At 37.9% G+C, this 144,179-nt stretch overlaps 1 protein-coding gene and 2 long non-coding RNA genes across 4 annotated transcripts; 2 read left to right on the plus strand and 1 right to left on the minus strand.

The window, feature by feature from the left end:
• Positions 1-490: 490 nt before the first annotated feature.
• LOC120532149 lies at positions 491-1,299 on the plus strand. The gene is made up of 2 exons (XR_005634222.1): positions 491-760; positions 1,040-1,299. It is a non-coding gene; the product is annotated as an uncharacterized LOC120532149 (long non-coding RNA).
• A 17,825-nt stretch (positions 1,300-19,124) lies between these two features.
• Positions 19,125-104,383, plus strand: ankrd55 (ankyrin repeat domain 55). 2 transcript variants are annotated; one of them, XM_039758755.1, is made up of 11 exons: positions 19,125-19,546; positions 26,958-27,080; positions 36,831-36,961; positions 42,519-42,628; positions 48,303-48,363; positions 53,951-54,079; positions 64,013-64,197; positions 70,639-70,806; positions 84,930-85,585; positions 97,078-97,179; positions 103,647-104,383. In XM_039758755.1, exons 1-11 carry the CDS (start codon positions 19,507-19,509, stop codon positions 103,934-103,936), a joined length of 1,995 nt encoding a protein of 664 aa, XP_039614689.1. In that variant the 5' UTR covers positions 19,125-19,506; the 3' UTR covers positions 103,937-104,383. The 2 variants fall into 2 exon arrangements, with proteins under 2 accessions (XP_039614689.1, XP_039614690.1); XM_039758756.1 differs by lacking the exon at positions 70,639-70,806.
• Positions 98,305-108,663, minus strand: LOC120532607. The gene is made up of 3 exons (XR_005634328.1): positions 108,506-108,663; positions 108,288-108,413; positions 98,305-98,580 (listed from the first exon to the last, which is right to left on the minus strand). It is a non-coding gene; the product is annotated as an uncharacterized LOC120532607 (long non-coding RNA).
• Between the last annotated feature and the right edge of the window lie 35,516 nt (positions 108,664-144,179).

The following is a 144,179-nucleotide window of genomic DNA, read 5'->3' on the forward strand; positions in this document are numbered from 1 at the left end:
CGCTTGCTGCCGGGTCGTTACAATATCAAAATGGGAGATATAATTAACATTCTGATTATAGAATTAAATTATTTGCAAAACCATAAAAATAACACAAAATGTTTCTATTTTCAGAAAAACCTGAGAAAATTAACAGATTACAATCATAACACAAAAAATACTTTAGATAGTAAATAATAAATAAAGAAAACAAAATTAACAAAAAATACATAATTACAATAGATACGTACATAAAAATAATTATTTAAAATACTCGTAGAAGGCACCAAAAAGGGCAATAAAAGTAAGCCAGAAAACAAATCCTAGCTGTAATATAACAAAAAGGTAGTGACAGGTTATGGATAAGAAATGAATAAAGAGAGAAAAATGAACGTCCTACCAAAACTGTTAAAAAGGAAGGGACAATATGTTAAAGCTAGAATCTGGAAATAAAGAAATATTAATAACCTTTAAAGTGTTAACCAACAATATTCAAATGAAGTTTGCAATATGCTGACCAAACAAAACACTTTTAAATTTACTTAGAATTTGGTCAGGGGAAGGAAGCCAAAGGCAATGAGATAGCAAAGCAAAAAGCTGCAGCCAAGGCAAGTCCTTAAAGGCTCCTTAGGAGACTGTGCGTCTAAATGAGACAGCATCTGAGGAAAACTGACTAACTAGAAACCCTGACCTCTCATTAAGTAAACTAAACAGGAAGACAAGTCATAGGGGACAGTTCATTTGAAAAAGAGAAAAGGACAAAATGAAGAAACAGAAAAAGGTAGGACCAGAGATGGAGACATCACAGATCCATGATGTCATAATTAGGGTTTAGATTTGGATTTTTATAACATCTCCTTGTTCTCAAAAATTGATTTTTCTAATTTCTAATAATTTAAAAAATAAAAAAGTTAATAAGAAATATAATGATTTATTCATGAGTTAATAACAATCCATAATAGCTTGGTCAGATATTTGAAATATTTGATTTTGAAATGTTTCTGACTACACCTCTTGATCCACACCCTGAGCACTGTTTGCTTGACTTTTCTTCTTTCAGGTTCTGACCATTGGCTTGAAAATGTTGATGAAACAACGGATTTCAATTCTTCTCAAAGCTGCTGCCACCCTTTCCTGTCAGTACACATAAGAGTTATTTATAATAATTCAATTTCAAGGTTTTTTTTGAGCTTTGTAATACAAAAGTATGTAAGAACCTAATTTACAATTTCTTAAACTTAATTACATTTAAAGACATAACAGTTGCAGCAGAATAAAATCATTCCCATAGTGGGATAATTCTGGGGAAGAGGTATTCAATACTGTGTTGAATGATTCTTTACATAAAAATAGAAAAGATACAGTAAGAAAAGATGTTCTCATCCAGCAGGCTCACCAACTAATGCTTTTACGACAGCTATGTTAATATTAAAAAATATTTAAAGAAAATGAAAAGAGCTGTATGTGCAGGTGGGAGTTCATAATTCATGAGTATTTCTTTTTAGCCTTATCAGAATTCATAATATGCTACTCAAGTATATTTCAAAATTCAGAGGCATTCTTGTGTAAGAACCAACTTGTCTTCAGCTTTGAACTTATTTTTTCTTTACTTGATTCTTATTTCCTTAAAAATATCAAACAGGAAATCATGTTTATTCACTCACAAATTAGAAAACTTAAGCAATCATTTAACTTAAGCATGCATTTATTTCAAACTTAATACATTCTGTAACCATGAAAAACTAAAACATACATGAATTTTAAGCAAATTCTTTTAAAGTTGATAAGATATATACCATATGTACTCAAGGATAAGTTCTCTCACGGATAAGCAGGAGTTGATTTTACTGTATAGGTATTTTATAATGTTGGTCGTACAAGTCAAATGCAAAAAGTCTGACGCTATTGGTCCAGGAGGTTACGATATGCTAACGCCCACCTGAGAGAGTAACCATGAAGCACACTGCCCTTTTTTATATGTATTGTGCCTATGTGACCATGCGGTAATACCCTAACTATTCCAAAGCAACTTTTGCAGTGTTTTGTGTTTTTTGTATCTCACACCTTCATACACCTTTATTGTAAGAGCATCCCTTATCTACGATGGAACGTTCGATCAGAAGAAAATATGAAGATGGTTTTAAATTAAACGTCGTTGAAGTAGCGAAAGAAATTGGTAACTGCGGTGCTGCAACAAACTTGGATGTGTCTGAGAAACTGGTGCGAGATTGGAGGAGGCAAGAAGATGTACAAAAAAAAATTAAGCATGCATTTTTGAACGGGCGTATAATTTACGGTCTAATTTTATGACCGATTTTTCAGGTTTCAAGACCCGACTTATACGTGAGTATATACGGTAGCTATTTCTTTCTAGAAAATATTTCAAACTATCAATGAAGCCCATAAGCAGAAGGAGATAAAAAAAATACAGAGTGATATTTTAATTATAAGTAGCTGATTAATTTATTATTTAAAATTTATTGTTAATTTGATTCCCTGCGTGGAGTTTGCATGTTCTCCCCGTGTCTGCGTGGGTTTCCTCCGGGCACTCCGGTTTCCTCCCACAATCCAAAGACATGCAGGTTAGGTGGATTGGCGATTCTAAATTGGCCCTAGTGTGTGCTTGGTGTGTGGGTGTGTTTGTGTGTGTCCTGCGGTGGGTTGGCACCCTGCCTTGGATTGATTCCTGCCTTGTGCCCTGTGTTGGCTGGGATTGGCTCCAGCAGACCCCCGTGACCCTGTGTTCGGATTCAGCGGGTTAGAAAATGGATGGATGGATGGATGTTAATTTGATACTGGTTGAGAATAAGAAAATAAATACAAACATCATAATAAGTAAATTCAAATGAAGCCAGACATGTCAATTCTAAACTGAATCCTGTGTACTAAAAGCGAACAAAAGGCATTTTATTGAATTTGAAAGAGATATCCCATTATTATTAATTTAAGAGTTGTGATGAGACATTTAATGAAACAAAAAGATATTAACAACTAAGGACAAAAATGAAATTAAGAAGTTGGTTGTAATGGAAACCCGCTTGGACTTTGGGTAGACATCCTTATTCCAAATGCTTTTCTTAGAATTGGCTATGTGGGGCAACTTGGAGAGTAACGATGCTTAGTCCTTGGCCCGTTTTCTCAGCTACAGAATAAAGTGCTTCAGTTTGCATGAACAGTTTGTATGTCAAATTCCTTAACTCCCAGCATCACAATACTTTGAACCTTACTACTGGAACAATTAGGTCAAAACAACTTGCTGGCTTCCATTGCTCAGTGACTTCCCACCACCATTCCTGCTGTACACAGAGCTTGTGCGAGTACAACAAGACCTGGGAGAACCTCATACTTCCTTTCCACTGTGATATCCCTTTCTTGATTGACAAACTTAAAACAACAAGACCTCCAATCAAAACTGCAAGGAATCTGAGACAAACAAATTTTAACATACTGGTTCAGTGGAAAAAATCCTGAGTAGAACTTACAATGTTAAATCTTCATATCATGAGCCCGATAAACAAGACAACCCCAGTTTTTAAACTTTCCAAGAATCTCTAGTGTGTTGATGCTCTGCATAAGTGGGTGAGAGTTCATTCCCTGGAGTGTGATTGTGGCACTGCCAATCATTGTGCTCAACATATCATAAGCTATTGCAGCCAGAGAGCAGTCCAGGGCCAGAGGAGTGACATCTAAGGAGCGACAATAGCAACAGTTCAGTAAATGAGAGAATCTTTATGTAAAATTGCAAGACTTCTATTTTTTTTTTTTTGTGTGTGTGTTCTGATTTCATTTTCATTCTGTACCATGTGCAAACCATATGATAAGTAATATTTTGTCTGAGTTATAATGTGTTTCATTAGGCCGCTCTACATTGTTGCATCTTAGTTATGTTAGTAGTTCAGGTCTGTGAGTACGGAAATGAAGATGGACCTCCTTTCATTGTCTGTCAGCTGTGTATATCATTCTGTTTTTATACATGCATAACCAGGACATAACAGGACTTAACTGTTTATTAAGTAGAGCAGTTCTGAAACAGTTCAGTCATACATTGGCACAGTGACAGATGGTTTACATTACAAATGATTTTTTTTTCGTGTTATGTCTTCAGTTTAATTGAGCAAGTTATTTTAACTATGCTTCTATTTATTGTGTCACTCAGTATACATTATTTTTTATGCCTATGAGTAATTTATACAAACTGGTGAATTTTATTTTCAGCAAAATTTCATTTTTTAGCTTACTTGGTGAAATATTGTTATAGGTGTAAAAATGTATTATATGGAATGACGCAATAAACAGAAGCAAAGTAAAATAACATCTTGATTATTTCTTTCAGAAGGATTGCACAGTGGTTCCTCAGGTGTCCAGACACCAGAGTTCGGTTGCCAAAGCAAACTCTACTTTGTGGAATTTGCATTTTCTGGAAATGTCTTGAATATTCTACATAAGCATGCCCAGAGATGGACTAAACCTCTGAGAAGGTTTGCACTCAATGTTGCCAGGCTAGCAGCATTGGATGAACGTATTTCTTTTAGAATATACTATGAAAGAGCACACAAAGATCAAGTGAAGTGAATGGGTAGGTTGTGGTTAAGAAATGTTTAAATTTGTACAGGTGCCTTGTATCAGACTACAGTAGAGCTTACACTTCACCACTGCAAGCATGCTCCCCCTCTGCAATGCAAATTCATGTCCTGGAGATTGTTGCTGTCTTCCTCAGAGTAACAAAAAACAGATTTCATTGCCAATTGAGTCAATACTCACGTTAATCTAAGTGACTATCAGAGCTTTTGATTGCAAGGATGTTACATCATTTGTATTCTTTTTAACATACTTATCCACTTTAACTGTGTCCCACTGCCTTCCATTCAATCATTTTCTCAACCACGTACACAGTTAGGATCATGGGGATGCAATGCCTATCCCAGCAGTACTGGATGTAAGACATGAACCAACATTATACATGGCATCAGTTTATCTAAAAGCTGGTGCCTCACACACATGATACCAGTATAGACATGCCATTAACCTTACATGCAGTTCTTTGGAACATAGAAAGAAATTCAGAATACCCAGAATAAATCATGCAAACACTACACATCCCTGTTTTGGGATTATAATCCAGAACTCTGGAGATGTGTGAGGCAGTCATTCTAATCAGTGTGACGTTGTACTCTGCATATTTTTTCCAACTGCAGCGCCACTGTGTTCCCCATGTTTTACCTGCAGTTCCTGAATTTTCATTTTGTTAGGAAATATTCTTAAAGAACAAAGTGTGGTTCAATTGCTTGGTTTTGAGTAAGTGTAGATTTGTAAGAATCTGGAACAAACTACAATGCCACACAAATTGAAGCAGAATACTTTGCAGCTTTGAAAAAGTTTCTGGCTTACTTATTAGCTAAGAAAACAAACTTGATGGATTCAATTGTCTCCTCTTGTTTGTGATACTCATACTAAGCAGTTTTCAGATATATTTATGGGACTTATAAAATACTTTTTGAGTATATCATGTTTGTTGCAACATCCTAGCATAAGTAAAAACTACTCTAATAGGTACATAACAGTGGCAACTGGTGAAAAAATTTGAGCAAGGGCACAGTGTATAGGGGGACAAACTGAAGCAGCACATATCTATTATATAGTGCCTTTCACATATATCTATCTACTATATGGTGCCTTTCACATAATAAAAGGCAAAGCCCTTACTGACTCACTCACTCACTCACTCACTGACTTATCACTAATTCTCCAACTTCCCGTGTAGGTAGAAGGCAGGTTTATTCCTTACAGCTTACTTACAAAAGTTAGGCAGGTTTCATTTCGAAATTCTACGCATAACGGTCATAACTGGAACCTACTTTCGTCCATATACTGTATACGGCCATAGCCTGCAGCTCGGTCACCGTGTGCGACAGAGTTGTACCTGCCCATATAAGACCTTCCGTCAGCAGCTATCCAATAGACACGCTGCAGCGAAATATTTGCGGGTGAAGGACTGTGCTTACAATTGAGAAGGCAGCAAAAGAATATGAAGTGAGTGACACATACAAGCATATTCATAAGTGCAGCTACTGCGGAAACAAAGCACGGTTTAAACATTAAGTTTAAATTAAGTTCATAGACAGGCTACCGCTGGCGTTTGTCATGCCTAAGACGAATACGATATTTGCGAGATACAAGTTTAATGACAGGATGCAGGGTATAAACGAGACTTTTCATCACTTTGTAATGGAGTTAAAATTGCTGGTGAAGGACTGTGCTTATGCAAACTAAGACGAGATGGTCAGGGATAGAATAGTGTTTGGCACAAACTCAGCAAAAGTGCGACAGAAACGTTCAAGTGGCGGGTCTGAACTAACATTAAATAAAGCCGTGGACATCACGAGATCGCACGAGACAGCACAAGCACAGCTGAGAAGCTTCGATGCATGTACTCCGAGTGGCTCACATGAACTGACTTTGCAGGACTGGGAAAGGTAAACCCGTGCATGCAGTGTGTGATGTCTCAGAGACACTACTTCTCCGGGTATGCGGGTATTTTGCTAGTCTATTATAAAATGTCTTTCATATCTATTTATTATATAGTACCATTCATATCTATCTATCTGGTCATTCCACATGCTCTTGTGGTCCTCATCATAGTGTCATTGCACATCTTGGCCTGTCCAGTACCAGACCCATAGGACAAATCCAGGCTAAAATGTTTTATACCCTTTCCACCATACTGCCTAATCTGATGCCAGCTTTCCCATTTCTACCATGCTCCAAAACTTCAGTCTTTGACATCCGCAGTCCCCTTATTCTTTTCATAACTTGCCCTATAGATATGGAAAGGAACAGGTGCACATGCCATCCAAATTTTATACTACACCTGTCTCTAAATTTCCAGATCCTCTGATAACTTGCCCAGTTTCCTAGTCTGCTAAAACCCATACCATAATGCACCCACCAATACCTCTGTAATCTTTCAATAACATGGACTTCTGTCTGTCCTATAACACATCCATTGGATAACATTGGATCTTATTCTGCCTCTGCTAATAGAGTGTCCAGTCCTTGGCCATTTCCATTGTATTCCATAAATCCACAGCATATAATCACTAATCCTCTGATCAAAATCCGACCAAAATCTTGTTCTGCCTTTATGATTCAGATACCTATATTTCCATGAATATAAATTTTGCCCTAAGTTCCTTCAGGCCTGAAAATTTCTGTCTGATTAAATTAAATCTTTTCGCTAAGCCTACCAAAAAAAATAGCTGCATAGTATTGTCTAGAGCAGTGTTTCCCAACCTTTTTTTCTTTACTGGCACACTTTTTATTACCAAAATCATCCCAAGGCACACCACTGTTCTACTAACCACAAACACATTGTAAAATAAATGACTGGATAAACAACAAAGGTTTGGGGGAGCCACCCGTATAGTTTCCCTAGCTGCAAAAGGCTTTTAGTTGAGTACAATGTGTACAGGTTCGAGTCCAAAGTAGAACTGAGACGCTGTGTCACTTGTAAATATGCCGCCAGCAATTGTCTTGAATCCGGTCCCTCTCATAAATGCAAAATTAAACAATGGGTCTCGCCAGTCTAAAAATCTTATTTACTGCATTTCTTGTAGGACTGTCAAGGCATTTACATAAGTGAAACTGAGATAACTGACAAAGTGTTTCAGGGAGCGTGTCTGAGTTGTTAAGATGAAAGACCTTACAAAACCTACTGTAGAACACTTCACATCCATTGATCATAAGCACACTGATCTCTCTGGTTGTGTTCTTTCATAGGACTTCAATGACACTTTTCAAAGAAAAACAGATGAAGCTAAGCTCATTCTCAGCCTGGGATCAAATATTTCTCCAGGTCTTAATCACCTTTTTAATCTCTCCCTTCTCTAATGGCAGCTTTTTCACACCTCTTTCATTATGGCCTTTTCCCCTTCTATACTATACAAGTTATCAGCTCTTTCTGTTTCAGTTGCAAACCTGATGAAGGTTATACAGCTGAAGCATTGAGTTGATAACCTTCTTTCCTTTTCAGTTTAGAAATAACACTTAACTGAGGTTTTTAATATATACATCCTAATTTTACAAAGAAAATCGGGAAAATCGTTTTGCCCCGTGTACGACGCGCGTTGTGATTGTATAGGAAGCATTTAGAGAGAGAGCGCAAACAAGAGAGAGAGAAAGAGCGCGAGCAAGCGAGTGAGAGAGAGCGCGAGCAAGCGAGTGAGAGAGAGGGAGAGCACAAGCAAGCGAGTGAGAGAGAGGGAGAGCACGAGCAAGCAAGTGAGAGAGAGGGAGAGCACGAGCAAGCAAGTGAGAGAGAGAGCACGAGTGAGAGAGAGAGCGCGAGTGCATGAGCAAGCTGATTTTCAGGTGACGCACACCTGATTTTCTAATGCTAATTTCCGGGAAAAAATGTGCACGTGGTACATGCGTAAATACAGTCCCAACAGAATAAAATGCAGAGAATTTTTCTATACTGTAGTTCATTGGAAACATTGTGGTCACTGGGCAAACACTCCTCATAAATATTTTCTTAAAATGTTTTACAGTATAATGAAAAGGACATGTTCTAATGGTCTGCACATTTCAAACCACTGTTCTTCACTGGGGCCTAGAATCATATCAATTTTTTCTTAAACTAAATTCATCTGGCATTCGTCTCAATTCTGTATATGTGAAATAGTGACATAAAATTAACCATACTGTGTCTGTCCACTTAACTTGCAGATAATATGCTAAATAGCCAAATCAAATTTGCAACTAAACCGTGATCTAATTTTTGTAGATAACGTTTATCTCACTGGGATATACTGTATATATCTGCCAAATTTAGTTTACTCTCCACAAATAGTTAGACAGAACAAATGACCAAAATAAATGTAATTTAAAACAATCAAATGATTGTTAACGTATATATTTATTTTAGCATAATTTACCATTATTGCTGATACTATGTCATTTCTTTTTCTTTGCTTGTTCTCATTTCCTTCATCCTTATTGGCAAAGTGACACTCCAGGGTTTTGGCAGATTTCTTCTTAAGTAAACAAATTAGTCTGCAATAAAAATCAGCAATGACTTCAGTGTTGGAAAGACACAGTGTGAAGAAAGCCCAGCTAGTAAGACTTGGCGCACGATTAACACATAATATTGGCAGAGAGATATGAAAATATAGCAGAGGTCTTCCAAAGGCATCATTTTGTCCCAGACTTTCTCTGTTTACTATGTACACTTTGACATTTTCTCAGGACAATGTTTTATTGCTTTCCCACATTAGTGGGACATAGGGATATTTGCTTTAATTTAGTACCTTCCTTTCTAAATTTTTTTTCAATGCCATGATTATTTTCTTAACAATCCTGAACTTTTAAAGACAATGTACAACACATCTGACAAGGGTCACAATCAAAAATGAAAAATAATAACTAGATATTAAAAAAAAAGTGTTTGCCTTTGTGTTACGCATCAGGCAGTGTGAGTCATCATGCTCAATAATTGTGGTGTCTTTATGTTACTAATGTAAAAAAATAGTATGATAAGGCACGTGTTCATGTAAAATATTCAAATCACATAGTGTGGTGCAGTGAACTTTAAAGCACAAAGTTGCCTATTCAGCCCTCCTGTGACTGACTGTGTGAATCTGACTCACTAAGTGGCAGTTGTGACAAAAAATACGTAAGGGTACACCACCGACTTACACCTCCAGGAGACAAGGGGAAATGTCATTTTGGGCATTACATTTCAGAAAAGGTTTCAAATAAAATAATAGAAACTGCGTTGAAATGTTAGTGCATAAGATGGCTCCAAGTGACTTGGTTCAAATCCGGTCTCTGTCACTCTGTGTTGAGTTTACACATTCTGTCCTTTCTTTACAAGATTTCCTTTTCCTGAGGTTTTGGCTTTTTCCAGTATCCCAAAATCTTTTAAGCTGACTCCTGAATTACATCTGATCTGACATTATTCCCCACAACTCTGAAAATCGAATTAAGCAGACCCAATAAATGATGGCATCTTCTACTTGCAAAGCAGCTTGAGACTGCATGCATTGCATAAAAATACAATATAAAATTAATGCTAATAAACATATAAAAGCCTTTCACAACAATCCAAATTTAGCTGCTTAAACTTTGAGTGTAAGGGTGGCGTGGGGTGATGCTGCACTTTTGCTGCTGTATAAGCTCCGAGTTCAAATCATGGATCAGCAAGTGTCAGTCTTTCTATAGATTGCATGTTTCTTTTTTGTGTTTATGTCATTTTACCTCCCATGGTTCCATGGCTCCCAAGAGATGAAGCTAGATTAATTAGTGAGTCTAAACTGCCCTTTTGTGTGTGAGTGGGCACTGTACAACATGTGTGAGTCACTGGCATAGCGCTAAATTCATGGTCCTCTTAGCAGTTGCGGAGGTTGGGCCCCCACCCCAAAAAGCACTTATCTTAAATACAACTGCCTCTCCACTGAGGTCAAAAACTGAATAAATAGTTTTTTAGGGTCCACTATGTGCCTAGCCAATTTGTTGCTATTCATGAAAAGTCTTCTGTAATGTTCACATAATAATGATGAAGCATTTTGAGAAGTACTTATGTAAAGTTCAAATAACTGTATATCATTATTTCTACCAAAGTCTAGGGTTGGCAGGCCACTCAGCACATCTGCATTAGTGGGTTCTTGGTCAGTATGCCAAATCACCTGGGGGACCAAGGTGATGTCAGTGAAGGAAACAGGTGCTACACATATACATGTGACAGATGGAAGAAAAGGTGCAAAGTTTTATTTATATTGGGAGCAACATTTGTAAAAAGGGAGAACTGGAAATCACCGACAGGTAAGGTAAAGTAGCTTCAGTATTCCAACAATACACAAAATCTGATCAGCAACAAAAATTAGCCTCAAGAGCAAAATGCAACTGTTTAATTCCCTAGTCATACCCATTGCAATTTATGTTAGTGAAATCTGAAGGAAGACAATAGGCATTGCTCCTGAACTAGATGGGTTCCATCAGAAATGCTTACATAGGGTAATGGGAGTCACCTGGCGATGAAGAGTTGCCGATGAGTCAATTTTGCAAGGAACAGAACACCACTGTCTAAGTGATATGGTAAAAGAAAGGCTACTAAGAATGCTGGGTCACACCTTGATAATGCCAGAAGGAAGATACCCCAAGACTGCATTGGAATGAGTTACACCAGGAGGAAAAAGAAAAAGAGGACAATCAGCTACGACATGTGGGGAAGGACTGTAATAATTGACCTCAAGGTGGTAGGCATGCCCTGAAACGAGGCAAACATCATGGCAATGAACCAAAACCAATGTTACTGCCCAGTGCACCCCTGGGTGCAGAATGAACTTCTTTTACAAAATATATGATAAATTATACAGGATATGCATACGTATCTTAAGCAAACAAATTGTATGTTGGTCATGTTCTTATCTAGACTTGAAAACGTCTCCCCACAATTTCCATATTACAACTATCCATCCATTATCCAACCCGCTATATCCTAACAACAGGGTCATGGGGATCTGCTGGAGCCAGTCCCAGCCAAAACAGGGCGCAAGGCAGAAAACAAACCCCAAGCAGGGTGCCAGCCCACCACAGGGCAAACACACCCACACACCAAGCACAATTTAGAATTGCCAATGCACCTAACCTGCATGTTATCGGAGGAAACCGATGCAGACATGGGGAGAACATGCAAACTCCGCGCAGGGAAGACCCGGGAAGCGAACCTGGGTCTCGTGTGAGGCAGCAGTGCTACCCACTGCTCCACCGTGCCGCCCATATTACAACTATCCATCTATCCATCCATTATTCAACCCGCTATATCCTAACTTCAGGGTCACGGAGGTCTGCTGGAGCCAATCCCAGCTAACACAGGGCGCAAGGCAGGAACAAATCCTGGGAAGCCCACCGCAGATATTACAACTACTAAAATAATAAACTTTTAAACAGGTAACTATGAGTTTAATGTCAAAAAGTAATCTTTTTCATGATTTTATTTCTATAGTGCCTAAAGACCAAGTAAAGCAGATTAGAAGATTAAAAAAGAATATGTAACAGATGCAGTAATAACAAGTGGACTGAACATAGTCAGTTGTTATATTTTATAATTAAAAAGCATCTATAACGTCAATGGCAAAGGCTATGTGTGGGTATATTACTACAAATTATCATTTCTAAAAGCAATCACCTTAAGCAGTGCTTAATAAACACATCTTTACATATGTTAAATAAATTAATGGGTTCACTCATTCAAATGAACCCTTGTTCACTAATCCATTCATCCAACCTTCATGTTTCGTTCAAGGTTGAAGGTAAGTAGTCATAACAAACAAGCAAGCAAGATTAAAATACAGAATCAGATATATACTAAGCAATACAAAAAATCAACACAATTAAAATAAATAAAAACAAAATGCACAGTACTTACTGAATAGGACCTTGAAACAGACAAAGCTGATTCAGGGAATAAATGACAAACTAAAGGAATTAAAAAAGTGAGCAATGTGTGTAGGTATTAGTTAATGGGTGCATATAAAACACTATCCAATGAAAGAGTGCCATCTTATGGGTAAATATGGAAATGCACACTAGTAGAATTTATAACATTAGCTGAAGAGTTGACTGCCTATTAAGATTTTGCATAGGTATTTCCATCAGGCTGAAGAAACTGATTTTAAAAAGATATTAAAATTTATCTTTTAACTGTAACTCCCAAATGCTAGAACTGTTCTGAAAAGGTCAGCTGACAATGTTCTAACTATATCTGGGGGACTGCAGTGGCTACAGGTTTTCATTCCAGTCAGTTTCATAATCAGAACTCAGTCCTGCTGGTAATGAATCTTGGGCAGAGTGGTGAATCTGAGGCTAGGGATCTGCGCCGGCAATTGGAAGGTTGCTGTTTTGTATCCCGTAAATGCCAAAAAGTGACCCTACTCTGTTGGGCCCTTGAGCAAGGCCCTTAACCTGCAATTGCTTTGTCCTAGTTATGACGTTAATTAGCATCCAGCCCTGCAAGCAGGTCTTCCAACTTATGGGGAAAACTTGGGGGTTGCTGGCAGGATTAAAACCCCAGCCACCATAAAAAACCTTGCACTGTTCTAGTATGGTGCTGAGGTGTCACCTGCTGCAGTCGGGTACCAATCCAGATGGCTCATTGTGTGGTGAGTGCGGCAATGCGCAAGCTCCCAACCTCTCTCTCTTGTTAGTGCTTTCAATCATCAAAGACAAATTTTAAACACACTGTAGGGTTTCCTTCTCTAAGAACATTATCCATGTGTTTTAAAATAAGTTAAAATACCAAGGTACTGCTCTATCTTACCTCAAACAGCATTGTATGGTAGAAAATGGTATTACAAAAGTAGAAAGCTGTTAAAGCTGAGCCCTCTGTTACATGAAAATGGAAATTTCAGGCCAATATTTAGCTCTTCTTGACCTCAAATCACCACCTATCAGATAAGATGCACTCCAGTCTTGCTGTCTACCCTAGCCTTACTCCTAACAGAGATTCATCTCCTTTAAATTTCAAATTTGCCTGCACACTTAGCATTGGGAGGCAATGTGGTATGCTTTCTCCTGGTTCATATCTTTATTTGACTTATTTTGGTACCCTACATATTGCCATTTTAGGACAATTAGCTCATGGCATACATGGCATACACCCACCGGGAAGCCCCTGTGTGTGTCTGATGCCAATGTAACTGTCCATCAACTCAATGTTATTTTGAAGAATCTTAGTGAATAGGATTGGAAAACATTGATGGGCAGAACCTATCAAGACTGTTCTGATACTCTGGTGCACTCCCACTGTTTCTGCCTTTCTATAATCTGGAGGTCTTAATATGGTTTTCTTGGCTTGTTGAGTGAGCATCTTTCCAAAAAGGGAGGTTTTCTTTACCTTTTTTTCAGAACATATTTTTGACTTTTTCATTCTTTGCAGAGATAGTTTCTTCCATTTCATGTAATTCTTCTATAGGGTAGGCACATCATTGCAGAGTAAGGAAATGTTACCATATATCTCCTGAACATGGGTTCTAGTACAAAGATTTTAATTTGCAAAAGTTTTTTAGTACCAATCCGTAATCTTGGACACCACTACACACGTGGCACTGGCTTTTAAAGCTTAATGCTGTTGACATAATGTCATGTTACTTCGGGAAACCTAGCATCGAAACTCCAAAATGGTGGCACCCACTAGAAAAAATCTTGACATGGCAAAAGCAAAATATAATGTTAAAAACATTCATAATTTCTCTAGTGAAAAGATAACAGTCAAATAAGGTTACAGCTGTTTCAGTCCAAGACAAAACATTATTACAAAAGTAAAACATTTTAAAATTTCCTGACTTGCAACACAAATCTGTTGTGTGTTATGAAATGCTCTTATGAATTTCTGTTGCTTTTAATTTGCACTACCTGCCTGTCATACATTCCCAGACATCTAGCAACAGGGATGTTCTATATCTGGTATCATTCTGGTCACTGACTTTTGTAGTCTGCATGTTTTCCAAGTTTCTGCATTGGTTCCTTGACATGCTCCAAGTTTCTTCAGTTAATTAAAGATTTTCAATTGGCTGTGCATTAGTCAAGGATGTATGGGTAATGGTTATATTCATCCAGGATTGAGTCTTGTTGCACACTTGATGTTTCCACCTTTTAAATGATAGATTAGATTCATATGTCATGCTCTGTGTATGTTCTAAAACATCAAATGAAGCAGGACTTTTTCAAAAGGATACATTAGCATTTTGCAAAGCTTTATCAGTATTGAGCATTTTATACTGTGAAATTATCTTAAATGATGAGCTCTTATTATGCATCATTGTATTATTTTTATGAAGTTAATATTTTTGCATTTTTAGGGGAGCATTCTAACATATTAATAAGTACTACTACATAACAGATTGCTTGGCTTGAAGCGTGAATCCTGTATAAAGTTCAAATATTCTAACTGTAGTGGGAAAAAAAAGATGCAGACACTTGTTGAATATGTGGACTCCCAATAGATAGTAACCAGAAAAGGATTTAAGCGATGAAGACCTCAAAGTCTCTTTAGTTTTCTTTTAGCACGTACAGGTTTCCAGTACTTTTCCTCGTACATACCTAGACATGCATGTTAGGCCGGGGTTATACTTCACGCAACGCGACGCATGCAGCAGCGGACGCTCCTGATACGCTAGCGTTTGACTATTTATATTTGTGCACGTACTTTACGTAAATCTGGAGGAATCCGCCAGGTGGCAGTGCGAGATATTATCATGGTGAGAACAGGTTTGGCTTCTCTGTGTTGTGAATTGCCTGGAACACCCTTTAAATTTCGATAACACCTTACCGCAATATCTCTGAAAAGGATGTTTAATGATTAAATCCATCAATCCAGGGATGTGTCCATTCCAGCAAGCATTGGGCACGAGGCAGAAACAATCCCTGAATGGGGTATCGCAAGGTGAATACAAGCACACAAATACACTGGAGTCATTTTAGTGGCACCAAATCCCCAAATATGTATGTCTTTGGAAGGAAACCGGAGCACAGTGTGGAATACAAGCAGGAAAACATATCAGCTCCAAGCAGGGAATACCAGCAACGTGACTCCCTGCGAGACAGCAGTGCTACTGCTTCGCCACAGTGTCACCCCCATGTGTGTAATTATTAACAGTATTCGTTATTTAAATGAAATTAACGATTTATCTGTAAAATGTAAAATACATACTTTATAGCATTTCATCATGAAAGTGATATCAAGTATAAATCTAAAGATTCTAAATATGCAGAGAGTTGGAATATCATACATTTAATGTGTTCTGTGTGGTGCTGCTCTCAGGTCCAAGAAGTTCGTAGCGATTAAAAACTGGAATGATGGTTACGACGGTCTGCTTTAATAATAAAGTTAAATATGAGGTTAAAGTGGACATTTCCAGATTAAAGCCAAACACAAAACTTTAAACACAAAATACACGTTTTCACCATGTCCTTATTTTTTTTGCTCTGTGACTCAAATAGAGTGCTGTACATTATGGTGCTGTTGTGAAGTTGCAAAAAAAAAAAAAGACGGCACAAAAGATGGTATGTGAGACTTTAAAATTTATTGTGTCATTACGATCGGGATGCTTGAGTATAAAAGCACCACGAATGCATCTGTATGTCGGCATTTTGCTTCACCACATCGAACCATTCATCAAACATCGAAGCGCGCACATCGTTCCCCGTAGGATCTGCAGAGAGGCTTTCTGTCACATGTAGATAGTAAACAGAGACTCAGACGTCACATTCCAACTTTTAGCACACTGCGCTCCCCGACTTTTTGCTGGTACTGCAACACGCGTTGCGTTAATTTCTGAGGACCTGCTCAGAGGACACGTGAAATGAAAGTGGGGAACGCTTGGCATGGGCATTCTGAGCTTGAAGTATAAACTGGCCCTTAGGTTTGCTAAGTGAATGTTGGTGGATGTGTATTTGATTTTACCCTGCAATTGATAGGTATCCTTCCCAGAGGCACAAGGTCAGTGAGACAGACCATACTTTTCCTAATCCTAAATTGGACAAAAGTGGTTTGAAAATTAAACGAAGGCATGGCCAGATCTACCATCAGTTTAACTTGCTACCACATCTTAGGGCCCTCCTCTCAAAAAGCCATAATAACATGAAAAGTCCATATTTCCACTAAAAAGCACTCACAACAATATCATATAACCGTACCTCTCCCACTTTGATTGTCACAATTTTAAACCTATCAATCAAAATTTAACTAAAACATTTTAAAAGAAAACCGCAAGTGTACATAGGGCATGATCAGAACAGGTATCTAGTAGGCCACTTTTATGATATATATATATATGATGTGTTGCCATGCTGCAAAAGAGAAAAATACAAAATGGATGGTTGTTCAAAATGAGGACTAATTAATACAGCGAAAAAAAATAAAAGGGAGAGTAAAAAGGACTGTGTATCCAAAAATTGTACCTGACATTGCCAAATGAGAAAGAAAGAAAGAAAGAAAGAAAGAAAGAAAGAAAGAAAGAAAGAAAGAAAGAAAGAAAGAAAGAAAGGTCAGTCAATTCAGCAGTCATACCACTTGCACTTCAGAACAGGTCATCCACCTGAAACTGAGTGTGTTTGGGCCCTCCAAGTACTTGGATGGGAGATCAACCAGGAAAACCTTGGGCTGCTGCTGGAAGAGGTTTTGGTGAGGCCAGGAAAGGGTGCTTACCCTGTGGTCTGATTAAGGATCCCAATGCCTCAGTGCAGTGATGGGGACACTGTGCTGTAAAAATGGTGCGATCCTTCAGATAAGATATAAAACTGAGGCGGTCATAAAAGATCTCTGGCCATCCTGTGTAATGAGTAGGGTGTATCCTGATGTCCTAGCTAAACTGCCCATGTGTGGTGAGTGTACTAACACAAAATGGCAGCCAACGAATCATCCGGGTGGATACTGTACATTGGTGGCGGTTGAAGTGGCTCCTCACTCACTATGTAAAGCATTCTGAGTAGGGAGAAAAGTGCTATAGAAATATAAAGAATTATCATTACTATTATTATTAATCAAGCATTAAATGAACTAAAGTGATACTTTAAACTGGCTGTACATAACCTAGTTGATACTAATCAGCCTGATCTTACAGATACTCAGAAAATGGCTAACACCTCATCTTCTAGCAGCTTTAGCAAGAATGTGTACTGACAGCACTGACATAGATGTAAGCAACTATGTGGAAGATGGCAAGACCATTGCAGCAGATAAGATGCACCCAACAACACAAACCCAAATAAAGGATTCCCTGTATGGACTTTTATTTTGCAAAAATGTGAACCAAAGTTACATGTTATCTTTTTTTTTTTTTTACAAAGTGCTCAAAGGCTTTTTAAAAATGTTTATTTCAATATGTGTTATCTTTGTGATTTCCTGCTGATGTGATGTTGCACTCATCAATTATTTATTGTGATCTTCTACGTCACTTCTGCTTTATTCTATTCTACTCTAATGTGTCTACCTAAGTTATCATTGACATATGTGATAATGTGTGAGTATGTGTGTGTGTCTGGTAGGGGTAGTGAGATGGGGAGCTTTTGAGTTTCTTCACCATGGGGTCTGCAAGGGTCTTAATCCGATCTTGGATGGATGGATAATGGATTGATAGTTTTGCACACACTGAGCCAATATTGCTTCACAAACCATACTCGACGGCTTACCTTTAAATGTAACATTACATTCTCAAAGCTGATTAATCCAAGTCAAGGTAAATGGGGGGCCACAGCCCATTTGAATCAAGCACATGGTACTGTAGGAACCAATCATGGATGGGGTGTCAATTCATCAGGACTCACTCACACACACACATACGGGGCAAATTCACAGTCATCAGTTCACTTAATATTCAAATCTAGGGAGCCAAGAGGAAAGCTAATGCAAAGCAAAGCAATTTTTTAAGCACATTAAAAAACAACCAAAAATTACAATAAACCAAAAAAATAACATGCAGACAAAGAAAAAACGTGCAGTCTTCACACATGCAATAATCAGAAATGAGATTTGGACCAAGAATGCTGGATTTGGGAGTCAGCAGGGTTAACCACTGTGCCACCCTGCATCCCTTTTTTAATTTTAATGGGAGCACTGTTATGATCACCTTCACAATAAACCCAGAAACCTATCAATAAAATCTTATATGAAACACTAATGAAAACCAAGGTGGGCGCTGCTTTGATACACTGTACCTCTTCTTATTGTTCAAACAGCTGAAATGAGTGATCTGGTGCAGTGTTTAATCTTCACTGTCAACAAATCATAAATGGACTAAAACGCTCTGATAAGGACCACCTGCCATGTGTGGAGAGACCACCGACCATCTGAACCTGCCCTCCTGCTGCCTTATTCATTGAAGTCAATAAATGTTAATTGTGTTGTATTTTTGAAATCTGGAATGCTAAGAATAAAGCATTATATATACCCAAAAGGTAATGTTGATAAAGCCTTAAAATAGATCCCGAATGGGTAGCCAGCAAGTGTTTAAGGTGCATGTTAATGGCTGTCTCTGCCTGTTTGATATATACGCCGACAGCCTTACTGCACTGTACATCTGCACATGCTCAGTATGGCACACAGAAAAAAAAAAAAATCCCCATTCATAGACTGATGCTGCTGTTTTTCACATGAGCACAACAGCTCTGACTGCTTGGATCTGCATCTCTTTCAACTGTTGCTCCCTAGAGAGTGCCCTCCTTCATTCACTCATTTTTATTTGAGCTCTCGAGCTTTAAAGAGGAGATCCAACCCAGTGCTGTGAAATTTTACTTGAAATGATGTCTACATCGCTTCTGTTAAGTAGCAAATATTGCCACTGATGGCTGGATGTTTTGTATCATTTCTTCATGACAACCACATAGTGTTTTTCAGATCTCAAAGAGAAAGAGAAACGCTGGGCATTGGTGGAAACAGCACATTTAAAGAGTGGTCTGCTTTTTTCCGTTTGGTCACAGCTCTGGACAACTGGATTCCTAGTAGCAGCAGTGCATAATGTAAAGAGAAGAATCATGGAATTCAGCTCTTCTTCTGTATTTGACCAACAGAAAGGTAAGCTGTTAAATCAGGGCTATGATAACAGGCAACCGTAAAGCGTAAAATATAATTTAAAAAAAAGGTAGCTATTAACGTTTCCATGGTAATGGCTGACAATACTCATTATTTCCTCTAAAGAATTTACTGTCTTCTGTTTCATTTATGCTGCACTCAATGCCTTTTGATTTATTGTCTTTATGGGTGTTTCAACAATCTTGGCACAAAGTCAATTCTATTTTATTTAGAAACCGGTCGGCTTCATATGCCTTTATAAATATAAATCATTTTAGCAACATGCAACACATAGAAAGATTGTGCTGGTTAAGAGTGTGATTAAATTCATGTCAGAATCAAAGTGCTATATATTCTGATACTGATAAAAGGATCATGGTATAGTGTGCACAGCGTTGAAAAAAAATCTTCTTGGCACAAATTTCCGTATTGAAACCTTTGTTACAATTGATGATGATAGGTCATTTATCAGCTGGCATCACCAGCGCTCAGGGTGTAAATAATGCATATTCCCACTAGAATCTGTGTCTGTTTTGATCACATCCTAACAAGGATCTTTGATACTGAGCTTTATCGCAGAAAGGATAGGCAAGGAATAAAATATTAAGAAACCAAATGACTAATAAATACTTCCATTAATAAAAACTCTTTCAGTAATGTGGTAACTCACTTTGTAAAGCACTCTACAGTAATGGGCATAAGCTAACCCTGGCAGCATCGGGCACAAGGCAGGATGTAGTGCTGAGAAGGACATCAGTCTATGACAGAGCCAACTAATGAAATGCCAAACAGGACCATTCAGAGTCGCTAATTAACCTAACCTGCTTGTCTTTGGGGGTGTAAGAAGAAGAATGGAGTGCCCAGAGAAGAAGTCATGCAGGCACAGGGAGGACATGCAAACTTCACATAGATCAAGATCTGGCAAAGGATTCAAACTCTGGTTTCTTGATCCATTAAGTGGCAAACGTGCCAGCCTGTACTAGGAAAGGCACAAAAAAAACAAAAAACTATATTTCTTTGGATTCATATCTTGGGCTTAGGCACTGCCTGGGTAAGATTTGTATGTTACTCTTGGTGTCTGCATATATTTTTGTCCCAAGTAGTCTGTTTTTTCCCCTCAAGCATATTCAAGGCATGTGCCTTAAGTTAACCAGAGACTGGCCCACTGTGTGGATGTGTGTATGGGTGCATGATTATGCTCCATGATGGACTGACATGCTTTTCAGCATTGGTTCCCATTTTATAACCAGTGCTATTGAGGTTGGCACTGGCTCTCTGCAGCCTTCAACTGGAAACAAACTGATGATTGATTTGGAATATTTTTAATATAAATGTCATGCCACCATAATGAAGTGTTTAAAAGCTGTGCAATTTATAAAAAATGCTCAGTTGGAAGACTGCTCATGATGAGAGAGGACATAAAGCTGTGCAAACTGTGCAAAGAGTGTTGCATTTAATTAAAAATACATATTAAAAAGAAAGAAAGAAAGAAAGAACATAATGCATAATACCTTCACATATTTAACAGATGCATGTGGCAACTTGGTGTTGAGTCAGTTGTGTGCCTTCTAGTGTGTCATTACAGGGTTTGTTTTTGACTTACAGCTAATGCTGCCAGGACAGGCTACAATATTCCAGACCCTCTAACACTAAATTCAGCCATTGCAACCCATTCTTCATTTATTAGAGTGTTGTGTTTTTCCTCCTGCAGGGTTTACCAAAGTTATGCTTGTGGGCAGCCTGCTTGTCACCTTGCTTTTCCTTAGATGAATGGGGAAAATGAATTGCTGGACAAACTGCAGCCTTCTTTCAAACTAACTTCTTTAAAGTTATTGTTTTTAATTATTTGTAATTGACATACTGCCAGAGTCAAGCACAGGCATGATAGAAGTTCCCTCTGTGGTCTGTGTAAGTGAACATTTGATATAATTTATTAGAAAACTGCTATTACTCATGTGGCCACTAGGGGGTGCCCATGCAGGCAACAGTTGCTTGTTCAAATCTGTATTTTTAAAATGCAAAATACCTTCTCACAGGAATTTTTGCTACAACACAATCACAGTTCCAATCTTTATTTTATTCTCCTCCTCCATTCCCATCAAGCGAGGGTAATCTACCTCCTCCTGACTCCAACTCCAAGATCAAGGTAACGTGGCCTCTTTAATACTGGATAAGGGAGTACTTCTGGGTCATGTGGAAGTTCCACAAAAAGGGAGGTCTTCTTCTAGCGGCACCATTTGGTGTTACCCAAGGACCCAAACAGGGTTTCCAGGCAGCCCTGCAGGCATCCAAACTGGATCCATGTCAAAGAAACACTGCCGCCTATGATTCTGAGGAATGAACTGTTCCTGGTGGGCAGCTTCTCTTACTCCACCCATTATTTTTTCACCTTAACTGGGAAAGGGAACAGGACCCATCCCAGATTGAAAACACATCCATCTGCACTGTCCTTTTATAGTGGTCTCCCAACACACCCTCCATTCCAGTCAGGATACCTGTCCATCCATTATACAGAACTAATATTTTAATCCTTTTGTCCATGCACAAGATGTTTATTATTCTAGTATTATTGGCTGATTTACGGTATCTAACATAAACTTTGAAAAATATTTAGGTTGTTTGATTCTTTTTATACTGAGGAATTTAGCATAATATAACATTCTCAAACCCAATTAACCCAATACAGGGTCAAGCTGAGCTGAAGACACCGGCCTACAGCGGCAGCCATTCACGCACACCCACACGTGTAATCACACTGGGCCAATTCAGAGTTGCTAATCAACCTAACAAACACCTTTGGGATGAGGGGGAAAAAAACTAATGAGAACCTATGAGTGATAACATGAAATCTTCTGATTGTTTGGTATTTGGTACACTGTAATAGTCATTCAGTTCCTCATCCAGCGACCATCTCATGTCTTACCCAATTGCTTAGGTTACCTCACAATTCTGAATTGAACTCAAATGTGTTGTGTGTGGCGGTGTGTGAGAATGATCTCTGTGAAGGAAGGGAATGAAAGAATTGGTATCCAGAGTTTGTCCCTGTATTGTATGTGATGTTGCATCCCTGTAATGAATGCAGTGAGTTCAGAAAATGGATATAATTGTGTCAATCCAGCTAAGTCAAATAAAAAGAAGCTCCTATATAATTGTATTTACACAGGGCAATAACCACAAACTAATAAGGTATAACTGCTACATAGTAGCTAAGAATATTGCATTGTGTAAACCCACATTGAAATAAATCTGAAATATTATTCATGTATGCATACATTTAATAAACTATTATTAACATTATTAAAAATGTAACACTTTCACTGTGGTAGATCTTCTAGGCAGAGATTTATTTCCAGGCTTGGAGACATAATACTGGCTTTTAAGCATTTTTTTCTGAACCTGTTATGTATAAAGTCAAGGCTGGAAGCAGCAAAATCAGTGTAAGATAATTCTTTGGGAAAAGCATTGAAAGATTAATCCACTATTGGTGAAGCAAAAAGGGAATGCTATCCCATGCAGAGTAAATATTACAATATCTGACATGTGCAAACCATGTATCTGTTTATAATATAGCAACTGTCTTAATCCATTTTACGGTGGAATTTCAAGACTTGATTCTGGTAGCATTGGGCAGGAACTGACCGTGGATAGGACTCCAGTCCATTCACATTCACACAATAGAAATTCAGAATTGTCAACCTTAACACACTTCATTTTTGGAGGAAAACTGGAGTACCTGGAAAAATTATAACAGACATAAAGAGAATTTGCAGTTCTGAAGCTAGGGATCTGCACTGGCAATCGGAAGGTTGTCGGTTCAATTCCCATAAATGCCAAAAGGGACTCTGCTCTGTTGGGCCCTTGAGCAAGGCCCTTAACTTGCAATTGCTCCGTCCTGGATATGACATTAATCTACATCCATCCCTGCATGTAGGCCCTCTGACCTGCAAGGAAAAACCTGGGGGATGGTGGCACTCCAGCCACCATAAAAAAACCACACTATTCCACTCTATCTGAACTAGTGTGGATCCGAGGTATCACCCGTTGCATGGCTGCACTTGCGTCCTAATCTGGATCCTGAGTTGGTTTATTTTGTGGTGGGTGCAGCAATGCGCTGTATCAGTGTGTGCTCCTAACCTTAATACATTTTACGGTGACATTTCAGGGCTTGTTCTGGTAGCATTGAGCAGGAACTGACCGTGTAGGGGACACCAGTCCATTCACATTTACACCATAGAAATTCAGAGTTGTCAACCTTAACACACTTCATTTTTGGAGGAAAACTGGAGTACCTGGAAAAATTATAACAGACATGAAGAGAACGTGCAGACCACATAGAAAGTTGGAGCTGTGAAGCAACTGGGTATCCATGCTAACAAAACTCATAAGTAAAAAAAAATCCTTTTAAAATGATGCTAGGTATGTCAAAGCAGATTTGTGGTAATGAAGGCTTCAGGAGGTACGATAGATAGATAGATAGATAGATAGATAGATAGATAGATAGATAGATAGATAGATAGATAGATAGATAGATAGATAGATAGATAGATAGATAGATAGATAGATAGATAGATAGATAGATAGATAGATAGATAGATAGATAGATAGATAGATAGATAGATAGATAGATACTTTATTAATCCCAAGGGGAAATTCACAATAAAAGCAATGTCTGTAAAAGTCTTACCTATCAGTTGGTGTAAGATTTTTCTTTTGTGTTGCTTGGACAACCTCAGTGTAGGTGTCCATTAATTCCATTTGTAAGTAGCTGGCCAAATTCCCACTTTAGTTGACTTCTTATTTAGGGTCCAAGTAGACTTGAAGTGTCCCTGTAGTGTTTGTTTATCTTTCTCATAGCATAAAAACCTGATTCAAAATAACTTTATTCACATAACAGTTCTGTGCCTCCTTCATACTGTATGCTTGCTAGGTGAGCTTTTTATGGGTATGGTGAAGGCGATGTGCTCCTTTGTTATTTTTATTTGACTTACAAGATGCTCTTATGCGCTCATAACTGGAAGTAAACTGGGCAACATATCATTACTTTAGTTAGTTTCTAGTAGTTTGAGTTAGATGGTGCCAGAGCGTGTGTGCTTACCCTGCAATAGACTGGCGTCCTGTCCAGAGATTGTTCATGCTTTGCACCCGATGCTTGCTGCGATAGGCTTCAGCTTCACCTGGATAAGCTAAGAAAATGAATGGATGAATGGATGCATGAATGCTCATAGCCTAGAAAAATATCATGACACAATTCAAAACAGAGGAACAGGGATGGTACTTTAAAATAGGTGTGTGGTAGGGATGGTTAGTGCCCACTCAAAAGGGATGCCTGCTCCCTCAGTGATAAATCAATAAAGTTTTAGCTTTGTTGCTATTTAGTTGCCCTCCCTACATATCCAAATACACTCCCTAAGATGACAGTCATACTATATAAGGGGCAACCATTTTGTGGGCCCTGCAGTTCCTTGTACCTATTTTGACATGCACTGAATGCTGTCAGGATATTATTCTTCTGATCCTGAATTGGATTAAGCACATTTGAGAAGGTCGTGTAAGTAAATATTTTGTGCTGGACAGTTGCTGAGCCACGTCACTTGAATGGAATTAAACCTGCCAGAGCAGCCTGGAGGTGTTCGTTCTTTTGAGCTTCTGAATGATGTATAAATGTTATTATCCTTACATTGCCCGCTTCACTGAAAACATAAGACGTACTGGACTTTTATCCTGCTGTCTGAACTAAAGTATTTGAGAGGTGACTCATTGTTGCCAGTGGGTGACTGATGACTAAGCAAAGAACTCATAGCATTATATTATTCATTCATCCATTCATTTCCTGACCCCCACTATTGCAAGGGGGAGTGTATTCTGGTAGCACTGGGCACAGGGCAAAAATCAATTTGCCTGCATGGGGCACATTAATGCATACATCCACACTATTCCCTCAACCATCTGTGCATTTTTTTTTTCCATTACAGACTCATGGCGGCAAGAACCCACTCTGGCAGAATGTCAGTCCATCACATACACTTCAATGTTTTATCAGGCTCAGAGTGTTTAATGTTACCAGTTAATCTAACTTAGACAGCCATGGATTGTGAGACAAAACTGAGAATTAACCCACACTGACACAAGAAGAAAGAGAAAACGCCACATAGATAGCATTTGGACTGAGTATTGCACCAGCAGCCCAGGCGATGCAAGGCAACAACATTTTTTTTATTTGATATACTTTATTAATCCCCCAGAGGAAATTGTGTTTTTGTGTGACCTTTAGAAGTGCAGGGTGTAGCCATTGTACAGCACCCCTGCACCAAGTTTCAGGTTAAAGGCCTCACCCATGGGCCCAACAAAGTAGAAACCCTTCTGGCAGTAATGGGATTTGAACTGGCATCCTTTCAGATACCAGCACAGATCCTTATCATCAGAGCCATCACTCCGCAACCACGCCACTGCACCCCACTGTAAAGCAAAACTTCATTGACAGTTTAGTAGGACCTAAGTGGTGTTAGCTCATCATTTTAATTAAATACAATATTGACAAATATGCAATGGGATTTACAATGTATGGAAAAAAGACATTCCAAGGCAAGGTTAGTTATACTCATTAATCATGACATTGGAGATTGAAGCCATCAACAACATTAATGTCTATAGCACATTTTCATACATAGGAAGTAGTTCAAAGTGCTTTAGAAAATGTCAAAGAAATGTAGAAGAAAAGAAAAAATATAAGTATGTAACAGAAAATAAACCAATACAGGCTTACATAACATAAATATATATATTTTCGTATTATGATTCTCTAAAGATGAGTATGATTATATATAGTTCAGATGGTTGGGAGGATGGAAAAAAGATGTGTATGTTGATTAGCACATGTAAATAAGAATGCCCCTGCATTCTGTACATATGACAGTAATAATACAAATAATAATAATAATCCTATATGAGTACAGTCGTTGTCACTGCTGACTAACAAATTCTGGGTTCAAATCCTGTGCCTGGCCATTGTTCATATGGAGTTTACAAAGTCTCTATGGCTTTTCTTAACTCTTTATTGGGTTGCCCTCTCCAAAGACCTCTCTCAAAGGTTAATTGGAAATTCCCAGTTGGCCCAGTTTGAAGTGTGCCTGTGCTGCACTAGATCACTGTCCAGGGCTGGTTTCTGTCTAGTTCACAGTATTGCTGGGATAAGCTCTGCACTCCACTGAGAATTCAACTGAGTTTCAGAATATTATGGGATGTGCTATATAACAATATAATATTGAAAGTATAGCAACACCTAAGTAATCTTGTATGTCTAGTATAAATTGGGGTGAGAAAAAGTTTTGCCTTTCCTAATCATACATATTTACCAAGTACAACAAATTGACACTTTTCTCTCAGGCTTTCTAACCTATATTTCAATTTCTAAAAGGAGACACCGCGGAGGACATTGATCTGAGTGTTGTGTACCAGGCAGCAGCTAACGGGGATGTTAACACCTTGACAGCAGTCATTCGTGAGGATCCTTCGATCTTAGAGTGCTGCGACAGCGAGGGTAAGCAGCATATATTCATTTTTGTAATGTTTCCTTTATCTCTCAGTTCCATTTGTTCTCAATCTCTATTTGATTAGTCATTTTTTTGTTAATCATTTTTTTTATTAAGCTCGCTTAACAAGTTGAGAACCTATAAGAATTTTCTGTTCATTGTAGCAACTAAGAGTTAAATCAAATAGATTTTTTTAGAGAAAATACATTTTTATTGTGAATTTTGCTCAATAACAAATTACACTTAATTGGTATATTTCAATAACACTGACTTTACAGTGGCATCAGAAGAAAATTTACCTATTGTTTTGGTGGCAGTTAAACTGCAATGCATTTGCTCACTTGTGGAGCAAAAGAAAGCTCCAGGAGACAGGTTCTCAAACCCAGGCTAGTCCCTGACTGTCTCTGTGGAGTTGGCATGTTCTCCAAATGTCTCTAAACACTGTTTTATCCATGAGCATCCTAAACTCAAAGTAGAAAGGATAACTGGTTACTTTAAATTAGGCTTTTAGGTGAGAAGGGTTTGTGCGAGAGAGTGTTCAGAGTCAGACTGGCATTCCATCTAGGGTTGTTCTTATCTTGCAACTGAAGCTTCCAGAATATACTCTGAAACCTTGAAATGGAAAAGGAAACTTCAGAAAATAAGTTGATGGAAAAATAGCAGCTATGCAGTATGAAAGAAATATTATGAAGGGAGGCTTTGACTAACCCAGCTTGTTTAATGTGCAATCCATATGATTCTTTAAAATTTATATAGTTCTGACCACTTGTGCTTGGGTTAAAAGTTAATTTTATTTTTTACAGTCTACCCAGAATTTGCCTTGGAGAAGAATGTGTTGATAGAAACAAGACAAGGAATTCAATGGACACTATATTTTACAGCTTATAAGTTCAGTAGGATAGATAGATAGATAGATAGATAGATAGATAGATAGATAGATAGATAGATAGATAGATAGATAGATAGATAGATAGATAGATAGATAGATAGATAGATAGATAGATAGATAGATAGATAGATAGATAGATAGATAGATTAGAACATTAGAATACTCTAGATGAGAACAGGCCATTCAGCCCAACAAAACTCGCCAGTCCTAGCCTCTTATTTCCTCTAAGAAAACATCAAGTTGAGTTTTGAAAGTCTCTAACGTCTTACTGTCTACCACAATACTTGGTAGTTTATTCCAAGTATCTATCATTCTTTGTGTAAAGAAAAACATTCTAATGTTTGTGCCAAATTTACCCTTAACAAGTTTCCAACTGTGTCCCTGTGTTCTTGATGAACTCAATTTAAAATAACAGTCTTGATCCACTGTACTAATTCCCTTCATAATTTTAAACACTTCAATCAGGTCACCTCTTAATCTTCTTTTGCTTAAACTGTATAGGCTCAGCTCTTTAGATAGATAGATAGATAGATAGATAGATAGATAGATAGATAGATAGATAGATAGATAGATAGATAGATAGATAGATAGATAGATAGATAGATAGATAGATAGATAGATAGATAGATAGATAGATAGAACTCTATTTGTCCCCAAGGGGATTTTGATAAAGTCTAGACAGTAGAATCACCTACATACCATTGGCTTTACCGATACAAGAGTTAGTCTGCTTTGTATATCGCCCATGTGCCCTCCTACTAGATAGGCACTTGGATGCCTACATTTTGCTACTGAGGATCTAGATTTTTAGAAAATGTGCCAAGCTCCATTTCATGATTGTTGTACACAATTACTTTTTTAATGTGGCACTGAAAACCAAGTTAAGGTGCTACACTCTTATAATGCGTATGAATAGTTCATTTTCTTTTTATTCATTTTCTGAACAAAACAGGGTCTAATACCAGGCAGGAGACAACTATGAGTTTGACAATGGTCCACTGCAGAACACACAGGCTCACATTAACACAATTCTGGACCCTGGTCCTAAATATAACTAAGTATGCTTTGTAAATGATCAAAAACATGAATCTTAGAATGACGAACTGTACATTTATAGGTATAAATAGAGTCATGAGTAAAGAGTATGGTAAAATTTCTTCTCATATGTGCTAATCAACACGCAGTAAGTTGCCACTACCTGACACCATGAGTAGTAAGTATGACAACCTTATCACAAATCGTCTGTCTTTCTTACCTGAAGACTTTCAGAACATGTTTGCCATAGGAATGTACTAACCATCTAAAGCCAACAAAGGTGCAAAGTGATAGCAAACTGAGGGTCAGTTACGTGAATCCGTTATAATGGGGCCTGGATATTTACCTATTCCAAGTAGCAATTTTGACTGATACAAAAACAGACTTACTGTCAGCTGTAAACACAATATCTGTTCCCATTACTGCTCCATAAAGCACTAAAACTCAAATATTCCTTAAGGAAAATGAAAGGTATTTAATTTAGACCTTGTAACTTCATTTTTAAGTTGTGTTTTTATTGGAATTTTAACAAAGGTAGGTTTTGTAGTGCTGCTGGGATAGACATTGGCCTCCTGCAACACCAAATTAAATTAAGCCAGTTCGAAAATGCTATATTATGTAGATACAAATGTAATAAAATGTTTCCCCAAAAATTAAAAACATTGTCATGTACCAGATAATAATAATAATACATTTTATTTATATAGTGCCTTTTCCATGCTCAAGGCACTTACAGAATATAAGAAAGAACGGCAGGGTATAAAGTATATAGCATAGTACAAACCAAATAAATAAATAAAGAAGATTAAGACAGTAAATTCAGAGAAAAGGCCTAACAGACAACATAATTGATGGTCTGGTACACACACATACAGGTTACATGAGCATCTTGACAGAGAGGTAAACTGAGAGAAGGGTAGTAAAGTCAAGTAGAGCTAAAAGCCTTCCTGAACAGATGAGTTTTGAGTTGTTTTTTAAAAGAATTCATGGAGTCAGCTGATCTAATTAATTTCGGTAGATCATTCCAGAGTCTGGGCGCTATACAGCTGAAGGCCCTGTCACCCATGCAGAGTAGATTAGTGTGGGGCACAACAAGATTACCAGAATCAGAGGACCTTAGTGGGCGGGCAGGCACATGGTGATGGAGGGAGTCACTGATGTAGTTTGGCGAGAGGTTATTTAAGGCTTTGTAGGTTATTAGTAGGATTTTATATTCGATTCTGTAAGACACAGGGAGCCAGTGAAGACGGAGCAGGATGGGTGTTATGTGCTTGCTGCTGCTGGTTTGAGTAAGGACTCTTGCAGCTGAGTTTTGAATAAGCTGGAGATGTGATATAAGATCAGAATGGGCACCTGCCAACAGCGAGTTACAATAATCGATGCAGGATGTGATAAAAGCATGGACAAGTTTCTCAGTGTTAGAAAAGGAGAGGAAGGGGTAAACACAGGATACAGTGGTGTGAAAAACTATTTGCGCCCTTCCTGATTTCTTATTCTTTTGCATGTTTGTCACACAAAATGTTTCTGATCATCAAACACGTTTAACCATTAGTCAAATATAACACAAGTAAACACAAAATGCAGTTTTTAAATGATGGTTTTTATTATTTAGGGAGAAAAAAAATCCAAACCTACATGGCCCTGTGTGAAAAAGTAATTGCCCCCTTGTTAAAAAATAACCTGTGGTGTGTCACACCTGAGTTCAATTTCCGTAGCCACCCCCAGGCCTGATTACTGCCACACCTGTTTCAATCAAGAAATCATTTAAATAGGAGCTGCCTGACACAGAGAAGTAGACCAAAAGCACCTCAAAAGCTAGACATCATGCCAAGATCCAAAGAAATTTAGGAACAAATGAGAACAGAAGTAATTGAGATCTATCAGTCTGGTAAAGGTTATTAAGCCATTTCTAAAGCTTTGGGACTCCAGCGAACCACAGTGAGAGCCATTATCCACAAATGGCAAAAACATGGAACAGTGATGAACCTTCCCAGGAGTGGCTGGCCAAAATTACCACAAGAGCGCAGAGACGACTCATCCGAGAGGTCAAAAAAGATCCCAGGACAACGTCTAAAAAACTGCAGGCCTCACTTGCCTCAATTAAGGTCAGTGTTCACGACTCCACCATAAGAAAGAGACTGGGCAAAAACGGCCTGCATGGCAGATTTTCAAGATGCAACCCACTGTTAAGCAAAAAGAACATTAGGGCTCGTCTCAATTTTGCAGAGAAACATCTCAATGATTGCCAAGACTTTTGGGAAAATACCTTGTGGACTGATGAGACAAAAGTTGAACTTTTGGAAGGCAAATGTCCCGTTACATCTGGCGTAAAAGGAACACAGCATTTCAGAAAAAGAACATCATACCAACAGTAAAATATGGTGGTGGTAGTGTGATGGTCTGGGGTTGTTTTGCTGCTTCAGGACCTGGAAGGCTTGCTGTGATAGATGGAACCATGAATTCTACTGTCTACCAAAAATCCTGAAGGAGAATGTCCGCCATCTGTTCGTCAACTCAAGCTGAAGCGATCTTGGGTGCTGCAACAGGACAATGACCCAAAACACACCAGCAAATCCACCTCTGAATGGCTGAAGAAAAACAAAATGAAGACTTTGGAGTGGCCTAGTCAAAGTCCTGACCTGAATCCAATTGAGATGCTATGGCATGACCTTAAAAAGGCGGTTCATGCTAGAAAACCCTCAAATAAAGCTGAATTACAACAATTCTGCAAAGATGAGTGGGCCAAAATTCCTCCAGAGCGCTGTAAAAGACTCATTGCAAGTTATCGCAAACGCTTTATTGCAGTTATTGCTGCTAAGGGTGGCCCAACTAGTTATTAGGTTCAGGGGGCGATTACTTTTTCACACAGGGCCATGTAGGTTTGGATTTTTTTTTCTCCCTAAATAATAAAAACCATCATTTAAAAACTGCATTTTGTGTTTACTTGTGTTATATTTGACTAATGGTTAGATGTGTTTGATGATCAGAAACATTTTGTGTGACAAACATGCAAAAGAATAAGAAATCAGGAAGGGGGCAAATAGTTTTTCACACCACTGTATGTTACAGAGGTGAAAGTAACAGAGTTTCTTAATGTGATTTATGTGGGTGGAATAAGAGAGGGAGGAATCAAAAAATGACACCAAGATTCTTTGCAATAGAGGCAGGTCTGATGAGATCATCGCCAAGATGGACTGGGAAGGAGCTCATTTTATTAAGTTGCATTTTAGTCTCAATTTGCAGGAGTTCAGTTTTGTTGCAATTTAATTTTAAAGAGTTCTGCTCCAGCCAGGTTTTAATTTCACTAAAGCAGATTGTGAGCTGAGAAAGCTCTGATGAAGTACCACTTTTAACATTGAAGTAGATGCTATAGGTCATAACTTATTGTTATTCTATTATAGCATACTGACAATTGCATTCATTTTCTTAAGAGTTTGTTATAATAAGGATAAACTTCTTCTCTCCTCTTAGCCTCATTTCAGTATTATCTTCTGTTCTATTAAATCAAAACCATAGGTTTCAATTGTAAAGGTATTGGGCTTAGCTTCACCATTACTCTTGGTCAGCTTGGCTATTTTTCATTTGCTTTTGAGTGCTGATGAGATGATAATTAGTCTAGTAATTGAGAGTCAGGGATTATATGACTGCCTAGATTTGATTTTCATTGCTTCTGGTAAATATAGGAGCCTACAGGAGATAGGGATGCAACATTGTGTTTTACATCATATTGCTTTGTATCCCAACAGAAACATGCTTGGAATGAATCATGTCTTGAATCAAAGGCAGCCCTATTTCTGCTATCAGCACAATAGATTAGCACTTACTGATTTATAATAATTCAGTTGCTCTTTATGGATTGGGTCTTACAGAAGGTGCACATGCTGCTGCTCTGGTAAAGAAGTAGCAGAATGACTTGCTTTGTGCCCTCTACCGGCGAGGATTTTCATTTCATTAAGTTCCCTCCCTGGCTTGTCTCTTTCGCTCTCTAAGGAGTGGATTAGGCACCTCTGGTTTATGCTGAGTTGCCTGTCCTCTAGCATCCCGGGGCAACATTACATACTTCAATCCAGGATTCTTCTCCTTTATCTTGCACTGATACCCTTGCCTACTGCTCTTCAAAGGCCCACAGCACACATACAGATTTGAAGTGCTCACAGATATTTTTAGTTGTACCTCTTGGACAGATCCTATTGAGTGGTAGTTGTCAAAGCTGTTTCAAGTAAGGAAAGGAGTGATCAAAAAAGAGATGTGTTGGGCCCACTCTTCTTCTCCTTATACACCTCATTACTTGATCACATTATCTAACCCCACAACTTCTCATATCACTGCTATGGCAATATTTAGCTGTAACTTCCTGAGAACAACACAGTCTTGGCTAGAATCTCAGCATGTTTCAGTGACATCTTAGCTTAGATGATGGAACATCATCTTCAACTCAGCCTATTAAAGACTAAGCTCCTTATCTTGTCAGCCACCCCTTCTCTTCAACATAGTGCTTCTGAAAAGCTTGCCTTGTTACCATTAGCACCTACCAAGCCAGATTATAACCTTCGGGTAAAGATCAATGAGCAGCTTACCTTTGTTGATCACATTGCAATAACCTCCTGTTTAAGCAGATTCACTCAGTATAAAATCTGCAAGATTAAACAGTACCTAATAGAGTATGCAGCACAATTTTATTGTCCATGCACTAGTCACATTGTGTCTTGACTACTGCAACTCCTTTCTGGCAAAGGTACCTCTATGTACTGTCAAGCCATTCCAGATGCTCTGAAATGCAATGACACGTGTTGTATTCAAACAGATGAGATGGGCAAAATTCTTTCCCCTTCTTAAGTACATCTCTTAGTTGCAGCAAACAAAAAGTTCAAGTCATTGATGCTTACATAAAAAGCAGTCAGTTGTTCTGCTTTTACTTATCTCATTAGATCATGTGACCCTTCCTACCCCTCACATGTCTACTAATGAGCAGCATCTGATCATATCACCTTCACCTCACATCAAATTTCATTTCAGACTTTTTTGATATGTATTGTAGGTCCTGTTTGGTGGGATGGGTGCCCGCATTCATCTGAACCACTGATTCCATCAGTTTTTTGTTTAAGAAGTATTTGAAATAAACACTCTTCTGTGAAGTCCTTCCTAACTTCTAATGGTTCTGATGATAGGTTCTTATCAATATAGCAAGGTTAACTAGTCTTGTGCGTGAACTGGTTTAATGGTTAGTTATTATTAATAAGGTGTATAGCACCTTTCACTTGTTTTGGCTGATTTCTATATTTAAACTTGTAACATTTTAAAACAGACCCTAACTGATGTTGACTGTGTTTGTTAGTCACTTTGAATAAAAGTGTCTATTAAGCGAATAAATGTAAATATAAATGCAACAGGGCACACCATACTCCTGTTGAAACCCATGTGATTCTTTCTGCACTCTGGTATGCTGTGTCATCCTAGTGGTACCCAGCTGGGCACCCAGTCTCAATGAGATAACTTTAGAAAGAGTGATGCATTCTGCCATTTGAGTATACTAATGGATAGTCTTCTTTTAAAAAGAATACTGACAGTTTTTAATTTACAATTCGAAGATTAACTGCATCAATTCTTCAAGGGGAAAGCATCATTTCTTGATAATAGTGAAAGACTTTGTAACAGTTAAATAATGACTAATACTCAGGCAGGAAGGCTGAGTGAAGTAGTCTATCAGCCTTGGAACCCCTAGAGGTTTAGTTTCTCCAGGATCCATGTTGGTGGGTGATTTTGTTTCCTTCTGCTCCCTGGGTATTTCTTCAAGGTGTCACCCGCTGCTCTCGTGTCCCAATCAAGGTGGTCTGTTATGTGGTAGACGGGGGAACCCGCTATCAGTGCATGCTCCCCTCCTATCTCTTTTAGATTTTCAGGTTGGTCACCGACTTTTGCTACTATAACCCATCCATCCATCCTCTTCCGCTTATCCGAGGTCGGGTCGCAGGGGCAGCAGCTTAAGCAGAGAGGCCCAGACTTCCCTCTCCCTGGCCACTTCTTCCAGCTCTTCTGGGAGAATCCCAAGGCATTCCCAGGCCAGCCGGGAGACATAGTCCCTCCAGCGTGTCCTGGGTCTTCCCCGGGGCCTCCTTCCGGTTGGGCGTGCCCGGAACACCTCACCAGGAAGGCGTCCAGGAGGCATCCTGATCAGATGCCCGAGCCACCTCATCTGACTCCTCTCGATGCGGAGGAGCAGCGGCTCTACCCCTCCCGGATGACTGAGCTTCTCACCCTATCTTTAAGGGAAAGCCCAGACACCCTGCGGAGGAAACTCATTTCAGTCGCTTGTATTCGCGATCTCGTTCTTTCGGTCACTGCCCATAGCTCATGACCATAGGTGAAGGTAGGAGCGTAGATCGACTGGTAAATTGAGAGCTTTGCCTTACGGCTCAGCTCTTTTTTCACCACGACAGACCGATGCAGAGCCCGCATCACTGCGGATGCCACACCGATCCGCCTGTCGATCTCACGCTCCATTCTTCCCTCACTCGTGAACAAGACCCCGAGATACTTGAACTCCTCCACTTGGGGGAGGATCTCTCCCCCAACCCTGAGAGGGCACTCCACCCTTTTCCGGCTGAGGACCATGCTCTCGGATTTGGAGGTGCTGATTCTCATCCCAGCCGCTTCACACTCAGCTGCGAACCGATCTAGAGAGAGCTGAAGATCACGGCCTGATGAAGCAAACAGGACAACATCATCTGCAAAAAGCAGTGACCCAATCCTGAGTCCACCAAACCGGACCCCTTCAACACCCTGGCTGCACCTAGAAATTCTATCCATAAAAGTTATGAACAGAATCGGAAGCTACTATAACCATTACAGACTTTTTCGTTCTATTTTAAATTGTCTTTTATCATTTGTAAAGAACATTGAGCTATACTTCTATGTGAAAATGTGTTATATAAATAAATGTTGATGTTATAGACAACAATTAATTGTTTTGATATATTTTATGTTTCATTATTTTATACTGAGATATTTTATAGCAATAAATCTACATAGCTTACATTTTCATTCCGTGGAGCTGGCCAAGCTCACTGCCCACAGCATCTTGTGCTGGCTTGACATGCTGCCAACAGACAACTTGCCATGTGCCACTGTCACTATTGCCAGTTGCCATTACCCACGCTACCATCTGCACCCCAGCTTTCATTGCAATCATACTGCGCAGTGAATTCTCAGTTGTAGGAGTTGGCAGACACCTCGCTTCAAAGCCTCTTTACAGATCACAGAAGTTCAGCCTCCGATCACCTGTTACTCGATGAGCACAAGACTGTAGTGTGCAATGATTTTGTGCTTCCTCAATTGTTTGCACACATTATAAAGCATCATGTTACAAAGAAAGTAATCCTAAATCAGTGTGTGCCTTTCAGTCTTTTTTAGCCACCACATAATTTCTTATACCTCACCACCTTGCTCACAGGTGTTGGCAGTGTTAGAGGAAACTGAACGGTCAAGCCATACCTGACTAAAATACAAAGTATGAATGAGTATCAAATTGAAAAGGGCTATAAAGGACCAGGGAGCAACTTTCTAAATGACAGTTTCCTTATTTTTGATATTTTTTAACTTGCATAGTCCCAATGCTTCGTTATTTTTACATTTTCTTCACATTTACTTTCTTTACTTTCAAGAATGTCTCTCCATGGTTTTTAAGTTGGGAAAAAAAGTCAAGGCCTTCTTCAAGGCACATACTCATTTATTTTAAATTTGGTGTAAAAATAAACTAATAGTAAAATGTTTAAGTAAGACTTTAAATAGCATTGTATAATAAATCTTCTGAAACTGTCACTGTTTCTTCTTTCAGGATCCACTCCTTTGATGCACGCTATTTCAGGACGGCAGGTTGACACAGTGAAACTTTTATTAAAAATGGGTGCTTCTATAAATACTCAGGATACCTGTGGAAGGACCTCTTTGTCCTTAGCAACATATTTGGTGAGTAACCATTTTTGATTTTGTTGCTCATAGATTTTCAAATAGACCACAAGTTTTACTAACTGTTCATAACTTCTTACTTTCAGGAGATTCGGTTTGCATGCTATTCCCATGTTTGTGTTGGATTTTCTCTGGTTTGATGGGTTTTCTTTGTAAAAATGTGAAAAGTATGTCTCCCTATTATAAAAGAAAATCTTGAGATGAGACTATTGCTAAGAGATTTTTTCAAGTCCCGCCCTGCTCTCAACCATTTTCAACCACGCCCACGGTCCTCTCACCTCTCATTCGTGTGAATGCTTTTGTCAGACCAGTTCCTGCATTCTCAGCTCTTATAAATTTTTACGTTTTCCTCACTTTAAGTTCCCAATAAAAGAAAACTTAATATGTCCAAATCTTATTGAAGAATTTCATACCGAAGAGTTATCAACAGAAGAAATGAGTACACGGGCAATCCTAGCACAGAGAAACAATGAAGTCAAATGAATTAACGTGAAAATTGTTGATTGGTTACACGGCAGATTGCTTAAGTGTGTATTAATAGACTTTGCTGAAATAGTTGGTGGTGATAGTGCGTAAGATAAAAACATCAACTTACAATATCCCGTAGAACATCTACAACCGTTAACACCATCTGGTCTTCCGCCAGCAGAATTACTGTTGAAAGAAGGATGTTTCATAATGTTATTGCGCAATTTATGTCGGAGGGGTGGGCTATGCAATAGGACAAGATTAGTTGTATTCAAAATTGATCGACAAGAAAAGCAATGTGGATAACATTAGTCACCAAAGGAAATCTTGATATGCCATTTGTATTAAAATTTTTACAGTTTACCATTAGAATACCTTTTGCTATGACAATTAACAAATCACAGGGAGAACCATTCGAAAAGGTTGGTTTATTTATTAGATAGACAGAAACGATATTCACTCACGGGCAGTTATACGTTGTGTTGTCACGATGTAAGTCCAAACACGGAATCAAAATTCAATGCGATATTGACAAAAAGGTAATTCAAATAATTGTTTTTACTGACGTTTTACAGTAAAAGTATATATATTGGTCAGTTTCAGCATTCCCTAGGCCAAAATATTCTTTACCTTCAAAAGTTCAAAAGTATGCTCCAAAATCTCTAGGATTCAAAGTGTCTCCAGGCAAAGTTAAAAACAATGAAAAAAATCTTTCTTGAGTTCAATCCCTTGTTTATTTAAAAAGAAAAAAATAGTTTAAATGCTCAAAAAAGGAGTTGCCAACTGGCAATCTGAAAGCAGCAAGTCCAAAAACACAATCCTTAATGATAATCCTTAAATAAATAGCAAGTTAGTTGTAAAACCCACAGAAATCCTCCTGAAAAAGTGTCTGTGTGTCTGTCCGGTTGCTATGTCTCAACAAAGAGACTTTACCTCCTTCAATCACTTTAGATTTCTGACAGGTCATTTCAAATGTTCCTTGAATAGTGTCCAAAGGATTGTATAATGTACTGCAGATGAAGACATTCTCGTTCTTTTTCTCAATATGGTTTCAATGCAGTTTGAAAGAGTACATAACCTTCTTGCCTTACAGTTTCTTCCTCCATTCAATCGGGTGTCGATGACTAAGCTGTCTTTGCAAACCTTTTTCATAGAAATGTATTCCACACATTAAAGTACAGTAAACGCTGAGAATTATTTCTCAAATGATCAAATTTATTTACTGTAAAACAACATTCACCATTTTGGTTCTGACTTACTTTTGTTTTTCTTCCCAGAATTAATTTGTTTACTACTCTGACCTGCTTACTTTAAGCTGATAAAACGTGAACAGTTAAAAATCTAAATATTATGAATGATCCGGTATGTATAAATAAAAATGTACTGGTCTATCAGGCCAAGCTCCCAAACTTATAATAAGGCAGTGGTTCTCAAACTGTGGGGTGGGCCCCTAGGGGGGTGCGAAATAACAAAAAGGGGGTCGTGAAGATGTGATAAAATGAAAACAAAAATCGAAAATATGAAAAATACATCTATTGAAACCAAAACAAATGAACTTAAACTACGTTCTGATACTAGAAAAATAAATATAGAGTTAGATAAATGTAAATAAAAGTTAAGTAGGTATAATAAAATATGCATCTATGATATATCATTAATTAAAAAAGAACAAATTGGTATTAGTGGGCTCCTTTAAAAAAAAACCTTAGGGGGGCACGATTAAAACTGTTATAAAAACTCAGGTCGCAAATACTTAAAGGCTGAGAAATGCTGTAATAAGGTTTGGCCTCCTTAATTTAGCTGCAGACTCCTCTGAGGCTTAAAAACCAATATAAGTTTTTCGCTCATTTGATACATATATTTAAACATATAACATACAATAAAATGCTACGGTCATTGTATGTGTTGTGCGTGTGTTCAGTCCCTTCAAACAATCTGATTGAACACTTTGACTTTGGTCTGATTGGGCAGATTGGCTTTGGTGATGCAATCGAAAGGGGAATTGCTGGGCAAGAAAGGCTGAGACACATGAGGAGGAGTAAAAGAATAGGAGGCACCTCAGCTGCTACGTCCGATGGCCCTGTCCTCCTGAGCTTCAACATAAAGAGGACAGGCAGAAAACATAGAAATTTAAAATATACAGTAAATTATTAACAAATACAGAAATTCCAACAAAAAACCCACAATATGCAATGAATAAAATTCAGAAAGAACAAAAACATTATCAACAGCACAATATACAAAATAATATTTAAAAGACAACAAAACTATTAAATAAAAAACATGTGTGCCAGGGATGAGACCCGGGTAATCATCAAAGAATGTGGTAGTTATACTCACTAATTGTGGCATCCTGTTGATTAAATTAGATTAGATTAGACTATAAATTATTTGTCACAAAAGAGAAATTAAAACTTTACTGAAACTCCTAAAAATATAATAAAAACAAACAACATTCCCACCAAACACACATAAAAACTTCTGGCTCAGATAATAGAGAGCTGCTGTAGTCAGTAATAGGCTTGTAGGTGGCAATATCATGAGGTCAGTCCACCTCAGATTGTGGCACAGGTTTGTATTTAAAGTCATTCATGTTTAGAAAGAGCATTTCAGCCTGTAGTACCTATGAATAGAACATGCCTAATAAAGCACATGCTAGTAAGAATTTAACTATGCATGTGACAATAATGACCCTATAAACCTATCTATATATGTAAAGACTGCTTGATTGCCGTCCATTCGTAAACGTATATGTTTAAGTTCCGAATTAAACAGGCAATAAATGGTCAGAGGATGAACTAAAAAGCTATAGTGTAAGACACAATTGTGGTCAATGGAGAAGCAGGAGTCAGAAAACCAGAAAAACAACCAAAAATAATCATCAAAGCCAGAACTGGATCCTAGTCCTGAGTATGTAGTTAAACTCCATTGTGCCCTGCAACTAGTCCTCCATCTTGCAGGGAAAACTTGGGGGTTGGTGGCAGGATTGGCACTCCAGCCACTGTAAAAACCAGGACCAGAAACAAGGTCAGAAAAATGTCATAAAGTCCTACCACTGGATTTTATTGGTAGCTCTCTTTAGCCATTACCTCTAAATAAGAAAGCCAAAAGGAAGAGAGATCATAAAAGTAATGTTAGTCAAAACTAGGATAATGCACACTGTCTGAAGTCATCTTATACTGTATAGAAGACAGAAGTGACATCATAGTGTCACATGACCAACAATGGTTATAGCATCTAAACTGCCTGCACAAGTTCAAAGTATTGTAATGTTAACTCTTTCAGAGTGGATGTCGACTTTTGTAGAAATGCATCGGTTGAGGATGGTAATCAGTTGTAAACTGTGGCAAAACTCACCATTATGTTTTAGTTCGACTGTCTTTGCTAAAAGGAAAGTTAGTTTCATTGATCTGACTGAGATTTCCATTTGCGTGGAGAAGTAGTGAAGAGCAAACAACCTCTAAAATGGCAATCTCTGGCAATAAACCAAAGTGAATGCGCAAATCAAAACACGCTGTGGGTGACGTTTTTCGTATGATCACTGAATCGGACTCTGAGTTGTCAGATTTTGATGCAAGTGATCTGGAGATCGAAAACGAAAGTGAAGGTACGTGCGTCACTTGATCGGTCCCCAGCTGATCATGGTGCTGAACATGTAGAATCGTGTAGCTGATGCGCCAATGGCAATGTTCACCCAAGAGGACTGACACGATAACAAGAGGTACAAACCAGATTGCGTCACAATGTGACTGCTACTGCTGGGCGAAAACAGCAAAAGATGTTTTGTGTTGATTTAATGTGTGAAACAATTGCTTTGTGTGCTCTTCAGAAAATATTCAGCTCTCAAAGAGTTAAATATTCAAATAGGGAGATGGAGTCAAAGTTAGAAACATGCTAAGGTCAATACTTAAGAGACAAATTATACTTCAAACAAGCTAAATATATTAAGGGAGAAGGGTTAGATGCCAGTAACACCTTATGTTAAAATGAAAGACACAATTGGAGTCAAAAATGAAAGGAAATTCATAGTCACAATATTTGGAAATGTCAATAAAGGAATACTAGAATTAGAATTGTTTATTTGATCTATCCACAAACTTCAAAAACCACGACATGCTGTGCTAATGGAGACATACAGTATAAGGGCTGGTGCTTTCCTTTTCAGTTAGGATTGATATTAGAGTGGGTGTTGGTGGGACAGCGCTTTGGTTTGGTGGGCCTTGTGGCTTTTAGCACAGATATATGCTATCATTTGATCATGAAGCACCATGACAGATGGGATGCATGCTGGTCAGTATACAGCTATGAATAATGGAGGAGTACTAGTCCACTTCAGGCCCTGCTTCTAGTTGACCTTATCAAGCAACAGCATAGTAAACAGACCAAACGAAGCACTCAAAATGACAGTGCTTATATTTAAAACAAAATGGTTGAGTGGAAGAATGTATTTTGCTTTAAACATTGTTAAAAATGTCACTAAATAAATAGCCAGAATGGATCCTTTGTTTCTTACATTCCTCTTTTAGGTGCGTTGGTATCCTTAAAAGGACTGTTCACCATTGCTGTACTAGATGGAAATCTGTTTTTGTGATTGTTCAGGCTTGCTGTTTTATTTAAGCGTGCCTGCCTCTGGTGATGGAATGCCAGCTCATACTAATAATGACTCATCCCTAGTTGATGCAACTTGTCAGCACCGTTATAATAAATCTGTAACCACTGAATTCATTGGGCTCCCAAACCCCCAGAACAATGCCTTAATGATTTTTAAAGGCCAAGGAAGACTATAAAAATGAAAAACATGTCAGATCATGAGAGCATCGGTAAATAAGATGACTGCACCCATGACAACACTACAGAACATGGTGTCATCCTTGAGTAAAACAGGAGCCTAACATTATTAAAAAGTAGCACTCAGAATTATGACAGCTTATGCTAAGATTAATGGCAAACTATCATTTCTGATGTGTTTTTACTAGAAACAGAAGTCCTTTAATAACATTCTAGCTTACTATTGGTATAATTAAATTTAGATGCAATCTGTTATTTAATTATTTTGTAAAAATATTAATCAATATTTTTTTATTCTAAGGGATGGCTGGAAGGCTGCGTGAGCTTGCTTAGAAATGGAGCCAAACAGAATATTCCAGACAAAAATGGTCGACTGCCTCTGCATGCAGCTACTGCTGAGCCTGATGTCAGGTACTACAATCATAATAATGTGCCAGCCAAATAAATATATAATCCAATTTTTTTTAATGCTTTATATTATATAAGTTACAAACTTACTTTACATCTTCTAAATCAGTCAGATTCTATATTGTCTATGTAATACTTTATTTGCCCCCAAAGAGAAATGAACACTTTAAAGAATCTCAAGAAAAATGTAACAAGTTACTTTTTTGATTAATTACATTGTGCTTTATCAAACTAATAGCTGCCTATTCTTAGACTTGTAGTGTTTTCAACATCATAGCTTCACAAATCCATGCAGCTAGTATCTTATAAACTGAGGGCATGTATATTCAAAAGTATAGAAGATTAGCAGATAGATGTTCTTTGAAAAAGAGGCTGCCCAACAAACTAGATATTTTAGCTTGTGCCACTATGGATACAGGAGGTCTTTCTCAAGCAGAAGACTGGCTGATTGCGTGACAAGAAGCTTCAGTGGTGGGTTGAGGAGGAAGCAACCACTGCTGCATCAGCCTAATTGCTTGATGGCTCCATTAACTATCTACCGGGATAAAATTTGCTCTGTTAGCAGAACATCCAGCATCCCAGTGGCCTCTAGTATTCACACGGCTCATTTCTGTCTCCTTAGCTCTGTGATTGTGGGAATAGCTATTATATAGACAACATAGCATCTATATTAACCAGTTCTGCACAACGCTCAAAACTCCCAGGCTTGTGCAGTAGAACACGTCCTTTATCAGTTTCCTATTAAAGCAGGCTGGTGCAAGTACAGTCAATTTTTTTAATCTTTGATTGAATTTATTAAAAACCATACATTTCATACAATCAAGTCAAAACTTAAGAAAACTAAATTCAAATCAACCCCACCCATAAGAAAGAGAGGAAGGCCAACATCCAGAGTAAAGCAACTGAGAGTAGTAAAGAGAGAAAGGAATCTTTTCTCCCATTATAAATGCTTATTCTAAAATATTCTTGATTAGGTCCTGCCAGGTTTTTAAAAAGTTTTGAACAGATTTTCTAAACGAGAATTAGATGTTTTCCAATTTCAAATATAACATCAGTTACCCACTGATTTAAAATAGGCTGGTTAGGATTCTTCCAGTTGAGCAAGATATGTCTATGTGCCAATAGTGAATTAAAGGCAATTACAGTTTGTTTGTCCTTCTCCACTTTAAACCCATCTGGAAGTACACCAAACACAGCTGTAAGTGGATTAGGAGAGACAGTGACACCAAGGCTGTCTGATAGGCATTTAAAAATGTTTGTCCAGAATGATGTTAATTTGGTACACGCCCAAAACATGTGACCTATGTGAAGCTGGAGATCGACTGCAATGTTCGCTGGTTGGATCTTGCCCTGGAAACATTTTGGACAATTTTAAGTGAGATAGATGTGTTTACTAAAAGATTTTGAGTTGAATAATTGAATGTTTTGCACATATAAAGCTAGAGTGAATTCTGTGCATGGCTGCCTTCCACTCCGTTTCTGAAATGTTTCTGAAAAGAGATTCTTTTCCCACTGTACTCTGGGATCTTTAAAAGGAAGGGACTTTAAAATGGTTTCATATATTATAGAAATGCTGTCTGAGCCTTCAAGACTCGTCAATATCTTTTCTGGAATAGAAATAAGTAGTTTTCATTTAGCAAAGTTTCTAATTTGGAGACAGTGGAAAAAATTGTGTTGATGGGAAACTATATTTGGAGTGTAATTGTTAATTTTGTAAGGTAAACTTTCCATATTTAGTTCTTCATTGCCGGACTACATACCATAAGCCTTGCACACCAGGTTTCATGTTTTGTTGCACATCATTTAGCTGCAGGTCCACTGTGATGGTCTGCGTCATTTGAGGAGCATCAGGACAGAATTCACATTGTTCCTTCTGAATCTGAGTGTCCTCTCTCAGATTCTCTCTTCAAGTATCCCAGCAGAGGCTTTTCCAGGGAGGTTGAATAGTATGATACCTTGATAATTGGAAAAATATTTTCTGTGTAAAATGTTTCAACATGTTGCTGGATTGCAAATGATGTCTTTGTCTTCAATAAGTCCTTCAGCCCCTGAGGTTTGGTCGCTATAAATCTTATTGTGTGAAAGGAAATACTTTAACATGGAAATAATAACCTTACTTTGGGCCTCCACTTGTGTTCCTAGAATAAGGGATAAGGAAATATTTTTTGCTTTTTTACATTTTGATGAATAGTTAAATTTGATAATGTATTAAATCTTGCTAGCTCTGTAGAGGACTGTATGATGGTGTATGTTATAATGGTGTGCCACAAGATAAAGACTGATTGATTTTTTTGAATTCCACTCAGGATTTACAAATCGCTTTATTTATCTCTGCCAACAGCATTATTTTATAAGAAAGAAACAAAATCTCTCTTTTTGGAATTTATTATGGCCTGCACATTTGTACTGTGATTAGTATTGCTGACTTACAGCTCCAGAGAAGTGAATTTGCTTTCCAACTGGGCAGTTTTCTATGTTCGTTAGCACATGCTTCCAACATTTGTCTCTTTTTTCACTTTCGACATCCCAAATATGTGCATATTTGGATAATTCAGGCTTGTAAATTGGACCTGTACGAGTGACAGAATGGGCTTGCCCTACAATGAACAGACTTCCAGCTATCGGTGGTCATTCCATGAACATAGATAGTCTCTAACTCCCTAGTCCTGTAATAGTTTACTGATAAATGGAATTTATTGTACATAGAAAATCTTATATATAAACGTCTATGCATGGAAGTGTGTGTGTCTGTCTGTCCAGCCTGGAAGTGCGAGGCTACAGCATGAAGCTCAAAGAAAGCAACTCTGTCTCCAAAGTGAAACTGCTGAGAAAAGAGAAACTCACTTAGCCGCTAATAAACAAGTGAGGCGAGCACATCAGTAAAATTAAACCTCCAAGGAGAGAGAAACTTGTTTAGCTGCTGGTAGACAATGGAGGCAACCATGGTGGCAAAACCAAACCGCCGAGGAAAGAAAAACTCACTTAGCCACTAATGCACAACCGACGCGACTGATTGATTGAAGTGCCAGAATCTATGGTTTCTAGAAGCCCAGGCTTTTTACAGCACGGGCCTACACAGCTACAGTAGATATTTTATATACACACTCATTACATGCGAAATCCTGCACTTAGTATCAGTTGTAAGAAATCAAAGCAGTGTTTCCAGTACACCTTATTGAAAATTATGCTTTATATATTAACAGGGTCATTAAAATGTACAGTCAAAAAACAATTAAAAATACTCTAGTTTCTCTAAGGTCTTTAGTCTTTCAATGGACTTCCAAGAAAAAAAAACATATCTAGAGTGCTGGAGCTGGGGTTAAAATAAAAAAACAAACCAAAAAAAAAAGGAAAAAAGGCTTAGATGTGTTCATATTTAAATAAAAACATGTCCCTCACATTCTTCAACCAGTGTTAACGCTGAATTAGGGTCTATACCAGATACTTCATCTAAAAATATTAGAAAATATTGCAGAAAAAATATTCACACTAATTAAGCCCAACCTCAAATGAGAATTTTTGATTGATCAGGTATGATTGACTTTATATTCCTTAGAGTCCTTTCCCATATATTGTAATAACCTAAAACTACTAATAGACAACTTTCATTATATTGGACCACAGAAAAAACGTGTATACTAAGTGCTTCTATATCTGTTGAATCTTTTCTTTCCATACAATATACTTACTATACAGCAGGCTAAAGCTAAAGATGCAATGATGTCTCAAAAATATAAAAGAATACAATTAGTCAAATTTATGGACCAAAGTGAAAAGCAAGAATAGTAATACCAATAAGCTGAAAGGCAATTTGTTGTAACAGCAGTACCAGATCATTTGGAGGGTTTCCATGGTCTCCATAGTGACTAGAAACCTTTGCACCCCACGAGAACGTGACAGCTGCTCTGTTTCTTTACATCACGCTGATTAGTCTAAAAGAAAAGCCTGTTAGATGAACATACAGGGCACTAGCCTTGGCTTTTATGATCACACTTAAGGTGTTCATTACAATATTTTTTTTTTACCATGACATTCAAAAGATGATTTAAGGATTAGCCACAATATGGCATTAAAATACAGCTGAAGATCAAATTTCACAGTTTGTACATCCTTAATATCCTCAGTTGTCAGAAATAGCTTCCTAAGCACTCTCCATTATTTGAATAAATGATGCCCTAATTACAAGAGACAATCATTAATAAACCTCCCCAATTAATTGTAAGGAATAATTTTAATTGTGAAATTAATTATTAAAGTTTATTACCTGAAAAATATTAAATGCTTGCCAAGTATAAAGGAATAGAAACAAGGAAATGATTAATGAAAATTCATCAAATTTACCTGAGGGGAAACCTACAAAGAAAAAAAAGTGAAGAAAAATGGCAATACCTTAATAATTGAACTGTCAGAGCAAATAGTATTTAAGCTATAATATAAACATTATAATTATGATAGAACTTTATCAGAATCACTTCACAGACCAATTTTATTAAATATTTTTAAAAACTAAGAATGCAACCTGAAAGCTAGAGCAATATTAAACTCTTAGAGGATGGCTGTTGGCTACACACAGAACCCACATAATGCCTCAGCAAACACTTCAGGGTTGAGATCACCTGTTTATTACATTTCAGGTGGGCAGCAACACCTGAAGAATTGGCAGCAATTGGATACCCTGCCCAAACCCCAGTGTAATTCTTCATGGAATCAGTGAAAACCAATTTACAATGAAACAAAACTTAAAGAGAGGAAAATCAAAAAAAGAAAAAAAAGAAACAACAAGGACTGTCTCACCTATAACGGTGTCGTGTTTTTGCCTCAGATGAATAAAACCCATGAAGACCTTGTCAATTGTTTCTAACTTTTGACCGTGGTTCCAGTTTTGCTCCTATTGTTTTTACAAGTCCTAGGATTGCCTTCTGGTTAGTAAACTCTGTGTTTCTCTGCCTATGCTTTCTCTTTTGGTCCATTTCAAAAAATCTTTCTGCGTAGCTTGCAGTAGGCATCACATTTTGAATGTCTCATGCCTTTAAACATGAATTGTACTGGATATCTTTAAATATTTTTTAGCACTTTCTGTATGCAACCTTGTTCTGATCCAGCAAAAAACTTTTACATGTTATCTAAAAATATCATCCCTGGGTTATTGGTACTTATTTTTTGGATTTATTGTTAAAAATAATAATATAAGAACAACAGGGAGACCATGTTAACACAAAGATAGGTTGAGCTAGGGTGAATTGTTGCTTAGGTGAATTGTTGCTTAGTCTCGCATACTTCTTCAAGGTAAATCGTATACAGAATTGTAGCAGCCAAAAGAGAGATAAGAAGAAAAAAAGTGTTATAAAAAGCCTTAATAAGCTCTTACACCATCATGAGAAAATGAGCTAAAAAATAAAAAATCTTATACCGTATATATGAAGTCATATTGCGGTTGCTATACTCTCCTTTTCCTGTGTGGGCAGATGTGGGTGCCTGCCTAAAGTGAGCTAGCTCCTAAAAACAACAAGCAAAAGTAAAATATCACAGCTAACAAAACATCTGAGGAATGAAAACAGATACAACCTCACAATACAACAATAATCAAAACTATACGAAAATGGTGTAAGACACAGATGGGAAAAGTGCTTTATATATTAATGAAGCTACAGCTCATGTTTTATTTTTCGTTCTCTAGACTGATTTCTGTCCTGCTGCAACAATCTACCTTGTGTGAAATAAACCATCAGGATAATGAAGTAAGTAATGAGGCAAAACACATCAACATGTAACTTATTAACCTGCTTTCACTGCTAGAACAACATTACCATCTGTCATTTTGTCATGCTCCTGGAATAATTCAATTAAATGTGTAGCTTAAGAAATTAATATGATTTGATTTTTTTTTCTTACTGCCTAATGCAATACATTTTTACAAGCATTTTATGTTAGTAGACTATACGCATTTGGAATCCATTTGGCTAAGCACGAACCCACTTTTAATGTGAAGCTAGAGGTAGAATATGAAGAAGTACTTGACTCACCATCCAGTCGTTTAGCTATAATTGTGGGGCTTTAGCACTTAAATGAAGATTCCTTTAAACCAGTAAGTATATGGTTATGAAGAGTCAGGGACCACCTCTTCAGCATCATGACCAACATTTTTACTAATCTTTAATGGTTGATTAATCCTGCACAAGGACCACTCACTCCCTCCCTCTCTCGTGCAGTTAATCATTTCAGGTGAACTGTCTGCTATCTGTTTAAAATTTTGCGGTACTACTGTACACACGTGAGATTCTTGGCTGAGAGAGAAGCAACTTATAAAATGGTTTTGTATGAATGAGTGCAGATGTATGCAAAAGTGTGCACTCCAGTGGACTGGCACATCATTCATAGTTAGTTGCTTCTTTATACCTAAAGAAGGTAGAGAAAGCTCAAGCCCTGCACTAGAGTAAGCGAATCTCCCACTACTGATGTTTTTTGGTTAATTTCTCATTCTTTGTCCTATATATGATCAGTGGATACCTTTTTCCTTTATAAAGTACAGCTGGGGAGCTTTAGAGTACAAGTAAGGATTCCTTTCTGCTCAAAACATCTTGCTTCACCACCTGCCCCATCCCCTGGGTTGTCCCTTATTCACTTGTCCTATATTACAAGTAACAGCAACCCAGTTAATGGCAGTGTATCTCTTTGATATCTTGCATGTCAACATAAAACTATGAACAACTAAACCCTAAAAAAGCCCTGTTCTAGGGTGACATAGTGGCTACGTAATATTACCTCCCATGCCTAGAAGACACTCACACATATACCCAAACTTACAGGCAGGTCCGTCTTAACGCATGGGCATGCTTGGCAGTTGCCTGGGGGCCCCACGAGCATATAGGGCCCCATGCTAATCTATGTGTGTTGTAACTTGCTGAGTGGTTGTGTAGGTAGGGGCCCCAGTGCACTGCTTTGCCCGGGGGCCTATAATGCTGTTAAGACGGCCCTGCTTACAGGTTTAGTTTAGAGTGTGGCTAATTAAGCTAACATGTATGCCTCTGGAAAAGCCCATCTATCTATGTATGTCAACCTTCAATAAATAATCCAATATTATAAAATTGGGAAAAATGTTTAAAATAGCACTAGTTTATATTCTGTTAGATCAGAAATCTCCAGACTGTAATTCATTATAATCCCATCCATCTACTATATAGCCATCTTGATCCTGTTCACAGCTATGGGGGCTAGTGTGCATCCTGGGAGCTTTGGACCAAAGCTGAAACCACCTCTGGTTGAGATGCTGGGAAAGATATAATTAATAAAATATCTTATATTGAGTACTTTTTATTTGCTTGATTCAAGCAAATTAGTGACATTTCTACTGTCCACTAAGATAAAGACATTTATTTAATATTCCCCTAATTTTCTCTGATACATTAACTTTTAATTTTCTTACACACAGGAATATTTAAATTCTTTCACACTTTAATACCTGATACATTTTCTTAAAAATGAAATTTTCTTGATAAATATTTTTCTTACTAAGATGTATAGTATGCTGTCATCAAATAGCATTGGTAACAGAGTGTAATGTCACAGTGACCTAAGTACACTGATTTAACTGGTAATTCAGAAGACATTGACTGTTTTTATTGAGAAAGCCGCTAGGAATTGAAAGCACAACGTCCTTTAAATGTAATTGATGGCAAGAAGATTAGCTTTATCAAAAAAACAAATACCTAAGGCCACGATCATAACACAGCTCTATTGACTCTACTGAACTGCTTTCTTGCTTTGAAAAATCACAAATCCTTAACGTGTCTTACTTTGTCTGAATTTTTTATTTTTTAATTTTTTTTATTTTATTACAATCCATACATAGCAATCAAGTTTTTACAAAAAAAAGAATTATGTTAAGAACAGATCGATCCCACCCCTGAGAGAGAGAGCAAGCCAAACGGTGTAAAATTTAAGGCTTGTAAACATACCTAAATTAATAAATTCTCTGTGCTTTATAAACATATTTTTAAAATATTACTGATTAGATCCTGCCATGTTTTGAAAAAAGTCTGTACAGATCCTCTAACTGAGTATTTGCTTTGTCTGAAATTTAATTGTCCAATTTTTATCCCCAAAACTTGTAAACTAAAGTGAACACAAGCATAGTATTTTCAGAAAGACACTGCTAATTAGTATAAAGTGACCTATTTTATCACTGAAATCTTCAATCTGAGTACATAGCGATTCTGTTTTTTTCCACAGAACTATCTTATGAGGGTGTTTTGATGGTAACTGTTTTTAAAGTTGACCCATTGACAGAATGTAACTATTGTAAAATCACATGACCATGCCCATGTACCCCATCCCTGAGACAAACAATATCAAGAAGAACATAGAAGAAGCCAAAACTGGCACCATAATGATGTCATCAACAAAATGCTATAAAAGTATAAACAATAAGAAAAAAATTCTAGCAAATATATAATCATGTAAACAAAATTTAGCTGTTTTGATTTAGATTTACAACAGAGCCTCCTTCATAAGGCACAGGCTCCAAATATGCTTATTCTGCTTACTATGATGACGTAATTGAAACTAACAGATCTAGCATTAAGCATGAATATCTTTAGCTGGAACCTAAGAACGACCCTAAGGATTGTAACTCTTCCACTGGACTAGATAATAAACCCTAGCAACCCGACATATAGAATACAAACTTTTTACAACCTCATTTACCCTCAACTTCCACCAAAGGGGTGGGAGGGAAGAACGACTGTATCAGGTAGATAACACAGGTTTCCAACATATCTTGTGAAAAGTAAGGTGTAAATAAAAAAGGCACAAAAGGGCCAATTTATATGAAACCAGTGTAACACTCTTCATAATAGTGTAAGGTCAGATATATTTGGGAGCCATTAGGTGGATGTCTTGTGTTTCAAAGCTTCAACCCCACTTTAAACAAAGTATCAAAATTCAGAGAGCAGAAAATCATGATTAAAAAAATTTGCAAAAATGTAATGACTGAATTAAGATATTCGCTTCCCGGGTCCTCCCTGCATGGAGTTTGCATGTTCTCCCCGTGTCTGCGTGAGTTTCCTCCGGTTGCTCCAGTTTCCTCCCTCAGTCCAAAGACATGCAGGTTAAGTGCATTGGCGATTCTAAATTGTCCCTACTGTGTGCTTGGTGTGTGTGTGCGCACCCTGCGGTGGGCTGGCGCCCTGCCCGGGGTTTGTTTCCTGCCATGCGCCCTGTGTTGGCTGGGATTGGCTCCAGCAGACCCCCGTGAACCTGTAGTTAGGATGTAGCGGGTTGGATAATGGATGGATGGATAATTTAAGATACTTTTTCTATTTAACTAAGCACAATTCATTACCTTTTGTAAGTTTTATTTATATACATGGAGCCATCACTTGTAACACTGCAATCAAGCCAAGTGACCAAGAAAGACATTGTTGCTAATAACAATACTGTGATGGATACAAAAGAAACCCAAAATAGTGCCACGGTCACATCAATGAAACTCTAAAGATGTCAATGCTAAGAGTACAGTTCTAAGAAGTAAATAATCATGAAAAAATAATCCCCACTTTTCAGTTCAGGAGTTCCTTCGAAGGCAGTTGCTGTTAGTGCCTTGCCTGGGAAGTACACAATGAATGTTTGGGTTATAAAGACAAACACACAAACTACTGCCGTCTCTTTAAACAATACAGTAATTCTTCAAAATTCGTCACGGATGGCTGCATCTCTTGATCTGTTTGGGATGTCAGGCTGGTCTCTCTTCCCAGCATCCCTCTCCTAAACCCATGCTACCAGTAAGTTATACCACCCCCATCTCGTAACAAAGCTAATTGGGGTCATGGCATCAGTTGTCTCAGTCCAGCAATTTGCTCTGTGGTGGTCAGTTACCACCTCACCTGGGATGCAAACCAGCAACCATTGAGTGATAAAGATGTACTTACAGGCCACTGCTCTCACAGTGGGTCAAGGAATTCTGTTGCTAAAATAAATTTGAGTGTCTCGTGATTCTATCTTTATATCCCAAAGGCTGCTTGTTCACATTTGAGGCAAGGCACTGCCAGAAAACACAAAACTCAGAATTACATTCTTGTGGTACTTGAAGTACATACAGCAGATTTAAAGTAGGTACAACTTATGTCAATTTAGAATATTGTCATTTTCCTCTTAGGATGATAGAGGTTATGAAAAGAAAAAAGAGAGATAGAGACTGGTGTGAGCAAAAGGAGAAAAAAAGAGTGCATTTTTACAGTAAATGTTTGACTGAGAGTCAGACTTGTAGATAATTTTGCTTTAACTTTTATGTTAGCCCTTTGTTAGTCTTTCCTATGAATTTATTTAATCATGTTCACATATGTTGTAATTTCTGGTGTTATTATCCATACCTAGTAGAATATGTCTTCTTGGTTTATCAACTGATCAAACCGTATTTTAGGACTTTTCCAGGACTTCCAACTAATAAAAAAAGAAAAGAATATTTTAAAAAGTGCCCAACCCCCTCATAAAACTGGTTTTACTTGCTATTTGTCTTCAGAATAACACATTAAGTTAATTGGCCTCTTGTGGCAAGTTGTACTGTAATATAGGATTTCAAGATAAATACTGCACTTCCTGTTCTGCTGAGTAATTCATTTCGAAGAAACCAAGAACAAAGTTTTTGATAGACTTAATTCCAAGAAACAGTGTCAATAAGTTCAAAAACTGTAAGTATAACTTGAAGCACAGTCAAGATGATTATCAAGAACTCGCAGATGTCACTAGACTGTGCCTCTAGACTAGGAAATCATTCTGTCTTTGGAGAAGCAAGGTAGTTGAAAAGATCTAAATAAGATGAGCAGCAGGATGAGGAGGTAAAAATAATAAACTATGGTAGGGTGAGAAAAAGAGCAGTTAAAAAATTCAGACAACAATCTGGAGCTAAAACATCAGAAGGAAAACTAGTGACCAATGTTAAAATGATATCCAATAATACAAGATCAAAAACAAAATGAAAGCTCCAAACTGCAACTGAAAAAAACTATTTCTTAATGAATGCAACCAAAAACAACTTCAGGTTTTTAACATACAATTGCAAATCTTGGATGTCAAATGCTACAAGCTGACATCTTTTATAACTGTGGCATGTGATTGTAGCAGAGCACACCCATGTAATATCACACCCTACACACTTGTGACTGGCCATGGCCGTCGTTAGCATAAAAAATATGGCCATGGCCATGAAAAACAACCCCACCATGGCAGTGATGACAAAGTACTTACAAACTCAATGTTGTTTCATGTTATTCAAAGGAGTAAGATTAATGGAAATCAAGCTAAATCAATTGCTTTGTTTCTTATTGTTAGGGAATGACCCCTCTACACTGGGCAGCTTTCCACAACCGGCCTCCGCATGTGCTGGCCTTATTACAAAAAGGAGCTGATCCAACTTTGGTGGACAAGGATTTCAAGACAGCTCTCCACTGGGCCGTTCAGGTAAAATGTTTTGGAAAAGGCACTGATATTTATATTAAGAATATTACATTAAATCATTATGAAGGTAAAAAGCAAGCAATGGTAATGAAGAGTTTTTATTACTGTAAGTATTCATTGTTCCTTTTTTTATTTGCTGTTTAGGACACGGTTTATTAGGCTTATTAGCTCCTTTATATTCTGTAGTGAGTTTAATCTCAAGGCACTATCCAGGTGTAAATCCATGGTTTAACTTTTACAAGTGATGCATAGATGGGTAATACTTATAAACAAGGTGTGAGTCAGAAGCAGGAGCTGAACCACCCTAACTCTGTGGTTTCAAGGTCTAAGCCACTCTGATCTCATGAACTAAAATTATTGCCTTGCAATGAAAGATATTAGTCACCTTTTGGGCTGCTATTTAGTTCCTTTCATCCATTGGATTGGTGCTTGTTTTTCATGATGTGTGGGGATTCCATTTTCAAAAATCCAGAGAAAACAATGCTAGACAAGACATCATCCAAAACACATGATTTCACAGCAAACTGCCTAGGACCCTCTCACCAAAGAAGGGGGTTTAAGCTTAACATAAAAGGACTGGTTATCAGTTAAGGAGCAATATTGGTGTCCCAGGAGGAAAAAAGTACCAGGAGACTTCTAATCTGTATAAATGTTCCACATTTGTATTTCTCTGTGCAGTTTTGAAGTGTATTATTATTATTAGATAGATAGATAGATAGATAGATAGATAGATAGATAGATAGATAGATAGATAGATAGATAGATAGATACTGCGGTGGGTTGGCACCCTGCCCAGGATTGGTTCCTGCCTTGTGCCCTGTGTTGGCTGGGATTGGCCCCAGCAGACCCCCGTGACCCTGTATTCGGATTCAGCGGGTTCGAAAATGGATAGATAGATAGATAGATAGATAGATAGATAGATAGATAGATAGATAGATAGATCTTTATGTGTCTCAAATCTCATTTCTTAACATGAACAAATTTGATCATATAAATTCCATTAACACTGATAATTGGTTAGTTGATGATGGAGGACAGGAAAATAAAATTTCTAGTTCTAAATATTCTTGGAAAAAGTAAGCCATGGTTGCTTATGACTGCAGAGTCGCAATTCAAACAACCTAGGCCAAATGGCTGTCTTTCAATTCTTGATATTTAAAATCTAGCAAGTACATGCTTGATAATGTAATAATTTGAATCCTTGTTAACTTCAAATCCCAAGGCTCCCAAAATATTTAGCCAGGAGTGAATATTTAATTCATTTTAATTCTTTAATTATGATTTGATCAGGAGACGTCATTAAAATGCTGGGCTGCTTCCTGGTATTATATGTTTTTTATCACAGGCAAAAGACATGTCGGTAGATTTGCTGGAGTCAATAAATTAACCTGTTGTTATAAGGGATGATCAATACTTATCAACCAGAGAGTGAAAATAAAATCTGATGGTCAAACTCTCCTCATTAGTTTTTAATAATCTCTCTGTTGACTTCAACACACTTGGTCCACTTTACCTCTGATGATTTAGTCCCTTCGGAACCCATTACCGCCTCCTTGAGGTCATTATCATTGGGACATCATCGCCTTCGTAGAATTGTATTCAGGTTTCAAAATAGAACATAATTACAGGGGTCTAGGTGTGGACTGTGCAATGGATGGTTAAGCTTTGTGAAGCTGCATTCAGTGATAGCAGCCTTCAGTGTTTTGGGATTTTTGGGATATTGCATTGTTGTGAAGCAGCACCATGCCTGCTGACAGTTTCTCATGATGTTTCTGTTTGATGGCCTCATCTAATGACTTCATTGTGGAAGCACTTGTTTTTCCAATGATGGTTGACTTGTGTGGTATTAATTTCAATAGCAGAACGCCCTTTGTATCCCAGAAAACTGTCAGCATGACTTTTCCATCTGACTGCTGCATGCAACATTTCTTGGGGGTTGGGGATTCTTTATGCTTCCATTGCATGGACTCTTGTTTGGTTTCAAGTTCATGGTGGTGAACTCACGTTTTATCCTCAGAAATAATCTGTGAGAACAAGTCAGTGAGATTTTCCCATAAAAGGTCCAAGTTGTGATGACTAAATTCCTGGTGACATGTTTTCTCATCCTGTGTTACCATTTGTGTAACTTTTTGGAAACTGACCTTTTGACATCATCAAATGAGTGTGGATGATTGCAAAAAACTGTGTGGGCTGAAATGCTTGGTTCCTGAGCTATAATATTAACCAATGTATCTTAACATAACGATCTTCCATAATCATAGCTTCCTCTTTTTGACACATTTCCTGTGAAGTTGTCTGGTCTTGCGTCATCTTCAATTGACACCTATCCCCATTTAAATTGCTTTGCCCAAAATTTCATTGTATAGTAGAAAGGTGAATCATCCTCATACACAGTATTTAACCTCTCGTGGATTTCGTTTGGCTTCTACCTTTCCTTTGTAAGGAAATTAATGACAGATGAATGCTCTCAATCTGTCAATTTTCTCATAGACTTCCCTGAGTGCTTGCTATGAAATGACCTCAAACTGCACATGCGGCATGACAAGACATCTCCAGTGACAAGTTCAGATTTGTATCACAAATACATGATACTCAGGTAGCTCAGTTATTGAACACCCCTTGTAATGTGTAAGTATAGAAATGTGTACAAATTTTTGTCTTGTCTCATCCAGGGTTCAAGCAGTTCACAACCCTTGCAAGGCAAAACTGGTTTTAGAAAATGTGTAAATGGATAGATGCACTTTTTTGTAGGACAGCATGTCTCAGAGTATTCTGCTTCAGAGAGACAGAACAGATTTTCAGTAAGGGCCAAGAGACACACTAAGCTCACTAACCTGGAACTAAGCTGATCTTTCAACAAATCAAGGAGCAAAACAAGAATCATAGTCAGAATGTAAGAAATTAAGTATTTAAGCCAGAAAATAAACCAACAAGATCAATCAAAACTCACACACAGATTTTATCCAGTATCAGATAATCCAAAGGTGAACTTTCTGACCTTTATACAGTCGGATTAAACATGTCACACATTGCAAAGACACATAATATTCTAGGAATATAATAATCATGAAAACCCAGAACACAAATGTCAGAAAATAGCAACACCCACAGGAAAATTAAAGTAGCGTTTTGGGAAAAGTTTAATAATTGTAAACTCTTCAAGGACATTTTAAAAAAAAAAATAATAATCTACAAATTGACATAGACACATAAATGAAGACAAGCACTTTGAAGATGCAGAAAAAATTAAAGAAGACCAATCATAACACTGAGGATTGTTTTGAGAAGGGTAAAAATAACTAGGAGATGATAAAGTGGTGCAAGATTTGAAGTAATAAAGAAATTGGGTTCAAAGCTAAAAAGAAATATGCAGTCAAGCAACCAAAGTACAGGCAAAACAAGAATCAGAAGTCAAAGACAGAAAGAGGTTCAAAATACTGAAACAAAACCTGACGCTAGGGCCTACTTCTTTAAGAAGGTAATTACCACTAGATTTTTCAGAAAGTTTATTCAACTGAGAGATAATGTGTAACAGAACCACTGCCATATTTATACTGTAACATCTCACATAACTGATATGACAGTCGCAGTCACATGACACATCCTGTTGCCAGCATGGATGCTAAGAATGAAACAGGAACAAAATAAGCTTTGTTAAAAATAAATCAAACGATTAAACAAAATCTCAAAATCATCTTCTTCTTCTTCTTTCGGCTGCTCCTGTTAGGGGTTGCCACAGCGCATCATCTTTTTCCGTATCTTTCTGTCCTCTGCATCTTGTTCTGTTACACCCATCACCTGCATGTCCACTCTCACTACATATATAAACCTCCTCTTAGGCCTTCCTCTTTTCCTTTTACCTGACAACTCTATCTTTAACATCCTTTTCCCAATATACTCAGCATCTCTCTGACTTTGTCTCTCAACCTTCCAACTTGAGCTGACCCTCTATTGCATTAATAATAATAATTAATAATAATTTTTTGCATTTATATACTCATTTTTAATCCTATCCATCCTCGTCACACTCAGTGCAAATCTTAGCATCTTTAACTCTGCTACCTCCAGCTCTGTCTCCTACTTTCTGGTCAGTGCCACCATCTCCAACACATATAACATAGCTGGTCTCACTACCGTCCTGTAGACCTTCCCTTTCACTCTTGCTGATACCCGTCTGTCACAAATTCCTCCCGACACTCTTCTCCACCCATTCCACCCTACCTGCACTCTCTTCTTCACCTCTCTTCCACAATCCCCATTACTCTGTACTGTTGATCCCAAGTATTTAAACTCATCCACCTTCGCCAACTCTACCGCCTGCATCCTCACCATTCCACTGACCTCCCTCTCATTTACACACATGTATTCTGTCTTGTTCCTACTGACCTTAATTCCTCTCCTCTCCAGAGCATATCTCCACCTCTCCAGGGTCTCCTCAACCTGCTTCCTATTCGCTAAAGATCACAATGTCATCAGCAAACATCATAGTCCACGCGGACTCCTGTCTAATCTCGTCTGTCAACCTGTCTATCACCATTGCAAATAAGAAAGGGCTCAGAGCTGATTCCTGATGTAAACCCACCTCCACCTTGAATGCATCCATCACTCCTACTGCAGACCTCATCACTGTCATACTTCCCTCGTACATATCCTGTACAACTCTTATATACGTCTCTGCCACTCCCGACTTCTTCATACAATACCACAACTCCTCTCAAGGCACCCTGTCATATGCTTTCTCCAGGTCCAGAAATGACGCAATGCAACTCCTTCTGGCCTTCTCAATACTTCTCCATCAACACCCTCAGAGCAAACATCGCATCTGTGGTGCTCTTTCTTGGCATGAAACCATACTGCTGCTCATTAATCATCACCTCACTTCTTAACTACTACTCACTACCACTACTCTTCCCCATAACTTCATGCTGTGGCTCATCAATTTTATCCCCCTGTAGTTACTACAGTCCTGTACATCCCCCTTATTCTTAAAAATCACCACTAGTACACTTCTTCTCCACTTCTCAGGCATCACCTCACTTTCCAAGATTCCATTAAAGAATCTGGTTAAAAACTCCACTGGAATTTCTCCTTAACACCTCCATGCTTCCACAGGTATGTCATCTGGACCAACAGCCTTTCCATTTTTCATCCTCTTCATAGCTGTCCTTATTTCTTCCTTGCTAATCCGTTGCACTTCCTGATTCACTATCTCCATATCATCCAACCTATTCTCTCTCTTGTTCTCTTCATTCATCAGCCTCTCAAAAATCTGCATACAAAATGCTTTAATTACTAAACACTTAGTTTTTTAAGAAGGTGGATAAATTTAATTTCAGAAAATGCAAATAATATTACTGACCATTAAGATAAACAATAAATTCAGTCAGTCAGTCATTTCCCAACCCGCTATATCCTAACACAGGGTCACGGGGGTCTGCTGGAGCCAATCCCAGCCAGCACAGGGCCCAAGGCAAGAACAAATCCAGGGCAGGACACCAGCCTATCGCATGACACACACACACACACACCAAGCACGCACTAGGGACAATTTAGGATCGCCAATGCACCTAACCTGCATGTCTTTGGACTGTGGGAGGAATGGGGAGAACATGCAAACTCCACACAGGGAGGACCCAGGAAGCGAACCGAGGTCTCCTTACTGCAAGGCAGCAGCGTTACTAAACAATAAATTGGCCAATTTAATTTTTTATCAGCGGCACCCTTTTTCAATAATGTGCAGTATTGTGAAATACAGCTTATCATCCCAGTCTGGTCTCTTACCTGTGTGGAGTTTGAATGGTCTCCCTGTGTATGTGTGGATTCTTCTTCTTTATCATCCCAAAGTCTTGAGTACAGTATTAGGTTAATTGTTGACTCACAACTGGCAATGTATTATTATGAAGGCAAGACTGCTTTAATCTCAAAATTATTTTATCATTTTAATGCATTATAATTATAACAACTATGGTCACAGCCTTTAATTATCTGTTTGAACTGCAGCCCAAATAATTCAAGAAGGAGTTTTGAAGAAAATACTTTGCTATACAGCAGGGGTCAGCATTGTACATGATACTTCTTTATGCCTTGTGCAGCTTTTATACCTGATTTTGGTCATTAAATGCACTAAAGTAAATCTGTGGGGTGCCAAGTATCAGTCATCAAATAAATTCATTTACTAATTTCCACTGCTGTGAATTCACTCAATTTATGTAACAATAGTGTTTACTATAGATCTCTAAGTGTGTGTTGTAAATGTGAAATTCTTATTGTGTACACTGGCTTGCGTGACATTTCACAAAATAAATATTTGTTTAGCTGTATTTAGTTACATTACAAACACTAGTCATGTTATAGTCCAAATTATTGTTCTTGCTATGGCAGATCAAATAAAGCAATTGTAAAAGGAAAAACTCTAAAGTTTAAAATGAACATGGCAACAAAACATCAAATAAAGAATTCAGTTCAAGATATGTTCATAAATACTGAGGAATTAAGTGTGGACCTTCCTGCAGTCATTCTTGCTGCCATTCAGCCACTGGCAAGCAAGGGCCACAGTTCCCAGAAGCTGTGCTGCTCCATAAAATAATTTCTTCCCCAACCCCTTTGGTATGTTTGTTTTCTTCTTCCATTACTATAAAAGTAAGAAAGAGTGATAATGTAATGCATATTGATAAGCATGTGCAAGTATGAATTTGTACTCTCGCAGGTGACAATAATGATCCTATAAACATACTGTATAAACTTTGCCTGAACTTTCATTTATTGAGATTATCAGCCAAGGGAGCAATCAATCCACAGAATGTAAAGTTGGGATACCAACCAGGTCACCCCTTTTATTAAATAACAATATTACCAAAATAAAGGTGCAGCAAAAATAAAGAGCAACAAAGCAAAATAGACTAGGAGTGGGCCAATGCTCTGTCAAGTGGTCAGTATTTATATGGAATCTTTGTTCAGTAGGCGCTCTCACCAGAATGAGATGACCCGTGCCAGGGGTGTCTCAGCTTTATATATATTTTGCTCTAAATGAAGTGTGTTTGCAGCATTGCAAAACATATAATGTGAGGAGAAGCATTAACATAAATAAAGAGGGACCACAAAATCATGTAAATAAAAAGGTACCTGTGCTGTTCAGTCCTTTGCAAAAAGTTCTTCCATATGACAATAATTGACTTATATAGGCAGTGTTAAGCTGGACATGTTTTGATTTGGATGTAGGAGTGAACACCAGCATGATATACAGTATTTATATATACTTTTCAGAATGAAATGTGTTTTTTTAACAGATAACACATGTATTAATGATTCATTTTGCATAAAGGTGAACTTCTTTATTGGTCAAAGTGTTTATTAACGCTCAGCTACTCAAATGGATCTGTAGGCAGGTACCACCTCTGTTTAGCACTCTTCATTCCTCCATTCTTATCTACCAGACCACCTGTCTAGTTTCCCCCAGCTCATGCCTCTTGACCTTAAACTTTTGCTTTGTATCTACATATATATTTATGATCAAAACTCCTTTATCAAGTTGAGGGTGGCAACATTTAGGCACAAGACAAGAACAGACACGGTGCTTACACAAAGTGAGTTTTTCCTTTACTCTCATGTCATTAATACAAATAACTACGGCCTGACAGCATTGTTTGCCTCATTATCAGGTGTGGCCACGTCTTTCAATTCCTGTTCTGATCCCAGGAATGAGAGCTGTTTACAATACACTTTGTCTGCACTGAAAAGTGTGGGTGTGCTGAAGCTATAACGTTTTACTAGCTAAGTAAAACAAAACAAATAAAAATGATGAATATAAAGTAATGAATTGCTTGATTGGCAAGTCATACAAATCAAAATATGAAGAATGAGGTTTGTACAACCCAAGTACTGTATGTGTAAGTACACTACGTGGGAGTAATGGCAGTCTACAGTTTGACAGTTTAATTGACATAATAAGACTCAAATACTTCAATTTTGATGTTTCTTTAGCAAGTTGCATGCAACACCTGCTTCAGATATAAAACAAGACATAATAGCTGTGCTAAGCTGCATTGTCTGAGCTACACAATGGTGTCTTTGAAAGATGTATTCATTGTTCTTAATATTTATAAACTGACTAATTCTGAATAAAGTACATGACATTGTTATGAGTGTATGCCTATTATTCCTGAGTACTGTCATTTTCTTTCTTTTTGGAAACCAATAAAAAATGTTTGATTTGAAATTGCTTTACAAATGATTCACGAAAAAAACAAATGTTTTTGCACTGGATGACATGCTTGTTCACATCATAGACTGTGCTGTGGTCGGTTAACAATTGTAAATGTATTTATTTATTTGGTTGATTCCTTTCAAATGGGTTAGGTGGTTTTGGCTGACCCCACTTTGATTCACAGTTAGGGTGCTAAGGTCACACTGTCTAGTTGAGTAGCACTTCTAAATCATTCTCCTATGCCATTCCATCACCTTGTGTTTATTGCTACCTGGGTATACTTCAGTTTCTCACATTCCTTTATTGGCTTAAAAATAGATGATGTTTGATTGTTTTTTAATTGAACACATCATTCTTAAAAATAAGGGTTTTACATGGAGAGATGGTTAGCTGAATGGTCCAGCCATCTTGATTTGAACCTGTTTAAAAAGTAGTCAGATGCCTATTTTGGCAGCATCATGTAGGACTAAGACCAGACCTAAATATTGTCATCAAAATCATTTTTTAAAGGTATCATATGTCAGCTTGGGCGGCACGGTGGCACAGTGGTAGCGCTGCTGCCTCGCAGTTAGGGAGTCCGGGTTCGCTTCCCGGGTCCTCCCTGTGTGGAGTTTGCATGTTCTCCCCGTGTCTGCGTGGGTTTCCTCCCACAGTCCAAAGACATGCAGGTTAGGTGGATTGGCGATTCTAAACTGGCCCTAGTGTGTGCTTGGTGTGTGGGTGTGTTTGTGTGTGTCCTGCGGTGGGTTGGCACTCGGCCTGGGATTGGTTCCTGCAGACCCCTGTGTTCAGATTCAGCGGGTTGGAAAATGGATAGATGGATGGATATGTCAGCTTCATGTATACGACTGGCTTTATCTCAGTGGACTTAATAAGGTGAGTTAGTTGGAGGAGAATTATCAGTGTGGTAAGATATTGGACCTTGAACCACAGTTCAATCCATCCATCCATTATCCAACCCGCTATATATCCTAACTACAGGGTCACGAGGTTCTGCTGGAGCCAATCCCAGCCAACACAGGGTGCAAGGCAGGAAACAAACCCTGGGCAGGGCGCCAGCCCACCGCAGAGGTCAATCCTTTATGCAAAAGTTACTTTACAACTGCAACAAAAGTATGTAATTAATTAGGCAAATATACAATTAATGGAAATAATAATGTTATTAATTATTCAGTAAATATTGAATTTAAAAAATAGTGATTAATCAATAAAAGCAGTGCTTTTATATTTTTAGGACAAGAAATAGAGAACCTGCAATTATAGAAATGAGTTGTAGTTATCACTAGTACTACTTACCCATAATAATGAAAACTCTCTGTACCCTATAACTGGATATATTGGAAATCAGAAAGGAATGGCCTAAATAATGTTTATGAGTAACTACTTGATTGTATTTATTTTTATGAGTAAATACTTATTTTGGCTCTGCTTATTTTCTCTCCTCTAGGATAGGCGCTGGTATACTGACAAAGAATCTAGGATGATGATTTTTGCCTTATTCTAGTTGTAGGTATAATTATGTCATAGATTTCCTCTCTTGTGCACACTTTTTATCTTATTCTCTGTTGCTTTGATGCTTGCACCTTCATTCTTGTATGTCTTATAACTTGCGTTGTAATTCACCCTGAATAAAGGTGTCTGTCAAATAAATAAATAATAATAAAGGTTTGTAGCAATGTTTAATACATGTCACCGAGCACTGTCTATAGATTCTTGTCTTTTCTATATCTTAGAGTGGGAACAGATACATGTGCTCATTGATCCTGGACCACCAGCTGGGTTCATCAGTAATTAACTATGACGATGAAAATGGAAAGACCTGCATGCACATCGCAGCTGCTGCTGGGTATAGTGACATCATTTATGAACTTGCTAGAATCCCAGAGACGAATTTGCAGGCACTTGATGTGGATGACAGGTAAACAAAGTAAAGTACAAATGGAAAAATGTAATTGTTTTGCTATTTTCATTGAAGGTCATCTGAAACTGTTATGGGTATGCACAGTGGAACATTGGTTAGCATTGATACCTCACATCTCTTAGGTACTTCTCAAGATGAGATTACACATGCTCCCATTGTCTACATGGGTCTTCCTTCCTCATAGAAAAGATATGCATATGAGTTTAATTTGTAACTCTAACCCTGCATGATTGTGTGTTTATCTTGTTCGGGCTTTGAAGGTTAAAACAATGGGTGGACTGGATTTTTTCCAGTCGATTAAGATAAGGAGGTGAGAGAATAATGTAGTATAAGATACTGTAACTATGTGTTATCATATTTGGTGATATTAAATGCACTGCTGTAGATGAAACAGATGCTTCAAACACCACCTGATAGGTAGACAAAGTTTTTTCCAAGTATAACTTGAGTGTGAGGCAGTCCCAAAACATGTGGCCGAGTGCAGTATGTAACTGACAATATCGCTCATATTAAAGATCTTGGTCTGGATACATTTAAACAACCTATTCTGTGATTCTCACCACATATGTTGTGGGTGGTGTACAATTTTAGTAGAGTTACACCATAGATGGCACACATTTATGAAGAGGGGCATCTTGTCAATGGCTATATTCCATTCTTTTATCTGAAATTCTGATTGAAAGGTCCCTTTCTCAATGCTGATTTCATTCATCTAATGCTGGACGTTTTGAAAGAGAGTGGCAATGTCCAAGCTTGGCAGGATACAAATAACTAATTTTTGCGACGAACATGGAGATGTGTGAAAAAGGTAAAAGGAAACTAATAAAATATAAATGAAGTGATCAAAACCCAAACAAGTGGCAAGAATCAAAGTCAAAAATCAGGCAAGAAAGGAAGATCGATTAGCAATGAGAGTTTTTTGTTTTCTTCTTTAAGGATTTATCTGCAAATCAGATAAAGCTTGGTGCATATCCAGACCTTTTTCCCTCCCTACTTGAGGTCCTGACATCAGAAACCATGTCCCTAGAAACATGGCATCTAATAGGGAAAATAGAAATAGGACTGTAAAATTCAGCCCTGATCATTACAGGTGGAGTGTAGAAGTACTGCACATATGTATTGCCTGCAATTATATTTTCTGTCACTGATATTTTAAACAGTTAAGGGTAGCCTGGCAAGTATTTTTTTAGTAAAATGTCTGATTTCCAGAATCAGAATTAATTTGTAAGTCCCTTTTTTTACATCTGCTTGTTTATGAATGTGATAGGGAGAGGTTAAGTAGCAATAGCAAATAACGTTAGAGACAGAGGAGAGGCTTCTCTAGTTCAACGATCTAAAGCAAACTATTTTTTTAAAAGAAGACCATGACTTCAGGAAACAAAGTGGCTACAAAAGAATGCATCACATTGAACATTCATCTATAGTTTCATCATCCTTTAATAAATCCCATAATAAAATTGGTGATTTCTAGTTTGGGCGCAAGAAGATTCAGTCTAGACTGATTCTGTTATCTTTTGGTACATATTTCTTATAGTTGTAATATTTTTCTATTATTTTGGTAATAGCATCATTATGCAATTTTGTTTTTTTTTTTCGAGTGGATATTGAAAATTTGTTGCGTTGTTTTATGTCCACCAGCTATATTGCTTATAACAATGACATCTGTGACCAATCACATGGGACCAACACCACTACACCCAGTGTCATTATTATATTAGTATTTAATTTGATGGCACAGCAATCCTGGTGTCTAAGTTTTTCATTTAAAAAAACCTCTTCAAGATAAACCGATTGTTAGCAATTAGTTAGAACAAAGCTAAATGTGTTCTACCACAGTTGAAAAACTGGCAGGTATCTAAAGCAATGGGAAAAAGACCAGGAGGTGAACTCAAGTCCCAAAACACCAGTGAAGGCCATGCAACCAAACTAATACATGAAACAAAGCTCAGTGTCAAGAATCCTTACCAGAAAGCTAGAAGTCAGAATGTCAAAAAGTAGGACACCTGTTAAAGATGTTTTAGAATCGTATCCATGCACTTGGATATGTGGCTTTGGTTTAAATAGTGTCACAATGATAATGTCATGCAGCGTGACTTTGAGGACACGTAGCATAGCAATGGATACCTGCATCTAAACAACCGAGCCACAAGTTCGTAGTGCCAGTATGGAAAACAATATGGTGATGGGAAATCATGATACATCTGAAGTGTTTACACAAAATAACAATGGAAGTTCAAACCCCTAGTAAAAAATTAGTCTCCAATTGAAATTATTTTAAACCAGGAAAAATGAACAAAAAAGTACAAAGAGCTGGGTTTTGACTTTCATTTCTGTCTTGACATTTTTGGGTATAATGATCAGTTTTTCTTTTGACTTAAGCCTGTTCCCAAAATGAGGATTTGCCTTGTCCTTTATAAGAATTAATCTCTTTGTCATTTTTTATATTGCCTTCACATATCTGTTCTCTTTGTCTCTTTCTCTGATGAGAGCAATACGCTGGTTATCAGGATGTGCATTCAGGTAGACTTTTTTGATAACTATTGAACCGTTTTAGTTAGGAGAATCTTTTCTTTCCCCTCCTTGAACATATAGCATGAACAATCTTGATTAATTAGATCTGAGCCTTGGTCTTCCCCCCTTTTGTAAGGATCTGATAGCATCTTGAACCTCTGGAAGGCTCAGAGGTCACACCATCTTCTGTATGCAGGGCACCGTATATACTCACATATAAGTTGGGTCTTGAAACCTGAAAAATTGATCATAAAATCAGACCCTGACTTATACATCCATCCATCCATTATCCAACCCGCTATATCCTAACTACAGGGTCACGGGGGTCTGCTGGAGCCAATCCCAGCCAACACAGGGCACAAGGCAGGAAACAAACCCAGGGCAGGGTGCCAGCCCACCGCAGCTGACTTCTACACCCGTTCAAAACTACGACACATTTTTTTTTTACATCTTCTTGCCTCATCCAATCTCGCACCAGTTTCTCAGATACATCGAATTTTGTTGCAGCAGTGCAGTTACCAATTTCTTTTGCCACTTCAATGACTTTTAATTTAAAACCAGCTTCATATTTTCTTCTGATCGAGCACTCCATCGTAGATATTGGATGCTCTTACGATAAAGGTGTATGAGGGTGTGAGATACAAAAAACACAAATCGGTGCAAACGTCACTTCGGAATAGTTTGGGTGTTACCGTATAGTCATGGACCAATAGCGTGAGTTTTCCACATTCGACTTATACGACTGACATTATAAAATACCGGAAATAATACAGTAAAATCAAGCCTTATCTGTGGGAGGAGTTAAATGTGAGTATATACGGTATGTCAAGCTGTGTGGAATTAAATTAATCTACATGATGTAGCCTTCAGGAGCTTGTGGGGCCTTAGTTAAATGATTTTTTTTTTTTTTCCGGTTAACATTCTTCAGGCACCACGTGAAGTGAGCGGCCAGAGAATCTCTCTGCATTTGACTCATTTATATTGTGAATTTGTTTTGCTATAAGGAACTACCTGTAAAAAAGGAAAAAAATGGTATGGAATGTAGTCTATAGAATACTTCCATGCAAGTTAGATTTAAGTGATACTACAGGAAATCACTTAACAGTAGATTTTACAATACAATACAAACAAATATTTTGTACAATACTGTAATATAGAATCAAGTAGATAGATAGATAGATAGATAGATAGATAGATAGATAGATAGATAGATAGATAGATACTTTATTAATCCCAAGGGGAAATTCACATAATCCAGCAGCAGTATACTGATACAAAGAAACAATATTAAATTAAATAGTAATAAAAATGAAAAGAATTAAAATAAAATTAATGTTCGCATTTACTCCCCCGGGTGGAATTGAAGAGTCGCATAGTGTGGGGGAGGAACGATCTATATTAACATATTAAATATTTATTTAGTACATAGATACTGTAAATGTAGAATAAAATGAACAGTAGATTGAATCTTGTAAACAAGTTTAATAATATTTCATTTGAAACTAAGCACATTGGAGTAACTTAATTTAACAAGCTGCAAAAATAGACCAGTACAGGGCTGGCTAAATACCACATTGACCTTTACAGATTGAGGTGTGTGTGTGTGTATGCATGTGTATGTATTTGTGCTTGTGTGTTCATTTCTTTCTCTTCATCATCCGGCAAATACTCTCGTAGAGGAAAAAAACTGTCAGCTATCTTTACTTGAGTGTGTGTGTGTAAGCATGTATGCTTGAGTATTCGTACATGTATGTTTAAATAAATTAAGCATCTCAAACATTTTGCAAATCAATAGGCCTGGTAACATGATTAAACAGAGCAAGCTGCAACAATGTTAGTTAAATTAAACAATATCTATTGCAGTTATCAAAATACATAGGTAAACTGCATTTGAAGGACATGGGGACAAATACTTGACCAAACTGGACCAAAAACAATACATATGGAGTCTATAACAAAACAAAAATAAGACAACTTGTTTAAAAAAGACAGGTCAGGTTTTTCAGAAGTTATCATTGTATACAGGTTTAGGCATTCAGGATGGATATATCAGAAAACTCTTTTTCTGAATTTTTATGTCTTTGCTAGGATGTACCCATCAGGAACTCTAAACAGCACAAGAAAACCACATCATTTTCTGATGAAAATTGTAATTTTAAGATGTGAAAATCAATTTTGATTTTCACAGACACCATGACAAAATCAACTTTTAACTGTTTTTGGAACATCATAAAATTACAATCTGAACTTGACTTGATGGTAACCTTTTGAGCGCATCACCAAAGATTCATTTATATGGAAGTAATATACAAAATATTCAAGTCAATTAAATGTGTAACAGTAAACTAATCCGTAATTGAAGTCACACAGAATGTTTCTCTGTTTTAAGACAAACAAGATGGTTTTACCAATGCCTTTCAGTGGGAGATTCTAAAATTTCAAAAATAATTGCTAATCACATTTTATGTGAACAAACCTAAAAAATGTTTTTAATAAAAGCTCAACTTTCAAGACATTCAGATGTGTATATCATCATAAAGTATTCCTTTAATATAGGGTTTCTTCATTTTTTTTTCTTGCAACCCAATCTTGCCCTTCTTATTGTCATCACAAGTATCAGAACCAGGGGGCAGAACAATGTTGCTGAACCAACCCTCAGCGACCGACCATGACACACTTCATAAAACATACATGACATTATTCCTATTAAATACAACAAACTCACAATTTTAAGTGACCCAATGGTGGCAATCCATGATCATAACAGTTTCTGCTGTAATATAATGAACACACTCATATTCCAGTAATGTTCCCCAATTGTGCTAGAAACTCTCTGTCAAAGAAATTAAAAACAATCAAATGTCTGGCTTCGATAAAACTGGGTGTTTTGGAGGGTTGATCAAATATACAGTAGGTGTAGCAAGTATATGAATCTATAAAAACCTTATTATTATTTTTGCTTATTTAAATGATCCTACATCTGTTCGTATTTCTGACATGCTTTTCAGGTTAAGGCTTGGACCTTTTACCTGTTCCAAGAATGAGAGCTAAAACTTTATAGGGGAGGTAACCTTTCATTTTTAATGTGTCCATTTGTGGAGCAGCCTCCCAGAGCATCCAGAGCTATCTCAACCAGATGACATTTTGAAAAGCAATTTTAAAGCATTATAACATTAGATAGATAGATAGATAGACAGACAGACAGACAGACAGACAGACAGACAGATAGATAGATAGATAGATAGATAGATAGATAGATAGATAGATAGATAGATAGATAGATAGATAGATATTCTTTCATGTTAGACTTGTATATTAACATATAAGATGTGTCTTAATTTGTTGTCTTAGTTCTTTGATGTCAGATCTTTAATGCTTTTTATTATATAGTTACTGTTTGACTCTCCCATCTCCTCTCAAGCTCACAGTCAATTATTTTCTTTGCTCATCAATTCAGTGCAGTTCACTTAAGCAGTCATGTTTTTAAGGTGTCTGACCCAGATTTCTGCTCCTTGTCACCCAGTCTGCTGTTTTACAGTGGCTGTGCCAATTAAACCCACACTCCCATCTGGAGTTATCACATTGCATTCTGGCAAAACGAAAAAGAAACTAACAGTGACAGCATGCTAATGGAAAATTGAAAGCTTGCACACAGATTAGTTCACCCCAAGTCTCCAGACAGAGTCACCTCATGTGATAATAGTTGATTGACTGCATTTGTTCCACAATGAAAGCTTCTCTAAAAGCAAGTGGCACAGTGGGCTTTGACATTTTACTTGAGGTGAAGCAATAAGGATTAAAATGGGAGCCAGAGCAGCAATTTCAGGATTTCTCAGAAGTTACTGGGATCCAAAGAATCATGATTGCATTCAATTGGGCACACCTGCCTCCCTTAAAATCAGTACTAATGTGTTACTTTTTCTCTAGAACTCCATTGCACTGGGCCGCTGCATCAGGGAAGTCTGACTGTGTGCAAGCACTACTCCAACTTGGGGTCGAGCACAGCCCTCGGGACATCAATGAAAACACCCCACTGACATATGCAATGTACTGCGGACACACAGCATGCATCAAGCTGCTCTCCCCAGAAAACAGGTAGGCAGTTAAAAAGCTGTTAATCAGTCTCACAGGGTGAGGAACAGTGGCTGTCAGAAAGGCAGGAAGTCTCTTTTTAACATTACCCTTTTTTAACTTATCAAGTCATTTAAAGGCTTGCAAAAATCCCCTTTCTTATTACTTGCACTGAGGTGTGATAATCTGACCTCATACGTGAAGCAGTCCTCTAATCTTGAATCATGCAATCACCAGTGTAGGGGCTGGAAAGACATAACTTGTCAGGGAGGAACATAATGCAGACTCCAACAAGTACAGTCCTGTAATGTTGCATTTTTAAATGTTACTCCATTTCATTTTATCCATTTTGTGTACCAAGTTATCCAATTCAGAGTTATACAACGCCAGATTATATTCTAGCAGCATAGGATGCAATGCAGTATCCAATCCTGTATATAGCACCAGTCCATCGCAGGGCCAATCCATTGTGCACCGAGGCTTACTTAACAATTTAGAGTCATAACATTGACCTCACTGCTTCTAAACATTCCTGGATCCTTCATTTTTTCGTTCCTTGTTTGTATGGATACTTTTCCACTAACACCAAGAAAAAACACCAAGAAATAGAGGCAAGGCTGATGGCCAGGTTTCATGTGTTTAACCTTCACAAGCAAGAACGTGATGCCTGTCGATCAATTACATTAAATTCAAGTGACACGAATTTCAGTTTTTACCCTCATTGAACCAATTTATCCATTGCTCATTTCAATTTCTTACTTGACTATTTTGCTTGTTAATGTTTTAGGCTGGAAAGTGTAGTTGTTTCTGGCAACATGTCTGTCTATATGCAAACTAAAGTTTCCAAATCTCATTGAACATTGTCAGTAAGTCTTTGCACTTTGTTTTAATAAAAAATCAATTATTACACAGAACAATAATAACCCTAAAAACAAGTTTTAAAAATAGCTGATATATAGGGTGGTCCAGATCTAATTATGCAATTTTCATTACGCTCTAACTTATTAAGTTTTTTACATAGAAAATCACCCAAAAAATCCCGGACCATCGAGAAGTGTGCAAACTGACGATATGAAGAATCGTCTTCACGCCGAACTGGAATCGTCCCCACATAAATCAAAGTCATCCAGATGATCTGGATCTGCATAATTAGATCTGGACCACCCTGTAGATATAAAGCTTAAGGTACTGGCTTGATATCTGTATGTTGATGCGAAGATCACAGCTTCAATGAAGAGTTAACAGACCAGCACTGGTTCCACATACAGGCCAGGGACTAACTACTGTATTCTGAGAAATTTGATACATGGTTTCAGAAATGTAATTTAAAATAAGTGAAAAAAAAAACAGGAACCTACTATAGCCTGCTTCTGTGTACCTCCTGGTGGATAGTGGATGAGCAGCACATGTAGAATCTACGCCAACCTGGGAACACCTCAACAGATGAAACCTGTTTCTTTGTCAAATGGCATTGCTAGCCTATATTTCTTTGTGTGAACTTAACTGGGTGGCATGGTGGCACAGTTTTTGCGCTTCCATCTTATATATATATATCTCCAGTGACGTGAGTTCAAATCCCAATCATTGTCAGCATATGATTTACTCGAACTCTCTGTGTCTGTATGGATTTTCTCCTACATTCTCCCACATTGGCACCCTTCTACATGTTAGATTTGGTTCACTCATTCTGCCCATAACTCGGTCCTGAAATTAACTTTCACCCATGAACAGCTTTTGGCCCTGTAACTGATGTTGTTTAATTATTGTTGGCTTCCTATGACCCTATAATGGAATAAATGTATAGGTGTAATGGACAGATGGATGGATGTCATCGTGACTGGTAAACTGCACTGAAAATTGGTTTGATATTTAACACAACAGTCTCTTATATGCAGAACATTTCTTCACCACATACCAGATGAGAATTAATCATGAGGATTGGGGCTGCATGTTATGAATAGCCTTCATCTGCCTTTGTATGTCAAATTTTCTAACTGAAACTTCCATGATTACAATAACTAAATGAGAGGACCGTCACAGGTGGATTTTTATGAAGTTTTTGGGATAAAAGCACTAATAAATTCACTACACATTTATGTAATCTGCTTAAAGGGACCACCATCCAGTCATTCAAGACTCACAACCCAGTCATTCAGCTCGTTTTAGTCTTATATTTTCTTCTGCAGTGCTGTGTATTGATTTAGCAGGAAGCCTATTTGCATAAAAGGACAGTGAGGAAAGATGATTAAAACAAAATGTAAAACTAAGTAATAGTAAGATAACTGGTCAATAATCTGAGTTTTATGATGCTCCTCTGGTTATTTTTATTATTTTAAGTCCCTAGAGATCCTGTCAATGCCTACTATATATAACAACTTTCACCATAAAGCATATGACTTTACAAAGCTTAGGACATTAAAAGATGTTTAAAAAATGATTAGTAGTGAAAAAATAAATGCAGAGTTCAATAGAGTTCCAAGCCAACATGACAGGATTTCCATGTTTTTATTATTATTGTAATGTGTAATCCGTCAGTTCCAATAAACAAATATTATAAACTCTGCAGACTGTTCAGAGGAATATAATCTATTGCACCTGGACAGAAGTAACTTAGAATAATCAAGATCTTTTTGGAATCCTGGCACACAGATCTCAAGAAGAGAGCAAGTACCATAAAAAAGTAGGAGAGATGCTGTACATGTCAGGAAACGAAGGAATGAATGCAGGCAAAGAGCCGTGCACATATATTTCATGTCCTGGAAAGTAAAGCACCAGGCCAGAGGAGAGAAAGTTGTAGCTGGGGCAGAAAATCTAATACTCTTCAAGAAACTACAGATAAGTCAAAAAGAAGGCTCTTTTGTACCTTTAAAACAGACAAAAACAGAGAGTGATGGAGAAAGAGAGGAACTGAAGCCAGTGAGAGCTAGTGAAGTGACAGGAGACCTCCTAGTCAACAGGTGGTAGCATATAGTGTAGGTACTAACTGGGGAAGGAAAAGACTTATGAGTTCACTCTTTTAGCTGAGAGATGTAAACCAAACTGAAAGTCTACATTGATATTGTAGTTGCCTTAAACAAGCGGTGGCTTTGATGAAAGTTACATTTTCTTGAGGCATACTTTATGTCTTGCTGCTCAAACTTACAGAATTTGATCTTAATTTTCCCACCTGTCTTTCAAAGAGATTACTTCTTTCTTTCTCATTTACATTAGATTTACTTATTAAACCTAATCTTTGTGTTTTAGTTTATAGTTTATATATACAGGTATATCTATATAAATAAATGTCAATGTGTGTATGTAAAGTATATATGTTCCAGCATCATGTCCAAATGGCTGGAGCGATTTTCATGAAACTTGGTACACATGTTTCTCAGTGGTCGACTAAAAATACTGTAGGGTGAAATCAACCCTAACCCACCCCCCTTCTTGGTAGGATGGGGGGGGGGTGATCTTGCAGTCTTGTATGCATGTTATCATCCAGTTGACACTCGGAACGACCACCAGAGGGCGAACTGGAGGTGACTGCTAGCATTCATTGTTTGAGCGTTACCATGCCCCTGTTGCTTTTCAAATTAAATAGAGTTGGCCGGTTCTGAGCGTCAACTGAATGATAACATACATACAAGACCTCAAAACAAGAACATTACTGAGTCTTCACTGTTTGTTAATTTATTTTTATTTTTAAAGCTGTGTTTTTTTAATTTTATTTTTCTCAAACAAGTTAAAAAAAACACTTTATTTTCCTCCCGGGCAACACTGGGTATTTCAGCTAGTGTATATATATATATATATATATATATATATATATATATATATATATATATATATATATATATATATATATATATATATATATATATATATATATATATAAGACTTTGATCTTTCCTTCTGTTGCACAATTACTCATGACCTACTTGGACTTGAACCTGGTCTTAATCAAAAGCTTTACATTCTGGAAATTCTAAACATGTTACATAATAGCAACCTCAGTAGAGTGGTCATGTGTTTAATGAGGCAAAGTGATCACAAAACTAAGTGAAATAGCAGGGAGAAAAAGAAGAACAATGACATCTTCTGATTGTCAAGCAAAACACAGAAGCTGCTTATGTGTCTTCTCTCCCCAAACACTGGAAGAGGAAGAAGAGATGAAATGTAGTCAAAACCATTGCATCAAAGCCTAAAAGTTCAGAAATCAGAAATTCGAGAGACAGAGAGATTCACACAATGTTCATCATGGTTCTTTATCCAAATCACTGATTCAAATGGATCATCATGTCGGTATTTAAGGGGTCACACTGATAACATAAGACACAGCACCTTCTGAAACCACATTGCTTGGCAACCAGAAGCAGCGTACCAGTAGCAGGAATGATAACATGGTAGTGCCAATATGCAAAACAAAATAAATGTTTTAAAATGAAATAAATGATCACTAAATAATCATGTATTATTTCCTGTTTGTATTTTTCATATATTTTTATTTTTTCAATAAAACAATCGTTTTCATGTTTAACTTGAATAGTCTAGCTTACTCTATATGAGCCACTACAAGTAATAAAATACATTATGACTTGTAGAGGAACTGAAAGAAGAAACTAGTCTATTTTAGGTCAAATGTGTTTCACAACTGATTTGTATTCCTTTGTTGCACAGTTTTGGTCATTTATTAGTTGTAATGTAATGTTTTATTGTTATGTTTATGCATTTGTTCTTCAATATTTTAAATTGACTATGAAAAACGCTATCCACTTTTCACAGTTTGTGAAAAGAATTATTAGATCTTGCTTTGGTTTCAACAGTTTGGGCTTTGGCACTTTTTTTTTAATGTTCTCTATTTGTTTGAACATTTTCCATTTTGTAACTATTATTTGGACCCTTCACCCTACGCTAGTACTTCTTTTTTGAAATCATTTCACTACAGGAACTTAACATGCTAAGCCTAATTGTAATTTTTCAGAAAAAGTCAGAAACCAATGTAATATTTGAAGCCAACACTTGTGGTTTTCCTAGTTAAAAAAACCTGCAATTTCATTTAATTCATTTCATGTAATTTATTTTATTTCCATAAAAAGTAGCCTGTCTTTCTACATATTTCAAAGATCAGATGATGCTAACAAACATTTCAAATATAATGATTGCTCTGACACCACAAATGCATTTGAATTCAGCGATAGCAGCTGCTTATGTGCCAACAACCCTAACTAGGAACAACAACAACATTTATTTATATAGCACATTTTCATACAAAAAATGTAGCTCAGCGTGCTTTACATAATGAAGAATAGAAAAATAAAGGACACAGTAAGAAAATAAAATAAGTTAACATTAATTAACATAGAATAAGAGTAAGGTCCGATGGCCAGGGAGGACAGAAAACACACAAAAAAAACTCCAGACGGCTGAAGAAAAAAATAAAATCTGCAGGGATTCCAGACCATTAGACTGCCCAGTCCCCTCTCGGCAATCTACCTAACATAAGTGAAACAGTCCTCTTTGGATTTAGGGTTCTCACGGAAGGACTTGATGATGATGGTCACGTAGACTTCTGGCTTTCAGTCCATCAATGTTGGTGCATCATGATGCTTTGAGTAGGTGGTGGTGGCGCAGGACGCCACCACAAAGAAACTGGAAAAAGAAACAGGAGAGAAAGTAGGGGTTAGTACGGAATTTAGAGCCACCATGAATAGTTATTATGATGAATTGAACATACAGAGTATCAGGATTAAATTAAAGTGAAGTTATGAGAAGGCCATGTTAAAGTAATGTGTTTTCAGCAGTGTTTTAAAGTGCTCTACTGTATTAGCCTGGCGAATTCCTATTGGCAGGCTATTCCAGAGGGCGGCACGGTGGCGCAGTGGTAGCGCTGCTGCCTCGCAGTTAGGAGACCTGGGTTCGCTTCCCGGGTCCTCCCTGCGTGGAGTTTGCATGTTCTCCCGTGTCTGCGTGGGTTTCCTCCGGCGCTCCGGTTTCCTCCCACAATCCAAAGACATGCAGGTTAGGTGGATTGGCGATTCTAAATTGGCCCTAGTGTGTGCTTGGTGTGTTTGTGTGTGTCCTGCGGTGGGTTGGCACCCTGCCCAGGATTGGTTCCTGCCTTGTGCCCTGTGTTGGCTGGGATTGGCTCCAGCAGACCCCCGTGACCCTATTCGGATTCAGCGGGTTAGAAAATGGATGGATGGAGGCTATTCCAGATTTTAGGTGCATAACAGCAGAAGGCCGCCTCACCACTTCTTTTAAGTCTTTTAAGTTAAGTTAAGGAAGTGAGTAACATTAACAAAAAGTTAACTTGAAGATGTCAATCCTAAAAAAAAAAATGAAAATATTTTTTAAAATAAACTGATAAAATCAAAAAATAACAAAAAAATATACAAGTGGTGTCAATGTGACATTGTTACTATGTTAGTGTATATTGTAAATCATCTGTTAAAATGCCTTCAGTATACTTTATGACATGCATATAGAATTATACAGGTTTATATGCATAATATATAAATCTGTGGCCATGGGTCACTTTTTTTTTTTTCTGTCCACCCTGGCCATCGGACCTTACTTATTCTATGTTAATTAATGTTGACTTATTTTATTTTCTTACTGTGTCTTTTATTCTTCTATTCTTCATTTTGTAAAGAACTTTGAGCTACATTTTTTTTGTATGAAAATGTGCTATTTAAATAAATGTTGTTGTTGTTGTTGTTGTTGGATGACACACCGTTTTACACTTTCATGTCTGTGACTTGAAAATATACTTATCCATATTACATCAAGACTAAATGATAAACATCTTGTGTAAATCTTAGAAATGGGATGATTAGATTATTACTATATAAAATGTTGTACTGTCACAGGAGCACAGAGTTTGATCATGTGTTTATTGAAGCAAAGTGATCACAAAACTAAGTGACATAGCAAGGAGAAAAAGAAGAGCAACGAGTGTCAAGCAAAACATAGAAGTTGCTTATGTGTCTTTTACAATCCTAACTTTTATCAGTAATAACAATACCAAACATACCAGTCAGAACACTTAATCTTAGACACTACAGAAGATTAAAGTAATCTCTACTTTGCATTAACAATGTAAGGATGGTCAGTGATGCCTGAATGCAAATCCTACACACAATGCATTAAAATACATATACATTCACATAATGGGGCCTTTGAAACTTTCCTTAACATGGTGAAGCAAAAGGGTGTGGAGTCACATTCAAAAAATAACAGAGATAAGTAGACTATATTAAATGTGCTTTTTAACAGCACTTTACAATGTTGTAGTTACAAATGTAGCCTAAATAGGTTTGTAGTGGCTTGATAGTTTTCACACAGTGCGGAGTCCAATCCAAGTAATGTCCAATAAAATGGCATTGATTAATGTGTATAATTGTTTGAGTCGGTCTGTGACTATCTGATGTTAATTTTTCTTATACATAAAATTTTTTAAACTATCAATAATACAATAGTACCTAATAATTACCAAAAGACCATACATTCCCCATCTAGCCATTAATATTAAATCTCTGATCAATTCATTAAAATTATATAAATAACTAAAAACTTGGAAAGGAACTGGCTTATTGTATATCGGGAATACCAAAGATGACACTAATTTTAAAGATATGAACTCCAGTCTGTAGATGCGCAGAAACAAAGGCAGCTTTTTGGCTCCAGATAAACTGTAAGCCCAGCTCTGCGTTTTGTACATTGTACCATAAAATAACTCGTTTGCCATGGTGCAAGCTCTGCCAATCGTATTTACAGCACAATCAGCGACAGTACAGTCCTTGCTGCATGCCCAGTGTTTTCAGTCTTCTGCCCAGAGATTAGATACAGCTCCCTTTCTAAACCTTTGTTATGTTAATATCACTTGTAAAATTTGTAGCTTTCTTTTTTCTTTGAAATTTTATTAATTTTATTGCAATCATTCCATACAAATCAATCAATTTTTACAAAAAGTAGGATTGACAGCAAATCGACCCCCACCCCTGAGAGAGAGAGCAAGGCCAACGGAGTAAAACTTAAGGCTTGTAAACATACCTAAATTGATGAGTTTGATAAGCCAATACAGATGAATGGAGAAGAAAATGAAATGCAGAAATAATTGCTTCCTCTCTGCTTTAAGAGCTTATTCTAAAATATTACTGATTACATCCTGCCATGTTTTGAAAAAAATCTGTACAGATCTTCTAACTGAATATTTGATTTTTTCCAATTTCAAATAGTATAAAACATCGGTTTCCCACTGACTTAAAAGAAGAGAGTTTGGATTCTTCCAGTTTAGCAAAATAAGTCTGTGTGCCAGCAGTGTAGTGAATGCAATCACAGTTTGTTTGTCCTTCTCCACTTTAAACCCATCTAGAAGAACACCAAACACAGCTGTTAGTGGATTAGGAGTGATTGTGTCACCAAGGCTGTCTGAAAGGTAATTAAACATTTTGGTCCAGAATGACGTTAAATTTGGTGCAGGCCCAGAACATGTGACCCAGTGAGGCTGGGACTTGATTGCAGCGTTCGCAGGTTGGATCTTGCCCGGAAACCTTTTGGACAATTTTAAATGAGACAGATGCATTCAATATATAATTTTGAGTTGAATAATTGTATGCTTTGCACATATGGAGCTCGAATGAATTCTCTGCATTGCTATTTTCCACTCCTTTTCTGATATATTAATTGAGAGATCTTTGCAGCTTTCCAGTGTAATGAATTAGTTGAAACACCTTTTAGGTGCTGGTTGATATTGTCATCGTTACAATAATAATTGTCAGATAATCCATCCATTCATCCATTATCCAACCCACTACATCCCAACTACAGGGTCACAGGGGTCTGCTGGAGCCAGTCCCAGCCAACACAGGAAACAAACCCTGGGAAGGGCGCCAGCCCACCACAGTTGTCAGATAATATTTCAGTCAATTCAGTCTTATATATACTTACATAATTGCTTTTCACTTCCATTCATTTGCAGAGAAGAGACTTTTTTTGTTGTAATTTATGGTTAACTTACATATAGCGGCAAGAGAAGGGTACTGCTGTATGAGCTGCTTGTGCGCACCCTCCCCAGCATTTTACTCACTTGCCTTGGGCATCCTGTTGGAGGAGTAAGAGAGGAAACTATACAAAATATTGAATCAATATACAAGTTGGTGTAACCTCTGTTGGGCAGAATGTTTCTCCGTTTTAGGACAGACAAGTTTGCAGAATCGCCAAACTTGAAGAATGCTTTTCAAAGGGGGATTTTCAAATTTCAAATCTTTGTACAGCACAATGTGATAGACATGGCTATCACAGTAGGTGCTTCGTGCATTTTATGCAAATGCACCTAAAAATCATTCATTCATTTATCCGTTCATTAATTTATTTTACAATCCCACTTTTTGCATGAAGTGGAATGAAATGAAAAAATGTGCAAAATGAACCTGGAAGAGCTGTCAGACTGAGACATATGTTTGAATAACCAGATACTGGAAATAAATCCAGCACAGAAAATTATAAAACTTTGTAAAATCACGAGAAATAACATATGATTAGATATGAAACCATATTGCACTGCTTACTTTATATATCGAAAATGTTGTATTCATCATAGGGAGTTAATATGCACTAGTAAACATGTGCATGCCTGCATTTTAGAATATATACCAATTGTTTGTCATATTAAATATGACCATTATTTTCATCTGCATGTTTATGGCTATATTTCTCACATTAGAGAGCAAAATAAATTGAAAGTTAATTAAGAGAGTGACATTTATAAAATTTTGTGTTTTTCTTATGCTTTTCCTAACTTTATTATGGTGAATCAGAAGATGGTTTTAACATACTTAGCTTAAAGTTTCCCAGCCCAGTTAACGGACTTCACTCATCCATTAATTATCAAATATAACTCATCCATTTCAGGGTAACAAGGATCAAAGCTTATTCTGCCAGTGTCCTTTATGGGGTACCAGACCACTGCATGATACATTCATATACACATCCACACTCACTTACATGTTACCACTTTAAGGTAGTGAAAGGACCATTTAATTAATAGATTAGAGTTGATTTGGAGGGTGTTTGAGAGAAAAACTGCAGTGCATGATGAAAAATCTGTATCAAGGAGACAACATGAAAATTGTAGAAAATGACTTGCCTGAGATCTGACCCCTAGACAGTGAGGCTTTGAGGCAGCACCATGGTGCAACAGTGCCACCTCAATGCAGTGCCTACCTGACCATAACAGGTAGTTCTGCAGGACTCTAAAAAATACCTTATAATTTTAACCTGAAGCAAATAAATAGTTGTTAAGAATATTTCTCGTAATCATACATTCCACACTCATACACTTTTATGGTAGGAATTCATGTCCACCATTTTTCAAGGTGTGTTCAAATGTTTCTGATCCTTTTTTCTTTCTGTCTCACTTCCTCAGGAGCTGAAACTGACTAGGCAATAACTTTGAGTTTCCTTCCTTTCTGTGTCAAATCTTGCCATTTGCGTCTCACTGTTCCCACTTATGAGAACTGTTGCAACAGCACTTCCCTCAGAGAACTCTGACATGATCTGGCTTATGATTTTATTTTTTTCTAACTGTTCCCTGGCTTCTATAAACTATTTAAGAATAGTGCTTTCTGTTTGTCACCTGAAGGGATCTAGTGGTTATATTCATTTACTTGTTTACTTGTGTTTTTAAGATTGTAAAATATGATTCACATCTTGTTTTCTTTATTGATGCCATGATGTTGGATGCAACACCCTGTTGGTGGGATGCTGACCCCAGAGGTCACACGTCATGACCTCACTAGCATAACATTTTTAAAGTTCCTGGTCATCCAAGATTGGATTGCCAAAAGAAAATAAAACCTCTGTGTCATTTTGTAGTTTTTGAATTTACTGGCTATGACTGTTTTTTCTTCCCTCTGATTACGGTTTATGCATTGCATTTCCTGGTTGTGTTCTTTGACTGCAATTCTGGCTGCATATCCTTTCTTAATTTAATCATAGTTTTCATTGTAACTACCCCTGTGTGTATCCTGGCATCTCTGTGCCATGTTCTAAAACCATTCTCTCTCAAAACTGCTGTCGGTTCATGCAAGCAGTGCACCCTCAACAAATCAGCTGAACCTTTTAAAAACATAACGGTCTCATATTGCTTAATGTTATGATTTATATTTTTGAAACTATACATAATTTATTTTTCTTCTTTTCTAGTAACATATATTATCATCATTTTAATTGTTATTGCACATACAAAAAAAAATTCGAAATTAGGGTTTGGGGGTGATTTTTGATTCCACCTTCTGTTTTTACAGAGAAATGAATGCAGTGGGCAAGGGTTGTTTTTTACATCCTAGAAATATAGCTAAAATTAAACATTTTCTTTCAGCTAAAAATCTAGAGCTGGTTATCCACACTTTTATTTTTAATCGACTGGACTATTGCAACTCATTGTACTTTGGTGTCAGTCAGTCCCCTTTAGCTTATCTGTATCTGGTTCAAAATGCAGAGAAAAGGTTAACAGTCCTTTGGCCTTTCTTTGTTGACTTTGGTTAGGTATAGGATTGAGTTTAAGATGCTTGTGTTTGTGTTGGCTCCTATATTTAAGATCCTTCTTTTCAGTATTCCACCTCCAAGAAGCTATTATCGTCTTTTTAATCTCTTTTGTGTGCACCACACTCTTGCCACATATGGAGTGGAAATCAAGCATTTTCAGTGACTGCCCCAAAACTTTGGGATGTACAGTACCACCTCTAGATGTCAGGACCATTTCCACCTTACTGACACAGAAAATTCCAATTTTTACTCTGGCTTTTAGGGATGTAGTATAATTTATATGCTCGATATGTCTGTCACGGGGATGGGAATGTCCTTTCGGAGGAGATTGGAGGATTACTGTAGTGTTTATGTAGTACGTTGTTTTTATTGTGTTTTGAATATAAAACATATACGTATATTTTTTAAATTTTGTTTTTATGTTCTACAGCAGTTCTGTCAGAAGTTAGTTGTTTTAAATGTATTTTATAAATTTATTTGGAAATTTGGTTATTGATGTTGGCAAGGATGTGTAGGTTAATGTCATTTTGTGTGCTTTTGGACAGCCGCAGCTGTCTTGTTATTAATGACAGCAACCTGTTGCTACCTAAGAGTTACATTGTATGACATCATTAAGTCTCCACTATTTAAGATGGTGGCATACTATTGTCAGTGTCCAAGATTCTAGATTGTTCTTTAAAATAAAAAAAAACTAAATGTGTTAGTTATTGCTAATAGATTTAGCTAGATTTTTTTCACAAGTGTTTGACCTTAATTTATTTAGTTAAACCATAGTGTTTTTTGATAATTGTTTACCTTTTGTTATGTGTTTATTGCTACACTGATTACTAGTTTTTGATCACTTTTTCTTTTTCTGGTTCCGCACCTTGCTGCCATTCTTTGGGCTGCCATTTCCACCTGGCAGAACACTTAACATTTTTTTCTTCTCTGTTAGCTAATACAACCTTTAACCTAACTTAAAACAAATTCTCATGCTGGGCCATCAGTGCTCAATTTCATGTTGAAGCATTTGGCAAAATATAAAACACATGAAAACCCTTAGAACCAGCAGACTCTATGGTGCATATAAACTTAAAGCAAAAAGTTAAGCAACTTTAGATTTTTTTAGAAAGGGACATTTTTGTATTTACTCAATATCAAAAAAATAATTTCTCTAAAAAAGAAAAGGTCCACTTTTGAATAAAAAGAAGCAAAAAGAGAAAAAAATACTAATGACATGAATGAAAAAAGTAATCAAAAACAAGGAGCAGAAGAGCAGATTAAGAAGATATCTATACATTAGCATCTTTAGTAATGGGTAAAATATCAATTGTGGACATGCACCTTGTTGTGCATCATGCCATCATGTCACACAGAATGCAAATATTTGAGAAATATAAATATATGAAATGTGACTGTGTGTATGAGTCGGCCCTATGAAGGACTGACCCTCCTGTTCATGTTACTGGCTAGAATGGGAATAAGTGAATTCAGGAATTGAATCAGTAGGTGAAGGTTCGTCTTAAATATATTGTTAATTTTGAGCTGATGAATGATATGTAAAAATTAGATCTACAGGGAAGCAAGTCACATTGTACTGATGGGGGCTGAATGTGATAATTAGAAAGAATCAAACATTAATATAGTTCAGGGTTGTGGGGGACAGAAGTCCATTCCAGAACCAACCCTAGACAGGATACCAGTTCACCTCATGGCAGATTATCCAATCTAATGTGATTAACTCTTATGGGACCAGTTTAGACTTTTCAGTTAGCCTAATGCACATGTCTTTGAGGTTTATATAGCGTGATAAGGTGGGGTGCTCATGAGAAGCCTCTTTATACAGACTGTACACTAGAAGCGAGCATTTTCCAAACATGAGAGTTTTCTTCCAACCAAAATAAAAGATAAGGAGGATATCGAAAGAAAATGCAGCATGGAGTATTACAAAAGAAATGATGTCTACCATTAGGCCTCACTATAGAGAATAAGGTGGCCCAATCTAACTTCAAAGCGCCACACAATCCTTTCTCACCTCTGACCTTCTTCTTCCTCCTTCTTCACCCTGCAAGATGTCACAATTCATCTCCCAACTCTAGGCTCATCTGCAAAAGGCTTTGGACACACTTTTAAAAACTTTAATAGTAAGTAATACATCCAGTGTAATATTTGCATTGCTGGGAAGTTCATAAAAAGCTGAGGCCACAAGTCAGTCCCCTTCAAGAGTCTCCTGTTTTCACTTCTACCAGAGTTGCCTGTCGAAACTGCAAATCCCAGGCATACTTGTGGATGTTGAAATCTGCTACTAGCTGCTCATCTGGAGGACTCGGATCTGCTTTCTCCAAGTCTTCCAGCTTTCCTTTATTATGGAACCCTGTCCTGTTACGTTACCAGCCTATTACATATACACCCAGGCAGGTGTTTAATATCACTTCTTGGTAGTGTTTGGGACCACATTCTGGATTTGGATGGGATGGGGTGTCATTGCAGTGTGACATGTCATGGCTCACCTCTACACTGAATAGTTAACACTCAGTCCACACAGCCTTTTTTGTGCTTGACAATTATCTTCTAAAAAGATTGTGCTTAGTTCTTGAATTCTTTTCTTTCTTTCTTTCTTTTTTTTTGTTTTAATTTTTCAGGACTGAAACTACAAAGCAGGTTGCATCTAAGAACTACAGCCAGTCACAAAAAAAGGAAGGTAGATTTAGCGTTCTAAATCAAATATTTTCATGTAAGAAGAAAAAGGCTGACCAAAAGACTGTTCATAAGGACAAGACTAGAGACAAGCATTTACAGGAAGAAACCTCAGAAGTGGATGATATAATTACAACCTTTGATTGTATTATGGATACATCAGACAAGAAATCTTTTGAAGAGACATTAAACAGCAGTGACTCCAGAAAGAGTAGCACTGAAGGCCAAAAGTGTCTGCTCCCAGAAAAAAAGCCACCCAAAGAATTCAAAGGACTTCCTCCTATCCGAACTCAAAGCCTGCCACCAATTACACTTTGCAGTTCCTCACAGGTCAATACCCAAAGCACTGTTTCCTTCTCCTCATGTAGCCAGATCCCCTATCATTTTGCACACAGATCTCAGAAAAGCAGGAGTGAACATGATTTATATGATAACAGAATCAATGGTCAGGCAACACTGGACAGTACTTGGAAACCAGAGCATAAAGTCTGGACTGCTTCACCATCTATGAAGCTCCTGGATGGATTTCTTCAAGACCGATCCAATCATCTGGAGCTGTTATATCCTCCACATCTTCCACATTTGCAGAAGAATGGGCAGGGTAAGTTTCCTAAAGGTCTGAGTGAGTTATGAAATTATTAACTAAAGCAAGGTAAAGGGTACTTGCTAAAAATATAAACAAGCTAGATCCAGCTGCTTGTTTATTATGGAAGTCGATGAAACATAAAATAATGCCAACACACTCTCTTAAAGCATTGCCTGTTATGGTTTGCTCTAAAAAGGTGGGCGGACTAGCATGATTTTAAACTTTCTCTTTATGAATTAACTTTTAACATCTACTGAGATTTATTTCTCTAAATATAATGCAAGTTTGTAGTGGGTTTCAGCAGTAGGCCAGGTAAGCTTGTCTTGCTATCGAAATTGACAGATATGACATACGAAAAGGCTGATCATGGCCTCATGGTCATGAAGTACAAATTGGTGCACCTATTTTATGTGCTGTGTTCCCATAGTCATCTCCTCCTGGAGCTGAACATGCAGCTTTGTACTCACCAGCCCTCCTGGTGTGCTGGGGAGGCAGCATAAAGAAGAAGGACGCCTTACACCTGGACAAACTGGTGAGGAAGGCAGGCTCTGTTGTAGGCACGGAGCTGGACAGTTTGACATCTGTGGCAGAGCGACGGGCACTGAGCAGGCTTCTGTCAATCTTGAAGAATCCACTGCATCCACTGAACAGGATCATCTCCAGACAGAGGAGCAGCTTCAGCGACATACTGCTGTCACTGTCCTGCTCCACTGACAGACTGAGGAGATTGTTCCTCCCACACACTATGCAACTCTTCAATGCCACCTGGGGGGTAAACGTTAACATTATACAAAGTTATTGTCTGTTTTTACCTGCATTTTTATTACTCTTTAATTTAATATTGTTTTTGTATCAGTACGGTGCTACTGGAGTATGTGAATTTCCCCTTGGGATTAATAAAGTATCTATCTATCTATCTATCTATCTATCTATCTATCTATCTATCTATCTATCTATCTATCTATCTATCTATCTATCTATCTATCTATCTATCTATCTATCTCAAGCTGCTTAAACCAGCTCATAATTCTGCATCTTGGACTTATGCATCATAAGCTGTCAGCTTTGAGATTTCAATTCCACTATCTGGAGCTTTTCAATTGTTGAATGGAATTTTAGATTAAGGAACCATCCTAGCAGGTAAAACAGTTAATAGATAAATTGATTGCTAAACTGATTAGCATGTCTGCCTCATTGCTCCAGAGTTCTGAGTTTGAACCTTTGCCTCGTTTTGTATGTTCTTTCTGGGTCTTCATGAGGTTTTCTTCCAGTTACTCCTGTTTTCCTCTGATATACCAAAGCCTTACATGTTAAGTGAATTGGCAACTCTACATTGGCCCAGTGTAAATGACTATGGGTCTGTTTCTGTGAGTGGTCCTTTGTCCAGGCTTGTCCTTCCCATATGCCATATTCTTCCTGAACTGATTCTTGGCCCTTCAATCTTGAATTGGGGTAGATGAATTTGATAATAGATGTATGAATAATGTGACAGTTACTTTTACATTCATTCATGTTCTTAATTACTGCCTATAGTTTTTGGCCACAAAGAGCAAAAACTGGCAACAAGCATAGGACAAATGTTTATTGCTAAAGATTAAGGCATCTTCAAAAATTAATGAATAAAGGTAAGAAAGAGAACCTAATCATGTGGGCCACCACCACAAGATAGGTGGACTGCTGTCAAGAATGGCTCAATTAGTATAGCCAGGAAATATTTCATTTTTATTTATTTTAATTCATTTATGGTATATTTTCCCATTTTCCTAAGTTGATGGATGCCCACCATTACAAAATAACATGTTCAGTTATGTTCTCATCTAATAGTGGTTTCATGATGGCATAGTGAACCAGAGAACTGGGCTCAAGTCAACACAGGGTGGAGTTTGTATTTTCATTTATTCATGTTTGTTTAATGATTGTACTTTCTTTTAATGTTCATGTTTGTTTAATCTGAGTTCTCTAATTTCCCCCACAATTCAAAATTTAGAATGTTAATTTTCTGGGTAACTCTAAATTGGTGAATCATGATCATGCCCTGTGATGGACTGGACCATGCTCCCTTTTAACTTATACTGCTAGGTTTTGTCTCAAGGTTATGTTGTAATGGAAAAGCACTTTCAGAAAATGGATGAACACTATATAATATAATATAATATAATATAATATAATATAATATAATATAATATAATACAACACCTTACCACCATGTTGCCAATCAAACATATGTATGATTTTGTTGTGAGGCTGATTACCACATTATCGAGCTAGAAATGCTTTTTCACAACAATCCTTTGGTGTAACAATTTTACTTTTATCTAATGGTACTATTTATCTACTTACATACTGCAACAAACAGAAAAAACATGACACACTGTACACCAAAGCAAATAAAGCCTAAACTAGAATATCAGAAAAATTACTGCTATGAATTATCCAAATTCTATAAACATATCTGTGTGCCTTATTGTGATATAAAAGACTAAGTCATGTTTAAATCTGATAACAATCTGATGATCTTTGATTAAGAATGTAATACATACACTAAATGCATGCATTTACAGTAATTACAACATTTCAGACATTATGCCACAGTATGGGGGTTCTGCCAAAAAAGTAAAAGCGAGCATATAGCTTACCGGGCTATGCAAAGCAATTTGCTAAGTACGCCTTTGACTTCCAAACTAGATACAAGTGACTTAAATGACCATTTATTTCACATTAAATTGTTAATTCAAAGAATTTCTGCATTTTATGAAGCAGTCTCTCAGGTGGGAGGAAATAATGAAAAAAACACAATATAAAAACATGAAAGGGTTACAAGAATAATAAGCTTCTTTAGCCAGCCTAATAATAAAGATGTAAATGAACTGGACACTTGCATCTGCTCCTATTCAATTCTAAAGAAAATGTTTGTGTATATGTCTTTCTTTCATATAGTTGTCCACCTAGATGGCAGTATGAGCACTCAGCAGGTGATATTCTTGCCAAAAGAGTAAGGGATTTGTTTTAGACTAAGGAAATGTTTAGAATCTGGGTCAGAGATAACAGATGTATTGAAGTGTAGCGACTGTTGTGTTAGCTCTTAGGTCACAGAAAAGTGTATTTCATTGATATTGGGTCCTGAGTGGTGATCCTCTAGGAGGAGAATAACAAACATCTAATAAATCCTTTTAAACTTTATATAGTGTCTTACTAAGATACTTAAAAAGTTGTAGAGTAATAGCATATTTGATTATATATATGCAATAACTGGAGGTGGGGAAGGTTAAGTGACCTGCTCAGTGTCACAAGATGAGTTAGACAGAGATACTGATTGATCCAGCAACCCTTCTGCTTAATGTCCGGCTCTTTAGACACCAGTCCATAATATGTTCCTCCATTGTATGTACTAAAGAACTACAACTTTAACATTATTTTGAAATAAGGAGTGGGAGATGGAATTAATGTTTGCACAGGTGCTTAAGTGTGCTTTTTGACCAGGGATTTGAATGCAGTGTTGACTTAAAAGTATCTTCCTAAATTTTATAGTCTGATTACATTTGTTCAGGAAGGCTGATTGATACCTATAGGTGCCACCATGGCAAGTTTAATTACAAGTGACTTATCAGTATCAACACATAGATCCAGGGAAGAAATCAAGCTAAATTAAAAATGTTCTTCTTCCTTTGTTGCAGATGCAGGAGTGTTCACTATTAACCTAATACTCTTTCTGAAGCATATACTACTTGTCCTGGTCCCAATTCAGAGTTTTCCATCTTGTTGTCCTGAAGTGCAATGGAAAAGAACTCCTCTGCACATGTCAACACTCATTTATTGATAAAAGGCCAAGTTACGGTCATTAGTCAATATAATGTGTATATCTTTGGGATGTGGGAGCAAATCATATAAAAAAAACAATGTAGACACTGGATGAACACACAAACTTCATTCAAACAGTAACTGAGACAGGATAAAAATAAAGTCTCCTGGAACTGTGAGGTAGCAATGTGCCTTTAATGTATGATTTCTTAAATGCCTTTCACAGTCTGGAATTTCTAATTTCAGACAACTATGCAATATTTAAAGCAATACATTAACTCTACAGTGCCTTCAAAATGTATTTAGGCCCCTTCACTTTTTTTTTATATTGCAGTCTAATGTTAATATAATTTAAACTTATTTTATGCCTTATCAAGCAACACTTCATACTCCAGAATGACAAAGCAAAACAAGGGATGTATTAAATATAAAAAACTGAAATATCACACTGATACAAGTACTCGTTACTCGTTACTTAGTTGAAGCACCTTTGGCAGCAGTTCCAGCCTGGAGTCTTCTTGAGTTTAAGGTGACAAGTTTCATACACTTAGATTTGAGGATTCTCTGCCATTCTTCTCTGCAGATCCTCTAAAGATATGTCAGGTTAGGTGGAGACCATTGGTGGACAGTTATTTTTAGGTCTCTCAAGAGTTGTTCAATTTGGTTTGAGTTTAGGCTTTGGCTGGACCACTCAAGGACAGTCACTGAGTTTTCCATTAGCCATTTCTGTGTTGCCTTTGCTTTGTGATTATGGTCACTATACTGTTGGAAGACAAATCTTCAGCCATATCTGAGATCCAAAATACTCTGGAGCAGGTTTCCATTAAGTTTATCTTTGTACTTTGCTCCTATTGGCTTTCCTTCAACCCTGACTACATTTCCAGTTTCTGCCACTGAACAGAAAACCATCACACTTAGAACTGACATCAAGCAACTTGGTGTCATCAGACCAGATAATGCTGTTTTTCTCAATCTTTTTTGCAAATTCCAAATGGGCTTTCCTATGTTTTTTTACTAAGGAGAAGTTTCCATCTGCCCAGTCTGTCATAAAGCCTAGATCGGTGGAGTGTTGCAGTGATGGTTGTTCTTTTGTAAGTTTCACCCATCTGCACACAGTTTAACTGAAGCTCAGCCAGAGTGGCTGTCAGGTTATTGCCACCTCTCTTACCAAGGATTTCTCCCCTAATTGCTCAGTTTGGCTAAGTAAAAAGCTCTAGAAAGAGTCATGGATGTTCTAAACGTAAGAACAAATTTATGAACAATGGAGGACACTGTGCTTTTGGGAAAGTTTATTGTTGCAGAATTTTTTGTAGCCTTTCACAGATCTGTGCCTTAACACAAACCTGTCTCAAAGCACTGCAGACAATTCCTTTGACCTCGTGGCTTGGGTTTTTGCTCTGATACACATCTTCTAACGTGGGGCCTCGTACAGACAAGTCTATGCTTGGGTGGATCTACCATCAGCCATTCTGGGTGCACGCCCATGATACCATGATGGAAGGGGCCTTTTCACCACTCACAATCTTCCACTGTACAGTGAAATCACCAGCATGGACCACATCCTCTGTGTCAATGAAACAATCGGGTGTCCATGTGCTGAAATCATCATGGGAGAACTCCACCGCTGCCCTTCTTCACCACTTGGATATACACAGGCTGGGTGTCCACATGCTGCATTGTTGAAAGTGTGATAAACTCTCTGCTAAGAAGCTCTATTCATTAATTCATCCAGGGACCTGTGGGAGTCTTCATCAGGCCTTGGATGTGTGATTTTCCTACTCATGTCTAATAAATCGAGTTGACCACAGGTAGACTCCAAATTAGGTTTAGAAACATCTCTATAATGATCATAGAATGGGACGCAACTGGGCTAAATTTTAGTGTCAAAGCAATGCATCTGAATACTTGTGTCAAGTGATATTTTGCTTTTTATATTTTTAATATATATAAAACATATTTAAAATTTACAAAATCCTGTTGTTGCTTTGACACTTTGGGAAACTGAGTGTTGCTTGATGAAGGAAAAAAATAAATTTAAACAATTTTAGCATAAGGCTGCAACATAGCGAAATGTGTAAAAAGTGAAGGGGTCTGCGTACTTTCTGAATGTGCTACATATTGGCATAACAATCTTATTTTTCAAAGTCAAATTAGGACAGGGGAAACCAGTGAAACTGGCAATTTTGGAAAATGTCAAATTCTTATAATAATGTTGTGGAAGGATTTTTTTCTCAAAGACTGATCATGTTAAATGCTGTTAATTTGTGATTGATAGAGTGTATACATGAATTTAAATATGAGATTTAGGAAGTTTAAAGAATTGCAAAAAAACAGTAAAGATAGCCATCCATTCAATTCCTTAACGTTGACAGAACAATTATTGAAGATGTGCTTTAAGGGTAGTTAGTCAGTCATTTTCTAAAGCACTTTGTCCCGAACAGGGTCATGGGGGAGGCTAGAGCCTATCCTGTCTAGCATAGATAGATAGATAGATAGATAGATAGATAGATAGATAGATAGATACTTTATTAATCCCAAGGGGAAATTCATATACTCTAGTAGCACCATACTGATACAAAAACAATATTAAATTAAAGAGTAATAAAAATGCAGGTAAAAACAGACAATACCTTTGTATAATGTTAACGTTTACCCCCCAGGTGGAATTACAGAGTCGCATAGTGTGGGGAGGAACGATCTCCTCAGTCTGTCAGTGGAGCAGGACAGTGACAACAGTCTGTCTCTGAAGCTGCTCCTCTGTCTGGTGATGATCCTGTTCAGTGGATGCAGTGGATTCTCCATGATTGACAGGAGTCTGCTCAGTGCCCGTCACTCTGCCACGGATGTCAAACTGTCCAGCTCCGTGCCTACAATAGCGCCTGCCTTCCTCACCAGCTTGTCCAGGCGTGATGTGTCCTTCTTCTTTATGCTGCCTCCCCAGCACACCACCGCGTTGAAGAGGGCACTCGCCACAACCATCTGATAGAACATCTGCAGCATCTTATTGCAGATGTTGAAGGACGCTAGTCTTCTAAGAAAGTATAGTCAGCTCTGTCCTCTCTTGCACAGAGCATCACTATTGGCAGTCCAGTCCAATTTATCATTCACCTGCACTCCCAGGTATTTTTAAGTCTGTACCCTCTGCACACAGTCTCCTCTGATGATCACGGGGTCCAGGAGGAGCCTGGGCCGCCTAAAATCCACCACCAGTTCCTTGGTTTTGCTGGTGTTCAGGTGTAAGTGGTTTGAGTCGCACCATTTAACAAAGTCCTTGATTAGGTTCCTATACTACTCCTCCTGCCCTCTCCTGTTGCAGCCCATGATAGGGTGCAAGGCAGGAACAAACGGTGGAGAGGGTGCCAGTCCATCGCAGTGCTTTAAGGGTAATGATTCATTAAACTGTGAAGTTTCTAATTTGCAGTATCTGAAAATGGTCAAAGACCATTCAATGAAGATCTAAAGATTTATCCATCCATCATCCAACCCGCTATATCCTAACTACAGCGTCACAGGGGTCTGCTGGAGCCAATCCCAGCCAACACAGGACGTAAGGCAGGAAACAAACCCCGGGCAGGGTGCCAGCCCACTGCAGGGCACACATACAAACACCAAGCACACACTAGGGACAATTTAGGATCGCCAATGCACCTAACCTGCATGTCTTTTGACTGTGGGAGGAAACCAGAGCACCTGGAGGAAACCCACACAGACACGGGTAGAATATGCAAACTCCACGCAGGAAGGACCCGGGAAGTGAACCCAGGTCTCCTTCCTGCAAGGCAGCAATGCTGCCACTGTGCCACCATGCTGCTCTTCTGAAGATTTATTTGAGTAATAATTACATTAGTCAGATATTAGAATTTTTTTTGTGTTAGTTTTTGCAACATATGAGCTCCTACAAGCTTCACTTAGAATAGGATTAAGTTGCTTTATCTTGTGCCATATTTAACTTTGTACAATGAATTAATTTACTGAGCTCACTTATTTCAAAGCAAGGTCACAGGATGTCAGTGTCAGTTCCATGTGCACTTGTCAGATGACTCTGGATAGAGTGCCAAAATAGTATTCATTAACAGGTATTTACAATATTTACTTTTACAATAACATTTCCAGAATGGCTTGGTAGCTGAGTATTTAGTCCTGCAGCCACACAGCTCCATTTGACCTATGTGACATGGCACGTTAACCTGCTGATTGTCAGTCATTGTAGCTTTGTTTATTTTATTGGATCTGTGCAGTATAATGCCTTATGTTTTTGTACTTTCCTGCTGCAAACAAATTTCTCTCTGGGATAATAAAATCTAATTCACCTAACCTAACTGACTGACATTCAATATAGGATTGTTTCCTACCTTACATGCAATGCTGCTGGAATAAAATTTGGTCACCCATAGTCCAAGAATGGATAATGCTGGTTTATAAAATGTATGGTTGGAATCAAATCTACAGTTTTTAAAAAGCTCTCTGTCCCCACTTCCTTTTAGAGCATAATTCCACATTCTTTTATATTTCAGCATTTCATTTTTGCTTCAAAGAGTGAGCATAATTATTTAATTATTGAATAAAGGTATACAAAGTTTTGTAGCAGTCATATCAAGGTACATTTGTTTACTACCGCATAAATCCCTCACCACAATCAACAAAATAAATTATTCTGGTAGATGTCAGCTGTTATTTAAATCAAGTACTTCAACAAAAATATGGGGATACAGGTGGACAGATGGATGGTGGTTAAAGAATTTCTTCATGCAGAGAACCAGATATTAACAGAGAAAGTTACCAAGAAATGCAGTAAATAGCAGTCTAGAAGGGTTTTGAAAAGAGTTAGGCAAACTGGGGCTGAAAGTTGAGGTTAGCCTGAATAGGATGTTGAGTCAAAACGTTAATTATGTTCTTTTGTAATGCTACCCTTCTAGCAGTTTCAAGATCTTCTATCAATTGAACTATTCCAGTCTCCAATGCTTTTTCTCTGGTTGTCATTCGTCAGTTCACTGTTATTTTTTCATTTCACGCTCTCTGTAGCCAATTGGCAAAGCGTGTGTTCCCATCTTTAAGGTGCTTTACCCATTGCAAGTGAAAGTCTATATAAATATTGAACTCACGCATGAATGTTAGCTGCAGAGATTTAGTCAGAGCATGTGGACTAAACTACATGGCCTTGACAGCCACTTTCTCATTGTTGTGCTGCCATATATGACAGACTAGTATTAATACAGCAACCAGGAGAAGAAACGTAAGTTGAGGCCAATGTCAATTTCCAAAACCTGGAAACCCATCCTATCTTTCATATGAATTCAAACAAGAGAAACCAAAAATCAATTGTAAAATATGCAGAAAAGAACTTTAACTATCCATCCATCCATTATCCTAACTGCAGGGTCACGGGGGTCTGCTGGAGCCAATCCCAGCCAACACAGGGCGCAAGGCAGGAAACAAAACCCGAGGCAGGGCGCCAGCCCACAAGGGACAATTTAGGATTGCCACACAAACCCACACAGACACGGGGAGAACATGCAAACTCCACGCAGGGAGGACCTGGGAAACGAACCCAGGTTGCCTAACTGCAAGGCAGCAGCACTACCACTTTGCCACTGTGCCGCCCGAAATTTAACTAGAGAATCCTAAACAAAAAAATGCATAGTAACTAAGAGATTTGTTATGATTTATACACAAATTGAGATAGGTATGGAGCTGCTGTGCCAGTATTTAAAGCTTCAAGCTAAAGATATCATAATGCACGACTTCCAGGATAAGCTCCTTAGCAACTCATTGTTGCATCCAGGCAACAGAGTCTAATGATGCCAATGTCCTGGAAAAAGACGTAAAACAAAATCAACATACTTAACTATTATTTAAATAGTAAGAAGAGTGGAAGCGAATTCTGCAGAAACAACAGAAAGGCAGCAAAATAAAGATAGGACATGTTATAACTGGGGTATATCATTACACTCATTAAACTAGCTGTGTGTAAGTTTTCATTCCAGTACAAGACAACTGATAGAACTGTTAAGAAATCAATCTTATCAGATTTTCCGAGCACATTTTATTGGTAAGTCATGTATGTTCATCACTTTTTGTGCAACCCCTGTAACATTGCAGAGTGCATAAATAAGTGCATGTGCTGCATTTCTTCTTCATCTTTATACAATTAACTATTTTACATTTACAATAAATGATCGAGGCACATAGTGGCTGCAATACTGCCTGCTGCACTTCAATGTCACCCCTTACAACCTCCAAATCCAACTGTAAAGTGACAGTTGCAAAATATACTGGTAACACTGTGGTGTGCGTAGGTGTTTTTTTTTTGTTTTTTTTTAACTTAAATGCATTTATCATTCTAAAGTAGTGTAGCCAGGTTGGTTTCACTATGTGAAGCAGGTTACTTTTTTAGCACTTTGACATTTGATGCAGCTGTCAAATTTAAAGAAAACAATGAAGATATTATAATTTTTTGTTGATTGACAGAATACGCTTCCTGTCATAAGCTGCTCTGTCTTAACATAATATATTTTTATTATTACAGTACACTGCTTAACTACCAAGTTTAGCAAAGCCTCAGAGTGCCTACATTCTAGTCAAAGAAAAGAAAACATAGCAGATCATTATATCAATATATTGAGACAGAGCTAATTTTCATTGTTGAAACAGAAATGAGTAAATCAATGTATATTCAAAAAAGGTAGCTATAAATGAAATGCAAATGAAAAAGTAAATACAAATAAATTGCAGCAATAGTACACTATGTTTAAACATATACTCTTGAGACATTTAGAGTTTTGACAAGGGGGTTCCCAAAACTAATCAGTTGTTAAACTGAAGAGTGTCTGATATGAATTCAGGGAACAGGCTGCTCTACTGAAGTGTTTCTTTTTCTTTTCAATTCTAAATGAGCTCTGTAACCTCTTACTGTGAGTGACTTTTCTCTTTCTGACTCTTCTCTACTTGTCACTTCCAGCTACAAAAAAGATCTTATCAAATTTGCTGTGAAATCTATACAGAATTGCAGTAAATCTAACAGAGGTGCTCTCTCATTGCACTATACATATAAAGTATTTGACTTTTTGTTTGGCTTTAAAAGTTTACCATGGCAGAATAAGTTGGTTGAGCACTAGTCCAGCAGAGGTCCACTCTAGTTTAGATTCGCCATTTTCCCTAACACAAGCATGTATTTGGAGATGTGGGAGAAGATACAATGAAAACATGGAGAATATGGAAACCCCACACAATTATTTCAGCAGCAAGACATGCTTAATTTGTGAGACGGCAATCCTAATTAATGATTACTATTTTGTTACAATCTTTATGTTTTTTTTCTGGAATCACAAAAAAGATTTAATTTGTTTATGTTACTGGATGTCTTATTTGTTCTTGTTTATCACATACTGTATTTTAATTACAATCACATTACTTTAAAAATATTACTATATACAGTACTGTTTTTATGAAGGTTGTTTCATTTTTCAACATTATAAGAAAATACTGGTGTTTTTTTTTTTTTAAACTTTGTAAATACACATTACCAAGGTTGATGCAAATACAAATGCACCTGAGAAAGAAATTATTATGTTAAGAATTTAATAAAGGTGTATTTTAAGTAAAACCCCAAAAAACAGAATGCCTTTTGTAGCAGAAGTTTCTGTTGTGCTTTATATTAAAAAAGTAAGTCCGGCCATCAAATCTATTTTGTCTTTTATCTGTTATTTTAGGACAGAATTCACATCATTTGTCCACAGACAAGCTAAAAGTGAAAGAGGTGGCACTTACCCGAAGCTTCTTAGCGCCCCTACCTGATCACTTCACACACAGATGTAAGTATGATAATGCAGACTGTTGGGCGTGAATTACTCACATACACAAGTCCCACTAACAAAACTCATCGTGACCCTGAGCAAGTCACTTAACCTGGCTGTGCTCCAGTCATCTGTAAGCTATTATGCTTGTGCTGATGTTTAAATTATTCTGGGAATCATTTGAGCAGACAATTGCCTGTCTTTAAAAAATATCTGTTTTTCATGTGAAAATAAATATTTTTGTATCATATAAATAACTCATAAGCAATAGTACTCTATTTTGTTCATGTTTGTAAAAAAAACCGACAGTTTTCTCACTCTGATGGCTATGCCTAAGAGGTCATTAAAGAGTAGTATAGGGTGCAAATCAGAACACCAACTATAAATAAGAAGCCAGTTTATCAGAGGGCCGAGTTTTGCACTCAGTTACTATCCTCTGACCATTTCTGAATTTTGTTCATGTGCATTTTCTTTGGGTGATCCAGTTTACTCTAAAATTCCAAGCATTCACAGTACTTTATGCACTCTCCATGACAGACACCAAAGGACAGACATGGCATTCTTTTAACACCTGACTATTTGTTATCTGAGTTTTTCAATGCAAATACACCCCATTAGGAGTTTATTCAATTTAGTTAGTCAGTCAGTCATTTTCCAACCTACTATATCCTAACTACAGGGTCACAGGGGTCGGCTGGAGCCAATCCCAGCCAACACAGGGTACAAGGCAGGAACAAACCCCGGGCAGTGCACACACACATATACACACACTAAGGATAATTTAGGATCGCCAATGCACCTAGCCTGCATGTCTTTGGACTGTGCGAGGAAACTGGAGTACCCGGAGGAAAACCCATGCAGACACAGGGAGAACATGCAAACTCCACGCAGGGAGGTCCCAGGAAGTGAACCCAGGTCTCCTTACTACGAGGCAGCAGCACTACCCACTGTGCCACTGTGCTGCCCTTTATTCAGTTTAGTTCATCTTAATTTACATAGCATACTTCACCAACTTTAAGTTGAAGATTTATAAATAGATAGATAGATAGATAGATAGATAGATAGATAGATAGATAGATAGATAGATAGATACTTTATTAATCCCAAGGGGAAATTCACAAAATTGAAAAATGTAATACTGTAACAGTAAAACATACAAAACTTTTATATGCAAGAATGCCATACATATTTTATACATATGCCATACATATTTTAGTTAAATAAATAAATACAGAGAATAACATTGTTTTTTAACATATACATGGAAGCTTGCTTAGAAAATATTTGACTAGATAACAATGTTGAAAACCTCCACTTTGCAGCTCTCCAGAAGAAAATAAATCTTTCTGGGGTTCACAAAGGGTACAATTAAGCCTTGTTCGCCATGTCTGCGTTAGCCAGTTAGGATATGCTGAGGTCCTGTAGGAGAGAGGAGGAAGAAGTAAGTTCCAACAGTGAGTTACTCATGAAGAGTACAAAATAATTTGTGGAGAGCTGCACAATGATAGCTTCCATTGTTTTAGTGTAACCCTTGAGCTTCCTTAGGTGCCAACCACACAATGGAACAATGATAAAGACTATTAATCTATTTAAGTAATTTTAACAGAATTCTAGAAAAAAATTAAGTCAACTCTTTATTGATGTCAGGAAAAAGAATGAATCAATTGATGTTAATCAGTCAATTAATTAATTAGCTGCTTTGCTTTTAAATTTCAGTAAGGCTCCCATTTTATTTTCCTTACCTTTTTCTCCAAATTGTGGAGTTACTGGTTATCAAGCTAACTTATGCACACTTGTTTAAAGAAATAGTATAATATAGTTTATAACTAAACCAAAGGAAAACAGAAATAGAATAGATTATATACAGTTAGGTCCATAAATATTTGGACAGAGACAACTTTTTTCTAATTTTGGTTCTGTACATTACCACAATGAATTTTAAATGAAACAACTCAGATGCAGTTGAAGTGCAGACTTTCAGCTTTAATTAAGTGGGGTGAACAAATCAATTGCATAAAAATGTGAGGCAATTAAAGTATTTGTAACACAATCCCTTCATTTCAGGGGCTCAAAAGTAATTGGACAATTGACTCAAAAGCTATTTCATGAGCAGGTGTGTTCAAGTCCGTCGTTATGTCATATCAATTAAGCAGATAAAAGGCCTGGAGTTGATTTGAGGTGTGGTGCTTGTATGTGGAAGATTTTGCTGTGAACAGACAACATGCGGTCAAAGGGGCTCTCCATGCCGGTGAAAGAAGCCATCCTTAAGTTGCGAAAACAGAAAAAGCCCATCCGAGAAATTGCTACAATATTACGAGTGGCAAAATCTACAGTTTGGTACATCCTGAGAAAGAAAGCAAGCACTGGTGAACTCAGCAATGCAAAAAGACCTGGACGTCCACGGAAGATAACAGTGGTGGATGATCGCAGAATCATTTCCATGGTGAAGAGAAACCCCTTCACAACAGCCAACCAAGTGAACAACACTCTCCAGGGGGTAGGCGTATCGATATCCAAGTCTACCATAAAGAGAAGACAGCATGAAAGTAAATACAGGGGTGCACTGCAATGTGCAAGCCACTCATAAGCCTCAAGAATAGAAAGGCGAGATTGGACTTTGCTAAAGAACAAATAAAAAAGCCAGCACAGTTCTGGAAAAACATTCTTTGGACAGATGAAACCAAGATCAACCTCTACCAGAATGATGGCAAGAAAAAAGTATGGAGAAGGTATGAAACAGCTGATTATCCAAAGCATACCACATCATCTGTAAAACACGGTGGAGGCAGTGTGATGGCTTGGGCGTGCATGGCTGCCAGTGGCACTGGGACACTAGTGTTTAGTGTTTATTGATGATGTGACACAGGGCAGAAGCAGCCAAATGAATTCTGAGGTGTTCAGAGACATACTGTCTGCTCAAATCCAGCGAAATGCAGTCAAATTGATTGGGCGGCGTTTCATGATACAGATGGACAATGACCCAAAACATACAGCCAAAGCAACCCAGGAGTTTATTAAAGCAAAGAAGTGGAAAATTCTTGAATGGCCAAGTCACCTGATCTTAACCCAATTGAGCATGCATTTCACTTGAAGACTAAACTTCGGACAGAGAGGCCCACAAACAAACAGCAACTGAAAGCCGCTGCAGTAAAGGCCTGGCAGAGCATTAAAAAGGAGGAAACCCAGCATCTGGTGATGTCCATGAGTTCAAGACTTCAGGCTGTCATTGCCAGCAAAGGGTTTTCACTCAAGTACTAGAAGTGAACATTTTATTTCCAGTTATTTAATTTGTCCAATTACTTTTGAGCCCCTGAAATGAAGGGATTGTGTTAAAAAATACTTTAGTTGCCTCAGATTCAGATGCAATTGATTTGTTCACCCCACTTAATTAAAGCTGAAAGTCTGCACTTCAACTGCATCTGAGTTGTTTCATTTAAAATTCATTGTGGTAATGTACAAAACCAAAATTAGAAAAAAGTTGTCTGAATCCAAATATTTATGGACCTAACTGTATAAAAGATGGAAGCTGCCACAAGCTTAGCTCAGTTTCCTAATCAGAGCTACCTACGACACAATACAAAGCCCACAGAATCTCCAGCAGTGGTTTGGCATAGAGCCAGCCTGTGAAACTATGTGTGATCACCAATGCCACCCTCCAACACATGCTGTCAGACTATAAAATCTCTCTAGCACAAGGTAGGTTCAGATGGCAGCATGAGCAGGTGCTCAGGAAGCTGGCAGAAATGGTGGAGAAAGGATGGCTTTAAGCCCCCTACGAGAGACAAGCAGCAAACTAGCAGATTTCTTTTCGCAGACAGGGTGAGTTCAAGGATAGCTCCAGCAGAAGACCAGCACCTTAACGTCTGACTCCAGGAGGTGGACCTGGGCAGGAAACTTCACTTCCCAGAGGAGATCTATAGCTCTTCAATGCAGCCAGACATAGTGCTGTGGGTTGCAGCTATAAAATCTGTGCTACTGGTTGTACTGACAGTGTTATGGGAAGAAAGGGCAGAGGTAGTACATGACAGGAAGAGAGTAAAAAGCTCAGAACTGACCAGAGTCCAGGGAAGCTGAATGGTGTGTGAGGCCCTGCCCGGCTGAGGTGAGAGCCAGTGGGTTTGAGGGCCCATATACAACACACCTGCTCAAGAAACCGGGTTTAAAAGGAGGTATATTACAGAAGGCAATCAGGGAATTGTTGAAAAAAACATAGAAGGGAAGCTTTTGGCTGTGGCTGAGAGGGAAGACAGAGCTTGGAGAACGGGTAAATCTTCCTCAGGAAAGGTTAACTGCTGGAGGGTGTCAGAAAGATGTCCCTGTTCACTACTCCAACACCAGGAGATGTTCTGAGATAATAGGTAAAACATCAAGGAATGGTGGTTCCCAGCTGATGACACTGCAGCTGAATGAGAAGGCACCAATGGAGGTGTGTCTGGTATAGAGCCGAGTATGTATAAAGGGAGACCAGATTAAATCTAACAGACAGATATATAACAAAGAACAGGCTGTTCTTAGTTCATTTGGAGGTCTTCTGGAATTTCTTGATTTTGTAAGCTTACACTTCTTGTATTTCTCTTTTGGAATTTTACTGTGACCTCATTGTCAGCTTGCCTTTGCTCTAATGCACAGCCATAGGTGAGAGAGAGCTAAACAGTTACACTCACGCTGAAAGCTGTCTTGTTGCCAATTTCGTCAAAGCCTTGTAAATGCCAGAAGTTTACTGAGCAGCATTACTCATGGGGTTGCTACTCAGTAACAATTAAACCTAAGAAAGCAGCTTTTTGGCTGGCTGGTTACTTTTTCCTTACAGTTCTAATTTAGTTTGACACCACAAATGCTGTTTTACAATACCAGTCATTTAAGGAGAAGTTGTGTGGTCATTGTTTCACTGGAGTGCACTCACGGTCTATGCCAAGTTGGTCCTTTGTCTATGCGTATACTGTAGTGTGACATAGTCTTTCTCGGCTCTTTGTTGTTTTCTCTGCAACTTTGCAAAGAAAGTGTGAATATTTCTGGGGACCCCACTATAACAAGTATATAGATGCCTGATATCCCTTTGTTTTAAGAAATGTAATTCTCCTAGTTTGACTTTGAGGGTATCTTAGTTATACCCCATGATTTCAGAAGGATTCCAAAGATTTTAGCTTCAAAACCTCTACATATACAAAAAAGGTGATCTTCTAGGTCCCTAAAACATAAGGTTCTTGTCTCCAAAGCAAACAAAAAGACAAATGCAGCTAATCTTTAACGAATGGTGTAGCTTCTTCTGATTGAAGGTGATGGTCAGTTCTTTCTTATTGAGATCTAAGTGTGTTCATCAGCAAGAACAAGAGTTCAGTTACAAGGTTACGATGAGTGTCCTTTTAGTGTCTTGTAGTTTAGTGATAAACAGAGATGTCAGTTCATCTTTGAAATTCAGTAAGCAAGCTGAGCAAATGTTGAGCTACAGAACTCAACCACTAAAAATAAGTGTTCCTCACGAATGCAGGTGGGAGGCAGCTGACTTTCTGCATCTCTGTCTAGTTTGTTCTTCTAGTAAATAATGAAAAATAGAACAATTCTCAGTTTGACCTCCACTGATCACAATTAAAATGGTGATTTTCCATCCATTATACAACCCGCTATATCCTAACTATAGGGTCATGGGGGTCTGCTGCAGCCAATCCCAGGGCGCAAGGCAGGAAACAAACCCCGGGCAGGGCGCCAGCCCACCACAGGGCACACACACACACCAAGGACAATTTAGGATCGCCAATGCACCTAACCTGCATGTCTTTGGACTGTGGGAGGAAACCCACGCAGACACGGGGAGAACATGCAAACTCCACGCAGGGAGGACCTGGGAAGCGAACCCCTGTCTCCTAACTGCAAGGCAGCAGTGCTACCCACTGCGCCACCCCATGGTGATTTTCAACAAGAAATATTAACAGCTTTTTGGCTGAAATTAGAAGAAGCTAGAATTAAATTAATCATGATTCATGACTAATTTTTACAATTAGGTGGCTCTGTAAACACAACACTATGGAGACTGTTATCTGGCTTGGCACCAAATCAAAATAATAATTGTGTTCAGGTCATATAGTTAACCTATTCTGCTACCAATCATTTCTTTAGTACTTAAGCTTCCTTCAGAATAGTGAACACTGATGGGTAGCCATTCCCGTCTGTCAGTTAAACAGCTGTCTAAATTAATAAGTTGCTTTTTTAACATGGGTGCCCTGTACATGATTAGCTCCCACCTTATGACCAGTGTTCTCTGTGATCCTGAACTGGATAAGTATGTTCGAAAATGGATGGATAGACTTTCTCAATCATAATTGATTTGAGTTTTAAAAAGGACATTTATGGAACCTTCTGGTTTAGCTCATGTTGCATTCCTGTCTACTCTCTCTTTTTTTTTAAAAAAAAGTCTTTCAAAAATGATTCATTTGTGTCTTTATGTATATTAAAAGTAATCATGTTGTCCCTTTCTTTTTCTTTTGCAGTTTCATTGCCTTTAGATAACATCTCTCAGGGTGTGAAGAAATCAAAATCTTTGCCTTTAAATCCTATACAAAATAATATTGCCAGTTTGTCTCCTGCTATTACCTCACAGTCCCATAGAGATGGGATGCCTCATAGCCACTCACTGTGCAGTTTTCTTCCTAGCATTTCCGGTGACTCTATCAGAACTGTCCGTGTTCTCCCAGCAATTCCATCCCGAAAGAACCCAATCCCAGTACAGATGACAGAAGAACTATTAACATCTGTGAAAGATTCAGACCACAGTTCCTAATCCTCGATCTCTGCCAGATGTCCGGAAGGTCAATTTGAATCCTAAATTCACTGTGTAGCTTACGTATAGCATACATTCCAGTGCAGCACACTCAGACATTCATATCTCAATAAAGAAATCACTAGTGGTGTAAAATACACAGTTTAAATTTATCATCTATTTTCATTGTACAGTATATAAATGTTTTTTAATCTTATATAATCTGCCAGAGCATAAGGACAATTTTTAAGCAGACTGATTTTGCTGATTTGTTTATTTGTAAAGTTATGAGCAAAATATTTTTTCATATTTGTACATTGAGGATTCCAGTTCCAGGAACCTCTATTTCTAATTGAAGCGGAAAAATTCATGTCATCTTTATTTCTTTATTTAGCATTAACATTGCTAATTTTGGGCACTTCATGGAATGCATTTTTGCATCAATAAAATGTTTAACGTATCTGCTTATCTATTCTGAATGTTTTTTTTTTTTTATTTTTCAGTATTAATAGAAAGACCTGTGAATTACTTGTTCCTTGTTTTAAGCTTGATCATGTGGAGAGTAGGATCAGTCAAGACAAGGTTTTCACTTTAATCCTGGCCTCATTATAATTTGCAGGCACACTAAAATTTGAAATTTATACTTCTAGCTTTCCTAATATTAACACAGTTTATATCCAGCAAGGTCACAAATGAGTTCAAGTCTATAAACACAGCTTCAGATGATCTTACTCTGGATAAAATTATGTTTTGCTCATATTCTCTGTGAAATATGGGACATACACACTAATGGGAAATTTAATGTGAGCCCCCTTTCTACTAGTAGCTATCAGTGGAACAATTTAGAGATAACTTTCTTAACTAAAATCGAAAAGATGTGACAAAATGCTTTCGGCTGATTTGTTTATATAAAATAAAATGTGGAAGCCAGGTCAACCAGAAATGGACATTTGTGGTCACATTGTTGTAATGAAATGTGTGAACGTTAAAGACACTCTGGGCTTTCATATAAAAGGATATTCAGGTGAAGACAGCAAATGAATGAAGACAGTTCTTGTATTGATAAGCATGTGGATTGTCAAATTATTACATGGTACCAGAAGTGGGGTCAAGTCATAAAACATGCACTTAACCACAAAACAAGGTGGATTTAATTAAACCACTATGAACATTTTAATTGAAGGGTGATATGGACAGTGTGTGGGAAATTTTTAAACAGACATTTTTATTGCATCTGAAAGTGGCTACCACTAACAACAAAAGTTGTGAGGAGAAAGTTGCCTTTTTATTGACCATAGCTGAATCTCAAGCTATTGAAATTCCAAGATGACACTGATGGAAATAATTTTGACAAAGTAATTAAGCTGTTTGATGTTTATTGTTTACTACGAAAAAATTAGGTGTCTGAAAGACGTTTCCTCTGCTGAGTTGAACTGCTTGGAGAATCAATAGATGCTTTTGTCACAGATTTAAGATTGATATGGCAATCGTTCAACTATGGAGAGATGCAGTCATCCATTATAAGAGACAAGTTTTTCACGTGTATGATAGAAAAGTGTGCGGATATTTACTAAAGAATGGGAATTGACATTGCTGTTTGAATGTGCCGAGCTGTGGCACAAACATAAGTGCAAGTGTGCATATTTGAGCAGAGCATCAATGCAGCACAAGCACCAGTGTTGGAAATATCAGCCATTGATAGGGTGCAGAAAGATCAGTCCCAACAAGTTTGTACATTCATCATTGATAAAAAAAACTCATCAGAACATATACGTTATAGACTGCACTTGTTGTGTGTAATGGTGTAATGTCCAGAAATTGTCAGCATATGGAAAAACTTGTGCAAAATGCAGGAGCAGAAACCGCATTGCTAAAGTTTATTTTTCTTTATGTGATAAAATAAAAGAGATAATAACATGATAGTGGAGTGAGAAGTGGACAATCAAAACATAAGTGATTTTTTTTTTTTATTGTTAAGGTTGACAATAAAATAGTAAAGAAAGAGAAACCTCACAAAGAGACAGGGTGGTATCTATTGTAGTGAATGGTGCTGCACTGAATATGAAACTGAATACAGATGTAAAGTCAAATTTGATAACTTTAAGGGATTACCATGCACTTTTGCATAAGCCAAGGATAGAAAACAAGAACGTGGCATAAAATGAACTGACGATTAACACCTAATGTGTACATAAATTGCAGGTACAATACAAAAACATAAAAAAAACCTTGGACCTTTGTTGTAGAGCCAAAAGGAAAAGAACCATTACTGTGAGGATACGCGGCTAGTGAAACATGTATTAGCTATTTGAGATCAGACTAAAAGCAAGCACAAATACTTGCAGTCCACACCAGAAGATAATGAGGAACATGTTGAACACACACAGTACTGGAAGATCCTAGCGTTTTTCATGGAAGTGGAGTTACAGCTTTCATATAAATTATTAAATGAAAAGATACAGTAAAGCCTGTGCTTCAGGCTGTAAAACAGATACCCATACATCTTAATCAAGAGTTACAGCATACGAATACAGAATTAGATTTCAATAAAAAGAGCAGCTGAATGGTTAAACTCCATGGTCAGTTGCTAAAAAACCAAATGGAGCCCTAAGAGTCTGTATGGATCCAAAAGACCAAAATCAAACTATGCTTAGAGAGCATTATCACATATTAAATAGGGCTGACATCCTCAGTGAGATGACAGGAGTGTAAACTAGATGCATCTTGTTGCTTTGGCAGTTGTAAGTTGAAAACAAACCTGCAGCACTCTGTAACTTTAATATACCCATTCGACTTAGTGATATCAGTGCCTCCCATTTGGGATTTGTTTGGCACTTAAGATTTTTCATTGCGCCATGGAAATGATTTTTGAACGTCTGAAAGGAGAGAGGGTGTATATTTATGATGTGATCATCTGCACAAATACCCAAGAAAAGTTGAATGAAAGAGTTTGCAAAGCTCTTCAAAGGGTACAAGGACATGGTCATAAAATAAACAGAGAAAAATATAAGCTTTCTACTCGGATATCACATTCCTTGGTGACAGCCTTACACCTGCAGAGGTACAGCCTCTAACCAAAGACATGCCAGTACCAAATGTTCAGAAAGCCCCACAGAGAGCTTCAAGTAAGGATAATTACCTGAGAAAATCTGTGGCAAACCGATCTTCTACTGACTCACAAAACAACTTCAGTCAAAAAATGTGTGGTAATGGTAAAAGCTACATAATGAAGAATGGAAAAAATTAAAAGACTTGTTACTGAGCTGGTAATGGTTTTCTTTGCCCCAAGTAGAGAACATGGGATACCATTGACAGTCTGGGTCTGTTTCCCCTACTTGAGTGTCATGTTTGGCTGTGAGAGGTTGCAATCCTATATTTTTGGATTACATTTTATTAAAATAGAAACTGTTCATAAGCCACCTATCACTATAAGTCAAAAGCACTTGAACAACATTACACCATGTATACAGCGAATGATGATGAGATTACAATGCTATAGTTACAGAGTATCTTCTAAACCTGGGAAGTATTTGGTTGCTCTATCTAGAGCAATGAATAGAAGGTCATGACAGCCGGAAGAAATTACCAGTCAGGTTCATATAGTTATGGAGGCCATTCCTGTTAGGAAAACACTGAGAAAAAGAATAAGAACAAAAAAACACTGCAGACAGTTATTTGCAAAAGGGCATAGGGCTAATGCAGAGTGTCTGGCCAAAACAAGCCTGTCTACAGTATTATTCCTTAGGAAAACATTGGCAGGTATAGAAGGACTGCTGTTGAAAGCTAATCAAACTATAATTCCAACCTCACTGAGAAAAGAAGGTCTTCAGAAGCTGCACCATGGAAATTTAGATTTTGAGAAAACTAAGCATCACAACAGCCCTGGGAGAAGGTAAGAAGAAATGTATTTCAATTTGAGGGCAAAGACTACCTGTTACTGATTGACTATTTCTTTAGTTATCAGAAACTGTAGTCCTTACTAGTCCCACTACAATGGGACAATTTCTCACAAATTCAATTTTTGCCTGACACAGCATAGCCAGTGTGGTTAGTCTGATTATAGCTCACAATATTCCAGTACAGATTTTTACAAAGTTTTGCCTGCCTGTGTGAGTTTGAGAATATTACTGTAGGTCATCATTCTCCACTGGCTAATGAGTTGGCAGAAAAATGCTGTAAAACGCCTTGTAAAGATAGCACTAAGAAATACTAAGGATCCTTGTTTGACACTATTAGCGTATAGAACAGTACCTTTCTCATGGGTCAACAGTAATAGACACTAGATCCAAAAATATGTAACACAATCCAGTCATCTGTTATACACAAAATGTAGCATCAAAAATTTACTAGAACTGCTCAGCAAAATCTTTACCTCCACTGAAAGAAATGGACAAAGTCAGAGCGTTAAGCACAGAGCGGGAAGAATGGAATCGTTGGGGCACTGTGCTTCAGGACATGGCTTCAAGATCTTCAACAGTATTAAGAGAGGGAGGTGCCGCTGTGAGGAGGAATCACACTCAGTTACTCAGATCTTCTGAAGAGGTTCTACAGGGCAACCAAGAGGACACACCAGAGGAACAGCACACTCACCTAACAGCAGAAAACAGCAGAAGGATGAAACTAAGATCAAACCTGTTCAGAGTTCAGATAAGGTGTTTCTCAGGAGATCTGGGAGGACTGTAAAACTTCCAGGAAGATTAAACCTTTAATTTTTTTCTTCTTTTCCCTTTTTCCTTCCTCCTTTTTAGTGTCCATACCTGAAAGAGGAGGGAAAGTATTAGAGAAACAACTGTTGCTAACTGTTGTTACTGACACTGTGATCTTGGTAATGTCAAGAGACAGTCATGTCAGATACATTTAGTAAACTGTCATTTTTGTAATTAATTTTAAATGTATTATTTGATGATTATTCTTAATTTAATGAAGATGTATTCCTAAATTTGCCATGGTATGTTATGACATACCAGTTCTCATTTCCTAATGTTATTTAAAACAAAAAGAAACCGTAAGGGTATGTATGAACATTAATAACATTGCAGCTTCTGCACAAACTCGTATTTAAGTGAAGGCAGTTCATGTATTGATAAGTGTGTATTGTCAAAATATTACAACTGAATTAATATTGATAAAAAAATAAATAAATAACAGTTTCTTTTTAATTGCTTTTTGTGTGAGCTGAGTAAAAAAGTCAAGAGTAATCAACTGGCTCTCGCAAAACACCAAAATGAAATGAAGTGGGAAAGTAACCACTGTCATTTTTTACTTTCCGATTACATGTGAACACATCATCACAGTTTCTGTATTCACCTACATTGTAGTCTAAATGGTAATCAAGATTTCAAATTCATAAATCTGAAAAAAAATTATTATTGCATATGATACCATGTACAGTATATTATGGTACTGTTACATGAATAACTGCAGGGGTGAAGTTATTTAGATGTTTATTCTTTTACACTGAAAATTATAAATGACATGAAAATCATTTTTACAATATTTAAATGATTCCAGCGCTGCCAGGTGAAGACCAGTCAATCCCATTAACATCTAGACCAGGGCTAATTGCTGAAAGTTCTAACAGTTCTTTTAGCTGAAGAGAAAAGTACCTCCCAGAAAAAAGTTTTATATCATGTAAAAAATACAATATACTGTATATACTGTATATATATAGTGGGAAATAGCCCGGATACAGACTCTCGGGAATCAAACCTCGGACGTCAGCGCTAGAGGCAAAGCGTGTGGTTCGTTTATTTGACAGTATGTAGATCGGGGTAATTACATTCAAGGCTTTCATAGTCTGAATCACAATCTGACTGTATGGGTGGTTACCTACCAGGTAACACTTATGGTTGGTCAGCAAGTCGGCTAACATCCGCCACGGTGCCCTCTTTCAGTTGCGAGAAGCAGATCATAGAATGGTTGAAATAGTTTTACTGTCAAATAATGCAAACAGAACGTGACACGTGTTTCGCCCCATAATTCTGGGCTCATCAGGTGTATATATTTATAATATACTAGCAAAATACCCGCGCTTCGCAGCGGAGAAGTAGTGTGTTAAAGAAGCAATGAAAAGAAAAGGAAACATTTTGAAAATAACGTAACATGATTGTCAATGTAATTGTTTTGTCACTGTTGTGAGTGATAAGTGTTGTTGTCATATATATATATATATATATACATATATATATATTTACACACACACACATAAACATATATATATATACATATCTATACATATACACATATATACACACAAATACATATATATATATACATACATACACACACACATATATAAACATATATATATACATATCTATACATATACACATATATATATATCTACATATATATACACACAGCTATTTCGTATCAGTGCAATACGCTGCTTGTTAAAACGGATGACTCCCGCTCTTACGTGCAAGTCTGCGTGGATATTATGAACTATCGTATTTGTTCAAGTTCTATTTAAATTTTAAATAGAAGGAATTTTTATTTAGTCGACAGAAATATCTTTGGTAGGAATGGTAAAAACAGACAGGAATATTATTCGTGAATAAATCAACTCAAACCTTAAACAACTTATAATATTTTGCTCTCCATAAAATATATCCTGTCTAAATTATACAAGTTAGAAATAAAGTAAGCGTTAAAAGAACAAACATTTAAATTTCTTTACTCTTATGTAATTTTATATAAAAAATAAACTTAGATTTTAAATATCCCAAAAGATTTTGCTCTCCATAAAAATATATCCTGTCAAAATTATACAAATTCAAATATGAACATGCTGCATAACAAAACCTGGAAATATAAATAAAATGTGTTCCTTTCAGCAATAACAAATCAAATCATTCAGTTGTCTTTGCTCATATGTCATTTTAGAGCTGGACCCTGGCATCTTTTTGGCCACAGGTTCGTTTCTGTTTGGTGTGAGGTTCTGTGTTGTGGAGATTCTCAGGATGGATTGCAGGTGCTCATCAGTGAGGCGACTCCTGTGTGCTGTTTTGTTAGTCTTTATCACTGAGAAGAGCTTCTCACACAGATATGTGCTACCAAACATGCACAAGGTTCGAGCCGCATGTAGACGGACTTTTTGTTCTTCAAAGTCACCAAAGCGCCGTGCAAACTCAGTGCGCTCAGTTTATCAGCAAAGTGCGTATTTGGGAACACCGTAGTGACGACTTGGTTTAACATTACTTGGCAACAGGGAAAGTGCAAGTTGCACTGGTGCATTTGTGTCTCCCATAAAAGCAGCTTCACTTGAAATCACTTTGTGATTGTGCACGGGTTAAAACGTCCGCTGAAGTGTCAGATTCTTATTTAATTATGCTGCTTTCTGTATCTTCTGCATTGCATTCAGGTTACCCTGATGTTTTGTCTCATAGTGCCGTCTTAGATTAAATTCTGTAATTACAGCCACATTAGCTCCACAAATGAGACACATGGGTTCAGTAAACATATACTCAGCCTCCCATCGGTTTTTAAAGGCTCTATTTTCAGAATCAACTTTTCTCTTCAGCATCGTGTGAGCTAGCTTCGCAATAACTTGCAGCATCATAAGCAAGACTTGATTAACGCGTAAGTGTTCGGCAAGGCAGCTGAAGCGCTGCATTATGGGATCTGTAGTTTATTGTGTTACCAGCGCTTCATATACCCGGGCTTTAATAACAATAATACAGTATATAAAATGATCTCGGGGCGGATATAATTACGCCAGGCGGATGTGGCCCGCGCCCTTGAGTTTGACACATATGGACTAAATAGAACTTGAAAAGATATATTTTTCAAATGTGATCGCGCAATTCAGATAGAGTTGACGCGCACTACAGCCTGCATGCCTCAATAAGTCATCCTCCCCTCGCTCTTACTTTTTTACCGTTCATCTAATGAATACACTGAGTATGGCTTTACCAAAACAATCATTGATGGCGAATAAAGTATCCATTATTCGAGTATGTAGATCGGGATATATATATACATATATATATACCCGTGTATCAGCGAGAAGTAGTGTGTTAAAAAGCTAGAAAAGAAAAGGGAACATTTTAAAAATAACATAACATGACTGTCAATATACAGTATTTGTTTTGTGAGTGTTACTGAGTGTTGCTGTCATCAAGGATTTGATTATCATTATTTCTTTCAATCAGGTTCGTATTTGTAGGATGTGTTGTGTTCAAGTTACATTCCGTGTTTGTCAATCGTGTAAAGATGACAGGTTTCATTCATCGATTCGTTTCTTACTGCATCAATAAACAGCTCGTCTTCTTCTTTATCTGAGACCTCACACACTGCATGCACGGGTTTTTTTTTACACTGTCTTTCTTTAGCTGGACATTGACTTTTTCCACCGTGTGCTTTGTTTCCACAGTAGCTGCACTTATGAATATGCTTGTATGCATCACTCGCTACATATTCTTTTGCTGCTTCTCAATTGTGTAATGCGTGTTTTGTTCAGCGCTCTTTGGAGCTGTTGCTTTTTGTCTGCGTACTGCATTCAGAGTCAGTTTATGTGAGCCGCTCGGAGTTCATGCATCGAAGGTTCTCAGTGCTTGTGCTATCTCGTGCGATGTCCACGGCTTTATTTAATGTTAGCTAAGACCCGGCACTTAAAAGTTTCTCTTGCAGTTTCGCTGAGTTTGTGCCAAACACCACCATGACCATCTCATCTTCGTCTGCATAAGCACAGTCCTTCACCCGTGAATATTTAGCGGCAGAGTGTTTCTATTGGATTGCCGCTGAGAGACGGCCTTATATGGGCAGGCACTCAATTATGTGGGAGGCGTGACGATGAGGGACGCAACTCCGCCTCACATGGCGACCGAGCTGCGGGCTATGGCTGATATATATGTACATACTGTAAGTAGGTGCCAGTTATGACAGTTACGCGTAGAATTTCAAAATGAAACCTGCCTAATTTTTGTAAGTAAGCTGTAAGGAATGGGCCTGCCTAATTTCAGCCTTCTACCTACACGGGAAGTTGGAGAATTAGTGATGAGTCAGTGAGTGAGTGAGTTAGTCAGTCAGTGAGGGCTTTGCCTTTTATTAGTATAGATTAAATAGGCTAATATGCATCAGACCAGTGCCAGATGAAAAGTGTCTTCAACTATGGAATTCTTGCAGAGCAATGATTTATGGAATAAGAGAAGAGTTTTCAAAACCAAATGGAACTAAAGTTTCCCCATGGTAAATGGTAAGTAAATTCTTTTTAGAGGTATACAAAATTCAAAAACAAAGCAAGGACTGTTGTGTACTTCCTTTTATGCTAAGGTAGGCTGTAAGTAATTTAATACACGGGCAGGGAAGCAAAAGAACAACTGAATTCATCCTCTTTGAAAACACCTTAGGATATGATATTCAGATTTAGAGGAAATACAGAAATGAAAGCAACAAAGAAAATCTCAGAAACCCAAGAATGATGTTTATATAATTATTCAAACAGACAAAATATAAACTTATTTTTTTACCATTCTAGAAAAAGTAACTTTTTAGATCTCATATTCTCGGTGTCCATTAAATGACACACTTTGTGAAGCAGAAATGTGCTTAAGTAAAGAGAAGAAACTGCAGGTTTCACCAGGGGAACATAAACAAAGGGGTCAACTTACAAAGACATCTGTAAGGACGAACTACGTGTGACTTGAGTAGCTCAAATAACAGTGACATACTGTAGGTATCAATAAATCATAGAGTAGGATTTCAAGAAGGCACAAATCAAAGATGCTTTGTGAACAGCTTTGACTTGTATCTGTTAAAAGGTGGGTTGCAACATTTGTTATCTGCATGCCAAAGGTGTCAGAACAAATTTTAAAAACTGCATTTAAATTTAAAATATTAAAAATGTTTTAATGCAGGGAAAAATTTGCAGTAGAATGACTAAAAACTGTGCTTGGCTTTACAGGTAGTTTAATTGGAGTATTTGAGTATTTAAGTACAAATTCTGTGGGCTCTATGGTAAATTGTTTGACTTTTGAGGTTACCGTCTCCTATTTCAACATCACTTCCAGGAATGGTCTTTTTATATTTTTGGTTGGAAAGATTCTGTTGCCTTCTAAGGAAAAAACAGACTTCTGCCCACTGACAAAATGTAAACATTTAGGAACTGAAAAATGCAACCTCTTCATTTTCAAATACTGGCTCTTCTGTGGAAACTCTTTTTCAACTGAAGGAGCTATTAGGAACACAACTGTCAAAGTTATATGACAGGACCAAAGGAGCTTGAAGACTAGTTTACATTTTATGCAAAGGAACACAAAGTTGCACACCAAGCCAAGAATGTGAACCTCGCATTGAAGTTCATATTCTGCTTTCTGTCTGCCAAGCATACCTGGGCAGCAGGAATTATATGTGGAAAAAAGTGCGGCCAAAATAGCTTGTATTAGTGAGATGCATTACACACAATCATTAATCAAGCTTTATTTGTTTTGCTTATTGTTCTGTTATGCTACTGGTGCCTGGAGAACATTATATCACTGCCAATCTGTTTCATATAAACTGGATCACTGTGAGTTTTTACATGTTTCACATATTGAACAAATGAATGTATTAAATTTTACATCATAACAAAGTTTGACTAGTTCATTATTGCCATTGTAAGATAAGGACACAAACACCATCAAAGGTTTGGGGGGATTTCTGTATATTGTAGGACAAGCCAAGGAAATGACGTGTTCACGGACAGAACTGACAAAAAGAGAAATGGAGGCGGAATATATATTTGCCTGCAGGAAGTGATGTCATGGGTGAAAGGCATTCTGCAACCAGAAGTGACATCATGAAGAGGTGGGGTCTTGAGGGTTGGAACTGTAAGTTGTATCATTATTGTGCAGATTCTTCAGTTGTTCTGCAAGGAGTGAGGAAAAAGAGTTACAGGGCAGCGCCAACTCCTGGTTTGGTGGGTAGCTGCATCTATTTCAGCCCATAAACTGTCTCCCAAATGCATGTGTGTGACACGATGAATATTTGACAGACACTTTTATCCAAAGCAACTTGCAAATGTTATGATACAAGATATTTCCAAGATGTATTTTTCTTCCAGTTTCTGATGGTGAGTTTGGGAGGTTTGACATTGGAGAACTAGTACACTTATTTATTTTCTTTCTTTAAAGTGTTGTTATTAAAGTCAATTTATATTTTCGTTTATTTGAATGTTTACTACAACAACATGCTGTTTTCTAGTGGATGCCACCATTTTGTGATACCACTCTCTGAATGTGTTGATTCGTTGCTAGGGGCATAGGCGCAGAAAGTGCATACCAATACAACACAAGAGTGGTGATATAAAAGCAATCACCTAAGAGTTATTGTCATCTGAGACTGCAGTTCCTTGTGTGTTATTTTCTTGATTTTCTTTATTATAGTCTTGATTACTATTGCTAGTCATTTTGACTTTGATTTTTGTTTAGTGTTAAGGCTTCAATGACAATTATTATGACTTTCTGGTTACAACTTTTATGCATTTAGACTTACCATCCATTTCCTAGTCCATTTAAACTTCTTTTCTATGCAGTTTTGTCTGAGCAGCATAGCAAAAAAATAATGTACATAAAATACATTGGAATTATTAGCAAGAAATAACATTACTAAACAACATGAAGAACAAATTTAAAGAAAACCACAAGTAGCTTAATGTTTATCCATCCATCCATCCATTTTCCAACCCGCTGAATCCAAACAAAGGGTCACTGGGGTCCGTTGGAGCCAATCCCAGGGCTCAAGGCAGGAACCAATCCCGGGCAGGGTGCCAACCTACCGCAGGACACACACACCCAGCACACACTTGGGACAATTTAGAATCTAACCTAACCTGCATGTCTTTGGACTGCGGGAGGAAACCAGAGTACCTGAAGGAAACCCACGCAGACACAGGGAGAACATGCAAACTCCACGCAGGGAGGACCCGGGAAGCGAACCCGGGTCTCCTAACTACGAGGTAGCAGCGCTACCACTGCACCACCCTAGTGTTTATTTATTAAAGTTAAATGACATACAGCAGTTTAACAAAACAACTGATGATTGATGACTGATTGATCAATACAGCTTTAGATTTAGAATGAGAGTAGACAATTGCAATATCTCAACACTGCTGTAGACATCCATTCACCTGAAATTGCTAAAGAAGTGTGAGGCCACCAAGAATATCTAGGGAAACAGGCCAGACAGACTTCAGTATGTGCGTCTCGGGAACTGCAGGTCTGACATTGTGGTCAGCAACACAGGAGTGCCGCAGTGGACTGTACTTTCTCCGGTCCTGTTCAGCCTATATACATCAGACTTCCAATACGACTCAGAGTCCTGCCACGTGCAAAGGTTTGCTGACGACACTGCTATCATGGGCTGCATCAGGAGTGGACAGGAGGAGGAGTATAGGAAGCTAATCAAAGACTTTGTTAAATGGTGCGACTCAAACCACTTACACCTGAACACCAGCAAGACCAAGGAAATGGTGGTGGATTTTAGAAGGCCCAGGCCCCTCATAGACCCCGTGATCATCAGAGGAGACTGTATGCAGAGAGTGCAGACCTATAAATACTTGGGAGTGCAGCTGGATGATAACTTGAAATGGATGGCCAATACTGATGCTCTGTGTAAGAAAGGTCAGAGCCGACTATACTTCCTTAGAAGGTTGGCGTCCTTCAACATCTGCAATAAGATGCTGCAGATGTTCTACCAGATGGTTCTGGCAAGTGCCCTCTTCTTCATGGTGGTGTGCTGGGGAGGCAGCATAAAGAAGGACGCCTCATGTCTGGACAAACTGGTGAGGAAGGCAGGCTCTATTGTAGGCACGGAGCTGGACAGTTTAACATCTATGGCAGAGTGACGGGTGTTGAACAGGCTCCTGTCAATCATGGAGAATCCACTGCATCCACTGAACAGGATCATCACCAGACAGAGGAGTAGCTTCAATGACAGACTTTTGTCACTGTCCTGCTCCACTGACAGACTGAGGAGATCGTTCCTCCCCCACACTATGCAACTCTTTAATTCCACTCGAGGGGGTAAACGCTAACATTATTCAAAGTTATTGTCTGTTTTTACCTGCATTTTTATTACTCTTTAATTTAATATTGTTTTTTGTATCGGTATGCTGCTGCTGGATTATGTGAATTTCCCCTTGGGATAAATAAAGTATCTATCTATCTATCTATCTATCTATCTATCTATCTATCTATCTATCTATCTATCTATCTATCTATCTATCTATCTATCTATCTATCTATCTATCTATCTATCTATCTATCTATCTATCTATCTATCTATCTATCTATCTATCTATCTATCTATCTATCTATCTATCTATCTATCTATCTATCTATCTATCTATCAGAATTTCCATGTGCCTGCCTGGAGCAGGTGCACATACAGGCAGCCTCAGTTCCCACTCTAGCGGCTGGCTTTGGCCTACACCATACCAAAATGCCCTTAGCTTTAAAGTTCTGTAAATATACTTGATAGTCACAAAATAACAGTAAATAATAAAGCATTGCAAGAGGGAGAACTGTGAATTCCAGCTTGCAGAAGCACATTCTTTATAAAAGTAGAATATTTATTTACAAAAAAATCAATCAGCAAAGAAAGGAGGCATAAAGGATTTGCCCTAAGTGAACAAGTCTCAAAATACTATACAGAAATCAGAATCCTAAAAGCAAAGAAATAGCAATAGCAATATTAAAAAGGAAAATAGAAAACCTCACCAACCACCACGCACATACAAGGTACTACAGAAGGACTGCAATCCCATCAGCCTTTATAGAGCTGGGAGCAGTCCCTCAATGGAGACTGTCAGGTAACCACACCTTTTTTGAAGCCACTCACATGACACAAGGGACATGGCAGAATAAGCAACTACACGTGGAAACCAAACCATAAACAAAACTGATTAAAAAAAAGAACTATAAAAGAATAAACATAAATAACAACATTAATGTAAATAATAATAACCAAAAGACCAAAAATGAATAAAAAGGACATAAAAAGGAATTTAAAGATAAGGCAGTGCCTTAACACTGGCTTAAATATAACAATTGCCCAGATGCTTTGTGACGAAGGAAGCGTGTCTTGTTTTTCACCTTCATTGAAGGGTAGTAATGTTTATATGGAGAGTAAAGTATACATGCTGTATAATTTGCTGGCTCTGTGTTTGCCTCTGCCCTAACCTCCTAAACATCTCCCCAACATAAACAATAACTTTGAAGCTCCACAAGTAATAAAGAAATAAAGAAAAAAATGTGGTGTAAAGGGAATGTAGACAAACCCATTTATTTTTTCACAGTACCAGCAGTTGCCATCTACAGAAGTTTTCAGATGACTCTTCCATTATAGGCTACATTAACAATGAAGATGAGTCAGAATGCTGGAAGGATGTGGAGGACTTTGTCTTGTGGTGCAAGGAAAACAACCTGTAACTCAGCATCAGCAAGACAAAAGAGCTGGTGGTGGACCTCTGAGGTGCCAAGAAGCCTCTGAGACCAATCACCATTCAGGGGGAGGACGTGGTGCAGAGCTACAGTACCTGAGGATTCACATTAAAAACAAATTGGATTGGTCTGATAACATAGTGGTGCTGCACAAGAATAGCCAGAGAAGACTGTATTTGTTAAGGAGACTAAGGTCTTTTGATGTGTGCACCAAGCTGCTGAAAATGTTCTACCAGTTTATAGTAGCCAGTGTGATGTTCTATACTGCATTGTCCTGAGGAAGCAACCTGAGCTCAAAACAAGCACATTGCCTGAACAAACTTATCAGGAAAGCCTGCTCCATCATAGATCAAACTCTGAGCACACTGGAATCTGTGGCAGCCAAGAAAATAGTGACAACATTGGAAGCCATCAAGAGCAATCTTCTCCATTACCTCTAGAAGGTGCTCTCTTGGAGCAATTTTAGTGATAGTCTCATTCCACTAGGGTGTGATAAGAAGCGCCTCTGGGGGTCTTTTTTGCCCACTACTATTAGGAAATTCAATGCTTCCACCCAAGGCATTAGTTAGGTTTATTTGTATTTATTTATTTATCAATTGATTGCTTGATTGATTGATTAGCTATATTATTTGTCTTCCGAGTCTGTATCCTTGTTTTTTATATTTCTGCAGCTGTATGCATTGAAGTTTCCCATGGGTTTAATAAAGTTAATCTAATCTAATATATTTCTTGGTAATAAGAACAAAAGTATATGAAAACACAGTTAAAAATAACACCATCTTTAAAGCATTCTCTTAATGATCTTGTTGCAAGTGTCATGTTCTTCATACTAGAACACAGATGTAGCCCATCAGAGGTTTTAATATACATTTCAAAAAAATTTTAAAATGAAACACTCAATTCACGATGACGACCCTACCACTTAAAAGAAACTGATAACTGAAGAGGTTTTCTTTGTACATTTATCTAAATGGATTTCAAGTTTCTAATTCATTATTCTATAACATAAGAAGTAAAGATTTAAACTAACATAAAAAATGTACTCATAATGCATTCACATAGGAAACTACCTTCAGAAAAGACTTTCAAATAAACACATAAGGAATTCAACAGGACAGTATTTACTGCAGTCATTTTGAAAGAGAAACAGAATAGTGCAGTTACTTCTGAAACTTCTGAATAATCGGCTAGTGTGACCTTTTGACTTTGTTTAATAACCAAAAGAAATTTTAGTAACACTTTAGTTTAGGTACTGCAAAAATTCAATGATTACTCATTTTCTTGTATGTGACAAAACCTTAACAAAGGCTTCTTTTGTCTTAATTGTGCTTATAGAGTGATCTCTGGGTAGGGTAGCATATTAAGAGCCTTTAATATGTGAGTAAAATGACTTGTGAATATGGATTCACAGATCTTATACTAAAATATGCAATGAAAAGAAATATGTTTTACTTAAGCCACTTCTGACCATTTCAAATTATTTTAGTAGACTATTTTGCACAGATGAATAATCACTTTACTGAAGCGTTGTATGTGTTGTGAAACTAAAAGAAGCATTTGTTAAGGTTATGTTACTTCATAGTAAATTATTAATGGATGTATTTTTGTAGTACCTAAACTTAAGTATTACAGAAAGTTTAATAGAAATGCCTAAACAAGAACAAATATCACTCCAAAAATTAAACACAAGCTTTGCACCATAGTCCAATAAAATATAAATAGACAAGCTCTCACAATGTAAACTATACTCTGTAAACATATGCATTATTTCAGAATTTGGAAAATCAATTAACAATAACAGGATTTAATCCTGAAAGTTAGTTGCAAATACCATAAAACTAACAGAAATATCACAAGTAAACATAAAGTTCTTTATCAACAAAATTTTGCCACCTGCATGGAAAAAATTAAGCATCACTTGCATAGATGGTCTACCCTTCATCGCACTATAGCTAGAAGAATCAACATTGTCAAGATGAATATCCTTCCTAAGCTTCTTTTTCTATTTCAATACATTCCAATATACATGAATAAATAATTTTTTTAAGAAATTAGATTTAACCGTAACCTCATTTATTTGGAATTCAAAACATCCACATATCCAAAGGGTGACCCTACAAAGACCTAAGGCAGAAGGTGGTATGGCTCTACCTAACTTTCAATTTTATTACTGTTTAGACCATGCATATTTCTGACCTACGTATTTGGCTCATCCTTTTCCTTATCATTAATCAATCTTTAATTTGCCTAGCCTTGGCTTGGTATAACAGAAACTAAGTGAATGAAAACAGATATCAAAAAACATTTATGATTACAGTGCAAAAGATCTCTGAGAGCTTTTAGTGGGAGCCAATGCCAGAGGATCAAACAGGTATCTGCAGTCTACTGCTGCTAAATCAGAAGATGGCATGGCTCTACGTAATTTTCAATGTTATTACTGGGCAGCAAATATACAACTTTAAAAACCTGGACATGGACACAAATGGATGGTCCGCAATACAAATGAAATCCTGCAGTACTTCTTTATATTCCTTGCTTTGTACCCCAGTAAATACAAGTTAACGTCAATATTAACAAGCCAATTGTCCTTCATTCACTCAGAATATAGAACCAATGTAGGAAGTATTTTAAGACAGAGAAGCTTTTATCGTGCACCTCTGCTCAAGAACCACCTTTTTCCACCCTCTGAAATGTACACAGTTTTTAATTAATGTCTGGAAAACATTTGGGATTAAATCACTTAGAGATTTGTACATAGACAACATCTTCACATCCTACGAAAATGACAATCCAAATTTAACTTTTCAGCAACTCATTTCTGTCACTACCTCCAAATCAGAAACTTTGTTAAACAAAACCTGCCCAATTTTCCTCACCTCCCACTTACCTCTATTCTGGAAAAATGTTGATCATTCTTGTCTCTCCATAATATATATAAACATTTTACAGTCCCTCCCTTTCAAAGATCCCAGAGTACAGAAGGAAAAGGATCTCTCACTCAACATCTCAGAAAAGGAGAGGAAGGTAGCAATGCATGCAATTATTCAGCTTAAAATTATATATCGAGTACATCTGTCTTGTTTAAAATTGTCCAAAATGTTTCCAGGGCAAAATCCAACCTGCAAACGCTGCAATCAAGTTCCAGCCTCACTGGACAAATGTTACAAATTATCATCATTCTGCACCAAAATCTCTAAGTGCCTCTTAGACAGCCTTGGTGTCACAATCCCTCCTAACCCATTAACAGCTGTGTTTGTGGTACTTCCAGGCTTAAAGTGGAGAAGGGCAAACAAACTGTAATTGCCTTTACTACACTATTGGCACATAGACTTATCTTGCTCAAATGGAAGAATACTAACTCTCCTCTTTTAAGTCAGTGAGTAACTGATGTTATATACTATTTGCAACTGGAAAAAATCAAATTCTTACTTAGAGGATCTGTACAAAACATTTTAAAATCCTGGCAGGATCTAATCAATAACATTTTAGAATAAGCATTTAAACTGAGGAAGTGGATTCTCTCCCTTCTTTTTTATTCATTTATTAATGTATGTTTTTACTTATATTTACTAGTTTAAAGCTTTACTGGGTGGCATGGTGGCTCAGTGGTAGCGCTGCTGCCTTGCAGTTAGGAGACCCGGGTTCGCTTCCCGGGTCCTCCCTGCGTGGAGTTTGCATGTTCTCCCCATGTCTGCGTGGGTTTCCTCTCAAAGACATGCAGGATTGGCGATTCTAAATTGGCCCTAGCTTGTGTGTGTGTCCTGTGGTGGGTTGGCACCTGCCCGGGATTGGCACCTGCCTTGTGTTGGCTGGGATTGGCTCCAGCAGACCCCTGTGTTCGGATTCAGCGGGTTGGAAAAAGGATGGATGGAAGTTTTACTCTGCTGGCCTAGCTCTCTTTCTCATGATTTGTTTCTAACCTAGTTTTGTTAAACTTGACTTGCTTGTATGGAATTTTAATAAAATCAATAAGATGCTAAAAAAAAAAAACAGAAACCGAAATATTTTTGTTATTCAACAAGTCTGGTTTAATATACTCTGTATGAAAAACGAACAAAGCTAAAAAAAATTTTTTAATTTCACTTACCGGTATATAGACAGCATAACTCAGTTTGTTTTAAGTCTCGTAGTTAAACAAATTGAAATGGGCACAGTTTTGAATATTTGAATGAACAGTACAGCTTTTATGGTCAGAGGTGGTAGTTCAGTGGGTGTTTTGACAAAATGGCTGATAGACCTAGCCAAGAAGTATTTAGAGTTAATTAAAGATGATTGTGCCAAGTTTAAACTATGCAGCATTTAAACTGCCCTATCAAAGTGGCAACATAGACCTAGGCAAAAATAACCAGCAGTAACAGTCTTGACCACTTTGTTTACCACCAACACATGTTGATGCAATCCCACCAGAAATGATCAGACCATCCAGTTAATCACAGTTTTGATTTCCAAGATATCTTGCCTAGCAGTTTTATGGAGGGAGACAGGTTTCACACGCTGATGGCACTCATTTCTTCTTGACTGTCAAGTGCCTTCACACAAATCAATCCCAGCAAAGGCTGAAAAGATTTACAATGAGATATAAGAGAAGTTGAAATCGCACTTGCAGATGTTAATCTAGTTTTCTATCACTATTGATTTTCGGCCTGTTCTTACAATGAGATCATATATGACTGTGACATTCTATTACATGGATCAGTGGAAGATAAGAAATGCTGGTCTGCAAGCTCACAGCAATAAGGAGTAGAGGCAGACAGCAGAAAATATAGCAGCACTTCTTATAGGTGTAGGCAACGAAATGAGTTATGCAGAGAAGGTAGGAGCTTGCATTCAATGACAATCTCAGCCACACAATTTTGTCAAACAAAGGCTGGGAATCCATGTTATGTTATGTACACTTCAGCTTGATGAAAATAATGTGTTAGATAGATAGATAGATAGATAGATAGATAGATAGATAGATAGATAGATAGATAGATAGATAGATAGATAGATAGATAGATACTTTAAGATCTGATAGTCTGAGGTATGTGATTTCTATGTGAAATGTACTGGTAGGACAATCTTACTATGCTTCAGTGACAATCAATGTTTTTAAAGGAAGTAGCAACAACAGAATCTGCCAAAACACAAGCTACTGCAATATTGCTGCACATAATGGAACTCTATATATGACATGATGGAGTGTCTGCATGAGCAAAGGTGGGCAGTAAACACAACGCTATCAGACAGACCTCAGTGATGCCAGGACCTTAGAACTCGTAGATGACAGCTGGCAAGTCAGAGAAGATGTGCTATAAGTCTTTATGTCTAAGTTAGTAACTAATTACACATTATCTTCTTACAAGATATCTGAATGATGTTGATCAAAAGTCAAAGAAGGTGTCTCTGTTTGGGAAATCAGTGGCAATATCCCCTCAGAGAGACGTATAGGCACTCATATGCTGGAGCCAGATTAGCCCTGGTGAGCACAGTATGCCAGACTAGATATGAAATAGACACATGTGACTCCTACAATAAGCTAATTTTCTGAATTAGATAAAGATAGATAGATAGATAGATAGATAGATAGATAGATAGATAGATAGATAGATAGATAGTGTAATGGATGGCCGGCCATTTATCCCGCCAATACCCCAAGCGCCAGGTGGAGCCCTCCTTGCAGCGTGGAGGTCCCCAGAAGACCAGCAGGGCATCATGGACATTGGAGTTTTTATGCAAAGCCCTGCTGGATGCCGTGGGGGCCACAGGAGGGAGCTGCAGGGAGGACAGAGGGCTTTTTCGTGCCCTGTGACCCGGAGGTTCGTCACAGGAAGAGCGACGGACTTCCGGGTTGAAGAAAGGGACTATTTACCCTGACCGGAAGGGAAAAGGACTTGTGGACTATTGGGCAGAAACACTTCCGGGTCAGGAGGTATAAAAGGACTATGGGAACTCCCAGACAACGAGCTGAGCTTGGTGGAAGGGTGGCAACGCGTCTGGGAGCTAGAGGATTGGTTATTTGTTTATTATTGTATTATTGTGAGATTTATGAGTATTGTGGAGGAGAGTGTGCTTTGTGCACTGTGGAAGAGAAATAAAGTCAACATTTGGACTTTTACCTGGTGTCTGGAGTCGTGGACAGGGGTTCAAGGGAGCGAGGACGCCCCCTATCGTTCACAGTGGCGTAGCCGGCAGGATACTCTAGCGTCGTTTGCAGAGGACCTGAAACAAAAATTTCTGTGGGAAACGAACCCTGAACAGACGACGGAATCAGGAATCACCACAGCATCGCCAAAACCCGAAAAAACCGAGTCCAAAATGGGAAAAAGAAGGGCAAGCAAGCGACAACGCCAGCGGAGTGCCGTAGGTGCAATGGCGGCCTTCGGGAGGAGTTAAGGAGAGGCCTTACAAGTCGGAGAAACCTCCAGGAAGCAACGATCCCTCTAAGGTGCGTGCGGGAGCGACTTTAAAAATCCTTTTATTGTTTCTCACCTTGTCCGTGCATGTACCTTGGAGATGACCACCTGGAGGCTCCGAGGGGAAAAGGAGACTGCCCCGAAGACGACGGCCTTCTCTTGTCGAAGCCAGAGCACCTAGAAATCGACTTCCGCATGATGGCAGCCGACGAGGGACACGGTAGCAAACCCGGTGCATCCTGGGAAGGAGGAGCTCCGCGTCCTGCAGTTTGCACCTTCAAGCCCGAAGGAACGGACTTGGTTTTTCCGAAGGGAAGGGGAGGCGGCGAGGCATCGCTCAACACACAAGAAGGTAAGGAGGGTCGGGAATTAGCTGATCGGGATGTCGAAAAAATATTAAAGGCAGACCGCAGTTCGCCGAAGAAGGCAACTCGACCCTCCGAGAACTCCAAATCCCAGAAGCCTCCGAGACCGTCAGAGCACGTGCCTGAAGCGGGCGTGCTCATTGGCTCCCGGTCGGCAGGTAACACAAGCGAGGAAGTGAGTGTTCTGCCGATCGAAATAAATAATTATATTAACTACGGGAGCTCGAAAACTAATCGAGCCCGTAGCGAGTGTCTTGCAGGTCCTGACGACCATTGAAAAGATCGTCGGGGATTTGGGAGCGGCAGCCAGAGAGCCGTTGGAGAAGGTGAGGGCCTACGTGCGGCGATTTGGTGAGGAGCCTCCGTAATGAATGATCGGCGATACAGGTGGCGAGACCGTATCGTATATAATAGAGGGACGGTGTGATCCGGGCCCGCATTTAATAAGTAGCGGGTGCCAATACGCGCGTACCCTACAAGAGAGGTCGGTACGTTAACGAGTGGTCGGCGGAAGGGCTAATCGATCCGGGGCAGCTAGACAGTGCTGACTCCGGGCGAGGCAGCCCTGAAGACGCCGCCGCCGTAATTTCTAAAAGTAAAGGGGTGCAAACAGTAAAGGGTCTCTCTTTACTTAATAGAGAGACTCAGACTGTGGACAAGCCCCAGATTAAGCAGGAGGGCTCCAAGATAAAACGGGGGTCTCCTGACAAGAAAGGAAAAGAAGCAGAAAAAGTGAAAGCACCGTTAGAGGCGGCAGGGGTTTCTCTCCCAGCACAAGGGGCGGACCTAACAGTTCCTTATTGTTTTCAGTCCCGTAGAAGAATACCAGGAGGACAGAGGCAATGTTACGGTGCGAAGGTTGTGCCATGTTTGGCGGAACTGTCCTTGGAGAGAGGGGGACAAGATGTCAGTTTGGAATAATATTCCCCCTAGGTTCTCCAGGGACCAAGATGTTCGTTTTAATCAAGGCTCAACCAGGACGTCCTCTTGGAGGAAGACTTCCTCTCGGGGCAGGCCGCTCGAATAATAATTCGCGCTGGGGAATACTGTAATGGATGGCGGCCATTTATCCCGCCAATACCCCAAGCCGCCAGGTGGAGCCCTCCTTGCAGCGTGGAGGTCCCCAGAAGACCAGCAGGGCATCATGGACATTGGAGTTTTTATGCAAAGCCCTGCTGGATGCCGTGGGGGCCACAGGAGGGAGCTGCAGGGAGGACAGAGGGCTTTTTCGTGCCCTGTGACCCGGAGGTTCGTCACAGGAAGAGCGACGGACTTCCGGGTTGAAGAAAGGGACTATTTACCCTGACCCGGAAGGGAAAAGGACTTGTGGACTATTGGGCAGAAACACTTCCGGGTCAGGAGGTATAAAAGGACTATGGGAACTCCCAGACAACGAGCTGAGCTTGGTGGAAGGGTGGCAACGCGTCTGGGAGCTGGAGGATTGGTTATTTGTTTATTATTGTATTATTGTGAGATTTATGAGTATTGTGGAGGAGAGTGTGCTTTGTGCACTGTGGAAGAGAAATAAAGTCAACATTTGGACTTTTACCTGGTGTCTGGAGTCGTGGACAGGGGTTCAAGGGAGCGAGGACGCCCCCTATCGTTCACAATAGATAGATAGATAGATAGATAGATAGATATTTTATTAATCCCAAGGGGAAATTCACATAATCCAGCAGCAGTATACTGATACAAAGAAACAATATTAAATTAAATAGTAATAAAATGAAAAAATGAAAAAAATAAAAATAAAAAATCAGACAATAACTGAGTAATGTTAGCATTTACTCCCCCGGGTGGAATTGAAGAGTCGCATAGTGTGGGGGAGGAACGATCTCCTCAGTCTGTCAGTGGAGCTGGACAGTGACAAAAGTCTGTCACTGAAGCTACTTCTCTGCCTGGAGATGACACTGTTCAGTGGATGCAGAGGATACTCCATGATTGACAGGAGTTTGCTTAATGCCCGTCGCTCTGCCACAGATGTTAAACTGTCCAACTTTACTCCTACAATAGAGCCTGCCTTCTTAACAAGTTTGTTCAGACGTGAGGCATCTTTCATCTTTATGCTGCCTCCCCAGCACACCACCGCGTAGAAGAGGGCACTCGCCACAACCGTCTGGTAGAACATCTGCAGCATCTTACTGCAGATGTTGAAGGATGCCAACCTTCTCAGAAAGTATAGTCTGCTCTGACCTTTCTTACACAGAGCATCAGTATTGGCAGTCCAGTCCAATTTGTCATCCAGCTGCACTCCCAGATATTTATAGGTCTGCACCCTCTGCACACAGTCACCTCTGATGTCACAGGGTCCATGAGGGGCATGTATGTAGTATGTGGAAGGCCCAAACCATTTCATTTCAAGCTTATTTTTGAGACTGAAACAATATGAAGTCATATTAAAGAGACCACATTATGTTTATATGAGATCATATACTGCAATTATTCACCTCAATTTAGCAAAAAGCTAAAATACAATTTTCAAATCAACTCAAATGGTTTTATTGTCATACCATCCATATGCTGTATTACAGCATACAGTGACGCAAAATAACAATTCCCTGGTCTGCAGTGCAACATGTACTGTATATAAACACAGGACAAGTGCAAGTCGGGTATAGAACTATACAATACTATAAATAGGTAATAATAGGTAATAGAAAACACAGTAATAATTTTAAATAAATAGTAATAAATAAATAATAATAATGTATTATTTATTTAATTATTAATAATTTAATAATTGAAGACAATAGTAGTAACAGGTGCAACAATGTAATGCAAATAAATAAACTACTAGGAGCAGATCAGAGGGCATGGGGGCACATAAAATTCAGAGTAAGTGGTAGAAGCTGTTTCAGAACCTGGCAGAACTGATCTGGATGCTACAGTACCTTCTGTCAGATGGAAGTGGGACAAAGAGACCATGAGAGGGGTGGGAGCAGTCCTTCACAATGCTGTTATAAAGTTGTTTGTAGTCAATGGTAGAATGATCCCAGTGATTTTTTTCTGCTGTGTGCACTGTCCATTGAAGGACCTTATGGTCAGAGACACTGCTGTTACCAAACCAGATGGCGATGCAGCTGGTTAGAACACTCTCGGTGGTGCCCCTGTAGAATGTGTTGAGAATTTAGGGATGGGGGTTGGTATTACTGAAGAAAGTGGAGATATTGATGTGCCTTCTTGCCTGTGTAGGTACTGTTGCACATGCACCAGTCTAGCCATCATTGTATCTTCATTCTGTAAGCTGACTCCTCCACAATGCCTCCACCGTAGTGTTAACAACAGACTTAATGATGGCAGAGGAGCTGTACAAAGACATGCAATCGTGAGTCAGAAGAGTGAATCACAACAGGCTGAGTACACAGGCCTGGGGGTTGCCAATGCTTAGCATTATGGTCCTGAAGATGGTGTTTCTGACTAGGACTTCTCTCAGTAATGAAGTCCAGAATCCTGTTGCATAGGGAAATATTGTAGCCTAGCAGACTCAGCTTCACTGTGAGCCTTCGAGGGAAGCTGCATTGCAGCTTTAGCATAATGTATTGTGGATCCAGCATTGTGCAAACTTATTCAAGAGTAAGTCTACCAAACAATCAACGAGACTGGGCTAAAAATGATCAAGTTATCCAGCAAAAAATTCACTTCATTGATGTCAGGAAGTTATAAGCTCAGACAAACTCATTGTTCTGCTCAGTCAGGAAGAACCTGACTTATTTTTCAAATTACAATCTGTTGCAATGATGGCAAACTAATGAAGATTAATTGAATAGGCTCTGTCTCCTGTCCTAGAGGTATCCTTTTACATTTGTCATCTGTCCCTTCTGAACAGATTTTTTCAAAGCCTGTGATTCTTTTCAATAGGTTTCAAACCCATCTCTCCCCAGAACAGATTGATTTTTCTCCATAAAAATTAAACAAGAACAATGAACAGCCTGCAAGGTATGTGTTGTTGCAGCATATTATTAGTGTACTTGTTTTTTTTTTTTTGCTTTTTGATGAGTCTTTATGTATTACAAGACTGCTGAAATCAAGATTTAGTTTGCTATTAACTGCATAATGTAATACATTCTTCAGAGTAAATATAAACTTTGTAGGCTGCAGTTTAATTTTTTTCAATCCATTTTCAGTTTAAGCTATTGTGTTATTGCAGTTGCTTACTGTATGCCCATACAGTTTTAAAGAATATCACCAGAAGAAATACATTTATGTTGTTCTTATTAGTTGTTAGTAATCTCTGTGATTAAAAATGTTCAAGCAAACGTAAGTTACAAACTGAATTTGTTTTCATTTAAGTACTTGTTTAAAATTGTTTAATGCTTGATCAGTGAAATAATTAAATGTGCATCAACCCTAAACAAAACCAAAACACTTCTAAACTTCTTCTACTGAATTTGGAGTAAGCAAATTAACAACCATTTATACTTAACTGGCAGTGTTACACAGCTTCTCCCAGGATATTTCCTAAGACAATGTTCCTCGGTTAAAATGCTGTTGGTTGATCAGATGTATCAGAAGTAATAATAATAATAATAATAATAGAGTAGTAATTCTGTACATTTGTATAGTGCATGTTTCACTTCCCAAAGCCCTTTACACAGTGATCCACCTGGATGATGCAAAGGCAGATGTTTTGCATCAGCACAATCACCACACATTAGCTGTTAGGTGGTGAAGGGGTGAGAGACAGTTAGCCAGTTAGGGACAGAAGATAATTATTGGTCCAGAATGGTTTTGGGATTAACCCTACTCTTTATGAAAACTGCCCAGGGATCCTTTATGACCACAGAGAGTTAGGCATCTCAATTTTACATCCCATCCAAAAGACAGCACCACTTTGTCCCCGCCACTGTGCTGGGGCATTGGGATCCACCTTCAAACAACAGTGTTAACTAACCCCTGCTGGCCTCACCAACACCTCGTCCAGCAGCAACCCAAGTTTTCCTGGTTGGTTTCCATCCAAGTAATGGCCGGGCTTAAAATGCTTAGCTTCAGGTGGATTTAAAGTTTAGAACTCCTTGTGGCATGAGTACTATGTAACTAACTGAGTACTGAGAATACAAAATTCATAGGCGTTTTTAATTTTTTTAATCAGAGCTAATACAATAGTTCACTGGAGCACCTTGGTCTTGAGCAAGCTATATATGATAGACCATGAATAAAACATGCCTGCCATAGGTCTATTCTTGCTTTTCCTAGTGACTAAATGCTCATTATGCTCTTTTGTTGATGCTCACTATAAAATACAATTTTGCAAGAAACTATTATTTTTATTTGAAAATGGTAATTAGTAGGAATAATGGAGATTTTGTGTAAAAATATAATATCTACTCTGGCATATCATGTAAAAATCTGATCTTAGGCACAACCAAGGTAGTACATTAAAAGTAAGAATTATCGGCTATTGCTTTCAAACAGGGGTCTGCAGAGTCAGTTCTAGAAGACTGGAGTGACTGAAGGTTTTTGTTCCAACTAGACTGTTTAATTAGAAACCAGCCCTTGTAAATAGCAGATCTACTTTAATTTTATAGTTTGTTAACATTTTCATTCCATGTCATATTACGCTTATCTCGTAGATTTTTGTTTTATTATTATTTTCTGAGTATAGCATTCAAATGATTTGTAGGCTGTAGATGTTTAATAATTCTCAGTCCTTCACTTTTGTTCTCTTCAGTTTTCTTCTGAATATTTTTTTAAAATAAGAGTGAATACACACAGGTGTAAATGGAAAAATGTTAGACGGAAAACTACTGGTTCTTCTGTAATTTCCATCTCCGTTTAAGGCTAAAGCAAGCATTTAAGGGTGGGAAACTTTAAGAAGAGAAGCAACTAAAACAAAGCTTAAGTAATTTGCTTGAGCAGTAAGTGCTTCAATAGCAGCAGAAACCAGGTTGGAACAAAACTCTGCAGCTGTTACAGTCCTCCATAACCAACTTTGCAGACCCCTGCTTTAGATTTATCTCTGGCAATACTTTTACTTCTCATGTAAACCCAAGAGATTTCATTATTAAAATACATTGTAAATAGTAGTGAAAATGGTGAAATGTATTCTGTTTGACAAAATACTGTAATACTGTAGTTGTACCAAAAGAGGTTGTCTAATGTAAATAAAAATGGTATGCAAAGTGGATGACATATGACTAGAGAGTGATTCTGAAATAACATCCAAGAAACATTTTATTGGTCCAGAATGAAGTATGAGTCATTCTGCTGCATATGGTGCTCAGAAACACATGGGAGCTGGTCTCAAGATATCCAAAGTGTGCTTGTTGACAAGCCCAGAGGACAAGACTGTCCAAGAAAGAGTGATGACATAAGAAAGGCATTCATTCTCTAATCAGGATCAAGAAGATATATTAGGCAGTGGCACCCCTTATTGTTGTTTGCATTGTCCCAAATGTAGTGGTTATAAGAAACAGTTGAGAAGCTGAAGATGACCTAACATGTGTCTATTGCAGTCTGCGTAGTTCAATTATAACACCAGTCGGGACACGGTTAGTAGACATTCCTCTGGCTGATATGATACATTGAACAATGACATATGAAGGCAGAAAACATTAAGGTAGGAGATGAAATGGTCTGTTGTATGCTCCACTTGTCCTCCCATAATATTCTTACACTGTAACTCTCAAGTTAGTAATGCATCTATTAGCCACTTATTGCTATATGACACAAATAAAGCCTTTATTTGCATTGCACTAAGTAGCTAACAAATGCACAATATACAGTCCTAATTGTAAAGTGTTGTAATTGGTAGTGTGAGAAAAACCAAACTTTCACTCATCGGATAGCAAAGACCCATTTTAATTTTAACATATGGGTAACATTCATTACATACAGTATAGGAAATTAATCAAATGTTATACTGTAAATGTTACAGGTGGCAAACTTCTGCACATATACTCTCTATTCAAAACAGCAGTATGTCTAAAAGGTAAATTGACTTACAAGTCTATAGGGTGTATCTTAAGAAGGACAGTAAATAACTTAATCAATAAAAGATGGTAACATAAAGGTTTTCTCAAACAAGTTTAGAAATATTTACATGCAGATCAGAGAGGATTACTGAATATGACTTATCTTGCTTAAGTGCACAGACTTATGGAATACCTGTGTAAAGTTTGCTAGTTTTATATATTCTTCCCCAGTATTTTGTAAGTATGAATAAGACCAATAAAGTGAATTGTTAAGCCTCTTTCTGCAAGAGTTATTTTAACCCATAATTCCACATGATATACATACCATTCAATCAATATGTGTTAGCATACAGCAGGGTAAGTATCCAGGCAACACATTTTGCTCTGTCAGACACACAGAGTTGTTCTAATGACTGATGGATGCATTCTTGAAATGATCTAGCTAGTGTCCTTATGCTACTGGCAGGAGATATGTCTTCTTATTGACTTTTTTTACTGTAAACTTGATCCATGACCTTCTAGTGGCAATCATTATATGAAATCCTTATTATCCGCACACATGAACAAGCTAAACTCTAATGCTGGTTGGAACCATCGTTTTTGGGTGAATCTTTTAAGGTGTCGTAATGTATAAACCAGTCTAGAGGCTTTGTATGCCACCTTTGGCCTGCTTTGAGTTTTGTCTAAAGTTGCAGCCAAACCATGTACAGGTTAGTAATTGATAAAGATGATAATCAATGACCATTTACATGTTGTAAGCTAAGCTGCTAAACATTGCCATAGATTTATACCTTGTACTGAAAAATTTCAAATTTCAGAATGGTCTATATTAGTATTTCCCAGCCTTTAATCTTCACCTAAATGTTAAGAAGTTCCACCATTTTTTGTCAGTCTTAAAGTGGGAAACACTGAAATCTGAAAGGTGATATTTTTTTATTCACCAAAAATATTGTATTGGATAGTTTGTGTGTGTGTCTTTTATTTTTTTTTTTTTTTGATGTTCATTTTAATGTATGAACAAAAGTGTGGTTTGATATTTAACAAAACAAATCAGTATATCAAAAAAAAAAAAACAGTCAGAACCTAAATTTTATGTGTGGCAGAGAGTGGGATTTTCCCCTTTGGGTAACAACAAATGGGGGGATTTTATTGGCTTTTGGGGAATTTCAGCATGATGTTTATAAGGAATGATATCATTATTGTTAGCTAAATGATTTATCTTACCATGAGTTTGTACTGTTTATTTAGTTACAGATTCTGTCCATTAGCTGAAAAATAAACAAGGCTTAAAACCAATAATAAAAAAAATCAAACCTTATTATTTCATTCCCACATGAATTAGTGAATATCAAAATAAATAATGAATATTCAAATGTAGGGGGCTTCATGGTGGCGCAGTGGTAGCGCTGCTGCCTCGCAGCTAGGAGACCCAGGTTCGCCTCCCAGGTTCGCCTCCCTGCGTGGAGTTTGCATGTTCTCCTCGTGTCTGCATGGGTTTCCTCCGGGCGCTCCGGTTTCCTCCCACAGTCCAAAGACATGCAGGCTAGGTGGATTGGCGATTCTAAATTGGCCCTAGTGTGTGCTTGGTGTGTTTGTGTGTGTCCTGCAGTGGGTTGGCACCCTGCCCAGTATTGGTTCCTGCCTTGTGCCCTGTGTTGGCTGGGATTGGCTCCAGCAGACCCCTGTGGTCAGATTCAGCAGGTTGGAAAATGGATGGATGGATATTCTAATGTACTCTTTTAGAACAATATACTTTTCAAATCAAGTTTGTCAGAAAATCACTTTGGCAGGTTTGTGACATTTGCTATTGTTAGATTTATGTTTATGTCAGCGTGTGGAGGAGACATTAGCTAGTTATTAACACAGAGTAATATTTAATGGACAAGTCAAAAAATTCAGATTTCAGGTGTCACATTCCTGATGCTTTAATATACAACATCTTTCCCTTATTTTTTTATTTGTCCAAACTAAGGAAACTTTTGTAAAATCAGACTTGTTAATTTAAGATTATAAAACAGCCTTTGTTCTGGGATTTTTAAGATGCCTCACATAAGTGATCAGACTTTGCTATTGCTTCTGCCTGTGTATTTATCCAGAATTAGTCAGAGAATTAAACTGACTTTACATGCAGAAATTAGTCATAACTGGAGGACCCATTGCATTCACTTTGGTATGATATGTGTGGTATGCGCTTTACTCACATTTTGGTTGTTATATGTACTAATAAAATGAACATTACATCAAAGATATGAGTATTAGAGTTCACGGATTTGTTCTCAAAAATTAGGTGTATCATTTCAGTTGCCCCGCTAATTATGCATCAATGACATTACACACTTCCATTAACATTGCATAACTGGAAAGATTTGTTTTGTGTTTGAAAACATTAACAAATGTATGACCAATGTACTGCGGTGGGTTGGCACCCTGCCTGGGATTGGTTTCTGCCTTGTGCCCTGTGTTGGCTGGGATTGGCTCCATCAGACCCCCGTGACCCTGTGTTTGGATTCAGTGGGTTGGAAAATGGATGGATGGATGGCCAATGTAAAAGTTTTGAAGAACTAACTAAATCATTTTTATTTTGGAAAGATGTGCTGTCAGATGGATGCAAGGTTAGTGCTTCAACCAAGGGGGCTTGTGACCCTGAAATGGATACACCATTTATAAAATAAATAGTTGGATAAACAAATCTACAATAAATGCAGAAGCATCTGCTCTTTTATCACAGCTGTGCATAACACTGTATTAAAAATCAAATAATCTTGTTACTTGTTCAACTGAATGAACAAACACAGGCAGTTGATTAATCATTAACATTACATGCTTAAAGCATGCATGAATCATGTATTTTAATCTCACAACTAATTCCATAAAGAGAAGTAATATTGAAAGCCATTTTTTACCTTGAAAGTGCATAAGGATTTCCCTGCTTGATTACATTAAACCAATTTTCAAGTAATAGGCAGGATACATGCACTCCTACATTATAATTCAAACCCTAACAGCACTTGTGGATGCTTAACCGCTGCTATGGCTTATCTCTCCTCTGGTGCAGTAAGGTTCTGTCTATTACTCCCACTTGTCATGCCTTTTTATTCCTTTGTGTACCTCCTAGCAATTTTTCAAGAACTACTAATGTAGATATAGTGTAGAATTATTGTATGGATTCCTTTTTGGTACTCTGTTTCTTTAAACAATACACAACATCTGGAATGCACTACTTTTCTTTCTCATGCATATGTATAGATGAGGGTTGCAGTGCAGTACGCCAATTCAAGTGAATAACTTTTATCTTGCCATAACATTCAACCTCCCATGGCCATGTTCACACACATTTGGCCTCCAGAGTGGCAACCTAGCTGAAAATCTGGACGTTTTCAGGTCAGAGTTAGACAATTAAGCTATTGCTGCCAAGTTTAATGAAAAAGGATGGCGTAATTCAAGTAGCTACTTTGTAGAGTATCATGGGTGCCGGTTGCAAGAATGTTGTCCATAGACATAACGTGTGCCTTTCAGTGGTCAACAAGAAAAAAACTGTAACAGCAATTCTGATAGCACTGGAGGGATCTTTTAGACCTGAAAAAAGAATATGATATATGAACGCTACTTATTCAGTAGCAGCTAACAGGAAGAAGGGGCGTCATATGGCAGTTTTCTTAAACAGCTAGCAGAAAATCTGCCACTAGTGAGTATGGAGCATTTGAGATGCATTTATTTGTGATTGGTATAGCACATGAAGCAACTCATCTAATATGTAATTATTGTAACAATTCACGTGGATATGGGAGGGAATACTATCCAGCCTAAGGAAAGACAAGCTCTTTATGTGGATCAGTATATTACATTCTAAGAGTTTGCCTGAAAACCAAGGGATGATGAATGGAAGGGAAGTTCATTACCATAGATAGTCCAGAATCATGCAAAGTGCTGATAATGTTTACTCCAATGAGAGCATTGGTACTATAAGTTTAGGGATAAGATGTGATTAGTTAGTCACAAAAAAAACAGCAATGTCAGCAACATGTGATGTTATGTGTTTAAAGGACAAAACGAAATTAGTTGCCATAGTTCAATTGTGTTCAAGTAATAACAAGCTAAAACTGATGAAAGATCAAATTCTGACCTCCCAAGGAGTCTTTAAAACAGAATACATTTTATGTGGCTGTAAGCATATACTGAAATTTGAGGACTGCCAAAAACTTCTGCTTTTAGGCACAATGTTTGAGAATTTAACCCTAACCCTAACCCTAAATACGAAATATTACAGTGCTGGGCACTCCACAAGGTACTCCTCTAAGAAATGAGGAGTGCATGTGGAAACTTGACCCGGATTATGCACAAGATCTGGTAGAGCACTGTCTGACGGAGTCTAAATTTGTTAAAGAGTATAATAATTAGAGTAATATTTTAAAACTTTTTCATCCCTTTCTTTCTCTCCCCCTTCCTTTCAGGACCTCTCTTCTTCACTTTTCAATAACCTTTTTGTCTCTCTTGGTTATTGGAACATCTATCATCCCTGTTTTTAACTTTAAAATTTGTGTAACTCTTTGTGTAACTTTTTTCTTTGTGTAAAAAGTAATTCTACCCCAGGGCTCTGAGGTTAAATTGTAACCTTTCCTTCTGATCTATTTTCATTCCCTTCCCACACCCCTAATCTTAAAATTGGTGTAATTCGATCCCTGAGGTTAAAGAGCATGCTTACCTCAGGGCCCTGAGGTTAAAATTCAAACCCTCCTTTTTATTTATCCCCATCCCCTACCTACACCCCTAACCCTAAAATCTGTGTAAATCGGGCCATGAGGTTAAAAAGTATTCCTACCCCAGGGCCCGGAGGTTAAAATTCAAACCCTCCCTTCTTTTCTATCGCTTTCTCACATCCCTTATCTTAAAATATACTTGAATTTAAATCCTATTTTAAAGATTATTTAACCCTAATTTAATAGTATATCCCTTGAGCATCTCCAATAAACTATGAGTGCCCAGGGATGTTGAATTTTAACTATTTTTTGTGCCTTAATTTTAGTACCCAGATTGAGTTATTATTTAAGCACTTTTTTAAAGCCTTTTAAGATTTTATGCTTAAATTTTAGTCCTTACTTTTATTTCAAATTTTAGTGGAATTTTATAACTGACCAATAGGGGGCGCTATTTTTTAAATCCTCCTTTTGAGTCACATTTTTTAACACACAGTGGATGAAATTTTAGGAGGACATATAAAGTATAGGATTGAGTAAGTTTTGGGACATTTTAATGGGATTTTATAGTGCTTTTAATGACTTAAACGTAGAAGGCGTGTGTCTCTTTAAGAATTTGTGAATTTTGGAAATATGTGTACCCGTGCATGCCATTCCCGGCCATATCCCCTACCCTAAGCCTAACTGATATGTTTTACTATTCCAAAAAGTTGAACTTCATAGATGGTTTCCCATCAGTGCCCTTTGTCACCAAAACTTCGAATAACATGTCTGCTGATGACTAAATGATTCTCCCCCAGGTACTATACACTTCAACCTAGACAGGTCACACAGCCAGTTCAGTTCAGTTCAGTATGCTGATGTAATGTTCCATTTACTATGAAGGATGTTTTTAATGCACAGCTTGACATTTATGAAGCTGATGGCCATATTATAATAGCGAGGATAATGTAAATAGTAAGGTGGAAAGATTTAATACTAAAGTGAGAGCTGCTGTTGACATAGTTGCACCTGAAAAGACAATAAAAAATCTTCTAGCATTGTTATACCATGGAAGACCCAAAGAGTGTCTGATTTAAAGAGAACATGCCGCAGAGCTGAGCGTAAATGGAGGAAGACTAAACTAACTATCCACTATGAAATATTAAAAGTTAAAATAACAGAATACAATAACACTGTCCGTCTTGAGAGCTGCTATTTCTCTAAGATTATAAATAACAATGCTAGTAATCCCAGAGTCTTATTTTCTACAATTGATCGTATGTTAAACCCAGGTAACTCAAAGGAATGCCTCCTAAGTACTTCCAGTAAAACCTGTGAGGCTATCGCTGTATTTTTCAATCAAAAAATTAATGATATTAGAAATAACATAGTATATCCCTCCAACACTAAGGATCCTCCTAAACCCCAGCATCCTGTTATAAACAAATTAAACTCTTTCACTAGGATAGATTTACCTGATTTACAAAAAATAATATCTCAATTAAAACCCTCCACCTGCGTCCTTGACCCAATACCAACAAGGTTTTTCAAAGAAGTATCAGGCGTGCTAATTGATAATGTTCTTGACATAGTAAATTCGTCATTAGATACGGGGTCTTCCCAGACTGTCTTAAGACTGCTGTAGTTAAAACCCTTCTTAAGAAACATAATCTTGACCCCTTGGCTCTTGAAAATTTTAGACCCATCTCTAACCTGCCTTTCTTAAGTAAAGTTCTAGAGAAGGCAGTCATTATGCAGTTAAATGACCACCTAAATAAACATGCTATTCTTGATAAATTTCAGTCGGTTTTAGAACAAATCACAGCACAGAAACTGCACTCGTTAAAGTAGTAAATGACTTGCGGGTAAATGCAGACAGAGGCCATTTATCTGTTCTCATCCTCTTAGATCTGAGTGCTGCATTTGACACCATTGATCACAACATTCTTAGAAATCGCCTTAGTCAATGGGTGGGCCTCTCTGGCAGTGTCTTAAATTGGTTTGAATCCTACCTGACAGGGAGAAAATTTTTGTTAGTTGTGGTAATTACAACTCAAGACACATGATATCCATATGGTGTTCCACAAGGCTCTATCCTGGGTCCGCTGCTATTCTCAATCTACATGCTTCCGTTAGGTCAGATTATCTCAGGGCACAACGTGAGCTACCACAGCTATGCTGATGACACACAGCTGTACTTATCAATAGCACCTGATGACCCGATCTCTTGATTCACTAACACAATGTCTGACTTGTATCTCAGAATGGATGAATAGTAACTTTCTTAAGTTAAATAAAGAGGAAACTGAAATCTTAGTGATTGGCAATAATGGATACAATGAGGCTATTAGAAATAAACTGGATACATTAGGATTAAAAGTCAAGACGGAGGTAAAAAGCTTAGGGGTAATTGTTGACTGTAATCTGAATTTTAAATCGCATATTAATCAGATCACTAGGACAGCATTTTTCACTTAAGAAACATAAGTAAAGTTAGACCTCTTATATCACTGAAAGATGCTGAGAAATTAGTTCACGCTTTGTTTTCAGTCGACTAGATTACTGTAACGCACTCCTCTCAGGACTACCCAAAAAGACATAAATCGTTTGCAACTAGTGCAGAATGCAGCTGCTAGAATCTTACTAGAAAAGAAAATCAACACATTTCTCCAGTTTTAATGTCACTACACTGGTTACCTGTGTCATTCAGGATTGACTTTAAAATTCTGCTTATGGTTTATAAAGCCTTAAATAATCTCCCCCATCTTATATATCGGAATGTCTGACACCTTATATTCCAAATCGTAACCTCAGATCCTCAAATGAGTGTCTCCTTAGAATTCCAAGAACAAAACTTAAAAGAAGTGGTGAGTGGCCTTCTGCTGCTATGCACCTAAAATCTGGAATAGCCTGCCAATAGGAATTCGCCAGGCTGATACAGTAGAGCACTTTAAAACACTGCTGAAAACATATTACTTTAACATGGCCTTTTATAACTTCATTTAACTTAATTTAACTTAATCCTGATACTCTGTATGTTCAATTCTTCATAATAACTATTCATGGTGGCTCTAAAATCCGTACTGACCCCTACTCTCTCTTCTGTTTCTTTTTCCGGTTTCTTTGTGGTGGTGGCCTGCGCCACCTCCACCTACTCAAAGCTTCATGATGCTCCAACAATGATGGATGGATTAAAAGGCAGAAGTCTACGTGACCATCATCATCATCAAGTCCTTCCATGAGAACCCTAAATCCAAAGAGGACTGTTTCATTTATGTTAGGTAGAATGCCAGAGGGGACTGGGCAGTCTCATGGTCTGGAATCCCTACAGATTTTATTTTTTCTCCAGCCGTCTGGAGTTTTTTTTTGTTTTTCTGTCCCCTGGCCATTGGACCTTACTTATTCTATGTTAATTAATGTTGACTTATTTTCTTATTGTGTCTTTTATTTTTCAATTCTTTATTATGTAAAGCACTTTGAGCTACTGTTTGTATGAAAATGTGCTATATAAATAAATGTTGTTGTTGTTGTTGTTATTGCCTTAGTAACTGAGCTGACTAATTGGATCAGCAATATGTGTTTTTTTTTGAAGAAGCCTGAATAACTTTAGCTATACATTGATCCTTTTTGCTTTGGTCAAAATACTTTAACCAAGCACTGCAATGTTCTCACTATATTCTGCCTACACTTGAGTATGTGCTCTACAGATTCTTCACAGCCAGGTTCTTTACTTTAGTGAATGCCTGGGATGTGTTCCTTCAGCTTTAAGCTAGCTAAGTAACCAGGCTCATGACAATTTGTTGCTCACTCTGAGGCCAGAAGAGATAATTGAAGCTTCCTTTTGGCATTTGTACTGCGCAATGGGTGTGTCAATATAAGCAGCATAAGTTACTGGCAGGGCTGAAAGGGGTAGAGCCATTTGAAGATACCATCTTCATTGTGGGCTATGGTAATACTGATGTTAAGTTTGATGAACACCATGACACAAAGATTCTTGCTTTCAAGGAGAAATGCAGAAAAGTCAGATTGAGGCTTATTAACATATCATGTCTCAAAGTGCTAGAAATTAATTTTAATGTGCACATTTTGTTGAACAGAGACCTAAAAGCTGATACAGAAAAGTACAGGTTATCAAAGAAATAGTAACTCCAACAGATGCAAAATTTGTGGGTTTGTCATGTGCTTACGTTCCTACTACGCTTTTACAAGTGTGTGGGCCTCTATGGAAGCTTGTGAGTAAGGATGCTATTTGACACTGGCTCCCCAAACACAAGGCAGTTGTATAAGAGATTAAGAAGCTTGTTACTTCAACACCAGTTTTGTGATCTTACAATGTGTCTAAACCTGTTATTGTCTTGAGTGACTCTGGCCTGTTGTCTCATGCAAGAGGGTAGTCCATCATCTCTGCTTCAAGGGCATTTACTCCAACTGAGAAAAGCTATGCCCAGATAGAGAAAGAATGAGTGTGCATTGTATTTGGCCAATAATCTTCTCTGTGCACCAAAAATTATCAGAGAATTCAGAACTGCAACCTTAAGGTGGTATAAAAACCTGAGATGTATGTCAGTGGCACTCTCAATAAAGCTATCACAATAGACATGGGCAGAAGTTCAAAACAAGTGTGGCACTCTCTCCACTAAAGCAGGAGTAATTCATCTTACTGAATATGTTAATCAGTCCAGTGATCTCAGTGTCAGAGATTAGCATTGACCCAAATAAGGCAACACATGGAAAGGATGAAAGCCTCCAAGCATTAAATTCATAATCCTTATTGGCCTGTCAGACTACAAAGAAAAGGCTACTCTAGCATTTAGAGAATACTTGCCTTGCAGGAAAGAGCTCTGTGTGTTTGAATGGCATGCTGTTTAAAGGTCAGAACGTGATCAACCCAAATTCAATGTGCCTTAATATGTTAATACACTGTTACAAATTTGACCAAGAGCCATAGCAAGGTTTGGGACAGCCACCTGTATATTGTTTCCTGGCTGAAAAATTGAAAAAATGATAGCACTGAGGTGCACGATTTTGAATTCAAAATAGAACTGAAGGGATAGGGGAAAAGTGGCAGCTTTTAAAGGCCAAATATAGGAAATGACATCGGGGGGGTCGGAAAAAGAAGGGTCTTCCTCCATAGGCTCAGGCCTGGAAATGACATCAGAGGGTTCGGACCTGGTAGGGTCTTTCTCCATAGGCTCGGACCCGGAAGTGACGTCAAAAGGGTTAGTAGCAGGCTTGACGTCATCAGGATCAGACGGGATTTCCCATGAACGGTCTGTAGAAAAGCAAGAAAAAGTCAATGCACTCTACTACATCCCGGTCTGACTCGGAATTATCCTCATTCAAGCCCTTCCGCTGCCTCCCATGTGCACGTGTGTGACAACACATACATGCAACCCAAAGGGTGAGAAAGACTGTTACAGACCAGATTGTTATACTCTGTACAGGCCCAAAATGTAGAGTGAAATTAAAGACTTTGTGAGAGAATGCAGTCTGTAATGAGTATGCTATAAAGCATCAAAAAGAAACAATGATGTCTCATAAACTTCTGACTAGACCCTCTCATATTATTGTCATTGATCTCTTCCAGCACAGTGACAAAGGTTTTCTGCTACTGGATGATCACTACTTGGACATTTGAGGAACTTTTACCAGATGCATGAGCAGAAACAACAATCAAGCTTTGTAAATCAGTTTCCCCAGCATGGTCAGTCCAATAGAGTAATTACCGATAAATACCCCCAGATTGCATGTCAAGAATTCCAAGGCTTTGGTATGGAGTGTAAATCTGAGCACTGCACATCCTTCACAAGACATCCAAAGGCTAACAGAAAAGGTTGGCATGGCTGGGAAGATAGCCAACAGTTTTATGTAAAAAGGTGCTACAAAGTAGTACAGGATGCCTGGAAAGCTATATTCCAGTGGCATAACACATTCACTGAAAACAATGGACATAACCCCAGAACAATGCCCAGTGTCCAGGAGCTTGCATTTCTCTGCTGGTTGCCAATGCACTTTTGGGATCCAGATATTGTTTAGAAATTGTTGTCTCCTTGTTTTGTCTTGGTAGAGTAATATTTTACTCTGCTTTCCCCTATTGCATTATTAATATGTAGCCTTTGTCAGAATGCCTCAAATCTCACAGACTTACCACTTTTTATAAAGTATTATAGTATATAACTTCTCCCCACCTTCCCTTCATCTATAACCTCAGGCAATTAGGTATAGTAAAAGACAAGCAGGCATTAAATTACAATTTAAACAATGTATTATTGATAATATTCATAAATAATAACAATATGCAAAGTACATTTGAATATTGGCAACCATACAGCCTAATAAATGGTGATATGTAGTTTCAGGCGGCACACAGGCTTGTTAGTTACTTAAAATATCTCTAGATAAGGCATCATTTTGTGGTCAGCTTTCTTCAAAACAGGCTGCATGCCTGTCTCAATATGGCTGCCGATCTGTGCTCTTCATTGTGTTGTCCTTTTCAGTTCATGCATCAGTTTTGGTAAGAGAGAGAGAGTGAGGGAGTGAGCAAATTTATAGGTTTTCTGTCCAACCCCTAGAGCCAATAGGATGTCATGGTATTTAAAGGCTTCTGATACAAGCCAGTTCCAAACAGCCATACTTAAGACCAATGGGGGGATAGAACATCTTCACACCTGACAAAACCATTTGTTGAGCTAAAGTTTGCCAGTTAGGCAGCCTGACTTTCCTATGGGGGTTGCCTGAGAGACTTCAGAGAAACATTAGCCAAACTCTGTCGTAAATTTCAAAGAGACCCATTCCTAAAAGGCAGGGGTAAACATGAATGCTTCTCACTAATGTAACACTAATATTACATTGCTTTGCCTAAATTACAAATAAAGACATATGCAAAATATTTATCAACTTGTATGCAAAATTTAACATCACGACACTCCTTTAATACATTTTTTGAAGCTCTATTTAATGTTAATTCTTTGTTTTAAATATTAAAGAACATCCTGGGTCGATTAGCTTCTGTAAAGTTGTGTTTTTGAGAAAGTTTGCTTTATTAATATCTTATTGGGAAAGTTGCCATTTTGTTTAACTATATACGCAACCATTTTGAGCACCATTGTCATGTCATGCAGATTGTTAGGGGTGTGTATTCAGAGTGACACCCTCCCTGCAATGCTAAATAAACTGGCATCTCTATCTTGTCAATATCAGTGTTGTGGCGGCTGGCCCAGACACAGGCGATTGGACATGTTCAAGTCACCCACAACACGTTTATTATACATTATTTACACAAGACAAAGTGCCACACAAACCCCAAAGTCCCCAAAGTCCTGGCCACAACTCAAATGCCTTGCTTCTTCAGGCCGCCTCTCTCTCTCCTCCAGAGCTCTGTCCTACTCCACTCCCAACTCTTGGCTTTGTTTGAAGGGAGGCCGCCCCTTTTATAATCACCCGGATGTGCTCCAGGTGTTTCCCAGCAATCTTCTACTGACACGCCCCAGTATGGCG

This window comes from Polypterus senegalus, chromosome 7 (assembly GCF_016835505.1).
Source record: "Polypterus senegalus isolate Bchr_013 chromosome 7, ASM1683550v1, whole genome shotgun sequence".
Taxonomy (NCBI): domain Eukaryota; kingdom Metazoa; phylum Chordata; class Cladistia; order Polypteriformes; family Polypteridae; genus Polypterus; species Polypterus senegalus.

Excerpts from the sequence above, each read along its gene's own strand:
- ankrd55 (XM_039758755.1), top strand. The coding sequence starts at position 19,507 with ATGGAATTCAGCTCTTCTTCTGTATTTGACCAACAGAAAG. Across the intron at positions 54,080-64,012 it reads CTCTCCACTGGGCCGTTCAG|AGTGGGAACAGATACATGTG; the intron begins GTAAAATGTTTT and ends TCTATATCTTAG. Across the intron at positions 97,180-103,646 it reads TGATCACTTCACACACAGAT|TTTCATTGCCTTTAGATAAC; the intron begins GTAAGTATGATA and ends TTTCTTTTGCAG.